The sequence below is a fragment of the Schistocerca gregaria genome, chromosome 7 (assembly GCF_023897955.1).
Source record: "Schistocerca gregaria isolate iqSchGreg1 chromosome 7, iqSchGreg1.2, whole genome shotgun sequence".
NCBI lineage: Eukaryota > Metazoa > Arthropoda > Insecta > Orthoptera > Acrididae > Schistocerca > Schistocerca gregaria.
In genome coordinates this window covers 346,071,019-346,215,197 of record NC_064926.1, presented here as the reverse complement: position 1 = coordinate 346,215,197, position 144,179 = coordinate 346,071,019, and the positions used below count along the sequence as shown (strand labels likewise).

The 144,179-nt window shown below is 42.0% G+C and overlaps 2 protein-coding genes across 2 annotated transcripts; one reads left to right on the top strand and one right to left on the bottom strand.

The window, feature by feature from the left end:
- Positions 1-54,568: 54,568 nt before the first annotated feature.
- LOC126282396 (uncharacterized) lies at positions 54,569-98,349 on the top strand. Its single transcript, XM_049982054.1, has 4 exons — positions 54,569-54,634; positions 54,689-54,709; positions 91,930-92,097; positions 98,219-98,349. Exons 1-4 carry the CDS (start codon positions 54,569-54,571, stop codon positions 98,339-98,341), a joined length of 378 nt encoding a protein of 125 aa, XP_049838011.1. The 3' UTR covers positions 98,342-98,349.
- Positions 98,350-110,487: 12,138 nt separating this feature from the next.
- LOC126281409 (glutathione S-transferase 1-like) lies at positions 110,488-132,046 on the bottom strand. Its single transcript, XM_049980346.1, has 6 exons — positions 131,950-132,046; positions 126,444-126,602; positions 120,477-120,535; positions 120,241-120,382; positions 116,926-117,093; positions 110,488-110,738 (listed from the first exon to the last, which is right to left on the bottom strand). The coding sequence occupies exons 2-6, from the start codon at positions 126,582-126,584 to the stop codon at positions 110,580-110,582; spliced, it is 669 nt and encodes a 222-aa protein (XP_049836303.1). The 5' UTR covers positions 126,585-126,602; positions 131,950-132,046; the 3' UTR covers positions 110,488-110,579.
- Positions 132,047-144,179: the final 12,133 nt, after the last annotated feature.

Here is a 144,179-nt window from a genome sequence, read left to right as displayed (position 1 = left end):
ATTGTTGTTTTTCTGACATGTTCCATATCCTGGAAGACCTCCTCACTACGGATCAATTGGAATTAAAGTAAATAATTCGGCATCAGTGTCCCTACACACTGAGGTGACAAAAGACATGGGATTCCTCCTAATATCGTGTCAGACCTCCTTCTGCCACCGTAGTGCAGCAGCTCGACGTGATATGGACTCAACAAGACTTTGGAAGTCCCCTGCAGAAATATTGAGCCATGTTACATCTATAGCCATCCATAATTGTTGCTGGTGCAGGATTTTGTGAGACGACTCACCTCTCGATTATGTCCTATAGGTATTTGAAGGGGTTCTTGTAAGACGATCTGGGTGGCCAAATCACTCGCTCGAACTGTGCAGAATGTTCTTCAAACCAATCTCTGACAATTGCGTCCTAGTGACATGATGTATTGTCATCTACAAAAATTCCATAGTTGTTTGGAAAATAAAGTCCTTGAACGGCTGTAAATGGTCGCCAGGTAGCCAAACATAACCATTTCCAGTCAATGATCGGTCCAGTTTGACCAGAGGACCCAGTAATTTCCATGTAAACACAGCCCACACCATTATGGAGCCACCACCAGGTTCTAAACTGTCTTGTTCACAATTTGGGTCCATGGTTTCGTGGGGTCTACACCACATTCGAACCCTACCATCAGCTCTTACCAAACGAAATCGGGACTCATATAACCAGACCACGGTTTTACAGACTTCTAGGGTCCAACTGACCCGTTCACGAGCCCAGGAGAAATACTGCCGCCAGTGTCTTGTTGTTAGCAAAGGCTGTTGCATTGGTCGTCTGCATCCCTAGTCCATTAATGCCAAATTTCGCCGCACTTTCCTAATGGGTATGTTTGTCATATATCCCACTTTGATTTCTGCGGTAATTTCACGATATGTTGCTCATCTGTTGGCACTGACAACTCTGTTGCTCATCTGTTGGCACTGACAACTCTGTGCACACGTCTCTCGATCGTTAAGTGAAGGTCGTCGGCCATTTCATTGTCCATGGTGGGAGGTAATGCCTGAAATGTGGCATTCTTGGCACACTCTCGACACTGCTTAGAAGACCAGATACGTTTCCACCTGTTCAATACGCTATCCCACGCATTCGACAGGGAGGTGAGTCAGTTAGTTTTCCTGGCAATATCAGGTCCCGATGTCGAACACCTCTATTGCTATCGAGGAGAAGTTTCAGTGCTGTGTAGTAATGGGACAGGAACTTCGAATCCCCTCACACACTGGATGTCTTTAGGAGGGATGACGATCAAATGCAGGACATACGTCGGTAGCAAACCCTCTACTACCTTATGGCACCTGCCAGGGAGAATCCAACATATTGATACGTATGCTCTGGAGCAACATACGAATTTTTTTTAAAGACATCATATTCCCCATTGACTCTAGAAAGTTTTTATTTTCACAGATTCCATTTCGGTCTTAATGCCATTATTAAGTGGTGTACTGCGAAAGACTAGGCTCCAGCACACATCAAACATAAAAATCCTCTGACATGTGTCACATGTCATCGTCGTATTTGAGTCCTATATCTGCAAGAATACAGAAACATTATGTGTGTGCAAGGCTGCTTATGCCATGCAAATGAAATAAATTACATAAAATATTACGATTGTTGATATTTTTAAGACGAATACCAATGAAGCGTGTTGTTGTACACTGTTTGCAGATGACGTTTTCATCTGTATTTGGTGAGGCTAGAGTTCAATACATATACAGTTAATGTGATTTTTATAAATTGTTCCGAACAGTTGGGCTCCTCAATGGGCTACGATTAATTAGATCTGCAATTCTTTCATAACTGAGCTATTGCTCCATCTTACTATTTAGAAGTCGAAAAGTTTTAGCCTGGCTCGCAAACACTTGAAATTTTGTAATATGATACTGGTTGCATCAAAGAGAATCATCCGATTTGGCACATCTCCATTTCTGAAACTAACAAACATAGACAACGAATTTTGTTTTTTGATGAATGGGAAACTAAAAAAGTTTTTTTCATACCTTTTCATACGTGTTCAGATGCCACCCTTGAATTACATGGCATATGTGAATGCAGTTTTCAAATTGTTACCACACTGCAGCGAGCATGTCTTGAATAATAGCTTCGACAGCTGCTTTTATCTAATGTCTCAGTTCATTCATTGTTTTTGGTAACAGAGGCACATAGGCACAGTCTCCTATAAACCCCCACAAGAAATAATCACATATAGTCAAGTCTGCTGACCTTGGTGGCCAATTTGGAGGCCAATAATGTAAGGCTGAATCATTTGGTTCAGTAATCTTTTGATTGAAAAATTCTCGGACTTCTAGATGCCAGTGTAGTGATGGCACATCCCACTGTGGAAAAAGAGCTCTCAAGAATATCGAAATATGTGCTTCTTGTAACAGTGTTTCCGGGAAAGAAAAATCAGCCATACACTTTTTCTGTGAAACTGCACAAAACACATTACATTTTGGAGAGTCCCTCTTATGTTGTACAACTTCATGCTGCTGTTCTGTACCTCATATTCTCACATTATGACGGTTCACCTTTCCATTTAAATGGAATGTTGCCTCGTCACTAAAGACTACATGTGGCAGAAAACTGCATCCTCCATCTTGACAAGGACGAAATTACAGAATTCCACACGTTGTTGTTTGTTACCTTCACGAAGAGCTTGCAGTAGCTTAATTTTGCATCATTTCAAGGGGAAACGTCGACGCAACACATGCCAGACGGACATCGAGGACATATTGAGCTGTCAAGTTGCACGGCGAACAAATTTCTGCGGACTCCTTGTGAAACTGTGTCGGATGGTTCGACGTTTATGTCAGATTCTTGGGGACGGTCTAGCGATTTGCCTTTACACAGTCTGTTTCTCGGAATCGTTCGTGCCATCGTCTAATGCTCAGTGCTGTAGGAGGATCCACACCATACCTAGTACGAAACTCACGCTGAACAGTTGTTACTGACCCGCACTGAGCAAAACATAGAACACGAAACACTTTCTCTTACGCCAACACCATTTTTGCTAGAACTGAAGTGGGGGCACACTGCTGCTACCTTGCGGGAACCATGTACAACACGAAATTTTGCTCTTTGCAACAGTACTTTGTTCAAGCGCATATCTCAAATAACAAAATAATCAAGTTTTTTTTAATAGGATGATTCTTTTTGATACACCCTGTATTTTCTGAATCAGTCAATAAAGTTTTCTGTAATCTGGATTCCTCATCGACTCAGAGCGTCATGAATTTTGTATGCCTTTCCAAGTTGCGTATAGGTGTATAATTAACTTTTTAATTCAAGACCACGGCAACAGTGTCAGGGAGTACTATATCAGACTGAGCTGAGAACGACACGAGCACCTTTCCAAAGCATACAGTTCGTGTTCGTGGCGGCAGTTGGTCAAACGACTCTAGGTGTGCAGCTGGGGCGTTAGTCCTTGTCGTATCGGCATTGCTCGGGAAGATCCGTCGCGCAGACTTCAGTCCCTGCCTGCTGACACCGGCTCTGCTACCAGGCGGCTGTATCGTCCGAATGAGCCGGCTGGGCTACGCGCTTTCGACTTGTCCCGGCATTGCCCACACCATCTTGTAAGCTCTACTGTTGATCTCAAACCTGACTAGCACATTTTCTGTAGGTAAGAGTAACTGAAGCTGTGAAAGCATTTGTAACACAGCCCTCTTACAGTGTAGAGACAAATGAAACGTTGTAGAATGTCAGTGGAAACAAATTATTTTCCTCACATACAGCATACAATAATGCTTAGATTTTCATAAAAACTATGTAATGTTCCTTAAAGTTTGTTTCTGTGCACTGCGCATTATTTTTAAGCATGAGTGAGTAAAGCAGCCGTCTAACAAGGTGTTTGTAACAACGAGTGTCATGAATTGTCATCAATACATAAAAATATAATGCGTGTTGTACTAAAAAACAATGACCTTACCCACCATAAATAACAAAATAATAACAATAACAATGAAAGTAATTCTGTTGCAAGTACAATCACAATGCAAAATAATCTACACAACTACACTCCTGGGAATGGAAAAAAGAACACATTGACACCGGTGTGTCAGACCCACCATACTTGCTCCGGACACTGCGAGAGGGCTGTACAAGCAATGATCACACGCACGGCACAGCGGACACACCAGGAACCGCGGTGTTGGCCGTCGAATGGCGCTAGCTGCGCAGCATTTGTGCATCGCCGCCGTCAGTGTCAGCCAGTTTGCCGTGGCATATGGAGCTCCATCGCAGTCTTTAACACTGGTAGCATGCCGCGACAGCGTGGACGTGAACCGTATGTACAGTTGACGGACTTTGAGCGAGGGCGTATAGTGGGCATGCGGGAGGCCGGGTGGACGTACCGCCGAATTGCTCAACACGTGGGGCGTGAGGTCTCCACAGTACATCGATGTTGTCGCCAGTGGTCGGCGGAAGGTGCTCGTGCCCGTCGACCTGGGACCGGACCGCAGCGACGCACGGATGCACGCCAACACCGTAGGATCCTACGCAGTGCCGTAGGGGACCGCACCGCCACTTCCCAGCAAATTGGGGACACTCTTGCTCCTGGGGTATCGGCGAGGACCATTCGCAACCGTCTCCATGAAGCTGGGCTACGGTCCCGCACACCCTTAGGCCGTCTTCCGCTCACGCCCCAACATCGTGCAGCCCGCCTCCAGTGGTGTCGCGACAGGCGTGAATGGAGGGACGAATGGAGACGTGTCGTCTTCAGCGATGAGAGTCGCTTCTGCCTTGGTGCCAATGATGGTCGTATGCATGTTTGGCGCCGTGCAGGTGAGCGCCACAATCAGGACTGCATACGACCGAGGCACACAGGGCCAACACCCAGAATCATGGTGTGAGGAGCGATCTCCTACACTGGCCGTACACCTCTGGTGATCGTCGAGGGGACACTGAATAGTGCACGGTACATCCAAACCGTCATCGAACTCATCGTTCTACCATTCCTAGACCGGCAAGGGAACTTGCTGTTCCAACAGGACAATGCACGTCCGCATGTATCCCGTGCCACCCAACGTGCTCTAGAAGGTGTAAGTCAACTACCCTGGCCAGCAAGATCTCCAGATCTGTCCCCCATTGAGCATGTTTGGGACTGGATGAAGCGTCGTCTCACGCAGTCTGCACGTCCAGCACGAACGCTGGTCCAACTGAGGCGCCAGGTGGAAATGGCATGGCAAGCCGTTCCACAGGACTACATTCAGCATCTCTACGATCGTCTCCATGGGAGAATAGCAGCCTGCATTGCTGCGAAAGGTGGATATACACTGTAGTAGTGCCGACATTGTGCATGCTCTGTTGCCTGTGTCTATGTGCCTGTGGTTCTGTCAGTGTGATCATGTGATGTATCTGACCCCAGGAATGTGTCAATAAAGTTTCCCCTTCCTGGGACAATGAATTCACGGTGTTCTTATTTCAATTTCCAGGAGTGTATATAAGCCTCAAGTCTCTGTACAGTGCATGATGGAGGATACAGGCTGCCAATGTTATCGTTTCTCTGTGCTACTACATTCATGTATCGACCGAGGGAAAAATGGGTATCTATATACTGCGTACTCACACTAGTCCCTCTTGCTTTTTTTTTCATGGTACCTTAATAGACGTTTATGATGATGACAGCAACATTGTTCCACAGTATTTCTTGAATGCAGTTTTACTAAATTTACAACAGGGTCTCGTCTCTTCTACATACAACTCCGCAAGCCCCCATATGCTGCATGGCGGAGGGCAACTTGTGCACTTGACAGCAAAAAAAGTGGGTCACTGCCGAATACAACCAACATAACATAGCTGTGTTGCAGGTCCTCTAAACAACAAAACCCCATGGGGTACAGTCGTTTGACTACACACAATGGGTACCGCAAGAGACTACGAAGAGACCAAACATCTTTATGGCTGTCACTCTAAGCGTCAACTAATATTGTCATACAAAACATATTAGAAAACACGTCCTTAGCAATGAGACACCCCATACCACTTATAAACTAACCTTAATTACAACAAGCGACATTCCAAAAGTTCTGAGAAAACGGATTTTTTTACATATATTGCACAGTAATACTTAGTCGATGTTAATTACTTGAGACATTATACGGAGTTACAAAGCTGTATGGCAATTGGAAAATAGTTTTTCGCTCTCTAAAGGTTTTCCATCCACGTGCTGAAGGTCCCTCAATGGCGAGTGGATCTGGAAATTGGATATGGGATGAACAAGTAGAACAACGCGATTAACGGCAACAAGCACTCTAAGGAAATCTCAACATTAACAGTGAACCACCAGTAGTATCATTGTTCGAAGTAACACATCAATAGCTACGTGTACACAAATTTGAACTTTAAATGACATGACCAACGTCGTCAGTTCTGGACCTGGATTCAAACCCAGCACCTATAGCCATTGCTAACTAAGCTAAGCTTTGTTTGTGCCTTATTGAGACCGGACCACTAGGCATAAAGAGACGTGAATTATAAACGTTTGCACCAGTATCAGTTATCAATTCAATTCCTGAAAGTAAGTGAAGAAAATGTTTGTACTGAACTGGGAATCCTGTCATAACAGTTACCGTCCTGGGAACTACCCCCAACGACGTCTAATATGGTGTCATTCACAAGGAACAAGGTATGCTCATGTTTAAAATTGAAACGTCATCATATAAAGCTTGTGACAGGGATGCGAACCCAGCACCTAATCGGATTGTTAACGAAGAACAGTCATGCTCAAAAGTATCCGAACGACCCGGACTGCTTTTCGTCTGATTCCCATGCAACCCACATAACGCAGCTGTCTATCAAGTCCTCTAATCGCTTCTTGATACAGTCGTTTGACTATTAAAAATGGTTCCAACAACTCACACTAGAAAACAAGGCTCTGCATCGCAATAACTTAGGATGTAAAGTAATACCACGATACAAAAAATATCAGGGAACACCTCATCACAGATAAACTGTCCTTAAGGCTTGTAAGCTCGCATTTATGCCTATAATTGACATACCTGAAATGTTTGCACTCTCATTATTACGTCAGATAGGTAATGCACGTAGTACGTTCATCGTATTCGTGATATCCTCTGCAAAGTAACATGCCATACTTGTTATTTAACACCAAATGTCATTGAAAATTTACGTTATTCAGGAGCAGCTAGTTGAGAATATGTATGAACTTCAAATGACACGACGAACCGACTCGTTCTGCATATGGATTCAAAACCAGGTCATGCAAACTAAGATTTCGTGACTGACGGAAATTAACAGTCATTCGTGACTAGGCATAAAGAGACTGATATACCTCGATTTTAGGCAGTATCAGTTAACAAATATCAACTTTAAATCACATAACGTAAACAATTTTAACGGTCGCGAATTCCTACCAAGCATCTATTATCCTTGTTAACGAACTACGACAGATGTTAAATACTGCTCCTTCACAAGTAACTTACTTGAAATGCAGTGAGGTAAGGCTTTGTGTTAGACAGGGATTCGAACCCACAACCTAATCGGATTGATATCGAAGAACAAACAACTTTGACATTTCGGAATTTTTCGGCAGTAGCTTGATGTATTAACTGAAATGACGAGACGAAACATTAATTTTTTTCCTTCCCAGGACTCCAACCCGGCACATATCGCTGATATATTCTAGAGAAAAGGAACGTTAAGTATGGGTTTGTTACACCAGCAGCGACATGTGAGCATGTTTGAAATAGAAATAATATGACAAATTGTTCAGTGCTGACTAGGAATCGAACCCCACACATATCGTTGTTGACTACACACAAAGAGACGTCAGCTACCGAATTTTTCTCCACTAGCAGCTCGGAATAACATCCTTGAACTTACAGTGATCTCGCAAATAGTTCTATGTCTCACTCGGAGTCAAAATCATCAGATATCTTTAGTGTTGACAACGAATGAAAATCATTAAAAATTAAAAATTATTAACCTCCAGCAGATAGGTGTTCTCATGCTAGAGCTTGATAATGCATAGTGAAAAATTCAGTGATGGGCCAGAATTAAAACCCATTCATGCGCAATATGTGGAGATGTTGAGGAATCTGCAGTTTTGAACAAATAACAAGTTGTAGTCAAGCTGTATTGTCACGAAGGGAGAAAATTCCGCGTTAAGAGCGGTCTGAGTTACATTCCCAGTTCAGAACCAATTTTATCGACATACGGAAGCTCAAATAAAAGACGGAATAAGTGTCCTGTGACCGTACACAGGGTTTGTTTCGTCACTAGAAATAAATAACTAGTATAAGGAACGTTACTGGCGATAGAGTTTCTACATGTCGCGATTCCTGACTTTATTGTGGTTCAACCTAACGTCTACTTGGTAGAGAAGGAGTATCATGTTTAATGTGATTTTCACACCATAATGCCTTTATACCTTCTTCACTTGGCGTAGCCAGAAGAGAATAGAATCTTTCTCTCCCTATCAAAGAACATCGGCAGAAGTTGGAATCGAACCGAGACCAACATCATATGAAACTATCACCACTCCAACAGACCACCAAAACCCTCTTCTCTACGACTCATTTCTCTATCACAACACCGTTGCGGCACACAGGTTCCCTGTAGTGGTTTGCAGGATGTTCAGTACATTCATTTACTTGGTTGACCGAATCGCCATGAACTAGCCGCCTTGGCTACCCAGTGCATACATTCGACTCCATTTTGTAATCACCGAAATAAAATAACGTAACTGCCACCTACACACAAGTGCCGGCAGTGTAGGATGCAGAAATTTAAATAGGAAGTGTTCCTTTCCATTTGAGCTACTCTATTGCACTATCTGTTTGTTGAAACCATAGTGCAGTGCAAAAGAAATGCTGCAACTGTCTGTCCCTCAGAAGTCTAGATCTGGCCACATGCATTATCTCACAGCACTGTGGAATGCTGAAGTTCTGGAGGAACTGTTGTTCACTTCCAGAGCTGCTGTAGCTACGTCACAGCTAGTAGCGTAACGGTAAGCGTCGCGCACTGTTGATAAGACATCGCGTGTTCTATTACATTCGCTACTACATTTTTTTTGAAACGCAGTTCTGCTGTCTGTTGAAGTTGTTCTTTTCAGGTTTAACAGACGGCCAGGCAGCAGATGCGTCTCGAATCTTTTGTACTATGTATGTGGAAAGGGCATCGTGCCAAAATCGTCAGAAAAGTATTTTCTACATTAGCTGTCGCCTGGTAATGGAATTTTATTCTTCTTCAAACGTTGTTTCACAGCTTTAACTCTGAACAAGTTTTCTACATGCATGTAATCAATAAACTGCATGTTTATTGTCAGACTTTTATAGATAACATCAGAGAATTCGCATATATCGTTGATTAATTTCTTTCTCATGTTTAGTGTTGTTTTAACAATACTAAAAGAATTCTTACGAAAACTGTGCACTGTATTGTAAGAAATGAAATAACACTACCCACGATAACCTTACGACGAAAGTAAGTCTGTTTTAACAAAACTGAGTATCTGTACACAGGCGTGCCTCTATCTGCACGAATTAGTGAAACACTACTCACTTATATTTCGATTGGGTCTATGTTTAAATGGTATGCTGTGTCATACTCAACAGGTATGCAAACGTGGCATTTCATAAATAAAGTTACGTATTCCTAGAAACCCAAAATTTGCTTGTCAGCAACGGAAAGAGGCGTTACCTGTTCTGCAGCATTGTAAGTTTTTCACCATTGCACTTTGAGCTGAAAGTATTTTCTTACGATTTGCTTATCGATGTTTGATCTAACTGCTTGCAGCTCTTACTCAGAAGGGATAAAAACGTTACATTCAGCGAGGCTAGAACCATAAGAGTCACGTTTTCATAGGTCAGCACGTTAACACAAAGCCAGCGGAGAGATATGGTTGGGCCAATAGTGGTTAGAACTTGTAAACCGCTATTTACAGGACAAGATTAGTTGCGATTGCCACGTTCAATGACTTTGCTGGGCTGAAAACCGTAAATTTACAATCTTCTGTTACACCTTAAGCGGTAACAACTCAGGTTATTCTATGGAAATAACACGAGAAATCAGGTGAACTTTGAGGCTTAATTCGGTGCACACCAGGAAGTAACTCGTCGATCACAGAGTTGCCAAACATACCTTGCGTTGTTGCCAAATCTCAGTTACATTATAAGCAGGAAGAAGACGAACCGATGTGATCCAATAGCGGGCTGGGAAGTGACCATAGCTGGCGCCTCAAAGACGCGGCTCTACTGCCTGGAATAAGTAATGCGTCTGATTCGCATTTCTGTAACTAGGTTTAAGGACTGGAACTTAGTTACCAATAATACTCAGAACTGACTGCTACTAAGCATCATAAATCAGTAACTCTCATAGTTGTTTTTATATTCCTTTCGTAACTGTGCTCAAAACTAAGAAACTCATTGACGGACGTTTTCGTGCCTTGGCGATAGTCGAGCAAAACAAACAAATAAAAATAAACAGAGAATGTGTGTGTGTGTGTGTGTGTGTGTGTGTGTGTGTGAGAGAGAGAGCGGGGGGGGGGGGTAGAAAATTGTTGTAAAGGAATTGAATACAGGAATGTAAAGAAATTTTTCATTAAAATGACTCATTCAACATCATTTTTCAACGTCTCTAGTTCAATCAAGTACAAGTAAAATAAGAGCCCTGTTCCTTAAGACGGTTATCAGTTCATCAAATAAAATAAAATTTACTAAAGTAAGTAAGTTTACTGGTGACAGTATTTCTGTTTACCCCGACCTCCACCTATGTCATTTTCCAACGTAAACTGGCTATGCCCAGGTTGGAATGAAGGAACGTGATGTTTAATGCGAATTCTGGATTGTAACAGCTTTCTCTTGAGGTTACCAGAGGTAGAGTAAATCTGTTTGTGCCTCTTAAAAGTAAATGCCTGAACCCACGCATTGCACTTGTGATAGTTCGTTCCACCAGACCATTGTGGCCACATTTCCCAGCCCCAGGAGTGTGCTGTAATGGATGATGTGCTTAGCTTACTAAACTAGTCACGGTGGGAAAAAACGCGAGTTTATTAAATAATTAAGTAGAAGCAAGATTCTGACGTGGAGATTATGCTATTCTCATGTCAGCAGGATGTAAAGACTCTTCAAGGCGTCATATCCTCGATTTGAAGCCATTCTGAAATATTCACTAATTCAGGAAATTTCTTAGTTCGAGAAAATCCACTGTGAAGTGTGAAGTTACCGGATAATTCGATTATAACCTATCATAACCTATAACCTATCATTTTCTTCATACCGCTGCTGGAACACATGTGCTTGAAGGTCATTTAAGGCCTTTTGGTCATTATAGAAGTAGTTGCCCAAGAACAAGTTCTTTTCCTGTCTACGGAATCCTTTTCATGTTAATATGAAACATCAGCAATTACTCGTAGATCACATTAAAATTAAAGTAATTGTTGAAGACGTTACTTGATAACGAAAACGCGCTGCCTCTCTTCATTTACTTGCGCCTAGAAATGGCTGTCAAATACTGCCAAACCAAAAGCCAAGGGATCGTACTACCTTCGGGTAGACGTCGCTGTCGGTTCTTCCATATGATTTGTTCGAAGTGACCTGTTTCAAGTTTTGTATGACAGAGAATGTTTTAGAAAATCAGTTGTTTTCCTTTGCAATAAACAGAAAGATTTTCATTCTAAGCTATCCAAGTCCAAAATTTTCGCAATATTAGTTCAAATTTAATATTCGCTTCCATAATGAAAGGAAAGTATTTCACAGTTGCAATACACGCTTCCGACTCACTGTCCTTACACTTAGTCACTGGCCATGAATTCTAGCTCAAAGTGACGCCAGTTTAAGTAACCTAATGTAATGAAGACTGTTTGCCAGTGCTCTTTCTCACCGGAAAAAATGCAATTCCCTCATTGGGCTCCATAAGTACACTGTGTGTATGCAATGCATACGGATTGTAGAATTTAGTGGTGCTCTTTCATCCACTTCTGTGTACAATAAGCCTGACCTAAATGTGCCCTTTATCATTACAGGCTCTGGCCGGTGCAACATCATATTGACAACAGTATTGTTCTTATACTGACAACCTCATTGTTCGTTTTACCCGATTTCGTAATCATTTAAGTAAAACAACATGACCTTCGAGTGGGAAATATTTCGTCCCCTTTCTCCTTGTGTGAAATTTGTCAGTAAGCTATTTTGCCTTCGAACCAGCGAAATGCGGCGGAGTACGTCTGGTAAACGATTTACAAACCACGATTTAGTGCCGTTAACACGATTTCTTTAAACATTGGCGTAGCTAAAGGAATTCAGTTTCTTCTTAAATCGTCTTATGCAGCAACGTTCACAGATATCTCAAATAGGAAAAGCTCTTTATCCAGGTACGAAGGTTGTAAAACAAACTTCCACAGTTGTGTCAGGTTGTAGTAAGTATTTTGTGTAAGATGTATTAGAGTTCCTGTAGCTGTGGGAATCATTGGTAAAAAACGAGTTTCACACCAATGGGTAAATACTGATAAATATTCAAAATGCTTATCAAACTAAGTCTGAGTTCATCCACAAACTGAGGCGTAATTGTAATATTGAAGCTAGACTAGGTATCCTTGTCATCCTTGAGTGGGCATTGGAAGGCGTTTACACGCACGTATACTTGGGTAATCCCAAAAGTAAGGTCTCCTAATGGACACGCAAGAGCCAACGTAGGCACAAACAAGAGATCCTTAATGTTCATGGCAAGCAGAAACCACAGTGTTGGCCGGCCAGAGTGGCCGTGCGGTTCTAGGCGCTACTGTCTGGAGCCGAGCGACCGCTACGGTCGCAGGTTCGAATCCTGCCTCGGGCATGGATGTGTGTGATGTCCTTAGGTTAGTTAGGTTTAATTAGTTCTAAGTTCTATGCGACTGATGACCTCAGAAGTTAAGTCGCATAGTGCTCAGAGCCATTTGAACCATTTTCAGCCACAGTGTTGGGTGAAGACCACCTACAGTAAATCAGACCTTAAGGCAGATATCGATAGTTGACAATATGTCGGCAATCGTGGGGGAAACAAACCAGTGCGCTTGTGTTTCCATAACACGTGTGTGTAACATTGTATACGTGACGTTCAAGAGAAGCGAAAGCATTTATTACTAACTTTTATTTATGCTATATGCTGTGAATGTCGTCAAAAGCGCTACGCTAGTATTTACTTTTTTGATTCTGTTGTAAATTCGGCGTAATTTAAAGTGTAAACTGCTATTGCGATGGGTCGTAGCTGTTGTGTACCAGGATGTAAATCCAATTACGGCAAAACATACGATACCTCAACATTTAAGTTTCCGAAGGAAACAGCATTGAGGAACAAATGGATTGAACTAATTCATAGAGATAATTTTGAAGTGAACGATAAAGCTGTGGTATGCATTAAGCGTTTTGAACCTACGTTTGTTGTTAGGGAAGACATTTTTCCTGTGGAAAGTAATGAACCAATATGTGTGCCACGAAAAATACCAAAACTAACAAATGATGCAATTCCAACCATCTTTCCTAATCAACCTTCTTATCACACAGTACCAGTTCCTAAGGAAAGGAAGAATTCTAAAGATCGTGTTCAACAGCTACTGGAACGTGATGAATGTAGTTTCAGTAAGCGGCTCGAAAATGACAATATACATGACTTTCAGCATTTTAAAAGCGAAGTGCAGAAAAGGAATGTTTCTCCATTTACAATTTTAGTAAAGAATGACTATGTATCTTTCATTAAATTAAAGGATGATTCAGTCAGTGATGTGCCATTAGTTTCAGTGTGCTTCAAGATATCAAGTTCCTTGGAAGTAAAAGTGTTTCACAAAAATGCGTGTTTGCCTACAGAAATCTTGAAATGGATACTACAGTCTGGGGCGGAAGAGAACTTGAAATGTGACAAGTGGACGAAATTTGATAATCTGGTGAGTCACCTAAATGGTTTCACAGATGATTCTACTGACACCATTGACAAGATTATAATTTTAGTCAATTTTCTCAAACAAGCGTTGCAAGCTGGTAGTGATTTTGACGCTGAAATAGCACCTAAAATAGAATTTGTTTTGGAGCAATTACAACGTGCAATAACAAAGCAAAGTAGATATTCTCCTGAACTTTTGATATGGGCAGCAACCATTTGCTTTTCATTTCCTGGTGCCTACCATCACTTATGAAAAACAAATGTGTTAACATTACCTCATCCTGTCTATTTAAGGCAGTTTTTATGGAAAATGGGTCCAAAAAACCTTGTATTGGTCCATAACAGGTAGCTATTTTGAGGAAAACAAATAAATTTCTTCAGGGAAGTGACAAGATAATTTCAGTTATGCTAGATGAAGTTTATGTTAATTCAAAATTCTCTTATAAGGCAGAGAAGATACTCGGTGTTGCTGAGAATACTTCAGATACTACAACAGCAGGTACAATGCAGGTTTTCATGGCATCATATTTACATTCTGATTATAAAGAAGTAATAGCTCTCTTTCCTGTAAAAAAAATGTTAATTCTGATACACTACTGAAAATGACAATTGATGTATTAAACTTAATGCATGAGCTTCAGTATAACGTTATATGTCTGGTAACAGATAACCATAGCACTAATAGAAAAATGTATCAGCTTTGTGTGGTGGCACTTTACAGTTGTGTATTACAAATCCAGTCGCTCCATCCAAACTTCTCTTTCTTCTGTTTGACAACGTGCACTTGCTTAAGTGTATCAGAAATAACTGGTTCAATGGAAAAAATGTATCCTTCATATTGAGGATACATTTGCTTTCATCAATACCTTTCTACACAGTGATGAAGGGAACGCTGCGTGTAAATATACTGTCAGTGAAGCATTGGAATCTGAGAGGAAACTGAAAGTAATAAGTCTAATAAAGCTCAGATCTACTAAACATGGTGAATTTACATTAAATGATTTTGCAGCAAAAGTAAATTACAGCATAAAACACCAAACGTATGAAAATTTATATAAATTAGAACCTGCTCTAGAGGAACTAGCAAACATAACCATGATGGATGAAGACTTGAAAGTCTTGGTTTGTATTGCTAGCTACACCAGCAAAACAGTGCTTGAGAAGCTGCAAAAAGGTGGAGAATGTTCAGGCTGTGAAGAAATGTTTGCAGAAGACACAGGATGAATTTTGTTGCAGTGTGAAACCTAAGAACTCCTTTATTATTTCAACCAACTGAATCGTGGGGGATTGACGTGTACTTCTTCTATAATGATTTCCTTGTGTTGTAATATATATATATAAACTTTTTCAAGTTCTGATTAGCAGCACATATGAACCAGAATTACTAAAATTTGAAAATCAGAGAGATGCAGTACTTGCCTTAGGAACTGAATTGTGTGAAAATGCCATTAGTAACCTCAGTGATGTGTGCAGATGTGGCATTCCTTTAAAGACAATAATCAAGAAAAGTATTAAAGTGCTTTAAAATATTTTTATTAATTATTAAAAAAACTGTTGAATGAAAAGTGTGTTTCAAAGGAAATTGCTCGAACACTAGTCAAACAAAAAAGAGGAACTCATGAAGACATTGCAGCAAAAATAACAAAACGCCAAGTGGCCAAACTGAGCAGCAAATAAATCCAATAGGTACTCAAAATTAAACCACTTCTAACATACACTCCTGGAAATTGAAATAAGAACACCGTGAATTCATTGTCCCAGGAAGGGGAAACTTTATTGACACATTCCTGGGGTCAGATACATCACATGATCACAGTGACAGAACCACAGGCACATAGACACAGGCAACAGAGCATGCACAATGTCGGCACTACTACAGTGTATATCCACCTTTCGCAGCAATGCAGGCTGCTATTCTCCCATGGAGACGATCGTAGAGATGCTGGATGTAGTCCTGTGGAACAGCTTGCCATGCCATTTCCACCTGGCGCCTCAGTTGGACCAGCGTTCGTGCTGGACGTGCAGACTGCGTGAGACGACGCTTCATCCAGTCCCAAACATGCTCAATGGGGGACAGATCCGGAGATCCTGCTGGCCAGGGTAGTTGACTTACACCTTCTAGAGCACGTTGGGTGGCACGGAATACACGCGGACGTGCATTGTCCTGTTGGAACAGCAAGTTCCCTTGCCGGTCTAGGAATGGTAGAACGATGGGTTCGATGTCGGTTTGGATGTACCGTGCACTATTCAGTGTCCCCTCGACGATCACCAGAGGTGTACGGCCAGTGTAGGAGATCGCTCCCCACACCATGATGCCGGGTGTTGGCTCTGTGTGCCTCGGTCGTATGCAGTCCTGTTTGTGGCGCTCACCTGCACGGCGCCAAACACACATACGACAATCATTGGCACCAAGGCAGAAGCGACTCTCATCGCTGAAGACGACACGTCTCCATTCGTCCCTCCATTCACGCCTGTCGCGACACCACTGGAGGCGGGCTGCACGATGTTGGGGCGTGAGCGGAAGACGGCCTAACGGTGTGCGGGACCGTAGCCCACCTTCATGGAGACGGTTGCGAATGATCCTCGCCGATACCCCAGGAGCAACAGTGTCCCTAATTTGCTGGGAAGTGGCGGTGCAGTCCCCTACGGTACTGCGTAGGATCCTACGGTGTTGGCGTGCATCCGTGCGTCGCTGCGGTCCGGTCCCAGGTCGACGGGCACGTGCACCTTCCGCCGACCACTGGCGACAACATCGATGTAGTGTGGAGACCTCACGCCCCACGTGTTGAGCAATTCGGCGGTACGTCCACCGGGTCTCCCGCATGCCCACTATACGCCCTCGCTCAAAGTCTGTCAACTGCACATACGGTTCACGTCCACGCTGTCGCGGCATGGTACCAGTGTTAAAGACTGCGATGGAGCTCCGTATGCCACGACAAACTGGCTGACACTGACGGCGGCGGTGCACAAATGCTGCGCAGCTAGCGCCATTCGACGGCCAACACCGCGGTTCCTGGTGTGTCCGCTGTGCCGTGCGTGTGAACATTGCTTGTACAGCCCTCTCGCAGTGTCCGGAGCAAGTATGGTGGGTCTGACACACCAGTGTCAATGTGTTCTTTTTTCCATTTCCAGGACTGTATTACGTAATGACAGCGACTAGAATTAATTGCATATTGTTTAATACAATTTTGAGCTTTAGTTACACGCTTCATTTATTATTGTTATGTAGATTCTATTGTGCAAATTATTATTAGTGTCCAAATATGACATTTATGTGTGTTGTGTTGTATTTTCTTGTATTTGATTTTGAGTTGCATCTCATAATTTTATTTCGTCATAGTACTTATTACGTAATTTGTGGCTTTAGTGACAACTTTTTATTTAAGTTTGAAGATAGAAAAATACATAACAATACATTTCTTACGCAATTTAGAATCTAGTTTCCATTTATGAAGTTTGTAAATTATTCATATTAGGGTACTTGGCCTAAGACGGCTGCCATCTTAGTTTCTGTGTTGTGGTCTGATGTATTGTATGTGGTCTTGGTTGTGTGCATGATGGTAAGGTGATAAAGACAAGACTATGGATACGAAGGTCTCCGGTTCGATCCCTCACCAGTCCCACGTGTTTTATGTGCCGTTTTACACATATTTCCCCTGGGGCAGTGTTTGTTGATGTGAAAATTGCCGAGTTGCACTGTGGTCCGAAAGCAACATAAAACTGTAGGTTCCCCTATTAACTGGCTAGGTAAGTCAACTCAAAGGTCGGATGAAAGCAACAGCATACCACCTGCAACAAGACCATGCCTATTAAAGCACTGTGGTGTTCAAACAACTCTTGCGACTGATGACTGCTTTACTTTCTATGGGTTCCAAAACTAATGATCTTCGGGTTATTAACAAGTTTGTTCTTTCATGCTGTAGCTTTGATACCAGTAAACGTAAGTAACCGGCCGAGCACTGTCACCGTTCGAGTTGTCAAGGTGGTAGACGACGATGCTGTCGACCCCAGTTACAATCTTGGTCATTGCTATGTTTCAGTCGAATACCTCTATGGGCCTTTCTGCATGTTTCAAGATATAATTTTATAGACTTGGTACGCTTCCAAATTGATATATGATAGAGCTGTGTTTACCAACATGAATCAGATATGTTTTCCGTGCAATATATCGGACAACAGCAAGATTTAGTTTATGTGTTGCGCATAGTGCAAGAAATGTTTTTGTTTTCCTTGTTCCTGTGATAGGTTACACACCACTGAATGCGAGCAACTCACGAATAGACTGTCAATAACTGGAATCACGCAATAACACACTTAAAAGTTGTATTTTTGCATTATGTATCCTGATGAAAATAACTGTAAACAGATTATATGCCTACTTGCTCATTATCGCGCTTCTCGATGCTTTCCTCAAAAAATTAACTACTTTGCATTGATAATCATCGTATATTGATGTTTAGGAATCGGTAAGATAAGAAGAGATATTTCGAGATATGTACTGAGTTATATAATTTATAAAATTTCTGAAAATATCGCGGAGAGACCGTTGCAAGAGACATTACATGCTTTTTATCGCGATTCTCGATGCTTTCCTCAAAAAATAAAAATAAAAGAAGAGAGAGAGAGAGAGAGAGAGAGAGAGAGAGAGACAGAGAGAAAACAGAAATATATTTCAAATATCAGCTCAGTGACGCTATGTTCGTCTCGTGATGTAAAGCAAGGATAGTTGATAGGTAATATCTCGTTGTACCAGCGATATGTATGGTTACGGGGTTCTTTTTTTTCTCTCTGCAACCAACTAGGACAGAATTCAGTAACAAAGTGGTACGAACACCTATTCAGTGCGCCAATTAAACACTCAGCCATTCTTGGTTATTTTGTTAATCGTCTGTAATGCAGTAAACATCCTTGATTATTGATTTGTAATTACTGCCATTGTTATAGTGATATTTCACCCCACAACAGCTTTCCTATCAATCATTGCCGCCGATGCACGTAACGAATGGAACAGAGTGAATGGAATGTGGGATGTTTTGTTACGGAGAATATACACATTTATCTCGTCTTGTGTCTGGGTAATATGAAAGACGACAAAAACACCCAATTATTTCTGTCCACTTAACACCATGACGACAGACAAATTGACGTCTCACTGTATTTTGATTATAATTCGTTAGCCCTTTTGCGATCTCATTTTAATACCTCGTGGGAGCAGGAATAATATTTTGCTTTTTGAACACCGAACAATATCACACAAAGATAGTAGATGGAAGGATACAAAGAAAAATTCAGACTCATGGGTGTGGATCCTGTTCATCATAAGAAGACTAAACAAGAGGGAAACATTACGAAAGCAATTAATACGCTGGGTAGTATACATTATTTACATAGATCTGAAGACGAAAAAGCGCACATCTTCACAGTGCCCGCATCTGCACTTTAATTTCTGTCTTAATGGGCATAATTTTTAGTTTCTTCTCTTCTGAATTATTAAATGAATTGATTATTACGTGGTACAGAATAATTAAGTAACTGTGTTTCTTACAGCTTCCATTTGCACCAACATTTTTCTACAATCTCGTGCAATTCGATCACAAGACTGCACATATATGCAATCGATTTCGAGGTGCAATGTATTTGTTACCTTACGTTTCGTGACAGGTTGGCAAAGTTGATTTCCAAAGACTTTTTATTGTACTGAAATAATCTTTTGTAACAAAGTAACAAGATAAGTGTTTTATTCGTATATATTTTGTGGGAAACTGTAATCTTGATGGAAGATTACATACCTGACTGTTTAACACAGCTGGTAGGAGAAAACGCTGCATATTAACCAAACCCCATGCCTCCTCTCCGTATCCTCTTATGACACGAGCACAGGATTCTCCTCCCATAACGCTACAAGGCTGTTCCTAGCATAGCTGAGAATTGGCAACATCGTCACAAACATTTGGCAACACTGTGACAGTGCAATCACTTCCGCATATGGTACTGAAAGCACTCGCTAAATTCACTTGATATTCCCTTTCCATTTCAATGACTCGTGGTATATAATCCTCACATAAACTAAGACACTGAGACAGAAATTTCAATTTTTTGGCTAAAGAAATGCTATTCTTCACATAAATGACAACTTTTCATATCTTTCAGGATGCGTTATGAGGCTGAGCGGCCAATACCATGATGAGAGTGGCGAGCTGGCAGCAGTGTGTCCGAAGCACCGTGGTACCTCTCGTGTTCCAACGGTTAAGAGAAGTCAGTTCTAACCGTGGTTGGGGCATCGCGTACGAGCTTTTTTGTGTATTATTTCATGGATCTGCGAATTCCCAGGAAAAATTCTGTAACAAAATCAGAAGAAAACCTTTACACTTCAAATACTCTTGGCAGCTCGACTCAGTACGTTGTGTTAATGGTCGTAGATCACGGCTATCTGACTGCCAAGCTGCTATACAATACAAGCGTCTCTGAAGAAATTCGGATCGACCGTCAACGATACGAAATTCAATAATGTTCTTCACTTAAGACTTCCATGCCAGGGTGATAAGCAAATCACAAGAAAATACTTTCAGCTCAAAGTGCAATGGTGAAAACCTTACAATGCTACACAACAGGTAACGCCTCTTCACGCTGCTGATAGGCAAATTTTGGGTTTCTAGGAATACGTAACTGTATTTAAGAAATGCCACGTTTCCATACCTGTTGAGTATGACACAGCATACCATTTAAACACAGACCCAATCGAAATATAAGTGAGTGGTGTTTCACTAATTCGTGCAGATAGAGGCACGCCTGTGTACAGATACTCAGTTTTGTTAAAACAGACTTACTTTCGTCGTAAGGTATCTTGGGTAGTTATATTTAATTTCCTACAATACACTGCACAGTGAGGTTTCTTTTAGTATTGTTGAAACAATACTAAACATGAGAGAGAAATTAATCAACGATTATGCGAATTCTCTGATGTTATCTATAAAAGTCTGACAATAAACATGCAGTTTATTGATTACATGCATGTAGAAAACTTGTTCAGAGTTAAAGCTGTGAAACAACGTTTGAAGAAGAATAAAATGCCACTACCAGAAGACAGCTAATGTAGAAAATACTTTTCTGACGATTTTGGCACGATGCCCTTTCCACATACATAGTACAAAAGATTCGAGACGCATCTGCTGCCTGGCCGTCTATTAAACCTGAAAAGAACAATTTCAACAGACAGCAGAACTGCGTTTCAAAAAAAATGTAGTAGCGAATGTAATACACTCCTGGAAATGGAAAAAAGAACACATTGACACCGATGTGTCAGACCCACCATACTTGCTCCGGACACTGCGAGAGGGCTGTACAAGCAATGATCACACGCACGGCACAGCGGACACACCAGGAACCGCGGTGTTGGCCGTCGAATGGCGCTAACTGCGCAGCATTTGTGCACCGCCGCCGTCAGTGTCAGCCAGTTTGCCGTGGCATACAGAGCTCCATCGCAGTCTTTAACACTGGTAGCATGCCGCGATAGCCTGGAAGTGAACCGTATGTGCAGTTGACAGACTTTGAGCGAGGGCGTATAGTGGGCATGCGGGAGGCCGGGTGGACGTACCGCCGAATTGCTCAACACGTGGGGCGTGAGGTCTTCACACTACATCGATGTTGTCGCCAGTGGTCGGCGGAAGGTGCACGTGCCCGTCGACCTGGGACCGGACCGCAGCGACGCACGGATGCACGCCAAGACCGTAGGATTCTACGCAGTGCCGTAGGGGACCGCACCGCCACTTCCCAGCAAATTGGGGACACTCTTGCTCCTGGGTTATCGGCGAGGACCATTCGCAACCGTCTCCATGAAGCTGGGCTACGGTCCCGCACACCGTTAGGCCGTCTTCCGCACACGCCCCAACATCGTGCAGCCCGCCTCCAGTGGTGTCGCGACAGGCGTGAATGGAGGGACGAATGGAGACGTGTCGTCTTCAGCGATGAGAGTCGCTTCTGCCTTGGTGCCAATGATGGTCGTATGCGTGTTTGTCGCCGTGCAGGTGAGCACCACAATCAGGACTGCATACGACTGAGGCACACAGGACCAACACCCGGCATCATGGTGTGGGGAGCGATCTCCTACACTGGCCGTACACCTCTGGTGATCGTCGATGGGACACTGAATAGTGCACGGTACATCCAAACCGTCATCGGACCCATCGTTCTACCATTCCTAGACCGGCAAGGGAACTTGCTGTTCCAACAGGACAATGCACGTCCGCATGTATCCCGTGCCACCCAACGTGCTCTAAAAGGTGTAAGTCAACTACCCTGGCCAGCAAGATCTCCGGATCTGCCCCCCATTGAGCATGTTTGGTACTGGATGAAGCGTCGTCTCACGCGGTCTGCACGTCCAGCACGAACGCTGGTCCAACTGAGGCGCCAGGTGGAAATGGCATGGCAAGCCGTTCCACAGGACTACATCTAGCATCTCTACGATCGTCTCCATGGGAGAATAGCAGCCTGCACTGCTGCGAAAGGTGGATATACACTGTAGTAGTGCCGACATTGTGCATGCTCTGCTGCCTGTGTCTATGTGCCTGTGGTTCTGTCAGTGTGATCATGTGATGTATCTGACCCCAGGAATGTGTCAATAAAGTTTCCCCTTCCTGGGACAATGAATTCACGGTGTTCTTATTTCAATTTCCAGGAGTGTAGAACACGCGATGTCTTATCAACAGTGCGCGACGCTTACCGTTACGCTACTAGCTGTGACGTAGCTACAGCAGCTCTGGAAGTGAACAACAGTTCCTCCAGAAGTTCAGCATTCCACAGTGCTGTGAGATAATGCACGTGGCCAGATCTAGACTTCTGAGGGACAGACAGTTACAGCATTTCTTTTGCACTGCACTATGTTTTCAACCAACAGATAGTGCAATAGAGTAGCTCAAATGGAAAGGAACACTTCCTATTTAAATTTCTGCATCCTACACTGCTGGAACTTGTGTGTAGGTGGCAGTTACGTTATTTTATTTCGGTGATTACAAAATGGAGTCGAATGTATGCACTGGGTAGCCAAGGCGGCTAGTTCATGGCGATTCGGTCAACCAAGTAAATGAATGTACTGAACATCCTGCAAACCCCTACATCGAGCCTGTGTATCAGATTTAAATGAATGTACTGATCATCTTGCAAACCACTAAAGGGAACCTGTGTATCAGAAGTTATCATATTGTGTGTCGCAACGGTGTTGTGATAGAGAAATGAGTCGTAGAGAAGAAGGTTTCGGTGGTCTGTTGGACTGATGATAGTTTTATATGATGTTGGTCTGGATTCGATGCCAACCTCTGCCGATGTTCTTTGATAGGGAGAGGCAGATTCTATTCTCTTCTGGCTACGCCAAGTGAAGAAGGTATAATGGCACTGTGTCCTGAAAATCACCATAAACATGATACTCCTTCTCTACCAAGTAGACGTTAGGTTGAACCACAATAAAGTCAGGAATCGCGACATGTAGAAACTCTATCGCCACTAACCTTCCTTATACAAGTTATTTATTTCTAGTGACGAAACAAACCCTGTATATGGTCACAGGACACTTATTCCGTCTTTTATTTGAGCTTCCGTATGTCGATAAAATTGGTTCTGAACTGGGAATGCAACTCAGACCGCCCTTTACGCGGAATTTTCTCCCTTCGTGACAATACAGCTCGACTACAACTTGTTGTTTGTTCCAAACTGCAGATTCCTCAACATCTCCACATATTGCGCATGAATGGGTTGGAATACTGGCCCAGCACTGAAGTTTTCACTATGTATTATCAAGCTCTAGCATGAGAACCCCTATCTGCTGGTGGTTAATAATTTTTAATTTTTAATGCATTTTCATTCGTTGTCAACATTAACAATATCTAACGTTGTTGACTCGCAGTGACACATAGAACTATTTGCGAGATCACTGTAAGTTCAAGGATGTTATTCCGAGCTGCTAGTGGAGAAAAATTCGGTAGCTGACGTCTCTTTGTGTGTAGTCAACAACGATATGTGTGGGGTTCGATTCCTAGTCAGCACTGAACAATTTGTCATGTTATTTCTAGTTCAAACATGCTCACATGTTGCTGCTGATGTAGCAAACCCATACTTAACGTTCCTTTTCTCTAGAATATATCAGCGATATATGCCGGGTTGGAGTCCTGGGAAGGAAAAAATTAATGTTTCGTCTCGTCATTTCAGTTAATACATCAAGCTACTGCCGAGAAAGTCCGAAATGTCAAAGTTGTTTGTTCTTCGATAACAATCCGATTAGGTTGTGGGTTCGAATCCCTGTCCAACACAAAGCTCTACCTCAGTGCATTTCAAATGGCTCTGAGCACCATGGGACTTAACATCTATGGCCATCAGTCCCCTAGAACTTACAACTACTTAAACCTTACTGACCTAAGGACATCACACAACACCCAGCCATCACGAGGCAGAGAAAATCCCTGACCCAGCCGGGAATCGAACCCGGGACACTGCATTTCAATAAGTTACTTGGGAAGAAGCAATATTTAACATCACTCGTAGTTCGTTAACAGGGACAAGAGATGCTTGGTAGGAATTCGCGACCGTTAAAATTGTTTACGTAATGTGATTTAAAGTAGATATTTGTTAACTGATGCTGTCTAAAATCGAGGTATATCACTCTCTTTATGCCTAGTCAGGAATGACTGTTAATTTCCGTCAGCCACGAAATCTTATCCTGCATGATTGGTTCAAATGGCTCTGAGCACTGTGGGACTCAATATCTGAGGTCATCAGTCCCCTAGAACCTAGAACTACTTAAACCTAACTAACCTAAGGACATCACACACATCCATACCCGAGGTAGGATTTGAACCTGCGACCGTAGCAGTCACGCGGATCCGGACTGAAGTGCCTAGAACCGCACGGCCACCACGGCCTAGCCTGCATGACCTGGGCTTGATCCATATGCAGAGCGAGGCGGTTCATCGTGTCATTTGAAGTTCATACATATTCTCAACTAGCTCCTCATGAATAACGTAAATTTTTAATGACATTTTGTGTGAAATAACAAGTGTGGTATGTTACTTTGAAGATGAAATCATGAATACGACGAACTTACTACGTGCAATACCATTTCAATAGTCAAACGACTGTACCAAGGTGCGATTAGAGGACCTGCCAGACAGCTGCGTTATGTAGATCGCATGGGAATCAGATGAAATGCAATTCAGGTCGTTCGGATACTTTTGAGCACGACTGTACATAAGATCAGAAGTTAAATATCAAATGTTATCACCAATAGCGAAATGCTGGGACCTTAATTGACGATAGAATTGCTTTTGCCTGACTGGAATTCGAACCCAGGATCTAGCACCGTCGTTTTGTAGCCAGGAACAGACGCTAAATAGCTATTGTTGGTTCACCAGTAGCGAGATTGGCGCATATTTAGCTAGACATCAGGCGACGAAAAGTCCTGTGCTGAATGGAATTCAAACCCCGCACACTTGGTCATGAAGAAACTTCTACTATCAAATTCTTTTCCAATAATAGTTAGGAATGGCATGTTTGTACTTTCAATGATGTGATGGAAAATACTCTGCTGGCTAGAAGTTGAATCCACAACATGTCGTCGTTGGTGATCATAACGAACACAACGTCAAACCCAAATCCGTTTTCACCCATAGGATGGAGAAGAATGTTTGTACTTGAAAAGACGTAAGGAAACGTTTGATCTTGTAATGTTGTGATAAAAAGCTCATCATGTTGCTGTGAGTTGAAACTAACACGTTGCAGCTGACAACGCACAAAGAGACGTTGAAAATGCAACTATTTTTCACCAGTAGTTCGGAGTGCACATGCTAGGGCTTGAAATGAAATAATGAATATTTTGTGCTGATCAGAATTCGAAACCAGATAAGTGCCTTTCGAGGACGCCTAGAAGAGTTTGCAGTCTTCGGGAACACAGTGAAATTGAATTCTAATCCCAGTCCAGCACCACAATTTTCAACGTCTCAGTTTCAAATAAAGTAAGAGCCTTGTGAACTTACATGACCATTGGTTCATTAAATGAAATACGTTTTCTTGTTTACGACGGCTTGCTGGTGGCAGAGTATCTGCTTTACGGGATTTCTCCATCTGTCACAGCTCAAACGAATGCCCAATCGGCAGCGAAGGGATGTTATCTTTACTGCGGATATTGAACTACGGACCTTACTGGCGTCCTGCACTTGAGGTTACTAGGGTTGAAGGAGAGCTGCTTGCTTGTGTTAAAAATCTACGCCTGACGTGAGATGTGAACCCACACGTTTTACGCATCAATACAAGATTAATCCAGCAGAACACAGAACATAATTATGAATTGCAGAGTATTCACTTAGATGTAGATGCAGATGTCAAGGGACGCGTAACTGGAAGGAGGGCGGCTTCTGGGAATGGATAGAAGTGCAGAAGGGCAAAATAAAAGCGTGAAATGCTTGCAAAGTATTGCTTACTTAGATGTATGCCACAGTTCGTATTATCTTAGGACCGAGAGACGAGGAAGCACTGTTCTCAGAACGAAGAATGGGTTAGAGGGAAGGGGGGATCAAAGAATACGGTTTCATAGATGGTGAGAGGAATCATAGAGAGTAAAGACAGCAGCAATTAAAAGAGAAAATATAGCGTCATTGGAAACCGCTAGATTTGTTTATAAAGTTTTGGGGGATTGTAATACACTCCTGGAAATTGAAATAAGAACACCGTGAATTCATTGTCCCAGGAAGGGGAAACTTTATTGACACATTCCTGGGGTCAGATACATCACATGATCACACTGACAGAACCACAGTCACATAGACACAGGCAACAGAGCAGGCACAATGTCGGCACTACTACAGCGTATATCCACCTTTCGCAGCAATGCAGGCTGCTATTCTCCCATGGAGACGGTCGTAGAGATGCTGGATGTAGTCCTGTGGAACGGCTTGCCATGCCATTTCCACCTGGCGCCTCAGTTGGACCAGCGTTCGTGCTGGACGTGCAGACCGCGTGAGACGACGCTTCATCCAGTACCAAACATGCTCAATGGGGGACAGATCCGGAGATCCTGCTGGCCAGGGTAGTTGACTTACACCTTCTAGAGCACGTTGGGTGGCACGGGATACATGCGGACGTGCATTGTCCTGTTGGAACAGCAAGTTCCCTTGCCGGTCTAGGAATGGTACAACGATGGGTTCGATGACTGTTTGGATGTACCGTGCACTATTCAGTGTCCCCTCGACGATCACCAGAGGTGTACGGCCAGTGTAGGAGACCGCTCCCCACACCATGATGCCGGGTGTTGGTCCTGTGTGCCTCGGTCGTATGCAGTCCTGATTGTGGTGCTCACCTGCACGGCGACAAACACGCATACGACCATCATTGGCACCAAGGCAGAAGCGACTCTCATCGCTGAAGACGACACGTCTCCATTCGTCCCTCCATTCACGCCTGCCGCGACACCACTGGAGGCGAGCTGCACGATGTTGGGGCGTGAGCGGAAGACGGCCTAACGGTGTGCGGGACCGTAGCCCAGCTTCATGGAGACGGTTGCGAATGGTCCTCGCCGATACCCCAGGAGCAAGAGTGTCCCTAATTTTCTGGGAAGTGGCGGTGCGGTCCCCTACGGAACTGCGTAGGATCCTACGATTTGGCGTGCATCCGTGCGTCGCTGCTTTCCGGTCCCAGGTCGACGGGCACGTGCACCTTCCGCCGACCACTGGCGACAACATCGATGTAGTGTGGAGACCTCACGCCCCACGTGTTGAGCAATTCGGCGGTACGTCCACCCGGCCTCCCGCATGCCCACTATACGCCCTCGCTCAAAGTCCGTCAACTGCACATACGGTTCACGTCCACGCTGTCGCGGCATGCTACCAGTGGAGCTCCGTATGCCATGGTAAACTGGCTGACACTGACGGCGGTGGTGCACAAATGCTGCGCAGCTAGCGCCATTCGACGGCCAACACCGCGGTTCCTGGTGTGTCCGCTGTGCCGTGCGTGTGATCATTGCTTGTACAGCCCTCTCGCAGTGTCCGGAGCAAGTATGGTGGGTCTGACACACCGGTGTCAATGTGTTCTTTTTTCCATTTCCAGGAGTGTAGAAGGGTACTTGCGGAGATAGCGTCAGAGAGAGAGAGTGTGTGAGAGAGAATAGAAGAGATATTAACAACGAGTAAGCATAAATGTTCAAATGTGTGTCAAATCTTTTGGGACTTAACTGCTAAGGTCTTCAGTCCCTAATCTTACACACTACTTAACATAAATTATCCTAAGGAAAAACATACACACCCATGCCCGTGGGAGGTCTCGAACCTCCGCCGCGACCAGCCTCACAGTCCATGACTGCAGCGCCTCAGACCGCTCCGCTAATCCCGCGCAACGAGTAAACATAATATGAAATCTTTGGCGTATTGTGTGGAGGACGGAGGGTGTATTCATAGATGGAGGGGAAGAGAGAGACGTATTTGAAATAACAAAACCTACTGTGACAGAGTCCATCTACGCTGATTAGTTTTTAAGTATGTAGACAGGGTATAAATGAAATAAAATACAATACTTAACAAACTGTATATTCAAAAGAAACCCACTTGAATTAAAAGGGCAGCTCAAAGGAAAGCTAACCCTTATTGTCTCTTTTCTGTTGCCACGCGATCTTCCACTAGCTCCCAATGAGGAAAAATGACGAAAAAGAAGACATAACAAAACATTTTAAGAACTCTAATATTTTATCCGTTGTTGTTGTTGTTGTTGTTGTTGTTGTGGTCTTCAGTCCTGAGACTGGTTTGATGCAGCTCTCCATGCTACTCTATACTGTGCAAGCTTCTTCATCTCCCAGTACCTAGTGCAACCTACATCCTTCTGAATCTGCTTACTGTATTCATCTCTTGGTCTCCCTCTACGATTTTTACTCTCCACGCTGCCCTCCAATACTAAATTGGTGATCCCTTGATGCCTCAGAACATGTCCTACCAACCGATCCCTTCTTCTGGTCAAGTTGTGCCACAAACTTCTCTTCTCCCCAATCCTATTCAATACTTCCTCATTAGTTATGTGATCTACCCATCTAATCTTCAGCATTCTTCTGTAGCACCACATTTCGAAAGCTTCTATTCTCTTCTTGTCCAAACTATTTATCGTCCATGTTTCACTTCCATACATGGCTACACTCCATACAAATACTTTCAGAAATGACTTCCTGACACTTAAATCTAAACTCGATGTTAACAAATTTCTGTTCTTCAAAAACGCTTTTCTTGTCATTGCCAGTCTACATTTTATATCCTCTCTACTTCGACCATCATCAGTTATTTTGCTCCCCAAACAGCAAAACTCCATTACTACTTTAAGGGCCTCATTTCCTAATCTTATTCTCTCAGCAGCACCCGACTTAATTCTACTACATTCCATTATCCTCGTTTTGCTTTTGTTGATGTTCATCTTATATCCTCCTTTCAAGACACTATCCATTCCATTCAACTGCTCTTCCAAGTCCTTTGCTGTCTGTGACAGAATTACGATGTCATCGGCGAACCTAAAAGTTTTTATTTCTTCTCCATGGATTTTAATGCCTACCCCGAATTTTTCTTTTGTTTCCTTTACTGCTTGCTCAATATACAGATTGAATAACATCGGGGAGAGGCTACAACCCTGTCTTACTCCCTTCCCAACAACTGCTTCCCTTTCATGTCCCTCGACTCTTATAACTGCCATCTGGTTTCTGTACAAATTGTAAATAGCCTTTCGCTCCCTGTATTTTACCCCTGCCACCTTTAGAATTTGGAAGAGAGTATTCCAGTCAACACTGTCACAAGCTTTCTCTAATGCTAGAAACGTAGGTTTGAATTTCCTTAATCTTTCTTCTAAGATAAGCCGTAGGGTCAGTATTGCCTCACGTGTTCCAACATTTCTACGGAATCCAAACTGATCTTCCCCGAGGTCGGCTTCTACTACTTTTTCCATTCGTCTGTAATGAATTCGTGTTAGTATTTTGCAGCTGTGGCTTATTAAACTGATTGTTCGGTAATTTTCACATCTATCAACACCTGCTTTCTTTGGGATTGGAATTATTATATTCTTCTTGAAGTCCGCGGGTATTTCGCCTGTTTCATACATCTTGTTCACTAGATGGTAGAGTTTTGTCAGGACTGGCTCTCCCAAGGCCGTCAGTTGTTCCAATGGAATGTTGTCTACTCCGGGGGCCTTGTTTCGGCTCAGGTCTTTCAGTGCTCAAACAAACTCTTCACGCAGTATCGTATCTCCCATTTCATCTTCATCCACATCCTCTTCCATTTCCATAATATTGTCGTCAAGTACATCGCCCTTGTATAGACCCTCTATATACTCCTTCCACCTTTCTGCTTTCCCTTCTTTGCTTAGAACTGGGCTTCCACCTGAGCTCTTGATATTCATGCAAATGGTTCTCTTTTCTCCAAAGGTCTCTCTAATTTTCCTGTAGGCAGTATCTATCTTACCCCTAATGAGATAAGCCTCTACATCCTTACATTTGTCCTCTAGCCATCCCTGCTTAGCCATTTTGGACTTCCTGTCGATCTCATTTTTGAGATGTCTGTATTCCTTTTTGCCTGCTTCATTTACTGCATTTTTATATTTTCTCCTTTCATCAATTAAATTCAATATTTCTTCTGTTACCCAAGGATTTATACTAGCCCTCGTCATTTTACCTACTTGAGTATCTGCTGCCTTCACTACTTCATCCCTCAAAGCTACCCATTCTTCTTCTAATGTATTTGTTTCCCCCATTCCTGTCAATTGTACCCTTACGCTCTCCCTGAAACTCTGTACAACCTCTGGTTCTTTCAGTTTATCCAGGTCATATCTCCTTAAGTTCCCTCCTTTTTGCAGTTTCTTCAGTTTTAATCTACAGGTCATAACCAATAGATTGTGGTCAGAGTCCACATCTGCCCCTGGAAATGTCTTACAATTTAAAACCTGGTTCCTAAATCTCTGTATTACCATTATATAATCTATCTGATACCTTTTAGTATCTCCAGGGTCCTTCCACAAATACAACCTTCTTTCATGATTCTTAAACCAAGTATTAGCTATGATTAAGTTGTGCTCTGTGCAAAATTCTACCAGGCGGGTTCCTCTTTCATTTCTTAGCGCCAATCCATATTCAGCTACTACGTTTCCTTCTCTCCCTTTTCCTACTGCCGAATTCCAGTCACCCATGACTATTAAATTTTCATCACCCTTTACTATCTGAATAATTTCTTTTATTTCATCATACATTTCTTCAATTTCTTCCTCATCTGCAGAGCTAGTTGGCATATAAACTTGTACTACTGTAGTAGGTGTGGGCTTCGTGTCTATCTTGGCCACAATAATGCGTTCACTATGCTGTTTGCAGTAGCTTACCCGCATTCCTATTTTCCTATTCATTATTAAACCTACTCCTGCATTACCCCTATTTGATTTTGTGTTTATAACCCGGTAGTCACCTGACCAGAAGTCTTGTTCCTCCTGCCATCGAACTTCACTAATTCCCACTATATCTAACTTCAACCTATCCATTTCCCTTTTTAAATTTTCTAACCTACCTGCCCGACTAAGGGATCTGATATTCCACGCTCCGATCCGTAAAACGCCAGTTTTCTTTCTGCTGATAACGGCATCCTCTTGAGTAGTCCCCGCCCGGAGATCCGAATGGGGGACTATTTTACCTCCGGAATATTTTACCCAAGAGGACGTCATCATCATTTAATCATACAGTAAAGCTGCATGCCCTCGGGAAAAATTACGGCCGTAGTTTCCTCTTGCTATCAGCCGTTCGCAGTACCAGCACAGCAAGGCCGTTTTGGTTATTGTTACAAGGCCAGATCAGTCAATCATCCAGACTGTTGCCCTTGCAACTACTGAAAAGGCTGCTGCCCCTCTTCAGGAACCACACGTTTGTCTGGCCTCTCAACAGATACCCCCCCATTGTGGCTGCACCTACGGTACGGCTATCTGTATCGCTGAGGCACGCAAGCCTCCCCACCAACGGCAAGGTCCATTGTTCATGGGGGGGATATTTTATCCAGAATCCTTAATTATTTTGCCCTTCTATCACGCGTCTTGGCATAGAACGTATAAGCCGTCGGACGTAACAGCCTGAAGAAGGAACTCCCTCCCAAACTTCCAGGACGCGCAGTCCTAAAGAGCGTCCGCAGTAATTGGTTGGTTTCGTGGCCAGTTCTCTGTTAATGTTCTGGCGACCTCAGCCCACATGTTTTCCATGGAGTTCATATCAGCCGCCCGTGGCGGCCAGTCCATGACGTTGACTCCAATCGTGGAGAGCCGCTGCTGAACAAATGCAAACTTGAGAATGGTCATCTTCCAATGTGACGTCCCCTTCTGCGTACAGCATTCGCACTGACGGAATCATCACATTTTCCAATATGTGGGCATACTGCGCACTGTCCAGAGTTCCTTCTATCCTGTGAAGAATTCCCGCCCCTCTCGTAGAATTCCAACCCCAGAAGGTAACAGATAGCCGGCCACTTCGCCTCGTCGTGGTTACATATTCGCGTCGATGGCGAGTCCCTTGCGGCCTGTAAACGATTCGTGGACCATCGTTATTGGTGGAAAAGACATTCTCATTAGTGAAAATGACGTTGTCCCACGACGCCCTCAGATGGAGCTGCGCAAATGCTAGCCGGTATAAAACGTTGTCTTCGCTGAGCTCTTGTTTCACGGCGGATCGTCGTGCATACAGTCCAGCGTCCCTCAGCCTTCGCCGAATAGTGTCACTGGAGCCGGGGAAGTTGGTCTCCCGCCTCAACTGCTTCGCGTTCAGAAAGGGATTTTCTCTGCTCCTAGACACTAGGTGCCTGTCTTCCTGCTGTGAGATCACTCTCTTCCTGCCGGAGCCAGGAGCCCTGCTGCTGGTGCCTCTTTCAAGGCAGATCCTCCACCAACTCGTTGCAGTGGTGTGTGGTAAGCCATACCGTCTTCCAGCGTCTCTGATGGAACATCCTCCTTCCTCATTGAGCGCGACGACTCTACCTCGGCCGGCCGGAGTGGCAGAGCGGTTCTAGGCGCTTCAGTCTGGAACCGCCCGACCGCTACGGTCGCAGGTTCGAATCCTACCTCGGGCATGGATGTGTGTGATGTCCTTAGGTTAGTTAGATTTAAGTAGTTCTACGTTCTAGGGGACTGGTGATCTCAAATGTTAAGACCCATTGTTCTCAGAGCCATTTGAACCATTTTTTGACTATAGCTCGAATAGACCTCTCCCAGTGAGCCATTATGGCAGACAGCCTGATGTGTATTTCTGCTTGCCGTTCTTATACTGATTCCAGGAGAGGAGGTAAACATATTTACGTCAAACGGAGCGGCAGAGGCAGAGGCTTGCGGCGCAGACGTGCTGGCTCGTCCCGGGCTGTTGGCCCACCAACGCCACTTGTGTCTCGCCTCGGCCAGCCTGGCTGGCCCGTAGCTCGCGAGCCGTGGCTAGTACAGACCCGGGCCGCAAGGCCACAATCACCCCACGAAGGATCGGAAGTTACACCTAACCTACCCATGTCTGTAGTATAAACTAACGCAGCTACAGGTATTATGCTATAACATGTGCAGTCACACCCACAGTTGACGATTTATTCAAATATTTGACGAACACTAATTTCAAAAATACATTCATTTTAAACATAGCTACCACAAAGTATTTCACCTAGCTAGCCACAGAATGACGAAGGAAACTATACTTTCTTGTAAGCGCTGTAAGTTAGATGTAGCCTTAAGAAAACCTATATTCAACCACGACAACTAAGCGGAGAGAGGTTCTAGGCTCTACAGTCCGGAAACGCGCGACCGCTACGGTCGAATCCTGCCTCGGGCATGGATGTATGTGATGTCCTTAGGTTAGTTAGGTTTAAGTAGTTCTAAGTTCTAGGGAACTGACGACCACAGCAGTTAAGTCCCATAGTGCTCAGAGCCATTTGAACAATTTTTTGAAATAATCGGAATGTAAAAGTAAACAGCTTTGGCGGCAGCCTCTCCAAATACACTCCTGGAAATTGAAATAAGAACACCGTGAATTCATTGTCCCAGGAAGGGGAAACTTTATTGACACATTCCTGGGGTCAGATACATCACATGATCACACTGACAGAACCACATGAACATAGACACAGGCAACAGAGCATGCACAATGTCGGCACTAGTACAGTGTATATCCACCTTTCGCAGCAATGCAGGCTGCTATTCTCCCATGGAGACGATCGTAGAGATGCTGGATGTAGTCCTGTGGAACGGCTTGCCATGCCATTTCCACCTGGCGCCTCAGTTGGACCAGCGTTCGTGCTGGACGTGCAGACCGCGTGAGACGACGCTTCATCCAGTCCCAAACATGCTCAATTGGGGACAGATCCGGAGATCTTGCTGGCCAGGGTAGTTGACTTACACCTTCTAGAGCACGTTGGGTGGCACGGGATACATGCGGACATGCATTGTCCTGTTGGAACAGCAAGTTCCCTTGCCGGTCTAGGAATGGTAGAACGATGGGTTCGATGACGGTTTGGATGTACCGTGCACTATTCAGTGTCCCCTCGACGATCACCAGAGGTGTACGGCCAGTGTAGGAGATCGCTCCCCACACCACGATGCCGGGTGTTGGCCCTGTGTGCCTCGGTCGTATGCAGTCCTGATTGTGGCGCTCACCTGCACGGCGACAAACACGCATACGACCATCATTGGCACCAAGGCAGAAGCGACTCTCATCGCTGAAGACGACACGTCTCCATTCGTCCCTCCATTCACGCCTGTCGCGTCACAACTGGAGGCGGGCTGCACGATGTTGGGGCGTGAGCGGAAGACGGCCTAACGGTGTGCGGGACCGTAGCCCAGCTTCATGGAGACGGTTGCGAATGGTCCTCGCAGATACCCCAGGAGCAAGATTGTCCCTAATTTGCTGGGAAGTGCCGGTGCGGTCCCCTACGGCACTGCGTAGAATCCTACGGTCTTGGCGTGCATCCGTGCGTCGCTGCGGTCCGGTCCTAGGTCGAAGGGCACGTGCACCTTCCGCCGACCACTGGCGACAACATCGATGTAGTGTGGAGACCTCACGCCCCACGTGTTGAGCAATTCGGCGGTACGTCCACCCGGCCTCCCGCATGCCCACTATACGCCCTCGCTCAAAGTCCATCAACTGCACATACGGTTCACGTCCACGCTGTCGCGGCATGCTACCAGTGTTAAAGACTGCGATGGAGCTCCTTATGCCACGGCAAACTGGCTGACACTGACGGCGGCGGTGCACAAATGCTGCGCAGCTAGCGCCATTCGACGGCCAACACCGCGGTTCCTGGTGTGTCCGCTGTGCCGTGCGTGTGATCATTGCTTGTACAGCCCTCTCGCAGTGTCCGGAGCAAGTATGGTGGGTCTGACACACCAGTGTCAATGTGTTCTTTTTTCCATTTCCAGGAGTGCAATAGGATATACTTAGTATATAATACACGTTTTGTGCACTTATAACATGTACTCAGTGTCTGAAACAATACGTGCTGCACGACGGAAATTACTTTCTGCTGAGGCACTTCGTTTACATCTAAATGATACACGACTGCTAGAGAACATTGCTCTTTACGGCAGTCAATACACTTGTAAATTAACATCATGATTTCGCAAATATTAGGCAAAACGTTACTGGGGATGAGTAAGGCATTAAGGTTTGCAACTAAACATGCTACTCCTAGCTACTACTGAATATGAAGTTGATTACTAACGTCTCTTCATAACCATATGTGCGGCGTTCGACTGTCAGTCAGCATAGACGATTTAGTCGCCTTATTTCTAGTTAAACGTGTGCACATCTCGCTGATGGTGGACCAACATTGGATATTTCTCGTCTGTTCCTGGTTAGACAACGACGGCGGTAGGCGCCGGGTTCGAATCCCGGTCAGGCAATACAACTTCAGTCGTCATTTAAGGTTCTAACCCCACTACTGGTGACAAACTGTGATATCTACATTCTGATTTTACGTACCTATTCAACAATCCGATTAGGTGCTGGGTTGGCATGCTTGTCCCCAGCATTACATGATGGCATTTCAATTTTAAACATGTGCATCCTTTATTCCTTGACCATGCAACACTATACAACGTCTTTCGAGGTTAATTAAAAATGGTTCAAATGGCTCTGAGCACTATTGGACTCAACTTCTGAGGTCACTAGTCCCCTAGAACTTAGAATTAGTGAAACCTAACTAACCTAAGGAGATCACACACATCCATGCCCGAGGCAGGATTCGAACCTGCGACCGTAGCGGCCTCGCGATTCCAGACTGCAGCGCCTAGAACCGTACGGCCACTTCGGCCGACGAGGTTAATCACCAAGAAGATAATTGTCGTGTTAGGGTTCCTGCTTTCGTACAAACATTATCGTCATTTACGTTCAAGTTGAGAATTGATAACTGATACTGGTGCAAACGTCAATATTTGACGTCTCTTTCTGCCTAGTGATCGAGTCTCGATAAGGCACAAAGCTTTGCTTGGTTAACAATGGCTTTACGTTCTGGGTTTGCATCCGGATCCAGAACGAAGACGTTGTTCATGTCATTTAAAGTACAACTTCGTGTACAAGTAACTGTCGATAAGTAATGTGAACAATGATATTACTTGTGATTCGCTGTTGATGTTGGGATTTCCGTAGAGCTGTGGCGGCCGTTAATCAAGTTTTCTTTTAACTGCTTAGTATTACATAAAGTTGTTGCGAAACCACTCCCCGTTGAACGTTGAACGACGTTGAGCATGTGTTGGGTAAACCTTTTAGACAGCAAAGAACTTGTTGCTAATTGACATACTACTTTATAAATCCATATACTGTCTCAAATATTTAATTGTGCCTAAGGATTACTGAACGATTTATGTGACAAAACTAGTTGTCCCAAACATTCGAAATGTCACTTATTGTAATTAAGTTTAGTTTACAAACGTTAAGGACTGTCTGATCTCTTCTGTACTATCGTGGTGTTACTTTACATCTGGACAGACTGTCATAAAGACTGGTCTTCTCTAGTAGTCTCTAGCGGTACCCATTGTGTATCTTACAACGACTGTACTGTGGAGGGTTGCGACTATGTTCAACACAGACATGCTATGTTGGTTGCATACATTCAGGTGCAGCCTACACTTTGGAATTCAGGGGTGACTCACATATTTTGCTGTCGAGTGTATCACCACAACGCTTTTCCCGTACCACTTGTCTATATATTTCCGTACAAGTCCTAATTTCTCCTATGTCATCTTCAAGGCCAATAAGCCAAACTTACGTTGGTACAGTAGCATTATTCTGCAGTCGGCTTCAAATACCGTTTCTCTACATTTTTTTCAAGTGTTTCGTGAAAAGGAGGTCTTACGTCCAGGGATTTCCATCTGAGTTCAAAACGAACGTCCGTAGTACCACGTGTTGATCGAACATACTGGTTGCAAATGCAGCAGAGCGCCTCTGAATTGCTGCAATGGCTTCCTTTTATCTGACTTGGTAGGAATGCCAAACTCTCGACCAGCACTCAAGAATGGGTTGCACTAGTTTCAATACCCCGTCTCCTTTATAGATTAGCTTCACTTCTCCAAAAATTCTCTCAATAAACGGTGGTGGCCATTCGCCTTCCCAACGACCAGCGTTTCGTGTTAGTTCCATTTCATACAGCTTCGCAACGTTACGCCTAGTTATTAGCGAGTGTGTCAAACAGGACACTGTTAATGCTGTATTCGAACACTACGGGATAGTTTTTCCTACTCTTCCGGAATTAACTTAGATTTTTCTACATTTAGGGCAAGCTGTCGTTCATCACGCCTACCAGAAATGTTATCTGAGTCATCTCGTATTTTCCTAGTCACTCAATGACGACGCCTTCCCGTACACCACAACGTCAACAGCAAACAGCCTCTAATTCCTGCTCACTCTGTTCGTCAGTTTAAGTTCTCCGATCATTTCTGTTACACTTTTATGTGGACAGTACCTAACTGTTACAATCCCAACAGTGTTTCTGTGAATTTGCTCGGTACTTGTTGTATTGCCTACTTGATAAGGACTCAAAACACTGGGATAGTAACCTAGAATTGGTCATATTAGTGTCTTGTACGCTAATTACTTTACAGATGCATTACATTTTCCTAGGAAACTCAATTTTAATGACTGAGTGTGACTGTACGACATGTGTCGTGTTACACTCTGTAACGATATTTCTTGATCTGAATTTGATTGATAGCACAACCGAAACCGGTCGCGATTTAGACAAGTAAAGCTTGTATTGAAAATTAAGGCAGCTTTTCCACACTGTTGACCACGCCAAGCCTTACAAAATGGCATTATCTTGCATTTATTCACATATAAGGAGATCTGCTATTCATTACGCAAAGTGAAAATTATGTCCAAGTCGTTCTACAGTTCCTTCCGACCGTCCAATGACGATATAGCATTATCAGTATTATAGTAATGCTGATACTATATAATAAATCATTTGTCTCTGTATACGTTGTCTGCCTGCGTAGCTGAGGCGTTAGTGCGCCTGACTTCCAGGCAGAAGACCCGCGTTCGATTCCCCTACTGCCAGGGTTTTTTCCTTATAAACAGGAGGGAAGGACTGATACGGGGCGCACTCAGTCTCGTGAGGCCAACTCAGGAGCTACACGATTAGTAACGGTTCCAAGGTCAAGATACACAACAACAATAGGGAGAGCTGTGTGCTGATCAGCCCCCCCCCCCCCCGCCCCGCCTTCCTCCCCCCCCACCCATGTTACAGTTTCCAATGATACCATTGGCAGAGGATGACACAGCAGTCGGGCCAGAACACAGAACTTTACTGTGTATGTAAGACGCATATGTTAACTACTTGAACTGCTCGTATTGTCACAACAGAACAATCTTCACGTTTGCCAAATAACCACTAATCAGCATTCAACATTACCTAACTTAAATAACCTACAGACTATGTGACAGATCAGTCTATCAACATAACCTTCGTTCTAAAAATAGTTTCTTATCTATGATTGCCACCCGTTCGGATCTTGCTGGACACTGCCACCACTTTAATGCACCTTTATACATCTAGCACACATTATTTTATTTTTCAAGAATATTCCGGAATTTTCTTCAAGTCATTTTTTGAAAGTGTCTTGCACAGATTCCACGTTTAGACGTCGATGCGATAACCAAGTGACGGTTGTTTTTAAAGTGATTGGGCTGTGCAGATAATCGATGCTTGTGAATCACCTCATGACTTTTTACTTATGGACCGTAGAAGACAAGCGTTCAGTGCATAGTGCTGTGGAATGTGGGAAAAAAACCGCAAACTGGCGTTCATAAGAAGAAGAACAACACCAAAAATGCAACAGGAGCGCAATATGTAAGAGACTGTCCACGCAACCTGCCACTGATGATGCCTTGCAGAAAATAAAGGCGAAACGCGTATGGCACTAAAATTGTGTTTTATTCAGTTGCTGTCAGACGGTCCATAAGTAAAAATTATCAATATACCGTAATATTACATGCAACTGAGGAAGACAGGACTACAAAAGTTGAAGATGTCACCTCATGACTGTTCAACAGATTTGGGTCTCTGCCTTAGAGTTCCCATGCTTCATGGAAGCACTTCGTTTTTGCATGTACAGTGCCAATACTTTGTTTATTTGTTTTTATCTGGTGATATCCAGGTAAAAATGTAACTTCTGTCTACTAGAATCAACGAAGAAAGAAAGAGGAGGTGTAAACATTCTGATAAATTACAATAGAAATATAATATTTTAAGCAAATCAGAAGCGAAGCAAAATGTACGATTTATGGTAATTAACATTGGTGTGGCCAACAAAGGTCTTCATGTTTTAGGAAGACATGTCAGCAATGAAAAATACAAGAAATCTTTAAGAAGCAGTTCAAGTAAGGGCAATATTCAATCCTTTTTACCAGTTAATTTTGAACTTCTACAATTTTGGGGCTGCAATAGCATTTCATACTGTTCTGGCGATGTTGTTGAGAGTAAGGACAGACTAACAGCTGCAGTTGTCACAGGGCCCACTCCTCTAAAATGACACCAAGGGGGCACCGAGATTAGAAAATTGGTGTTACACGGACAGCAATCTAGCATATTACGTAATCTGACCTTGTAACATCAAACTACCATGTCCCTGCTGTGTTGGCATTGTGACACGGTTGTAAGCAAGGGGAAACTACAGCTGTTATAGTGCCCTTACGCACGCGGCTCTACCACATAGTTTAATGATGATTGTATCCTCTTGTGTAAATACACTTCGCTCCAGAATTAAAGCAACAAACAGCTATTTCCGCATCCTGTGTCTGATACGCGATATAATCATACAAACTGTCATCAGGTGTCCGTACGATCGTGTTCTGCACGGAAGATGGCATTTCCGTCAACGGAAAACCACGCCAACGATGACGTCAGGGCACCTATCAAACGGAGCAGTATTTGCTGCGTAGTCCCACATCCACAATCGCTGCGTACACAGTCGCAGACGGTGCAGTATGACACAGCCGTCTACCAGACTCTCTGTGGTGGAGGGCCATAGGAAAAATGGAAGCAGAACAGTCGCAAACTCATATGGTTCGATGGCTTAAGGTGAATCGTTGTGTTGTTTCTCGGACGTGGCGACAGTTTATAGAGACAAAAACTGTCTCCTGAAGACCAGGGCAAGGCCGAACACGAGTGACATCATAAAGAGAGGACCGTTATTTGGCTGTAAAGGCACGACAATACCGACTTAGTACTGCGCAGCAACTGGCATCTGACCTCGCAGGATCTACTGGATGTGTTGTATCGAAGCAAACGGTGTAGAGAAGGCTTCTACAGAAGGGCCTTTACTGTCGGAGACTTGCTGTAAGTGTGCCTCTGACGCATCTTCACAGAAGGGAACGTCTAGAGTGGTGCCGTCATGCCACCTGTACAGTCGAACAGCGGGCCAATGTTCTTTTCACAGGTGAGTCTTGATTTGGTCGGGAGAGTGATTCTCGACGGATTCGCATCTGAAGGGAATGGGAAACATGATTTCGTGACCTGAACATTGTGTAAGAGAGCGAAATCGAGGAGGATCTCTAACAGTGTGGGCACGGATTATGTTGACCACTCGATGAGCTCTTCATGAAATTGTATGGGTGAATCGGAAAGGTTTAACTTGTCAGGTATCGTGATGATGTCTTGGGATTTCATGTACGGTTATTGCGAGTTGCTGTACGCCCAGACGTCGTACTGATGTACGATAATGCTCTACTTCATAGAGATGAGTAGCTGATGTTTTCGTGGAAACGGAATATACCGCACGCACATCGTGGCCTGCTCGCTCTCGCTATTTGAATGCCATGGAGCATGTCTGGGATACACTAGGGATACTGGATGCATCACGCCGGAATCCACCAACCACTCTCCAGGATTTACGAGCAGCTCCGCAGGAAGACTGGACGTTATTGTCTCAGCATGACATTGATGACGTCACTCACAGCATTCTCTGTAGTTGTGAGGCCTATATTGCTGCCAGAGGTGGTCACACCCCATTGTAAGCACAATAACCAGCTGTCGGAATTTGTGCGCAAATCTGTTAAGTTGGAAAAAGGAAGAATATTTTCGTCTACTGTTATGTATGTTGCAGTTGTTTACATTCCGTATTCTTTACACTGCTTCTACTTTGGTATCACCAGTTTGTACTGTTTTGAGGAAAAATAAACGCAACCTTGCGAAACTTCCGTTTGTTGCTTTAATTTTGGACAGCAGTGTATTTATGAAGTACCAAAGTCAATCGTATCTACAGGCGAAATATACACGGTAATGTTCTCAGAAAAAAAAGTCTGTGTTCTGCGGGTTGGAGAGTGAAATGTTTAATGCCTCAGTCATGTAGGTAGATGAGAGAACTTGAAAATAAAAGTGCAAAGGCTGAAGTTAGATACACTGGAAACTAGTGAAGTGCGATGGCAGGAAGAACAGGATTTCTGGTCGGGTCCGTAGAAAGTTATCAACACAAAATAACATAGGGATAATATGAGAGTAAGTTTAAGAATTAGCAATAAGACTGGAACGTGGGTTAACTACTATACATAGCATAGTGACCAGTTTATCATAGCCAAAATAGACACAACGCAGCGGCCACCACAGCAATAGAAATGCACAAGCATAGTACCTGCACAGGTGATGAAGAGATGGAAAACATGTATGATGGGATCAAATAAATTATTCAGTAAGTTGAATGAAAATAGAAAGTTAGTTAATTGTATCTGGACGGCAGAAGGTGGAGGGGGGGGGGGGAGGAGGTGGAAGTGGAATTCGTTAATAGAAAGACATAGAAAAATCGTAAGAGAACATGGACGGGGGGGGGGGGGGGGGGTAAGTAATGAGAGGGCAAGTCACCTGGTAGAACTTTATACAGAGCAAAATTTAAACATTTGCAAACATATGCTTTAAAAGAAGTGAAATAAAGATGAATAAGTGGAACAGATGTCGAGCCACCGAAAAGTTTCAGATAGACTATATGACAGTAAGACATAGATTTCGAAACCAGTTTCTAAACAGCAGAACATTACCAGCAGCAGATGCGGACTCTAGTCGTAATTTATTAGTTCAGAAATGTGGAAGAAGGCTGATGAAATTTCAGAAAGGTATGGCAGTTAGGGAGTGACACTTGGGTAAATTGTAAATTTCAAATTATTAGAACAACTGAAAAAAAGGGGAGAACGTACAATAGAAGAAGAATGACTATCTGAATGAACAGATAGTGAAGGGGGTAGATAACAGATTAGAAGAAAAGTCAAGACCCGGCACAAATAAGTGAATAGCAATGAGTTTTGGATAAAATAAATTTGGATATTGGGCCACGTCATTGTAACTACTAAAGCAGCCAAATTGCCGACGTTTCGACGACTTGCAGCATTGTTCTTCAGGGTGGTTTCCTGCTGTACACGGGTGGATACCTTCCTTTATACACTATCATTTTCGGTTATCTGGTGGCCACCGACGTGTGTATCTGAGATGTCACTGGAAAATTTGTAGAGGTTGTTATGGAGAGGTGACTGAACGGCAGTATAACCTGGTGGTTGACTGGGAGGCGGCTCTATTCGACGACTGGTAGAAGGTAGCGTGTCGCCTGTCTATTACCTGTGCCACTCTGATAAGTTGTTGGAGGGCAGCTCTCCAGTACTATTGTTCGAAGAAGTAATAAATTTAAATATTTAGCAAAGTGATCGTGGTGGAGTGCATCAATTTTGGCTGTGGTTGGAAACCAAGCTAGCAGAATCACGCAAGTGTCGCAATCGTAGCAGAGAGACCACTGCGAACAATACGAGCTTGTTACTGAATTATATAAGGCCTCTTTTATCAGTCAGACCGCAAGGGACTGGCACAACAAATTACATTCGATAATGATAACGTGCAAAGATGTAAGGGTGCTCCATAACACCATCCTAAGCCTGACTGGTGCTTGTGGAAAAACTCTTGGATACGCTTGGTTTTGTTGGGTTACGTTCAACAACAGCAGTCAGAACTTCTCTTCAACGTCGACGTAGAGAGATTCCTCTCAGGTTCTAGGTCATTGCTTCCCAACCTGCAGGGAAATTACCCCTTGAGAAGTCTTCTGAGATGTGAAAACCATAAAGGTTTGATTGTAACTAAATTATTTTTTAAAGATAATTGCTGTTATCAGTGTAATATTGATTATGTAAGTTGTCAATAATTACCCTTTTTTCAATCAACGACACTACGTGGCAGAGGTTACAGGTACACTGTACACATACTTCGTGCTTTGTGCGACACATCGTTGGTGGTAAAAGTGAAACAGACGCTAAATGCCCAAGGAAATATCTTCTCCAGATTGTAGATAGTTCCTATGTTGCTTGATTATTCACTTCAAAGCAGGTAAATGAACTAATTTACAGAACGACACAGGAGTAACTACATAAGGGCTACTATAACGCTGTTCACAGTATTATTATTATTATTGTAATTATTATTATAATAGTCAGACGCAGCCTTAAGTCTTCTAATTTCTGTCGGTACAGAAGTAAGGAGTTTAGCAATCAAATGATTTACGAACAGTAAGTGTAGTGCACACACTTTGACTAAGTTGATGTTAAATGTGGATGGAGGGTGCATGTGAAGCAAGTGTCACTAGAGATAACAATACTGCAGTGAAAGCATATTTTGTAACACATGTCTTCCTCACTGTTGATAGTTAGCTTTGTTATTCCAACACACACACACACACACACACACACACACACACACACACACACACACACTACCCGACAGGGGGAAAAGAAATGTGGTGTGCAGGATTTATAGATGTGACAGATATCTGATTATGATAACAGTGCAAATAGATACAAGAAAATGAATCGATTTTGAGCATGTCTTATGATGCACACTGACTGAGAAACACGACAATTTAAAAAAGTTTGGCAATCTTTCCTTCCTGTAATAATATTTAAATGAAAGTTCCGCCATTAAACTGTGCAGACTGTCTATACTACTGTACAATCATGATTTTGGCCTTTGGCCATTTTCAAGTACCACAATGTTAAACCTGACCAGACTTCTTTAAAGGAAGTCATCATGGAAGTATATTTAATTATGTACTGCAGGTGTCACAACATATAAATGGTAACATATTCGAAAAGTGTCTGGCAGAAACAGAACTAACATGCCTGACATACATTTAGGAACTGTGCCATAAAATTTATTTAATATATTAGACAGTATGCCTTTAGATAATGGTGCCTGCACATGTAATGAACGTTTTTGATGATCGTAGCACAGTTACTAAATGTGTGTTAGACACGTTTGTTCTATTTCTGCCCCACATTGTGAATATGTTCTCATTTATATGCTGTGACACCTACGTCATATAACCAAGTTTAATATGTTTTGACAACGACCTCGACTACAGAAGTCTGGTCATGGTTAACACTGTGGTACATAAAAATGTCCAAAGGCTGAAATCATGATTGTACAGTAGAATGAATAGTCTATACAGTTAAATGGCGGGACTTTCATTTAAATACAAAACGTTTGTTAGCCATAAGGAGTACCAGTTGTCTCATTGACTCACTAGTTCGTGGCATAAAGAAACACCCACCACAACTAAATATCACTTATCATTCATCATTTTAAAAATAAACGTTCAGAGAAATTCGTTTTTCATTTTAAGTTTAGTTAGGCGCTGGCGGTGGTGGTGGGACGGCAAGAAGTGTGGCGGGGGTGGGACTGGGGGTACTAGCTAATCCAGCTCATATATGCCTGCACACAGGGGTAACGGTCCATAAAATGATCTCTTAAAGCATTCAGCTGCCATTCTCTTTATTTCCTGGAATTTCGGTCTTAGGCCTTTCCAAGTATTTTATGGATGACTTTTTAGTAGCAGATTATGTCGTATTCGTGTTGCAACAACTGCTCGAAAGTAACGTGCCCCTAAAGTAGCATGAACACCTCGAATTATTTTATGAGCATAGCATGATGTTATAGGAGCAACGACGTGTACGACATAATCTGCTACTAAAAAATCATCCATAAAATACTTGAAAATGGCCTGAGGCTTAATTTGTACAATCGTACAGGAAATAAAGAGAATTACAGCTGAAGGCTTTAAGAAATCATTTAAAAAATTCAGCGCAACTGCGGACAATATCACATTGAAAATTATAGGTCCATTAATGGTTGAGAGCCACTGTTCCAAGTGAATCAAAAAAGTAAGCCAATGCCTTAAATTACTTTCATTTAGTACGAGTATTTGTACTGAATCACTGTACAAGACTGATCGTTGTTTGTTTCGCCTTATCGCCTCAGCGTGAGAGCGCTTACTCGTTGGCGATCTCATGAGGTCACGGCCAGTATGTAAGCAGAGATAGCAGCACCAGTCGGCGGGCTGGGGAATTAAATATAGGCGGCTACTGTGGGTGGCTGTGTGCCAAAGTAGCCGCACCAGCACCGCGGCGCTGGTCTCCACCCGATCGACAGCACTTCCTGGACGTGAGTGTCCGACATAGCTTCTGTAGCAGCCTTTCAATGTTTTTTATTGTAATGCCACTAGATTCAATTGCATTGCTTTTGACGAATCGGCTCAGCAGGAATACAGTGACTCATTTTTAGTGGTATAAACAGAAGCTATAGTCTTCACCTTTCGCACACTCGTATAAAGGGTATTTTTTGAGACAACTAAATACCTCGAAATCACACATCGTACAAAAAAGTTCTATCAGAGAAGTTAATATTAGTAAAGGAGACATCCATCTAAGCTGCAACTGGCCGCCTCCTAACCATCCCTCCTGCGTGGGCGCGGACAACTTAGTATCTTCAGTTTGACCCTCCCCCCCCCCCCCCTGGCTCGGGCAAGTATTTATTCCAGTTTTCCGACAACCCATCTCCTCCTTCCCCCTCTCTGTCCATCTCCTCCATCCCCACTCTCAGGCCATCTCCACTTGCCCCTCTCTACCTCTCCCCCTTCACCCTCTGTCCATAAATCCCCCCCCTCTTTCTGTGAACATGCTCCTCCCCCTCTACCCTCCTGCTCCTTCCCCCACTGTCTGTCTCCTACTTACCCCTCTAATTCCATCTCCGATCTTTTCTTACTCAGTCTTCTCCTCCACCCTCTCTCTGTCCATCTTCCTCTCTCCACTCTCTTTGCCCACCTCCCTTTCCTTTCTGGGTCCATCCCCACCTCTACCCTCCCTCTTCCATTTCCTCTTCCTTCTCTGTTTATTTATTTCCTCTTCATCTATCTTTCTTCTATTTCTCTCCCCCCCCCCCCCCCTTATCTCTCTTCCTCTTTCTTTTCTCTATCCATCACCTGCTCTCCCCTCTCTCCGCCCATTTTACTCTCCCTTATCTCTATCTTCTCATCCTGCTACCTGTGGCTATCTGCTCCTTCTTTCTCGCTATATGCCCGTCTCCACGTCCTCCGTTCTCTCTCCTCATTATCATACTCACCCCAATAGGAAGCTGGTGTTTCTTACCCCCACATTCTTTCTTTCTAGATCATGATTAATATGTGTACCAAATTTGATTTAAATCGTTTGAGGTGTTTAGGATGGTCTTTTTACCTGTGACCGCTTACTTACATGTCAAATATGTTTCACGTATATCCAACATATTTCACTTGTATCTGCACACGTATTTCACCTCTGTATCTAGCGAATTTTGCCGTGCGAATTCCCACACAGCTCAATGTCTATGACGTCATATCTCTTGAAATATGCGCTGCACAACGATGTAATTGCGCAGGTGCATCCAGTGATATTCACTGATCAGCTAGAACATTATGACCGCTTGCGTAATAGCCAGTATTTGCACCTTTGGCACGGACAACAGCGGCAACGCATCGTGGCGCGGAAGCAGTGAGGCCTTCGTAGGTAGCTGGATGGAGATGGATCTACATCTGCACACACAAGTCACCTAATTCCCACAATTCTGGGGACGGGACCGATGAGCTCTGTCGTCACATCCAATCACATCTCATATATGTTCGATTGGGTTCAGATCTGGCGAGCTGAGTAGCCAGTAGATCAGTTTAAACTCGCCCCTGTGTTCCTCAAACTACTCCATTACGCTCCTGGCCTTGTGACATGGAGTATTATGCTGATAAACAATACCATGGCTGTCGGAAAACATGATCGACATGAAGCAGTGTAATTGATCTGCAACCAGTGGACGATACTTTTTGGTGCCTTGCACGAGCTCCACTGAACCCATGGATGCCCACTTGAATGTTCCCCAGAGCATAATGGAGCCACTGCGTTTGTCTCCGACCCATAGTACAAGGGTATCAGGATTCATCAGACCTTGCAACACTCTGCCACTGTACCAAAGTCCACGGTCACGTTCCCATTTCACCCGCAGCTGCCGACGTCGTGATATTAACATTGGTACATGCACGGCTCGTCAATTGAGAAGGCCGACCGTTGGGAGTGTTTGGTGTACCGTGTGTTCAGACACACTTGTACACTGCCTAGCATTAAAGTCTGATGTTGGTTCCTTCACAGTTCGCTACGTATCCTGCTTTTCGAATTTGCCCAGCCTACGACATCCGACCTCTGTAATGAGAGGTAGCTGCCCGACCCACGATGTCTGGACGTGGTTTCACTCTGGTTTCGTCATGTTTTGAAGACTCTCATCACAGTACGCTCAAACATCCGACAAGCTGTGCGGTTTCCGAAGTGCTAATGCCAAGGCACTGGGCCATCACCACCTGCCCTCGGTCCAAGTCTGATAGATCGCGCGCCTTCCCCACGTACACACGGACAGCAGTCTCACTAATACTACATGCACCATGCGTGTGTCTGACTAGCAGTCATTCCTCGCCAGGTGACGTTGCTATCGCCTGGACGGTTTATATCGACAGTAGGTCGGTGCCCATAATGTTCTGGCTGATCGGTGTATGTGTCTACTGTCTACGAGATGTGTTGTGAATCGAGTTAGTAGTAAAGAAGTAGTAAATTAAAATGTAATTCATGATGCCGGAGTTTCTCACGCACCTCAGTGTTTATGGCGTCATATCTCCTAAACTATGTGTCATACGATGATATATCTTTTGTAGGTACATTCAGCGGCGTATGTGGATGCTGTCCGAAAAATGTGTCACGAATACAGTTAGTAGCGAAGAATTAACTAATTAAAACGTCATGCTTCATATGGCAGTTTTACTGCATGAACAGCAGAAAAGTAGTAAACGAAAACTTTTTTCCTTCAATCATGTTTTGGCGGTCGTCATCGAGAAAAAGTTTCGTAGTGGTTTGAAATGATGTGTAAAGTTTCTTGCAAGTCTCTAAGTGCACCTCATTGTCAAATACTGGGTGACCTAAGAATGGGTACTCTTGCGTCGTAGGCTACACGGCTTTTTCATCTCCACCTCCACCTTTTTGTTAGGTGGGTGGTTCTTATTACCGCAGTGATTCTATTCAGATAGTAAGTTATATATGTAGCAAGTTTTGTTGATATCGGCCATCTGGTTTAGGAGGATATGAGGAAGATAAATACATACATACGTATATACACTGATGAGGCAGAACATTATGACAACCTACCTGATAGCCACTATGTCCACCTTCTGCATTCGTAACAGAGGCGACAGTCGCGGCGTGCAAGCAATGATGCACTGGTAGGTCGCTGGAGGGAGTTGGCACCACATCTGCGCACACGAGTCACCTAATTCCTGTAAATTCCTGGGAAGGTGGCGATAATAGGCCGTTGGTTATAATATTCTGTCTGATCAGTTTACATACATACCTACAAACATGCATACGTATATCATTTTTATAATTTGTATGGATTCAGATTCTACGTTTGCTCAGACCGTTGATTTCATTTCGCGATAGATGTTGCTGCAATCGCCAAATATGGCTGGCCTGATTTTTGCAATTAAGAGGTGCTGCATTTTACTCTACATTTCATTTACGATGAAAATGTAGACCCCGAAAGCATTCCGAGGATTTGGGGACTGACCACCATCAACGACGTAGGTAAAAGAAAACTACGTTACCTTACAAGTAGCCTCTTGTTGTTGTGATCTTCAGTCCAGAGACTTTGATGCAGCTCTCCATGCTACTCTATCCTGTGCAAGGTTCTTCATCTCCCAATACCTACTGCAACCCACATCCTTCTGAATCTTTTTAGTGTATTCATCTCTTGGTCTCCCCCTACGATTTTTACCCTCCATGCTGCCCTCCAATATTAAATTGGTGATCCCTTGATGCCTCAGAATATTCCCTACCAACAGATCCCTTGTTCTACTCAAGTTGTGCCACAAATTTCTCTTCTCTCCAATTCTATTCTATACCTCCCCATTAGTTATGTGATCTACCCATCTAATCTTCAGCACTCTTCTGCAGCACCACATTTCGAAAGCTTCTATTCTCTTCTTGTCTAAACCATTTATCGTCCACGTTTCACATCCGTACATGGCTACACTCCATACACATACTTTCAGAAACGAGCCTGACACTTTAATCTATACTCGATGTCAACAAATTTCTCTTCTTCAGAAACGCTTTCCTTGCCAATGTCAGTCTGCATTTTATATCCTCTCTACTTCGACCATCATCATTTATTTTGCTCTCCAAATAACAAAACTCATCTACTACTTTAAGCGTCTCATTTCCTAATCTAATTCGATTTAATTAGACTACATTCCATTATCCTCGTTTTGCTTTTCTGGATGTTCATTGTATACCCTCCTTTCAAGACACTGTCCATTCCGTTCAGCTGCTCTTGCAGGTTCTATGCTGTCTCTGGCAGAATTACAATGTCATCGGCGAACGTCAAAGTTTTTATTTCTTCTCCATGGATTTTAATTCCTATTCCAATTTTTTTCTTTTGTTTACCTTATTGCTTGCTCAATATACAAATTGAATAACATCGGGGATAGGCTGCAACCCTGTCTCAAGCAGTTGCAGGTGTAGACAGGGCAAAACAAACTTTCAGCAGAAAAATTGAAAAGTAAGAATGTAGGGAAATAGGTAAAGAGAAAGAAAGTGTTGTTGTTAGGTAGTTCCCATGGAAGAGGTGTTGGCCAACTTTTGCAGGATGAACTAGGATCAGAATAGATGAATTAGAGTCTTCAAACCCAGCTGACATAATCTGCCTCTCTGAACATCATGAGACCACTAGTATAGAACTTTTAAGTGTTACAGGGTTTAGGTTAGCATCTCACTTTTGTAGATCATAAAAGGAGAAAGGAGGAGGTGCCACATTCATCAGGAACTGCCATAAATTTAAGAACATAGACATTCATAAATTTTGCCTAGAACAGCATATGGAAGCATGTGCAACAGAATTAGAATTTCACAAAAAAATCCTTAATAATATTAAGTGTATATAGAGCACCTACAGGAAACTTTAAATTGTTTGTAAACCATCTTGAAGCTGTACTGGCCCATTTAACAACCAAAAACAAAGCAATAGGGGTTGCTGGTTATTTAAATGTAGATTTCCTTAAAGACTCTCCCAATAAGAACTTAATTGAGTTAGTAACACTATCATTCAAGTTAATTCTCACTGTAAAGTTCCCCACCAGGGTAGCCACTTGCTCACAAACAGCCATTGATAATATCTTTATTGAAAAGTCCAATGAACAAAATTATATTACAAAACGAATAGACAATGGCCTCTCAGACCATGACATGCAGTTCCTTCTGTTAAATGTTAATACTGAACAGGATATAAAATCTGTTAACTCTGAGTTCAAGAGGGTAATCAATAAGCCAAAAATTGATTGTTTTAGGACACTCCTCAGAGACATTCACTGGACTGATGTTTACAGTGCTCATGGCACAAATGAAAAATATAACACTTTTGCTAAATGCTTACCTTATTTGAACACTGTTTTCCCCCTATATTTACCAAGGTTAGAGCAAAGTCTACAAAGAAGCCATGGATTACTCGAGGAATAGGGGTATCTTGTAAAACAAAAAGAAAACTGTATCTGTCAATCCGAAACTGTTCCAATGTTGATGCTATAGCACATTACAAGAAATACTGCAAAATATTAAAGACTGTAATACGGATGTCAAAGCAAATATATTACAAGGAAAAGATAGTCATAATAGATAACACAATAAAAACAATATGGGGTTTAGTGAAGGAGGAGACCGGTAGAACCAGACATGAAAAGGAACAAATAGCATTAAGAGTAAATGATACATTGGTGACAGATGTGTATAGTGTTGCAGAACTTTTTAACAAACATTTTATAACTGTTACTGAAAATATGGGGTTGTCAGGTTCGGTAGATGCTGCTGTGGAATACCTCAGACCAGACATTTCAAGTAACTTCCATAATATGAATTTGACCCTCACTACCCCAACAGAAATAATGTCCATCATAAAATCTTTAAAATCAAAAACATCTAGTTGGTATGATGAAATATCAACAAAGTTAATTTAAGAATGTGATTCTGAGCTAAGTAACATATTAAGCTATCTGTGTAACAAGTCATTTATCAGTGGAATATTTCCTGAATGGCTGAAACATGCTGAAGTTAAGCCACTGTTTAAGAAGGAAGATAAAGAAATAGCATCAAATTTCCGTCCAATTTCACTGTTGCCAGCATTCTCAAAAATTTTCTTAAAGTAATGTAGAGTGGCTTTATAATCATCTTATCTCAGATAACATACTGTATAAGTCACAGTTTGGATTTCTAAAAGTTTTTGATATTGAGAAGACTATCTAAACTTACAGTGAAAATGTGCTTAATTCGTTAGACCAAAAATTGTGGGCAACTGGTATATTTTGTGATCTGTCAAAAGCGTTTGACTGTGTATCCTTTTAAGTAATTAGAATATTATAGTGTAACAGGAAATGCTGCAAAATGGTACAAATCTAATATCGCTGTAAAATGACTCTTTTATGTAGTGTTCATTAAAAAATGACGACTATTCCACTTGGGACCAGTGGAATGGTACATTAGCTTATTTGTTTTAGTTGTAAATATTTGTCATGTATTGTTGTTTTTCTGACATGTTCCACATCCTGGAGAACTTCCTCACTACGGATCAATTGGAATGAAAGTAAATCTAATCCCTCTAATCTCACTCCCTTCCCAATCACTGCTTCCCTTTCATGCCCCTCGACTTATAACCGCCATCTTGTTTCTGTACAAATTGTAAATAGCTTTTCGCTCCCTATATTTTATCCCTGACACTTTCAGAATTTGAAAGAGAGTATTCCAGTCAAAAGCTTTCTCTAAGTCTACAAATGCTAGAAACGTAGGTTTGCCTTTCCTTAATCTATTTTCTAAGATAAGTTGTAGGGTCAGTATTGCCTCATGGGTTCCAACATTTCTAACGAATCCAAACAGATCTTCCCTGAGGTCGGCTTCTACCAGTTTTTCCATTCGCCTTTAAAGAATTCATGTTAGTATTTTGCAGCCATGGCTTATTAAACTGGTAGTTCGGTAATTTTCATATCTGTCAACACCTGCTTTCTTTGGGATTGGAATTATTATATTCTTCTTGAAGTCTGAGGGTATTTCGCCTGTCTCATACATCTTGCTCACTAGATGGTAGAGTTTTGTTAGGCCTGGCTCTCCCAAGTGTGTCAGTAGTTCTAATGGAATGTAGTCTACTCCTGGGGCCTTGTTTCGACTTAGGTCTTTCAGTGCTCTGTCAAACTCTTCAAACAGTAGCTTATTTGCCACAAATATCTATGCCTACTCGTATTAATTGTGCTGTAGAATTACACTTTCAACACTCAAGTAACATTTGAACACAGTGGTGTACATTTACGTCGTAAATGAAATGTACAATCAAATGCGCAGAAACAGCCACATTTGATATTTCACTATTACAGCGCCATCTACCACGAATGGGACACAATCGTTTGAGCAACCGGTACACATTTTTTGGCGTAGTATCTGAATATCCTTAAAATCCATTTGAAAATACAAAGTTGAACCCACCCACGCAGGGGCGACGGTTAGAATGTGGCCAGTTGTTGCACGGACGGAGACCCCCTTTACTAGCATCAACTTTTCGCCTTCAACATTTTCTTTCATATGATGTGTCGTTTTCGAGCTATTTAGTTCTTTCAAGTTAAAACAAACACTCTGTATGACGTTTCCCTAAACTTCCTAAACGGCAAATCTTATTTCAAATTTGTGTATTTTACTCCAATAGGTTTGGCTGTCGAATTTGATTTTACTTGCGAGAATTCCGTCTACAAATTCTACGTCCCAACGTCTTATACACCATCAGCATGTGCTGCTTGCTACTTCTTATCATCATTGTAGTAAAAGTTTGTGAGTGTTGTGTAATAATGTGATTTTTTTTCCATTTTCAGAAGTTTAGAAGTGTGGTTGGCTGGGATATCCCAAGTGGAGGGTTCTGCCGCCTGTCGGATGTGGTGATGTCACCCCCCCCCCCCCCTTTCCCCCCGCACAGGCCCTTTTTCTTCAGAATATATGTATGAGTGTTGTGTCATTGTGTATTTTTAAAGGATAAACGAGTGTTATGGACACCTGTACATGTAGTGTTATGTTTGTGTATGGTGATGGTTCAGATGGCTCTGAGCACTATGGGACTTAACTTCTAAGGTCATCAGTCCCCTAGAATTTAGAACTACCTAAACCTAACTAACCTAAGGACATCTCACACATCCATGCCCAAGGCAGGGTTCGAACCTGCGGCCGTAGCGGTCGCGCAGTTCCACACTCAAGCGCCTAGAACCGCTCGGCCACGCCGGCCGGCGTATTATGATGGCAGAGGCTGAAATCCGGCGCCAGTACTTAGCTTACTCCTATCGAATAGCACGAAAAGCACCAGGGGAGGCAGCCGAACTAAATGTCCCCATCCGACAGATCGATCACCATCGACAGTGTCACATGCCCTCATTCCATGAGGCCCTGCGGTGAGGTTTGGTTTATGAACCACTACATTGGCACAAACACTGGTGACCAGCCACTGCAATAGGAAAATCGCTGACTATACAGATCAACTGCGACAATGGAGGGGAGATAGCGAATTGAGCGTTGTTAAGCTGCGTAGAACGAATGTTTTTTTTTTTTTTTTTTTAATGCTCTTGCGAACATCCGCAGGTCTCACATATTTCACAGCGTTTCTTATTAATTTCGACAAGTATTAAATGTATGTACACGGTAGCTTAAAAGAAACTTAGCAATGCAACGCGGTTGCTACGTTATCTGAACTGTTGACTAAACTCGTAACTGCTTCTCTCTGTTTTCAGACGGCCCCAACCATGCCCGTGGTGCTGTACCACTGGCCTATTAGCCCACCATCGAGAATAGTTTTAGCTGTTTCTAAGGCAATTGGGATTGATGTCACTGTGAAACACATCGAGCTGTATAAGAAAGAATAGTTGTCGGAGGAATATCGTGAGGTAAGACCCAAGTACTGATTTCAATAATCTTAATTTCTTACAGTATTCAGAAACCTCTTTCATCAGACATATGCTAAATGGCTCATTTCTTGTTTTATAGATCATGATACGCAATACCGGTGTCAGTCTGTCTGTGGTAGGAAGGACAGGGCCAAAGGGAGATTGAACATCACGTATATTGTATAATTTATTTTAACACAACATATTAGGTCAGATTTATTAAACATAAATTGAAAGGGCACCTCCGGTTGTATTGACTACTAAGAAACAGAATAATTTACAATCACAATTCTGTACCATGCGGATTAATAACAAAGAGAATAAATAAAATAATAAACACTGTAGCAGTAGAATAAAAGCGGTAAAAAATCTCTTCCTGAAAGAAACTTTAAGAATTACAGTCAAAAATAAAAGTACGCTCCTCGAAAAAGCTCCATATGACACGTCCCCTTAGAAAAATTAATGAATGACTGTGCTGATAAACCTGTTACATTATTTGATTTTCAAACAGCTGAGCAGAACTGAATGTACTCAGACATTTAGCTCTTTGCGTATTCTGATCAACACTAAACTGAAACACAATATTTTTAGCTCAACGCAATCTGACTTTCAATAATCCCTACAAAAGAATGGCCCTGACTAACAATAACCTGTATCTTTCATGAATCACTTACCTCACAAAAATCTTTTTTACTCAAACTACTGCAATACAGCGTGCGCCAATACTGCCAGCTGGATAAAAGATTGTAACTACTGAAGGCTCTAACTACTGATAGGTATAGTTAGCAAATGAAAGATTTTGATAGAGAACACACAATGTATTTACCTTAATAGTGTTCAAAAGTCATTATATATATAGCAGTTAATGACATCCAGTCTTACAAATTTACTGTCTCTGATGGACACACGTCCTGATCATCCGCTCTCAAAACTCCGCCATCTCTCTCCCCACATCCACCACAGCTGGCGGCTCATCTCCAACTGCGCAACGGTACACGCTATTAACAGCCAACTGCCCAACACTGCAACAGCAAATTCCAACAATGACACCCAGCCACAGACTGCACACAGTACAGCCAGTGATTTTCATACAGAGCGCTATGTGGCGGTGGCGTTACCTATATAAGAACCTAAACAGCCAACTTACATAGCCCCCATGCTCCCCACAAAAAATTTTAAAAATTGTTTTGGGTACTGGCCAATACATATTTGTTAAAATTTTTTCACAATTACAATAACAAAGAAATCAAAAGCACACAGTTATTGATACAATGTTGGTCAAAAGCTAAAATTTTCTCACAGTCCATAATGAAAGTCCTGATAGTTCATCACAGTAAATTGCAGTGTTTTTCTCAAAGTCTGAGCAGTAAAAGAAAATGCACACAGAAGTAGTAGATTTCCATGCAGTCTTGAAGAAGTAGTGTTGTCCTTCCAACAGAAATACAGTGCTGACTCTTGATATGCAGACAGGTAATGGACCACAACAGAGCAAACCCACAGAAGAGTCAGTCGAAGTTTTGAAGAATACTGGTAAGAAGGTCATTACACAAACACCATCGAAGAGTCTTGTGCTATATAGCAAGTCCATAAACCACCACTTGTGCACTCACAAAGTTTTTGGAATTATCCTTAGAACCAGCAATGCTGTTAACCAGTCCCTTGCTGAATTATCAACACAGGTGCAAACACTAACAGTCCCAACTTCTCATCTATTGTGCATATACTATGACCAACAGAAACGTGTGCAGTGAAATGAATCTTAATTTGAAGAACTGGTGTCTATACAATTATAAATTTACGATATGAGAATACAATTACAAAGGTAAAAAATACATCATTAAAGAACATAACAATACAGATAACATTTGTAGTAATATGGGCTTTACAAAAGAATAGAAATAAACATGTACATCAGTGTTACAGGAATTATGACATAAGTAAATATATAAAACGTCAGAATAACTTTGGAAACATCAACTTCACAAAATGAGCATTAAAACAAAACAGAATAAATAATATCTGAACATTTTTACAAAGTAAATAACATATTATAAATGCAAATTATATTTGAGGATAGCAGTATCCTTCATATAGTGAATGTAGCTGAGTATTAGAAAAATTCTACAATATAAGTCTTATCAGATAAGCACATAAAGACAGGAAGAACACAAATACACAAGGTACACAGACACATAGTAGAATAACACAAAAGGACAGGGCAGGGTTTGTTTTCAGTGTGACATTTGGTACTGCAGTCCAACCCAAAACTTCATTTCATAGATGTTTCCTCTTATTTCACCCTTTTTTTATATCTTGCCAATATGCATTTCTTCCAATTCATCACAACTCATTCTCCTATATAGCCTACCCCCTCTTAAGCTAACTTAAAACTACTGATCTCAGACGCTATACTGAGGGATGAGGCAATGCAGCAACACAAAACAATTAACGGAAACAGCAATGAAAAAAATGCAAATTGGCAAAGCAAGCAGCAATAACTATAAATTAGTAAAGCAACTGCAATATTACAACTAATATAAGGCAATGTGCAGCAAACAAGAAAAATAAATCAGTAGCAAAACTGACTTAACAGAGTAATAGAAAGTGAAATTGAGTAGCACTATGCCTGGCAAACAGCAGCAGCAAGTGCTATAACTTATATCTAAACATGACAAAGCTCAAGCAGAAAAAATATTACAGTGAAGATGGCCATGTCTAATACCTACGTCAGAACTTAACACTAGAGTGATGCATCACGATAAATTACTCTATGAAACAAGTTACCCAGTTATTGACAAAATTATGTATGCAATTCCTGTGAAGGGAAATGTCTTTTTGTGCTCCTTCATTTTTCTTAAGCAGATCATAAAGTTATTATTTAATAGGTCTGTTGACAGAAAGTGTTCACATTAGCAAATGCATTTAATTTTATTTTATAAAACCAATGCTGCAACACAGCTGGAAAACAGATATCAAATGAAATAAGCAATTATGCAAAGCAAAGCATAAAAACATCATTCAATAGCTATGTGGCATTTCATAAGTCAGTAGAAGTTCTCTCAACTCTCGTAGAAAGACTGTTTTCATAATCAGGTTTGCAGATGTAAGAATATTTCCCATCAATTCATTAGGCATTTTAGTAAATATCATAAATTAAGAACTCCACAGTGTAATCATATGTTTTCAAGTTTGAGCGTGTTGTATTTGCGATGCTTTCTACAAAGAAATGTCAATAGTGAGGATAATGGCCTCCTTTTTTTCTCCTCCTATGCCTCTGAAAGGCACACAGTAGTGGTTTTGTTTCCAGGCGACTGTCGCGCAGCTGAATGCTTACAGTGCATTACGTCAAGGTGACCTACCTTCCTTACCGAAATCTTTACGACATCAGTTTCTGTTACAGTGACAGTTTGATACAAATAAAATTTCACAGGTCAAAATATTTGCGTTACAAATCTGTAGAAACAAAATCCTATAAATATAACAGTGTCCAAAAAATTTTCGTCAGCATTGTGATATATTCACGCATTTACACACATTTCATAACACTTAAAGTACGATTCTTGGTTTCCAAGATCCTTTTTCACAAATCAGAATCCCTAACCACTACTCATTATTCCTTACCTTATTACAAATATACATATTCATCGACATTTCTTCAGTATTTCATTATAATAAATATGTAACATAATCAAATTCCTCATAGAGCATCAGCTCATTTATCATAAACATACCGCAACAGCATAATACACATCGTCGTCGTAATAATGACATCATAACACCTCAGTCAAATCTCAAAAACGTCGTAGCTTTCTGCAATAATTTCAAAACCTAAAAAAAATTCTCTGCTCATTTCACTAGTGTCAACGACCTCAAACGTACTTTAAAAATCATGATCTCATACCAAATACATCATTCAAAGCTCTCATAGTATCACAATGGTTCCGAAAACATATGAACAATTCACAAAGTACAGACAATTTCATAAGTGTGAAGTTATCCAACTGTGTAATTGCGTAAACATCTGTCACTGATGTAGTAAAAAATGTTTGTCTCTCTCAGTTAAATGATCAGATAGCTGTGTATTTTATGTGTTACAGAAATATGGTACCGATGTGTAAAGTTGTATAAGCTAGGGCTCCTTGTGCTTGCCAAACACATGGTACACAATGTAAGCATGTTCCCCCCTGAGGATTAATGTAATTATACCCTCAAGTGTTACAGATTACAGCTATGGAATGAAATGTATCACGGAAAACTCTCTTTGTAATTCAAAAAGTCTTTAAAAACAAATGTTTTAAGTACAGAATTAATCACTCAAATACGTGTACTTTCGCGCTAAATTGTGCCTCTTGTTGTAACATAATCTCTGTCATTACTGAGGGTAAAAAATGTGCCAAGTGTCGTAATTATCGTCGTCCGTAAGCAAAGCTCTGTGAAGTCAATGTACTTACCTCGTAATAAAGAAAAGCGAAATGCTATGCGTATAGATATCGTAGTTATTACGTACAGTACCGTGATCAAGAAAGTACTGTAATGTAATGTATTGTTGTGCTACGGAAGAGGCGGTCTCATTGTAGCTATACCACAAAAGTTACTACTAAAACATGTTTTACTTTCCAGAATAACACAGAAAAACTGTGCAGATATAAAGAAGATACAGAACAAAAGCAACAATGTAAATTGTGTCACATATTAGTAGCGTCGTGATAAACTCGTGTAGCTGTCAAAGAAACCAAATACTAAGTCATTTTTAATCTCACAGAAAGTACTTCAAATAAAAAATGTCTTTTCAAGTAAACCAAAATGTTGAATTAAAATCTCATCAGTAGTATATGTTCTAAGTATGTAAGCCGTATATTCGTTACGTAATCTTGCAACTGACAAGCAAAAATGTACAAATAACAACACTGTGTCGTCTGTTCACTATAACAATGCATTCGTAATTTCTGTTTAAATAAGTTCTCTTGGTTCTTGACTGGATATTTAACATCAAACATTGTTGCATATTAGCAGTTTCTAAGTCTGACAAAGCAGACTAGCAAAGACAAAGTTAAAAAGCAGATTATCTTTCAATAAACGGTTTTACATGTGAAATGTGGTGCAATCCTTTACTCTTCCTAGTACGCAGAATTTCAACTTCAACGCAATTATCATTTGGTATACGTCGATATAGAATGCTAAAATTTTTCGCAAGGTTAGCGTCTATGTTATTTTTCTCTGAGCCAGCCGGCGCACGTGGCTGCGAGTCATTGTCTGTCTCTTTGTTGGCGCGCGTCGTTATTGGGATTAGGAGACCTAACTTCTACAAATTCACCTTGCGGAGAGGGTCCTGCCCTGTTTGAATCTCGCCAGTCCTGATGAAATTCAGGTCTGTCATTACGATTATATCGTCTGTCGTCATGTCGATAGATTCCATACTTTCTTTCTTGCCGGTCTCGTGGTGGAGAATTTCTCCCTGAATCCTAACTGTGCGCTGAACTGTCTCCCTTGATAATAATTTTTTTGGTTCCCATATTGTTTATTTCTATGGTTATCTCTGTCATATTCATTACTACGGAAATGGGATCTTTCTCTGTAACTATTATTCTGCCAACGGTTGTCATACGGGTGGTGTCTGTTTTGGTCATGATTTGCGCTGCAAGAATAGCCTTGTCGTGTCCAGTTATTATTTCTGTCATCGCGGAATTGTGACGGATGTGATCTGTAATTGTTGTGTTCCTTTTTTCGCGTCCTGCGATTGGCAGTGTCAATTTCCAATTCTTGTAACTGTCGTTGAAAAGCTTCAATGTCGTCTTTGCAACGTCCTGCCAAAATAATATGTCGTAAATATTCAGGCAATTTGATTAAGCAAATGCGGGTGAGATCTGAGGGGCTGTAAGGGTTTGACATGTACTGATTCTTGTGCAACATGTCTTCAAAATTTTCACAAGACTGGAAAATTCAGATTGTTCGCAATGTTTCATCATTATGATGCTATGTTTTACTCGGTCTTGTGTAGCTTGGGACCAATATGCTGAGAAGAACGCATGATAAAATTCTCCTTCACTGTGACAATCGTGAATGACCGCTCGAATTCTTACAGTTGGTTCATTTTCTAAGTAGCCACACATAAATTCTAACCTGTGCTCCAATGACCAGTTGGGAGGAAAACAATGAGAGAATTGATGAAGTCATGCTTGTGGATGAATGTATTTTGAATTTACGTGTAGTAATGAACAGTCTATCGTCAAAATCATCATGTCGGCGAGTCGCATATCGGTCATTATTACTTCGTTTCAGCGGTTCCATCTCAAAATTCGGTGTACCTTGCCAATTTATTCCATAATTTCCGAAGTGCCCTGTGTTATTATTTTGTCGCTGTTCCGTATGTCTATGTCCCTCTTCCCGTGTTGGAGCGTGAGTCTCCTCTGAAATAAGTAATTATTGTATTATTTGTGCCAACTGATCTTGTACTTCCCGGATTTCTCTTTTCTGTTTCGTATTAATTTGATTCTGATTTTGTTCGAATTTCCTAATTTGTTCGCATTCTTCTGTGTCATTGAAGGCTACGGGTCTTGTGTCATTCAGATCATCATCTACCTTTGTAGATAAGTTAGTGAACTGATCCGAACGTTCGGCTACTTTCTCCGATAGTGAACTGATTTCCTCAGTGCAAGTTCCTGAGTGCCCATTTTTGTTGAAATCGTATCTACTGTGTCCTTTAAGATTTCCTGAGTTTTTGCAAGTTGCGTAACCGAATCTGTAGATGCAACTGAGTCAATTTTAGCTTCCAAGGTGTCGTGATTTTCATGAACAATAGTTTGCAGTTCTTTTATGGCTGCTTCGTGATTCTGTAAGGCATTTTCATGTCGCGAAAAAATAGGTTGAAAATGCTCTCAAATTTGTGTTTTTATGTCATTACAGACTTTTTGACATTTAGATTCGATTTTAAGTAACTCAGCAGTTAAACCTTCACGTATTTGTTCAAGTGTGGTGTCTAACGTTTGAAGCTATTGCTGTGTTTGTCTCTGATTTTGTTCCATTGTGTCTAACTTTTGAAGCTTTTGTCCCATTTGTTGTATTAATTGTAATAACAATGCACTGATGTCTGGAACATGTTCCGCAGTGCTATTCCACAGTGCATTTGAACCGGCAATATTCGCATTTTGAAAAGCAGAAAATGTGTCTTGACTTATTTGGGAAAACGGTGAGGACCCAAAACCCGAATCTAAGGTATTTGCGAGACTGTGTCCTGTCATTTCGGATTCCTGAGGCGAGCTGTTGCCGACCGATCGATCGATAATCCTTCCCTGTTCACTAATTGTTTCACTGTCCACACCATTATTTGCAGCCCGCTCCATTTCCCTAGGCGCAATTACCAAATTACTTCTTTGTATGTTTGTTAATTCATTACACAGTGGTGCTGATAAGCTAGGCTAGTCGTCACTATTATTTCTCAGTTTACTTCGGAGCCTAGTGTTACGTTTTTCACACGCCATCATTGTCGCAGTATTTCACACGATAACACAGAAAAGCACAATTTGAAGAGCAAAATAAGAAAACACATTATCATAGCACTGAAAATAATATCTAGTTAATTGCAAGGGCAGCTGCGAAATACTTGGTGCAAATCTACATGCATGCCACGACTGTTTTACTGTACTACTGCTACTACTACTACTACTAGTGATCAGGCCCAGTGGACCGCACGCATCTACAAGTTTCCTCCTCCACTGTATTCTGTCCATTGCTGCTATCCGCCATACGTCCACATCTATTGACAATTGGTTTTAAATCTTCATGGAGTCCATCCCTCCAACGCTTCTTGGGTCTCCCTGGCGGTCTTTTTCCTGTAGGTGTGAAATCCAGGAGCTTCCGAGGCCATCTGCGATCCTCCATCCGAGCCACATGGCTGGCCCACTGCATTCTTTTGGCTTTGACAGTTCCTGCTATGTTGGGCTGCTGGTATGGTTCCTCAAGCTCTTGGTTGTATCTGATCCTCCATTCCCCTGTATCTGCATCCAGAACCGGACCGAAGATCTTCCGAAGCACTTTTCTCTCAAAAACAAGGATACTCCATGTCTGACAGCCACATAGAACAACAGGCTGGAACAGGGTTTTGTACAGTCGAATCTTGAACTGTCTGGAGAGAGATTTGGACCGAAGCAGTTGTGCTAGGCTGTGGTAAGATCGGTTTCCTGCTTGTATTCTGGCATTGATCTCTGCTTCACATGACGAGTTCTCAGTGAAATGTGCCCCTAGGTATTTGAATTCTTGCACTGTCTTGTAGGAATGGTCCCCAACCTGCAGTGATTGTAGATGATCAGCAGTCTGACAATGACCACGCGTCATAACTAGGTACTCTGTCTTAGCTTCGTTTATGTTTAGCCCAAATTTGCTGGCAGCCTCCTTTAGTGCTTTGGTCATTTGCTCCAACTCCTCTTCCGACCTAGAGAGTAAACAGATGTCGTCTGCATAGGCTAAGTATGCCAGTCTCTTTCCTCCGATTTCAATCCCTTCGTTCTCTTGGAAGGTCTCGCGTACGATCTTCTCGAGGGCAAAGTTGAACAGGATAGGGGATAACCCATCTCCTTGCCTGACTCCTGTCACAATTTCAAATTCCTCAGTTACGCGATTTCCCATCTCCACCTTTGTATGTGTTTCGTTGAGACAGATCTTTATCAGATTGAAGAGTTTCTCTGCTATGCCAAACACACTTAAACAATTGAGCAGGCTCTTACGATGTATGCAATGATAGACCTTCTTAAAATCAACAAACAAAATATGCAAATCTTTACCATATTCACCCAGTTTCTCAGTGAGCTGCCGGAGACTGAAGATGTGACCTACTGCTGACCGTCCTGCCCGGAAACCTCCCTGGTACTCCCCAATCACCGATTCTGCCACTGGCTGAATTCTGTGTATGAGGCAATTGGACAGGATCTTATAGCAGACGTTAAGCAGGGCGATTCCTCGATAGTTGTCACATTTCAGTTTGTCGCCCTTCTTATGTATTGGACAAATCAGAGCTGTTTTCCATTCTCCTGTTAGTTCTTCTTTGGTCCATATTGCCTGTATCAGTCGGTGCATTTTTTCTGCAAGTTTCTCTCCTCCTGCTAGGATCATTCCAGCCTGTATTCCATCTTCACCTGGACTCTTATTCTGTTTAAGGTGTCTGATTCTGGTTTTTATCTCATCCAGGGTAGGTGGGGGATAGTCTGCATCGGCTGTAATTGGGTACTGGAAATCAAACTGCAGTTCGGGCTCATCACAATTTAGCAGCTGTCGAAAGTACTCTTTCCATCTCTCAGCTATGTCCCTATCGTTCGTCAGGATCTTATCAAGGGAACCTTTGACAAATTTCTGCTTGGCCTGGTGACCTTTGCAGAGGTACTTCACCCTCAGAAACATTTCCCTCGTCTTTTTTCCTCTGAAGTCTGTTTCTGCTTCAGTGATGATATTCCTTATGTATTTCCTTTTTGCTCTTCTCAGAATTACTTGTGTAGTCTTTCGGACCACCTCAAATTGTGCTTTGGCCTGTGCCAGATTTGTCCCCTTCAGCCATTTGTTCCTGGCTTCCTTTCTCCTTTCCAAACCAGATCTTTTTGCCCACTGGGTTTCCCATGAGTGTTTCCTTGGCTGTATCCCTAACTGAGCTCTGGATGTTTCCCCACATTAGTTCAAGGTCCTGATTCACGTCCACTTCACTGAGTGCTTCAAAGCGGTTACTAAGTTGCAACTGCTATCTGGTCTTCGTTGCCTCAGCTTTCAGTTTCTCCACATGGTACCTTTCCACTCTTTTTAACTTTTACTGTACAACAATGAAAAACTACAACTACAAAGGAAATTCTCTCTATAATTACGCGCTAGCAATAACCAACAGCTACACTAATTACACAAACTACAAGAAAAAATCAGAAGATTCCAGTGAGATATCCTCGGCCAAGGTTCGACCTATGAAACGTCCCCTTAGAAAAATTAACGAATGACTGTGCTGATAAACCTGTTACATTATTTGATTTTCAAAAAACTGAGCAGAACTGAACGTACTCAGACATTTCGCTCTTTGCCTATTCTGATCAACACTAAACTGAAACACAATATTTTTTGCGCAACGCAGTCTGGCTTTCAATAATCCCTACAAAAGAATGACCCTGACTAACAATAACCTATACCTTTCATGAATCACTTACCTCACAAAAATCTTTGTTACTCAAACTACTGCAATACAGCGTGCGCCAATACTGCCAGCTGGATAACTACTGAAGACACTAACTACTGATAGGTATAGTTAGCAAATGAAAGATTTTGATAGAGAACAAACAATGTATTTACCTTAATAGTGTTCAAAAGTCATTGTATATCAGTTCATGATATCCAGTCTTACAAATTTACTGTCTCTGATGGACACACGTTCTGATCATCCGCTCTCAAAACTCCGCCATCTCTCTCCCCACATCCACCACAGCTGGCGGCTCACCTGCAACTGGGCAACGCTACGCGATGTTAACAGCCAACTGCCCATCACTACAATAGCAAATTCCAACAATGCCACCCAGCCACAGACTGCACACAGCACAGCCAGTGATTTTCATACAGAGCGCCAAGTGGCGGTGGTGTTACCAATATAAGAACCTAAACAGCCAACTTACACATATAAGAAAAAAAGGCAAGCTAAAGAAATAAACACACAATTGGTGTTAAACATTGCGTCCTGATTTGTGTAAATAGTCAGTGAGAACCTTCATGAAATTAATAGAGCTTAAATCTCTTAGTATTTGGCCACCTCGAAAGCCAACAGCGCGTAATACCTACTCAGTTGGCCGAACCACTCTTGTATTAACCCTTGTAAGTAAATGAATCTAGTAATTACTCAGTTGGCAAATTAGCCGGTTGACACTTCAACAGCATAGATGAGGCAGAAATAAAATAAAAATTAAAAGGAGAGCTGCAGTAGGCACGCAATGATTAAGAGACAAATAGATACATCGATTTGCTATACAACGCCGTCCTGGCAAGGTGTAGTGGGATCGCGAAGACCCCCTGCATCCGGTTGGTCGTTCGGTCGGGCGCGGACGAGGCTCCGCTTTCGGACGCTGCGCCTGCTCTATCTACTTGGTAGACTTAACCTAGGTCCCACCGAAAGAAACACAAATGGTAGCCTGATTAACAGAGAAATACCAATTGGGCCAGGCCTCTACTATAAACCGAACCCGCCGCACGACAGTCAAGGTTACAGCAAAAAAAAAAAAAAAAAATAAATAAATAAATAAATAAATAAATAAATAAATAAAATAAAATAAAATAAAATAATAAAAAAATAAAAAAAATAAGGAAATAATTTTTTGGTGAGTTAACGGAGTCAAATCAACGAAACCTGTGAGGCGGCCATAATCTAAATACCGTTACCAAGTAGCAAGTTCGACTGCCAGCCGCAAATTGTACCAAACTGACCCTACGTGGGCGAGGGGTAAACAAGTAACCGCCACGTGGAGCGGACCACTAAGCCATATGTCACCGCATTCGTTCCGTTAACGAACCTCTGACTAACAGCAGACAGAACACAACCTTTTGAATGACATTACAGCCTCGTATAATATAGTAGTAACAGACGCAAAATAAAGTTCTCACTGAGAGAGACTTGATTAATAACATTAAGGGGCCGCACACTTACAAACAATAAAAAAAACATAGTCAATCTTGGTAATAGAAACACCCAATAAGACAACAGATCAAGTTGTGCGTTCCAGCAACAGTACATGCAACACGTGGGACATGGCATGAACCAACTCAAAATACACTGCTCGCCATTAAAATTGCTACACCACGAAGATGGCGTGCTACGGACGCGAAATTTAACCGACAGTAAGAAGATACTGTGACATGCAAATGATTAGCTTTTCGGAGCATTCACACAAGGTTGGCGCCGGTGGCGACACCTACAACGTGCTGACATGAGGAAAGTTTCCCGCCTATTTCGCATACACAAACAACAGTTGGCTGGCGTTGCCTGGTGAAACGTTGTTGTCGTGCCTCGTGTAAGGAGGAGAAATGCCTACCATCACGATTCCGACTTTAATAAAGGTCGGATTGTAAACCTATCGCGATTGCGGTTTATCTTATAGCGGCATTGCTGCTCGCGTTGGTCGAGATCCAATGACTATTAGCAGAATACGGAATCGGTGGGTTTAGGAGGGTAACACGGAACGCCGTGCTGGATCCCAATTGCCTCGTATCACTAGCAGTCGAGATGACAGGCATCTTATCCGCATGTCTGTAACGGATCGTGCAGCCACGTCTCGATCCCTGAGTCAACAGATGGGGACGTTTGCAAGACAACAACCATATGCACGAACAGTTCGACGACGTTTGCAGCAGCATGGACTATCAGCTCTGAGACCACGGCTGCGGTTACCCTTGACGCTGCATCACTGACAGGAGCGCCTGCGATGGTGTACTCAACGTAGAACCTGGGTGCACGAATGGCAAAACGTCATTTTTTTCGGATGAATCCAGGTTCTGTTTACAGCATCATGATGGTCGCACCCGTGCTTGGCGACATCGCCGTGAACGCACATTGGAAGCGTGTATTCTTCATCGCCATACTGGCGTATCACCCGGCGTGATGGTATTGGGTGCCTCTTCTTAGCAATGACGCCACTTTATAAACAGTGGACGTTACATTTCAGATATGTTACGACCCGTGGCTCTACCCTTAATTCCATCCCTGTGAAACCCTACATTTCAGCAGAATAATGCACGACCGCATGTTGAAGGTCCTGTGCGAGCCTTTCTGGACACGGAAAATGTTCGGCCTGGCCAGCACATTCTCCAGATCTCTCACCAACTGAAAACGTCTGGTCAATGGTGGCCGAGCAACTGGCTCGTCACAATACGCCAGTCACTACTATTGATGAACTGTGGTATCGTGTTGAAGCTGCATGGGCTGCTGTACCTGTACACGCCATCCAACCTCTTTTTGACTCAACGCCCAGGCTTATCAAGGCCGTTATTACAGCCTGACGTGATTGTTCTGGGCACTGATTTCTCAGGATATATGCACCCAAATTGCTGTAAAATGTAATCACATGTCAGTTCTAGTATAATATTTGTCCAATGAATACTCGTTTATCATCTGCGTTTCTTTTTGGTGTAGCAATTTTAATGGCCACTAGTGTATAAATGCGGGCCGCCTAAATCCGACGCCTTACAGCAAATAACACTATTGGAGCACTAATAAACAAACATATATTAGGTTTATAGGAGTGTATACACAAGTTTCCTGTCTACAGAGAGAAGCAGGATCGCTAACCAGAAGTTGATATGGAATCGGACGTGAGCCTCGAAAAACAACGAGAAAACTACCCAACTAGATGCTAGACTCACTCGCAACCGATAGACCAAATCGGCAACTCACCAGATGTATCCGTACAACGATATAGGAAGGACAAAGTGCAGCAGATACACAACTTCAACACAGCGGCAGTCTGCCGTCCGTCTCCAGGACCGGTCGGTCGCTGGAACACACAGCACGTTGCTGCTCTCGGTACGCACCCCACGCAGCCGGCCGTGGTAATGGTTCGCAGTGCAGGGGCCCGCCTGAGCGTCTCTTCCTGGTATCGCTGCTACGCTCAGAGTCTGTGACTGTACTTGTACTGTTGATCAACTGCCGGCACGCTACTGGCCTCGCCACCAGGTTCCAACCCTGCCGCCTCACCCCGAGCGAACGGTTTCACCTTCCTGGTCTCACTGTCACTGCCCTAGCGCCTCCGATGTCCGCATGAACCACGCCCCCCTAAGGCGAAGATGTTATCCTAGCGACCGTGGCGCGACTTATCGATCAGATCATATGCGCGAAAACGTAATATGATGTACAAGGTGTTCAGAAAAGCTTGTAAGAGCGTTACAGGGTACGTTGTGATGAGAACTAATTGTTAACAAAAAAAATTCGACACGTTGAGCCGACACAGAGTTAAAAAGCGTTGAAGTTAGCCACTCAGGCCTTTGCGCGCACAAATTCAAGCGGCCCGCCAGATGTCTTTCTCGGTGGGCCAAATCGTGATTGTGACTGGATGCCAAAGGCATGTATTCCCGGACCAATCTTAACGTATTGTTGTTGCATTCGAAAAACTAAAGTACTCATGGAACATACTACATTTTTTCACTTGAGTTCGTTAGTCTACATGGTGAAACTGACTAGTCTATTTTGACACACATTTTTTGTTCCAGATAAGTCCAGAACACACGGTACCAGCAGTCGACGACAATGGTTTTATTCTTCATGAGAGGTAAATGCAGTGGAGAATGTCTACGCCGTCTCATATAATTCATTCTTAACCTGTGTGCACTGTAAAAGTAGTGTTTGAATATCGGCAGCCACGTGATCGCTACGTATCTAGTGTCTCGTTATGGAAAGGATGATTCCCTCTATCCTAAGGATTTGAAGATGAGGGCACTGGTCAACAAGACATCATGTTTACTCGAGTAACTAGGTGCAACTAAGAACAAAACACTGACTATCTGGCGACTGTCATCTGACAAAACAAAACAACGCAATACAACGCTTGTGTGGCGATTGCCGGAACTACAAACTATTACACTACCAAAGATGAGGCAACTCCGTCAATTAGTTTGCCAGTTATGGACTTTTGAACAGTGGATACATTTTTTGGACCGTTCTGTAGATTAAATAATCTACTGTTATAAGCACACTTAAAAAAAATACATTATAATTGTGGCAAGAGAAGCATTTTCTAGGGCACATTAAACCAGTGTTCATCAAGATCGCAAATATTCATTGTTACTTTAATTCGATTTTCAGTTACGTGATGTAATGAGAAATGGTCCAGCAGATGAGACATCATGTCTTCCTACCATGATCGCAAAGAATCATAAAACAAGGAAAGCGTAATCTCTTGGTATTGGTATTGGATATCTCAAATATAGAACTAAGCCTTTTTAAGGATTGCTTTTTCACAAGTAACTTCCTTGAAATGCAGTGAGGTAAGGTTTTGTGTTGGACAGGGATTCGAACCCACAACGTAATCGGATTGTTATCGAGGCATAATCAACATTGGCATATTGGATTTTCTCAGCAGTAGCTAGATGTATTAACTGAAATTACATTAATTTTTCCTTCCCAGGACTCCAATCCGGCACGTATCGCTGTTGTATTCTAGAGAAAAGGAACGTTAAGTATGGGTTTGCTACACCAGCAGCGACATGTGAGCATGTTTGAACTAGAAATAATATGACGAAGAGTTCAGTGCTGATTGAGAATCGAACCCCAAACATATCGTTGTTGACTAACACAAAGAGACGACAGTTACCGAATTTTTCTCTACCAGCAGCACGGAATAACATCCTTGAACTTACAGTGATCTCGCAAATAGTTCTGTGTCTCATCGTTAGTGTTGACAACGAATGAAAATGAATAAAAAATAAAAAATTATTATCCACCAGCAGATAGGTGTTCTCATGCTAGAGCTTGATAAGACATAGTGAAAACTTCAGTGCTGGGCCAGGATTCCAACCCATTCATGCGCAATATGTGGAGATGTTGAGGAATCTGCAGTTTTGAACAAACAACAAGTTGTAGTCGAGCTGTATTGTCACGAAGGGATCAAATTCCGGTTTAAGGGAGGTCTGAGTTGCATTCCCAGTTCAGAACCAATTTTATCGACATACAGAAGCTCAAATAAAAGATGGAATAAGTGTCCTGTGACCATACACAGGGTTTTTTTCGTCACTAGAAATAAATAACAAGTATAAGAAAGGTTACGGTGATAGAGTTTCTACATGTCGCCACTCCTTAGTTTACTGTGGTTCACCTAACGGCTACTTGGTAGAGAAGGAATATCATGTTTAATGTGATTTTCAGACGACAATGCCATTATACCTTCTTCACTTGGCGTACCCAGAAGAGAATAGAAGCTGCTTCTCCCTATCAAAAAACATGGGCAGAAGTTGGAATCGAAGCCAGACCAGCATCATATGAAACTACCATCAGCCCAAAAGACCACCAAACCCTGTTCTCATAACACCGTTGCGGCACGCAAGATGAGAATTCTAACACACAGGCTTACTGTAGGGGTTTGCAGGATCTTCAGTACATTCATTTACTAGGTTGACCGAATCGCCATGAACTAGCTGCCTTGGCTACGCAGTGCATACATTCGACTCTATTTTGTAATCACCGAAAAAAAAATAACGTAACTACCACCAACACAGAACTGCCAACAGTGTAGGATGCATAAATTTAAACAAGAAGTGTTCCTTTCCATTTGAGCTACACTATTGCGGTATCTGTTTGTTGAAATCGTCGTGCAGTGCAAAAGAAATGCTGTAACTGTCTGTCTCTCAGAAATCTAGATCCGGCCATACGCATTATCTCACAGCACTGTGGAATGCAGAAGTTCTGGAGGAACTATTGTTCACTTCCAGAGCTGCTGTAGCTACGTCACAGCTAGTGGCGTAATGGTTAAGTGTCGCGCACTGTTGATAAGACATCGCGTGTTCTACTGCATTAGATGCTACATTTTTTAAGACACAATTTTGCTGTGTGCTGGAGTTACCAGTTTAATGGAACTTTGAACACTTCTGCGTCATTTTGTTCTGTTCAGGTTTAATAGACGGCCTGGCAGCAGATGCGTCTCGAAGCTTTTGTAATACGTATGGGGAGAGCGCATCGTGCCAAAATAGTCAGAAAAGTATTTTCTACATTAGCTGTCGTCTGGTAGTGGCATTTTATTCTTCTTCAAACCTTGTTTGACAGCTTTAACTCAGTACAAGTTTTCTACATGCATGTAATCAACAAACTGCATGTGCATTGTCAGACTGTTATAGATAACATCAGAGAATTCGCATATATCATTGATGATTAATTTCTCTCTCATGTTTAGTATTGTTTTAACAACACTAAAAGAAACCTTACGAAAAGTGTGCACTGTATTATAAGAAATGAAATAAAATTACCCACGTTAGCCTTACGACGAAAGTCTGTTTTAACAAAACTGAGTATCTGTACACAAGCGTGCCTCTATCTGCACGAATTAGTAAAATACTACTCACTTAGATTTCGATTGGGGTCTGTGTTTAAATAGTATGCTGTGTCATACTCAACAGATATATAAATGTGGCATTTCATAAATAAAGTTACGTATTCCTAGAAACCCAAAATTTGCCTGTCAGCAGCGGAAAGAGGCGTTACCTGTTCTGCAGCATCGTAAGTTTTTCACCATTACAGTTTGAGCTGAAAATATTTTCTTGCGATTTGTTAATCAATTTATTTCCTTCATGCTTATCACCCTGGCATGTGAGTCGTAAGTGAAGAACAATACTGAATTTTGTATCGTTGACGGCCCATTGGAATTTCTTCAGAGACGCTTGTATTGTATAGCAGCTTGGCAGTCAGATAGCCGAGATCTACGACTATTAACACAACTTACTGAGTCGAGGTGCCAAGAGGATTTGATGTGTAAAGGTTTTCTTCTGATTTTGTTACAGAATTTTTGCTGGGAATTCGCAGCTCCATGAAATAATACACAAAAAGAGTTAGCACGCGCTGCCCCGACCACGGGTAGAATTGACTTCTCTTAACCGTGGGATCACGAGACACGGGCGGTACCACGGGGCTACGGACACACTGCTGCCACCACGCCACTCTCATCATGGTATTGGACGCTCAGCCTCATAACGCATCGTGAAAGATATGAAAAGTTGTCATTTATGTGAAGAATAGCATTTCTTTAGCCAAAAAAATGAAATTTCTGTCTCAGTGTCTTAGTTTACATGAGGATTATATAACACGAGTTATTCAAATGGAAAGGGATATCAAGTGAATTTAGCGAGTCAATTCAGTACCATACACGGAAGCGATTGCACTGTCACAGTGTTGCCTATTGTTTGTGACGATGTTGCCAATTCTCAGCTGGGCTAGGAACAGCTCTGTAGCGTTATGGGGGGAGAATCCTGTGCTCGTCTCATAGGAGTATACGGAGAGGAGGCGCGGGGTTTGGTTAATATGCAGCGTTTTCTCCTACTTGCTGTGTCAAACATTCAGGTGTGTAATATTCCATCACGATTACAGTTTCCCACAAAATATATACGAATAAAACGCTTACCTTGTTACTTTGTGACAAAAGATTATTTCAGTACAATAAAAAGTCTTTGGAAATCAACTTTGTCCACCTGTCACGAAAAGTAAGATAACAAACATTTTGCACCTCGAAATCGATTGCATCTATGTGCAGTCTTGTGATCATACAAGTAGAATTTCATAAATAGCACAAGGATGTAGAAAAATGTTGGTGCGAATGGAAGCTGTAAGACACAAAGTTACCTAATTATTCTGTACCACGTAATAATCAATTCATTTAATAATTTAGAAGAGAAGAAACTAAAAATAATGCCCCTTAAGACAGAAACTAAAGTGCAGATGCGGACACTGTACAGATCTGCCCTTTTTCGTCTTCAGATCTATACAAATAATGTATACTAACCAGCGTATTCATTGGTTTCGTAATGTTTCCCTCTTGTTTAGTCTTCTCATGATGAACTGGATCCACACCCATGAGTCTGAATTTTTCTTTGTATCCTTCCATCTACTATCTTTGTGTGATATTGTTCGGTGTTCAAAAAGCAAAATACTATGCCTGCTCCCACAAGGTATTAAAATGAGGCCGCAAAAAGTGAGACGCCAATTTGTCTGTCGTCATGGTGTTAAGTGGACAGAAATAGTTGGGTGTTATTGCCTGCATCACCGGCATCCTGTTGTCGTCTTCTCGTATTGAGATTTTCATATTACCCTGAACACAAGACGCCGAGATAAATGTGTATATTCTCCGTGACGAAACATCTCACAGTCCATTCATCCTGATCCATTAGTTACGTGCATCGGCGGCAATTATTGATAGGAAATCTGTTGTGGGGTGACAAATAACTATAACAATGGTAGTAATTACAAATCAATAATCAAGGATGTTTACTGCATTACAGACGATTAACAAAATAACCAAGAATGGCTGAGTGTTTAATTGGCGCATTGAATAGGGGTTCTTATCACTTTGTTACTGAATTCTGTTCTAGTTTTTTTCAGAGAGAAAACAAAGAACCCCGTAGCCATACATATCGCTAGTACAACGAGATATTACCTATCAACTATCTTTGCTTTACATCACGAGACGAACATGGCGTCACTGAGCTGATATTTGAAATACATTTCTGTTTTCTCTCTCTGTCTCTCTCTCTCTCTCTCTCTTTACTTTTATTTTTATTTTTTGAGGAAAGCATCGAGAATCGCGATAAAAAGCATGTAATGTCTCTTGCAACGGTCTCTCCGCGATATTTTCAGAAATTTTATAAATTATATAACTCAGTACATATCTCGAAATATCTCTTCTTATCTTACCGATTCCTAAACTTCAATATACGATGATTATCAGTGCAAAGTAGTTTCAAGCCCTATGACTCCTTGGAGCGTGCATTTACTCCGTGGAACAGCTCCTCTGCTATCTATGTTTTCTCTTGTGGAAACAACGTTTCAGATCTTGCCGATTAGCCATTAAAGAACGAAGATGTATATGTATGTATTGTAGAGCTAGTCGTCTTCTTCATGAGATTCTGTTTGAGAAGGAATTTAATACATGAACTAAACTAAAGTAAGTGTGTTCGCGTGTTATTTAACTGATTATTATTGACAGTGTCTGCTTACTACGCTGTGTTGCACGGGATCAGTGGGGAATATCTGATTTGCACTGGACGAACCTGCCATTTTGTACGCCCAATATATCCAATTTATTACTTTCAATAAATGGGTAAACACGGTCTTACCAGCAGATCTCCGGTCTTCCCCATGTGATCACCGAAAGTTAATAATTATTACAAATGTTTTCAGGAGAGCGACTGACAATTTTCGTCGCACCGAGACTTCGAAATTGCTTCACTGCCTCATGGAATTTAAGTTATGCTCAATTTAATCAGGATAGAACAGTATTGAACTGTGTGAATGTGATAAGCCTTCTTTGTGAATGAAAATTCTCTTAATATACGCATGTTTTTTTATTATCCTGATCAGTGAAGCTGAATCAGGCCGGTGTGAGAGAGGTTTTTAAATTTCAGATCCCACAAAAATATTAAAAGCAAGTAGGCATATAATCTGTTTACAGTTATTTTCATGGGGATACATAAAGCAAAAATACAACTTTTAAGTGTGTTATTGCGTAATTCCAGTTATTGACAGTCTATTCGTGAGCTTGCTCGCATTCAGTGGGGTGAAACCTATCACAGAAGCAAGCAAAACACAAATATTTCTTGCACCGTGCGCAACACATAAACGAAATCTCGCTGCACTGACGTGTTGTCCAATATATTGCACGGGAAACGTATCTGATTCATGTTGCTAAATACAGCTCTATCATATATCAATTTGGAAGCGTATATAAAAATATATCTTGAAATAGGCGGAAAGGCCCATAGAGGTATTCGACTGTAACATAGCCATGACCAAGATTGTAACTGGGGTCGACAGCATCGTCGTCTACCACCTTGACAACTCGAACGGTGACAGTGCTCGGCCGGTTACTTACGGTTACTGGTATCAAAGGTACAGCATGAAAGCACAAAAATGTAACAACCCGAAGATCATTAGTTTTGGGACCCATAAAAAGTAAGGCAGTCATCAGTCGGAAGAGTGGTTTGAACACCACTGTGCTTTAATAGACACTGTCTTTTTGGAGGTGGTATGCTATTGCTTTCATCCGACCTTTGAGTTGACTTACCTAGCCAGCTAATAGGGGCACCTACAGTTTTACGTGGCATTCGGACCACAATGCAACTGGGCATTTTTCACATCAACAAACACTGCCCGATGGGAAATATGTGTAAAACGACACACAAAAATCGTGGGACTGATGAGTGATCGAACCTGAGACCTTCGTATCCATAGTCTTAGCTCATTATCACCTTGCCATCACGCAGCCAACACTGTGGTTTCTGCTTCCCATTAAAATTAAGGATCTCTCGTTTGCGCCTGCGTTGGCACTTGCGTGTCCCTTAGGAGACCTTACCTTTGGGATTACCCTCGTATACGGTGTGTAAACGCCTTCCAATGCCCACTCAAGGAAGACAAGGATACATAGCCTAGCTTCAATACTACAAATGCGCCTCAGTTTGTGGATGAACGCAGACTTATGTTGATAATCATTTTGAATATTTATCAGTACTGTACCCATTGGTGTGAAACTCGTTTTCAACCAATGATTCCCACAGCTACAGGAACACTACTTTAATACCTCTTAGACAAAATACTAACGCAGTGCTATCAGACGAAAAGATCAACCTGACACAAACTGTGGGAAGTTTGTTTTACAACCTTCGTACCTGGATAAAGAGCTTTTCCTACTTGAGATATCTGTGAACGTTGCTGCATAAGACGATTTAAGAAGAAACTGAATTCCTTCAGCTACGCCAATGTTTAAAGAAATCGTATTAACGGCACTAAATCGTGGTTTGTAAATCGTTTACCAGCCATACTCCGCCGCATTTCGCTGGTTGGAAGGCAAAAAGCTTACTGACAAATTTCACACAAGGAGAAAGGGGACGAAATATCTCCCATTCGAAGGTCATGTCGTTTTTCTTAAATGATTAAAAAATCGGGTAAAACGAACAATGTGGTTGTCAGTATAAGAACAATACTGTTGTCAATATGATGTTGCACCACCCAGGGCCTGTACTGATAAAGGGCCCGTTTAGGTCAGGCATATTACACACAGAAGTGGAAGAGAGAGCACCACTAAATTCTACAATCCGTATGCATTGCGTACACACAGTGTACTTATGGAGCCCAGTGAGGGAACTGCATATTTTCCGGTGAGAAAGAGCACTGGCAGACAGTCTTCGTTACATTTGGTTACTTAAACTGGCGTCACTTTGAGCTAGAATTCATGGCCAGCGACTAAGTGTAAGGACAGTGAGTCGGAAGCGTGTTTTGCAACTGTGAAATACTTTCCTTTCATTATGGAAGCGAATATTAAATTTGAACTAATATTGCGAAAATTTTGGACTTGGATAGCTTAGAATGAAAATCTTTCTGTTTATTGCAAAAGAAAACAACTGATTTTCTAAAACATTCTCTGTCATACAAAACTTGAAACAGGTCACTTCGAACAAATCATATGGAAGAACCGACAGCGACGTCTACCCGAAGGTAGTACGATCCCTTGGCTTTTGGTTTGGCAGTATTTGACAGCCATTTCTAGGCGCAAGTAAATGAAGAAAGGCAGCGCGTTTTCGTTATCAAGTAACGTCTTCATCAATTACTTTAATTTTAATGTGATCTACGAGCAATTGCTGATGTTTGATATTAACATGAAAAGGATTCCGTAGACAGGAAAAGAACTTGTTCTTGGGCAACTACTTCTATAATGACCAAAAGGCCTTAAATGACCTCCAAGCACATGTGTTCCAGCAGCGGTATGAAGAAAATGATAGGTTATAGGTTATGATAGGTTATAATCGAATTATCCGGTAACTTCACACTTCACAGTGAATTTTCTCGAACTAAGAAATTTCCTGAATTAGTGAATATTTCAGAATGGCTTCAAATCGAGGCTATGACGCCGTGAAGAGTCTTTACATCCTGCTGACATGAGAATAGCATAATCTCCAAGTCAGAAGCTTGCTTCTACTGAACCATTTAATAGACTCGCTTTTTTTTCACTGTGGCTACTTTTGTAAGCTAAGCACATCATCCACTACAGCACACTCCTGGGGCTGGGAAATGTGGCCACAATGGTCTGGTGGAACGTACTATCACAAGTGCAATGCGTGGGTTCAGGCATTTACTTTTAAGAGGCACAAACGGATTTACTTTATCTCTGGTAACCTCTAGAGAAAGCTGTTATAATCCAGAATCCGCATTAAACATCACGTTCCTTCATTCCAATCGGCCCGGTTTACGTTGGAAAATGACATAGGTGGTTTTGTGGTTGGCAGGAGAGCCAACACCGTGTTACTAGAGGAGGCCGAAAGGCACGCGATTTAGCTCACGCAGGCTGGCGTGAGGTCTGGAACAGGACAAGGAAATTAGAATTTAGAAACAACGGACGTAGCTGGTGGAATACTTAACTTTAATCCATTAATGATGAACGTCGCTCTTGAAGGTACATAGTTCACAATATCAATAGTAACTGATAATGCGCCTTGCTAGGTCGTAGCAAATGACGTAGCTTAAGGATATGCTAAACTATCGTCTCGGGAAATGAGAGCGTATTTAGCCAGTGAACCATCGCTAGCAAAGTCGGCTGTCCAACTGGGGCGAGTGCTAGGAAGTCTCTCTAGACCTGCCGTGTGGCGGTGCTCGGTCTGCAATCACTGATAATGGTGACACGCGGGTCCGAAGTATACCACCGGACCGCGGCCGATTTAAAGACTACCACCTAGCAAGTGTGGTGACTGGCGGTGACACCTCAGGTGGAGGTCAGGGTAAACAGAAATACTGTCGCCAGTAAACTTACTTAAATTAGAAACTTTTACTTTATTTGATGAACTGATAGCCGTTCAAAGCAACAGGGCTCTTATTTTACTTGTACTTGATTGAACTAGAGACGTTGAAAAATTTGGTGCCGGGCTATGATTCGAATTCGTTTCTCCTCTTTCGAGGATCTGAATCTCTCGGAACAGTATAGTTCAATCATTTCGTTCCTTTTCCCAAGACTGCAGTCTTCTCTAGATCTCTTCCAAAGGTAAATATGTGGGTCCGAATCCTGATCTAGTAAAAAAAATATTCATAATTTCATTTGAAGCCCTATCACGTACACACCGGCCTACTAGTGAAAATTAACGTGCATTTTTAAGGTCTGTTCATGTTGCCAACAATTTCTGGACAAACACGCACACATCTTACTGTTGGTGAATAAGAATTGATACTTAAGCAATATTCGTGGACAATAAAGAAGAACGATAGGAGCGCGGTTCGATTGTCGCTCAGGCACAAAAATTTGCGTCCTTATTTTAGATTCAAACACCTAGCAGCTGGCAAGTAAAACAGATACGTAACATTTGATTTTACTTAGTTAACAATCCGATTACGTCTTGGGTTCGTATCTCCGTCGCAGAACTTCACATCATGCGCTTCATCTTTAAATGCATACACACTTCGTTACTTCTGAATTGAGGTATATCAGACATCTTTCATGGTTAGTTAACTGGGATAAAAGGGTCTTGATAGGAGTCCCAGTTTATTACAAAAACTGTCGTCTTTTATTTTCAAGTTTAGGTTTGGTTACTGATATAGGTGAAAATTTCGGTACTTCATGACTCTCCATGGATAGTCAGCAATATGATATGATTAGATTAGATTAGGTTAATAGTTGTTCCATAGATCACGAATACGACATTTCGTAATGTGGAACGACTCATTTTAATGAAAGATTTCTTTACATACCAGTATTCAATTTCATTACAACAATTTTTTACCCTCTCTCTCTCTCTCTCTCTCTCTCTCTCTCTCTCTCTCTCTCTCTCTTATCTTCTCTTTCTCTCTCTCTCTCTCTCTCTCTCTCTCTCTCTCTCTCTCTCTCTCTTTATCTTCTCTCTCTCTCACACACACACACACACACATTCTCTTTTTATTTTTGTTTGTTGTGCTCGACTATCGGCGAGGCACGAAAACGTCCGTCAATGAGTTTCTTAATTTTGAGTACAGTTACGAAAAAAATATAAAAACAACCATGAGAGTTACTGATTTATGATGCTTAGTAGCAGTCAGTTCTGAGTATTATTAGTAACTAAGCTCCAGTCCCTCAACTTAGTTACAGAAATGCGAATCAGACGCATTACGTCTTTGAGGCGCCAGCTATGGTCATTTTCCAGCCCGCTGTAGGATCACATAGGTTCGTCTTCTTCCTGCTGGTAATGTAACTGAGATTTGGCAACAACGCAAGGTATGTTTGGCAACTCTGTGATCGACGAGTCACTTCCTGGTGTGCATGGAATTAAGCCTCAAAGTTCACTTAGTTTCTCCTGTCATTTCCATTGAATAATCTGAGTTGTTATCGCTTGAGGTGTAACAGAAGATTGTAAATTTACGTTTTTCAGACCAGCAAAGTCATTGAACGTGGCAATCGCAACTAATCTCGTCCTGTAAATAGCGGTTTACGAGTTCTAGCCCTATTGGCCTCGTTAGAGGAAGGCATAAACTATATCCATCCGCTAGCTCTGTGTCGACGTGCTGACCTGTGGAAAATCGACTGTTATGGTTCACGGTTGCAGACTCGCTGAATATAACGTTTTTATCCCTTCTGTGTAAGAGCCGCAAGCAGTCAATTCAAACATCGATAAGCAAATCGTAAGAAAATACTTTCAGCTCATAGAGCAATGGTGAAAAACTTACAATGCTGCAGAACAGGTAACGCCTCTTTCCGCTGCTGACAGGCAAATTTTGGGTTTCTAGGAATACGTAACTTTATTTATGAAATACCACATTTATATACCTGTTGAATAGGACACAGCATACTATTTAAACACAGACCTCAATCGAAATCTAAGTGAGTAGTATTTTACTAATTCGTGCAGATAGAGGCACGCTTGTGTACAGATACTCAGTTTTGTTAAAACAGACTTTCGTCGTAAGGCTAACGTGGGTAATTTTATTTCATTTCTTATAATACAGTACACAGTTTTCGTAAGGTTTCTTTTAGTGTTGTTAAAACAATACTAAACATGAGAGAGAAATTAATCATCAATGATATATGCGAATTCTCTGATGTTATCTATAATAGTCTGACAATGCACATGCAGTTTATTGATTACATGCATGTAGAAAACTTGTTCTGAGTTAAAGCTGTCAAACAAGGTTTGAAGAAGAATAAAATGCTACTACCAGACGACAGCTAATATAGAAAATACTTTTCTGACTATTTTGGCACGATGCGCTCTCCCCATACGTATTGCAAAAGCTTTGAGACGCATCTGCTGCCTGGCCGTCTATTAAACCTGAAAAGAACAAAATGACGCAGAAGTTAGCCTTTTTTCCACATGTGACTATTTTGGGTTGAGAAGTGAAGAGAATTATGTTCAAAGTGCCATTAAATTGATAACTTCAGCAGAATTGCATTTTAAAAAATGTAGCAGCGAACGCAATAGAACACGCGACGTCTATCAACAGTGCGCTCCGCTTACCGTTACGCTACTAGCTGTGACGTAGCTACAGCAGCTCTGGAAGTGAACAACAAAAAAATGTTTCAAATGGCTCTGAACAATATGGGACTTAACATCTACGGTCATCAGTCCCCTAGAACTTAGAACTACTTAAACCTAATTAACCTCAGGACAACACACAACACACAGCCGTCACGAGGCAGAGAAAATTTATGATCCTGCCTGGAATCGAACCCGGGTGAGGGAAGCGAGGACGCAACCTCACGACCACGAGATGCTGGCGGTAAACAACAGTTCCTTCACAACTTCCACATTCCACACTGCTGTGAGATAATGCATATGGCCAGATCTAGACTTCTGAGAGACAGACAGTTACAGCATTCCTTTTGCACTACACGATGGTTTATACAAACAGATAGCGCAATAGAGTAGCTCAAATGGAAAGGAACACTTCCTATTTAAATTTCTGCATCCTACACTGTTGGCAGTTCTGAGTAGGTGTTAGTTACGTTATTTTATTTCGGTGATTACAAAATAGAGTCGAATGTATGCACTGCGTAGCCAAGGCAGCTAGTTCATGGCGATTCGGTCAACCAAGTAAATGAATGTACTGAACATCCTGCAAACCCCTACAGTAAGCCTGTGTGTTAGAATTCTCATCTTGCGTGCCGCAACTGCGTTATGAGAACAGGGTTTGGTGGTCTTTTGGACTGATGGTAGTTTCATATGATGCTGGTCTGGCTTCGATTCCAACTTCTGCCCATGTTTTTTGATAGGGAGAAGCAGCTTCTATTCTCTTCTGGGTACGCCAAGTGAAGAAGGTATAATGGCATTGTCGTCTGAAAATCACATTAAACATGATATTCCTTCTCTACCAAGTAGCCGTTAGGTGAACCACAGTAAACTAAGGAGTGGCGACATGTAGAAACTCTATCACTGTAACCTTTCTTATACTTGTTATTTATTTCTAGTGACGAAAAATACCCTGTGTATGGTCACAGGACACTTATTCCATCTTTTATTTGAGCTTCTGTATGTCGATAAAATTGGTTCTGAACTGGGTATGCAACTCAAACCTCCCTTAAACCGGAATTTGATCCCTTCGTGACAATACAGCTCGACTACAACTTGTTGTTTGTTCAAAACTGCAGATTCCTCAACATCTCCACATATTGCGCATGAATGAGTTGGAATCCTGGCCCAGCACTGAAGTTTTCACTATGTCTTATCAAGCTCTAGCATGAGAACACCTATCTGCTGGTGGTTAATAATTTTTTATTTTTTATTCGTTTTCATTCGTTGTCAACACTAACGATATATGAAGTTTTTGACTCCCAGTGAGACACAGAACTATTTGCGAGATCACTGTAAGTTCAAGGATGTTATTCCGAGCTGCTGGTAGAGAAAAATTCGGTAACTGTCGTCTCTTTGTGTGTAGTCAACAACTATGTATTTGGAGTTCGATTCTCAATCAGCACTGAACTCCTCGTCATATTATTTATATTATTTCTAGTTCAAACATGCTCTCATGTCGCTGCTGACTAACCCATACTTAACGTTCCTTTTCTCTAGAATACAACAGCGATACGTGCCGGGTTGGGAGTGCTGGGAAGGACAAATTAATGTTTCGTCTCGTCATTTCAGTTAATACATATAGCTACTGCCGAGAAAATCCAATATGTCAAAGTTGATTGTGCCTCGATAAAATCAGATTAGGTTGTGGGTTCGAATCCCTGTCCAACACAAAACTTTACCTCACTGCATTTCAAGTACGTTACTTGTGAAGAAGCAATATTTAACATCTCTCGTAGTTCGTTAACAGGGACAATAGATGCTGGGTAGGAATTCGCGTCCGTTAAAAATATTTACATTATGTAATTTAAAGTTGATATTTGTTAGCTGATACTGTCGAAAATCGAGGTATGTCACTCTCTTTATGCCTAGTCAGGAATGACTGTTAATTTCCATCAGTCACGAAATCTTAGTTTGCATGACCTGGGTTGGAATCCATATGCAGAACGAGGCGGTTCGTTGCGTCATTTGAAGTTCATACATATTCTCAACTAGCTGCTCGTGAATAACGTAAACTTGTAATGACATTTTGTGTTAAATATGAAGTATGGTATGTTACTTTGAAGAGGAAATCATGAATACTACTAACTTACTATGTGAATTACCTATCTGACGTAGTAATGAGAGTGGTAACATTTCAGGTATGTCATTTACTGCAATAAATGTGAGCTTACAAGCCTTAAGGACAGTCTGATCTGTGATGAGGTTTTCCCTGATATTTGTAGTACCTTGGTATTACTTTACATCTTGAGTTATTGCGATACAGAGCAGTGTTTTCTAGTGGTGACTTGTTAGAACCATTTTCAATAGTCAAACGACGATTTAGGGGACCTGCTAGACAGCGGCGTTATGTAGGTTGCCAGGGAATCAGGCGAAATGCAATTCAGGTCGTTAGGATACTTTAGAGCATGACTGTACATTAGGAATTAAATCATTGAGTGTGTCGCCATAGATATTTCGGTATGCATTTGATCGATTTTCTTTATAGTAGTCTTACTTAACGACGTCTTTTACTTACATCTGTTCCATCTTCTTGTACTGTAATTTTAAAATGTGTTCAGACACCTCGATTTCGGTCTCTGGAACGTATTTTGGGGACGAATCACTGTGCGCGCCCTCCACAGATTGTACTTGTGGTATTTATTTTACATCTGAAGAACGCAAAATAGTTCCCTCAAATAAAATACGAAGGTCGTCCACAAAGTAAGTTCCGTTTCTATTTCCATCCGCGGCAGCGCTACGCTCACAGTTCCGAGTAAGCGCGGCAGTTACTCTGACCCAAGGAGAAGACATGTTCTCCATTTTCACATCGCTGCTGCTGACGTGTGCTTTGTGGTGTTTCTTTATAACGTCAGCCGTAATTGAAAACGCCGCCGCGTGTGAAATCAGATCTGTGATTCGTTTTCGAAATGCAAAGAACGTTAAACCAAAGGCATCGGCAAATCTGCGAGGTTTACGGACAAAATACTATGAGTGATTCAATGGTTAGAAGATGGGTCAGTCCGTTCAATAAAGGACGTGATCAAGTGCACGATGAAGAACGAAGTGTACTCCCATCTGTGGTTACTTATGAACTGGTTCACACAATTGAATAGAAAATTAAGCACAACCGTAAGTTTACACTTAGTGCCCTTTTTATGAAAGCAAATCTCACGATCACTAATTTATGAAATTGTTGCTGAAAAACTGAAATTTCCAAAATTTTGCTCACGTTGGGTACCCAAACTTTTACTGAACAACACAAAAACAACGGATAGGCAGTGCACTTCAGTTTTTGACACACTACAATGAAGAAGGAAATGGTTTCATTTCTCGGATAGTCACGGGGGATGAAACTTGGGTATCGTACGACACCCCTGAAACACAACGGCAATCAATGGACTGGAGGCACAATTCATCAACAACGAAGGTTAAGCCTAAGCAAATCTTGACCCCTCTCAAAGTCATGGGACAGAAAAGGTATTTTGCTGATTGATAGCGGATTACTGTCAGAAGGTGGTTTTTTTTTTTTTTTTTTTTTTTTTTTTTTTTTTTTTTTTTTTTTTTTTTTCCACGACAATGATCTATCTCACATGGCGAATGTGACCAAACAACTCTTACGGGCCGGCCGTAGTGGCCAAGCGGTTCTGGGCGCTATAGTCTGGAACCGCGCGACCGCTACGGTCGCAGGTTCGAATCCTGCCTCAGGTATGGATGTGTGTGATGTCCTTAGGTTCGTTAGGTTTAAGTAGTTCTAAGTTCTAGGGGACTGATAACCTCAGCAGCTAAGTCCCATAGACCATAGTGCTTAGAGCCATGTGAACCAACTTTACGGAAATTTCACTGGGACGCTTTTGATCATCCTCCGTACAGCCCGGACATCGCTCCTAGCGACTTTCATCTCTTCTTACACCTAAAAAACTTGTGCCACGTTATGACAAGTGCCTACAAAATTTCGGAAGCTACGTAGAAAAGTAGTTTAACAGTTGTAGATTTTTGTACAATAAATATTTTTCTGTGTCTGTACACGTTTGTTTTATATAACCAAACGGAACTTACTTTGTGGACGCACCTCGTAATACTTATGGCAGCAGTTCTTTCAGATGAGCGACTGGTATCTGAATATTTACTGTTAAACAAATCTTTTGTTTCTTTTGTGTCTATCCTCTTTGGAAAGGAAATTAATTAATTCTGTCAGCTTAGATGACTCAGTTGACCATATTTTGTCCCGAGACTTCTGGTAGTGGCATCATCTAACTGCTTTTATTTGCAGAATGGTTGGTTTTATTGAATGAATCAATATTATTCACAAATTTGCAACGTATAAGATCAGAAGACTGTACATTGCCGTCAACGGTTTCAGAATTTTGTGCACGGACCACATTGTTATCTGCTTAGTAGGACTGTCGTGTTTACTTCCGTATATTATAACCCACAACACGATGTGCGGCGGAGGGTATTTCATGTACCATCGTTTCCAACTCAAACCTAGTTTTTCCGCTATCATAAACGTCTGCCTTCGACACACCAATACGTAATGTTGCCCATTATTCCTTCAATGAAATGCAGATTCCGACTTCAGTCCCGATATTTATACATCCTCAAGCACGAACTGACTCACCACCGCACTTTGCAAGTAGGCTGTTTAGGTTGTTATATTGGTAACGCCACGGCCACGTAGCGCTCTGTATGAAAGTCACTGGCTGTGCTGTGTGCAGTCTGTGGCTGGTTGGCATTGCTGTAATACTCCCCATTGTAGCGTTGGGCAGTTGGCTGTTAACAGCGCGTAGCGTTGCGCAGTTGGAGGTGAGCCGCCAGCAGTGGTGGATGTGGGGAAGTGAATGGCGGATTTTTGACAGCGGATGGTCTGGACGTGTGTCCATCAGAAACAGTACATTTGTAAGAATGGATGTCATGAACTGCTATATATATTATGACTTTTGAACACTATTAAGGTAAATGCATTGTTTGTTCTCTATCAAAATCTTTCATTTGCTAACTATGCCTATCAGCAGTTAGTGCCTTCAGTAGTTTGAATCTTTTATTTAGTTGACATTAGTGGCGCTCGCTGTATTGCAGTAGTTCGAGTAACGAAGATTTTTGTGAGGTAAGCGATTTGTGAAAGGTTTAGGTTAATGTTAGTCAGGCCCATTCTTTTGTAGGGATTATTGAAAGTCAGACTGCGTTGCGCTAAAAAAATATTGCGTGTCTGTTTAGTGTTGATCAGAATAGGTAAAGAGCGAAATGTCTGAGTACGTTCAGTTTTGTTCAGCTGTTTGAAAATCAAATAATGTAAGAGATTTATCAGCACAGTAATTCAATAATTTTTCTAAGGGGACGTTACAACTTTAGGGGTGGAATTACACTTCAGACATGAGCTGCTGCTCTGTATGAATGAACAAAATAATAACTTTGATATAGATAACTGTTTATTGTTTTCGTTAAGAGCTGATGAAATTATATTCTTACATATTTTGTTTGGTGTTACTGACCAGATAGAAAAACTCGGCAGTCGTCGTCTTTATTTCTGAGTAAGTTTGTGCGATTTTGAATGTAAAGCTCAGAACAAAGACTAAGTCAATGCAAGACAAAATAGAACTTCATTCAGTGCAAAACCATAAAATAGGTTTGTTTCTGAACATCAACCAAACTGATTTTTGTTGATAGTCTTATCTCTTTTAAAATATTATTTTCATATTGTCTTAGATTATATATTTCATCAGATCAGCAGGAAATGCGTACATGTAAATTCTCTTAGCGACTGTGGACAGCTGCCAAGCGGTGTTGGTTTTGTGTTAGCCGCTGTAACGTCTGCGACCTCAACCGCTGATAAGCGGAGTCAGCCTTCCTAGGAAATATACTTTTATGGATGTGGTGTCTGTTCTTTCGGAGATGAACTGCAGCTGTCTACAACGAAATTAGAATTATATTAATACTTTCAGCTGCTGACGAGGGTTGATATACACTCCTGGAAATGGAAAAAAGAACACATTGACACCGGTGTGTTAGACCCACCATACTTGCTCCGGACACTGCGAGAGGGCTGTACAAGCAATGATCACACGCACGGCACAGCGGACACACCAGGAACCGCGGTGCACGTGCCCGTCGACCTGGGACCGGACCGCAGCGACACACGGATGCACGCCAAGACCGTAGGATCCTACGCAGTGCCGTAGGGGACCGCACCGCCACTTCCCAGAAAATTAGGGACACTGTTGCTCCTGGGGTATCGGCGAGGACCATTCGCAACCGTCTCCATGAAGCTGGGCTACGGTCCCGCACACCGTTAGGCCTCCTTCCGCTCACGCCCCAACATCGTGCAGCCCGCCTCCAGTGGTGTCGCGACAGGCGTGAATGGAGAGACGAATGGAGACGTGTCGTCTTCAGCGATGAGAGTCGCTTCTGCCTTGGTGCCAATGATGGTCGTATGCGTGTTTGGCGCCGTGTAGGTGAGCGCCACAATCAGGACTGCATACGACCGAGGCACACAGGGCCAACACTCGGCATCATGGTGTGGGGAGCGATCTCCTACACTGGCCGTACACCTCTGGTGATCGTCGAGGGGACACTGAATAGTGCACGGTACATCCAAACCGTCATCGAACCCATCGTTCTACCATTCCTAGACCGGCAAGGGAACTTGCTGTTCCAACAGGATAATGCACGTCCGCATGTATCCCGTGCCACCCAACGTTCTCTAGAAGGTGTAAGTCAACTACCCTGGCCAGCAAGATCTCCGGATCTGTCCCCCATTGAGCATGTTTGGGACTGGATGAAGCGGCGTCTCACGTGGTCTGCACGTCCACCACGAACGCTGGTCCAACTGAGGCGCCAGGTGGAAATGGCATGGCAAGCCGTTCCACAGGACTACATCCAGCATCTCTACGATCGTCTCCGTGGGAGAATAGCAGCCTGCATTGCTGCGAAAGGTGGATATACACTGTACTAGTGCCGACATTGTGCATGCTCTGTTGCCTGTGTCTATGTGCCGGTGGTTCTGTCAGGGTGATCATGTGATGTATCTGACCCCAGGAATGTGTCAATAAAGTTTCCCCTTCCTGGGACAATGAATTCACGGTGTTCTTATTTCAATTTCCAGGAGTGTATATCAAAGGGCAGGTGAAAATGTGTGCACCGAGCGGGACGCGAACCCGGGATCTCCACTTTACAAGGCAGACGCTCTAGCCATCTGAGCCACCGGGGGCACAGAGAATAGTGCGACTGCAGGGACTATCTCGCGCACGCCTCTAGCGAGACCCACATTCTCACCTTGCATCTCCAAACACTACATTCGTAGTGTCCCACCCCAACACACTCCCGTAAGAGTTGGGGGACTATGTGTACATCCGCACAGAAGAAGGAGGTCATGGCCGGTATTGCCAGAACTATATACTCATATAGATATGGTGTCTGTTCTTTCGGACATGTCTTCCATGAGTAATGAGTGTGTTGGGATGGGACACTACGAATGTAGTGTGTGTACATACAAGGTGAGAATGTGGGTCTCGCGGGAGGCGTGCGCGAGATAGTCCCTGCAGTCGCACTGTTCTCCGTGCCCTCGGTGACTCAGTTGCATCGAGAGTCTGCCATGTAAGCAGGACATCTCGGATTCGAGTCCCGGTCGGGGCACACATTTTCACCTCTTCCCATTGACATATATCAACGCCCGTCGGCAGCTGACGGTATTAATAGAATTCTAATTTCTTCCTAAGAAATAGTGGTTCTTACACAGGCAGTGTGTTGATTTGGATAGAGACGAGTCTGTAATTTTACAGATCACTTTGTTCTTTCCCCATGTTACGGATTACTATAACTTTGCTTTTCTTCCATATGTTATGCATCTTGCAAAAGTAAATTGTGATGTCAACTTGGCAAGCCTCCTCTACGTGTTGTTTAGGTCCTCATAGAACCATTGAATTAACAGTCAGTGTGACTCTGATACGAACCATCGCAGTAAGCAGGTTCAATAGTATGTAGCTTGAAATAGTTATGCAAAGATGAGACGATCTGCACAGGGCATAGAAGCGTCAAGAACCGCATCAAAAGAATCTTAGAACTTAAGACTACAACAACAACAACAGCCTTCACATGCAAGTCTGGCTCAGTGTAATGTAATCGTTTGTGCTAAAATGGTTCAAATGGCTCTTAGCACTATGGGACTTAACATCTGAGGTCATCAGTCCCCTAGAACTTGGAACTCCTTAAACCTAACCAACCTAAGGACATCACACACATCCATGCCCGAGGCAGGATTCGAACCTGCGACCGTAGCGGTCGCGCGGCTCCAGACTGAAGCGCCTAAAAAGCGCTCGGCCACAGCGGTCAGACGTTTGTGACAGTTCTTAAACAGAAATGTACCACCGTTGCCCAAACGGTTCTCTTCATTGCTGTTGTTGTGGTCTTCAGTCCAGAGACTGGTTTTATGCAGCTCTCCATGTTAGCCTACCCTGTGCAAGCTTCTTCATCTCGATGTACCTACTGCAACCTACATCCTTCTGAGTCTGCTTAGTCTATTCATCTCTTGGTCTCCCTCTACGATTTTTTCCCTCTTCGCTGCCCTCCAATACTAAACTGATGATCCCTTGATGCTTCAGAACGTGTCCTACCAACCGATCTCTTCCTCTAATCAAGTTGTGCGACAAATTCCTCTTCTCAAAAATTCTGTTTATTACCTCCTATCCATCTCATCTTCAGCATTCCGCTCCACACTTCCGAAGCCTATATTCTCTTCTTGTCTAAACTATTTATCGTCCATGTTTCACTTACATATATGACTACATCTATATACAAATACTTTCAGAAACTACTTCCTGATACTTAAACCTATCCTCGATTTTAACAAATTTCTCTTCTTCAGAAACGCCTTCTTTGCCATTGCCACTCTACATTTTATATCCTCTCTACTTCGACCATCATCAATTATTTTGCTCCCCAAATAGCAGAAATTCTTTACTAATTTAAGTGTCTCATGTTCTAAATTAATTCCCTCAGCATCACCCAACTTACTTCGACTACATTCCATAATCCTCGTTTTGCTTTTGTTGATGTTCATCTTATGTCCTCCTTTCAAGACACTGTCCATTCCGTTCAACTGCTATTCCAAGTCCTTTGCTGTGTCTGACAGAATTACAATGTTATCAGCAAACCTAATAGTTTGTATTTCGTCTCCATGGATTTTAAATCCTACCCCAGATTTTCTATTGTTTTCTTTACTACTTGCTCAGTGTACAGATTGAATAACGTTGCGGATAGGCTACAAACCTGTCTCACTGCCTTTCCAACCACTGCTTCCCTTTCATGCCACTTGACTCTTATAACTCCCATTTGCTTTCTGCACAAATTTTAAATAGCCTTTCGTTCCGTCTATTTGATCCCTGCCACCTTCAGAATTTGACAGAGAATATTCCAGTCAACATTGTGTTCCCTTCATACTATTTTGATCCACATACTGGTTAGATCCGTATAGTTTTAAAAATCTTCTTTTGAGCATCAATATCTACATTCTCATTAATAGCCCATAGTCGATTACCCTGATTTTAGATTTCAAATTTTATATTTATTGCTGTTGACATTCTTTGTGATCTGCTCTCTTTTATACAATAGTTCATTGTAAGTAACTAAAATATTAATACAATACGTGTTTCAGAAAACATCTCCTCCTTGCAAAAGTTCTCTGTATAACATCAATTTTAAACTAACAACAAATGAAAGGAAATAGGCTGAGGGTACCAGCAACATACGAGGAACGTTCAATAAGTAATACAAAACTTTTTTTCTCGGCCGATTTCTATTGAAATAAAAGCGGAATTTGTTGTGGGACATCGTGGAATACTCCCGCTTCAGCCCCGACAGTTTCATGAAGTTCCGATAGATGCGGCGCTATACGTAGCCTTCAGAACGACGTCTGTAACGGAGTTGCATTCCAAACAAAGAGGTCTCAATGAGTTTCTTTTAGCGGAAAACTGGAGCATCGCAGGTGTACAGCACGCAGCTGTGACTTCTTCAATGTTGGAACGTGCGGACACTCTTATTCTAGGTGATCCATGGATTACGATCAAACACGTCGCTGCACAGCCGGACGTCTGTATTGGTAGTGCTGACACACTCGTCCATCAGTTGGGGTACTCAGAGGTGTGTGCCCGCTGGGTTCCTTACCGCCTAACAGAAGACCATAAAGAGCAACGAAGGACCATCTGTGCGAAGTCGCCCGAGCGTTACGAGGCCGATGTGACAATTTTTGTCTAACATCGTCGCAGGCTATGAAACAGGGGCTCATCACTTCGAACTGGAAACAAAACGGCACTCCATGAAATGGCACTGCACCACCTCTCCTTCGAATAAAAAATTCAAAGCCGCACCCTCAGCCGGTAGAGTCACGGAGACGGTAATCTGAGATTATGAAGGCGTTATTGTATTTGATGTCCCTCTCATGGTGAAACGATCACTTCTGAAGTGTACTGTGCTACAAACATGCAAACGAACGTCTCCTTGATAATGCAAGGCCTCACACAAATTTGCGCACCCTAGAGGGACTCATAAACTTCACTGGACTGTTCTTCCTCATCCACCATACAGCTCGGATCTCGCATCTTCCCACTTCCACCAGTTTGACCCAATGAAGGATGCACTTTGCGGGAAGCACTACATGGACGACGGGGAGGTTATTGATGCAGCAAGACGTTGGAAGCGACGTCGACCTGTAATATGGTACCATGAGTGCTGGCATACAGGTGCTCCCAGAAAAGTGGTGTAAGGCCATCGCATTGGAAGGAGGTTATGTTCAAAAATAGATTTTTGTTGCCAAAAGAGTGGCGAATAATATGGTGTAATGAAATCCTGCATAAAACCAACTCGCTTTCAGAAAAAAAGTGTTGCATTACTTATTGAACGTCCCGTGTATAAGATCAAAACCTGTTAAAATTATTGATACAATATATTATTATTAGAAACTCATTCAAAGATATATGATAGATTAATCTTATATTGACGAATCAGTTTGTCACTTGGCTGATACTCCTGGCTTTTTACAGACCCCGATCATTTTCTTTGGGAAAAGAAGCTTGGACGCTGACGCTAAAGCAGCCATACGCGAGGCTTTGGGAATCCTGGAGAAGTACCTGGAGCCCACTGGATGGGTGGCTGGAGACCAGCCAACCGTGGCCGACATCTCTTGTTCTGTTACAACTGGTAGTATGAAGGTAACGGATACTTAAAGGACATGTCGGTAGAAATGGATAACATATTGGGCATAAATTGTGGATGAAGAAACTGCAAAAATGTGGGAAATTAAGGAGATGGGACCTGGATAAACTGAAAGAACCAGAGGTTGTACAGAGTTTCAGGGAGAGCATAAGGGAACAATTGACAGGAATAGGGGAAAGAAATACAGTAGAAGAAGAATGGGTAGCTCTGAGGGATGTAGTAGTGAAGGCAGCAGAGGATAAAGTAGGTACAAAGACGAGGGCTGCTAGAAATCCTTGGGTAACAGAAGAAATATTGAATTTAATTGATGAAAGGAGAAAATATAAAAATGCAGTAAATGAAGCAGGCAAAAAGGAATACAAACGTCTCAAAAATGAGATCGACAGGAAGTGCAAAATGGCTAAACAGGGATGGCTAGAGGACAAATGTAAGGATGTAGAAGCTTATCTCACTAGGGGTAAGATAGATATTGCCTACAGGAAAATTAAAGAGACCTTTGGAGAGAAGAGAACCACGTGTATGAATATCAAGAGCTCAGATGGCAGCCCAGTTCTAAGCAAAGAAGGGAAGGCAGAAAGGTGGAAGGAGTATATAGAAGGTTTATACAAGGGCGATGTACTTGAGGACAATATTATGGAAATAGAAGAGGATGTAGATGAAGACGAAATGGGAGATACGATACTGCGTGAAGAGTTTGACAGAGCACTGAAAGACCTGAGTCGAAACAAGGCCCCCGGAGTAGACAACATTCCATTAGAACTACTGACGGCCTTGGGAGAGCCAGTCATGACAAAACTCTACCAGCTGGTGAGCAAGATGTATGAGACAGGCGAAATACCCTCAGACTTCAAGAAGAATATAATAATTCCAATCCCAAAGAAAGCAGGTGCTGACAGATGTGAAAATTACCGAACTTTCAGTTTAATAAGCCACGGCTGCAAAATACTAACGCGAGTTCTTTACAGACGAATGGAAAAACTGGTAGATGCAGACCTCGGGGAGGATCAGTTTGGATTCCGTCGAAATGTTGGAACACGTGAGGCAATACTGACCTTACGACTTATCTTAGAAGAAAGATTAAGAAAAGGCAAACCTACGTTTCTAGCATTTGTAGACTTAGAGAAAGCTTTTGACAATGTTGACTGGAATACTCTTTTTCAAATTCTAAAGGTGGCAGGGGTAAAATACAGGGAGCGAAAGGCTATTTATAACTTGTACAGAAACCAGATGGCAGTAATAAGAGTCGAAGGGCATGAAAGGGAAGCAGTGGTTGGGAAAGGAGTGAGACAGGGTTGTAGCCTCTCCCCGATGTTATTCAATCTGTATATTGAGCAAGCAGTAAAGGAAACAAAAGAAAAATTTGGAGTAGGTATTAAAATTCATGGAGACGAAGTAAAAACTTTGAGGTTCGCCGATGACATTGTAATTCTGTCAGAGACGGCAAAGGACTTGGAAGAGCAGTTGAACGGAATGGACAGTGTCTTGAAAGGAGGATATAAGATGAACATTAACAAAAGCAAAACGAGGATAATGGAATGTAGTCAAATGAAATCGGGTGATGCTGCAGGAGTTAGATTAGGAAATGAGATGCTTAAAGTAGTAAAGGAGTTTTGCTATTTAGGAAGTAAAATAACTGATGATGGTCGAAGTAGAGAGGATATAAAATGTAGACTGGCAATGGCAAGGAAAGCGTTTCTGAAGAAGAGAAATTTGTTAACATCGAATATAGATTTATGTATCAGGAAGTCGTTTCTGAAAGTATTTGTTTGGAGTGTAGCCATGTATGGAAGTGAAACATGGACGATAACTAGTTTGGACAAGAAGAGAATAGAAACTTTCGAAATGTGGTGCTACAGAAGAATACTGAAGATAAGGTGGATGGATCACGTAACTAATGAGGAGGTATTGAATAGGATTGGGGAGAAGAGAAGTTTGTGGCACAACTTGACTAGAAGAAGGGATCGGTTGGTAGGACATGTTTTGAGGCACCAAGGGATCACAAATTTAGCATTGGAGGGCAGCGTGGAGGGTAAAAATCGTAGAGGGAGACCGAGAGATGAGTACACTAAGCAGATTCAGAAGGATGTAGGTTGCAGTAGGTACTGGGAGATGAAGCAGCTTGCACAGGATAGAGTAGCATGGAGAGCTGCATCAAACCAGTCTCAGGACTGAAGACAACAACAACAACAACGATCATTTTCTTTGGGAAAAGAAGCTTGGACGCTGACGCTAAAGCAGCCATACGCGAGGCTTTGGGAATCCTGGAGAAGTACCTGGAGCCCACTGGATGGGTGGCTGGAGACCAGCCAACCGTGGCCGACATCTCTTGTTCTGTTACAACTGGTAGTATGAAGGTAACGGATACTTAAAGGACATGTCGGTAGAAATGGATAACATATTGGGCATAAATTGTGGATGAAGGGGAGCCAACACAAAGATGATGAGGAGCAGTAGAAAGAAAGATAGGTATAGATAGATATTCAGCGATCACAGGCCCTGCAGACCACGCGCTGCTCCACAAACTGCCTCCATTCCTTCCTGTTTTGTGCCCGGTTCCTCCACGTGTCTTCAGTTCCCAGGGCTGCTAGGTCCTTCGCCAGGTGGTCCATCCAGCGCTACCTTGGTCGTCCAATGGGGCGTTTGGTGTTTGGTTTCCCCGCTAGTGCCATCTTCACTTGTCTTACATCTGGCATACGGTCTACATGGCCAACCTATTGTATTCTTTTGCTCTCTATCTTCTGTATGATAGTTGGTTGTCGCATCAGAAGGTAGATTTCCTCTTTTTTCCTCCGCCTCCACTCTCTGTTATCTAAAACTGGTCCCCAAATCTTCCTCATTACTCTTCTTTCAAATGATAATAGTCTTTCCTTTCTCACTTAGTCATGCTCCATATTTCTGAACCGTACATTACTGCTCAGCATATCACTGTGTTGTAGATTTTCATCTAAGTGTTCACTGATATCAATTTAGAGCCGAGCGTCTCTCTGAGGGAATGCATGCATTTCATTCCCACTGCTATTCTTTCCTTGATGTCCATTTTCATGTTGTTGTCGATGGTAAACCAAGATCCTAAGTATTTGAACTGGTGTACTCTCTTGAACCTCTTACCATCTGTATCAAGAAATTCTTCCTGCTCTTGTCTTCTTCCTAATTGCATGAACTCTGTTTTATATCGATTCACTTTCAGCCCTCCCTTTTGTGCATAACTGTTCATTTTCTGGTATATTTCTTTCAACTCGTGCTTTGATTCACTTAGTAGTATTATGTCATCTGCATATGCGAGACAACTGAAGTTACCGTCCATCTCTACTCCAACCCACTCCTGTTGGCTACACTCTTTTATTACTTTCTCTAAGATGACATTGAACAGAACACACGAGAGAGCATCCCCTTATCTGAGGAGTGTCTCAATCTCGAATATTTCTGATGTAGCTCCTCGGAAACGTAGTGTCGCCTTTGACCCTTCCATATAAGCTTGCAACATTCTCACTAGCTTCTCAGGGATTCTGAAGTCACGCATTGCATTGTATAGGCTATTCATGAGGATGCTGTCATTTGCACATTGAAAATCGACGAACAGGCTGTAGAGGTCCGAGCGGCCAATGCCATGAGCTACGCCAAGGAGAGCCTGCGCAGAGTAATGATACCGGAGTACTTCACCACGGTCAGCGTTGACTACAAGAAGAGTAACTAATTGTTTGATAACGGTTTTGGGAACTATATAGTACTGGCAGAACCGGAAGAAGCTTCCTATCTAGGAAGCAAGATTACAGAGAACAGCCAGACAAAGGACGGTGTCAGAAGTAGGTTAGCACACTGACTTATTACATTGTAGATAAGGTGAGGTCCAGACAGTCCAAGTAGACCCGACTGACGACCGTGCCATCCTCTGCCTATGGCGTTACTGCAAGGGTTGTGGAGGGACGCTGTGATCAGCTCACCGTTCTCCTGGTCGTTGTGGGGCTTCTTGACACTGGAGCCATTACTAATCGACCGAGAAGCTCCTGAGTTGGCCTCACGAGTCTAGCGAACCCGTACCCGTTCTCCCACGAACGAAAAAGCCCTGGGAATACCCTGGATCGAACCCAGGTTCCCACGTTCACACCACTCAACTGCGGAGGCGGACTATCACATTGCAGCCTTTTACCTGCAATTTAAACACCTACAATTTAAATTATTCCACACAAATTATTACTATCAAGAGCAACCTTTTGTTTACATCAACAACTAATGATACAAACGGGAGACCCGTGCGAAACTTTCGCACTTTTATAGTTTTAAATAAGTGTAGTCGTTGGGATAAGAGAAGACGGCTTACGACGAAAAATCTTTAGAAATGCACCGAATAATAAGAAATAATAGTCATGTATTTATTATACATCTTTGTATATAGAATTCCATACACTTTTGCTTATATTATCTAACTTTCGACTTTAATATCTATATTTACATGTTGTTGAATAGAAGTTTAACGAGAAAAACGAACAAAAATCAATGTGAAGTGTACGTGTTGGAATGTAGTGTTTGCTTCTTCCCTCTTATATAACTAAGGCCACAATAAGCTCTAACCGTTGAAAGGTGGCTACACTGAGTCACAGCGCCAGAGATTGCGCCAAAGAGTATTATTCAGCCGCCTCCACTGGCAGTGCTTGCTGAGAAGTTGCTGTGGGCAGTTGTAGTTTCGAGGTAGGCGTGATCAGTGCTTGTTGAGACGCTGTCGATAGAGTACTAGTTGTGAGCATGTCGTGTGCAGTTGTTCTGTTGGGCAAGACACCATATGTTATTCGATTGGGGATGTTGTAATGATCAAAGTGTATTTTTCGTCAATGTATATGAGCTAAGTAAAGCATTTTTGTATTTTGAATTTCGTAAATAACAATGCCTCTTGCTCACAGGTTTAGTCAACAAAGCATCTGGCTTGTGTTCATTTATTAGAGTGTAATTCTGGTTTCTATGTGCAATCATAGTATTTCTGGGTTGTTTTTAATTACTTCATAGTAAATGGTGTTTAAAGCATCTTGTCGTATTGAGGAAGAACCGTGCCAGATGTGTACGTTGAATCATACTTCTACACACAGATCAGTTACACTTGTGCCTTGTTCTTTCGTAGCTTTTATAGTTGCTGGGGACTTAATTAATTAATTGTGTTAACGCAAATTTCCTTTCATTCGTTATTGTTATTCTATACAGTCAGATTGCGTACTAACATAATTCAGGGCAAACTGGTTACGAGACTGCGTAACCGGACAAACAGCTACTAAAATTAAAAATATTTGCATTTTATTTAATTAAGCCCCCATGCACCGTATGTTGAGACGTGTGTTGAGATTTTACTAACTCAACGTACTTTGTGCAAGCACATTGGGTCATAGTACCAATAGGTAAATCGCAATTCACGGCGACGCTGACAAATATATTTGTCGTTTCGGAAAGTATATTCATATAGAAAAGTCAACTTGTACGACGGCAGAGGTAAGGGCCTACCGCAGTGGTCACTGTTGTCATCTATGACGATTCTGCACACAAGTTATACAGTTCATAACTACTTTAAAGCAAATAAAATTGTATTAATAATAAGTGACTATGGAAAGCGACTCTCGTACTGGTGATTAATTAGTTAGTTTCGTAAAATATGGGTACGAAGCTAGGCATCCAAGATGCTGTTTCGCCTGTGATAGTTTAAAGTCTCTTTTATGTTAAAATTTTCCACAAATAACATGTTTTGGTGCAAAATCGGTTTTCAGTGTCAGAAGACGCTTAAGATACCTTACCAGCGATACCTCATTCATCCCAGGACGATTAGTATGAGATGAAAAAAAGGGATGTTGTGAAGTAATATATATATATATATATATATATATATATATATATATATATATATATATATATATGATATGCATTATTACATCCAACTCAACACTACTCCCCATTATCTGTTTCTACAACTAATAAATACTGTACCTACTATCACATCTTTGTAAGCGATTATTATTGTGACATAACTTGTTTCCCACCTATCTGTTACTAGCATACACCAACTAATTGAAACAGATTCTAAACAGAAATAACCTCTGTTTATGAATGCCACATTTCGCAATGCACTCTGTCTTTCCCCAGTTCTTAGGCGCACCCTGCCGCTTCCTTAGGTGCTCCGGTGGCCGTTGTCGTTGCATCCGCCTGCTTGTTCCGTTGTCTGCTGTTGTCGACTCACTGGTAGCAGGCGACAACTTCCTTGAGTAGCACAGGAGAAGGAAGCGTTCCTCCATGCTCTGCTGATGTCAGGTGTTGATATGGAACTCAGGAGTAATGGTAATTTGGAAGGTGCCATGGGTATTGAAGTTGTGTGTGCGCGACGGTAGTTATACATCGAACGCATCAATATCGAACCTCGCTGTCGAGGCGGCGAGTGAGATGCTGTTTTTTGTGTTGACAAGGGAATATCATACTACCAAGTAAATAGTAATGACAGAATATGTCTTAATATCTAGCAAAAGTTGCACAGGGCGAGAAGGAATACGCAGAAGTTATAGAGAAACTGATGGGGCCCAATGTTTACAAGCGATAGATGAAACACGATAGATGAAACACATTACAATGCACTTCAACAGTGATACTTCGAACTTGCTCTTAAGTGATATGTCTCAATCTTCGGCTAGAATAAAACTTCTTTTTTTTAAAAAAAAATTGTTACTTAATTTTTGTTCTTGAAGAGTAGTCTAACACTATTGTACAATACGATAAGATATTGCAGTGCCTGTATTATTCTATGCAATGTTCCTTCAGACATGTATGATTGTGGACACATGGCTGACTACATTTGGAAGTTTGAGTCCATGCCCGGCGCAAATTTTCGTTGTCGTCATTCCATTACACAGCTGATGGCTGTCCATATTCGTAACTGAGAATATATTTTTAGCATCTCGGGGGGTACAACAATTGGAGACATAGCTAGCGAGATAGAGAAGTGGTGCCGATGTAAATCGAATCCGAAATAAAGACCAGTTGTCTGTTTCTCCAGCTAGACTGAATGTGGTATAAAACTTAACGCCTCAAAAACATTGCACACAAATCATTAAGATTAAATATACTCATCCACATACGATGGTTTCTGGAGTATAGATGTACAAGATTTGCAGACAGGTAATGTACCCAGTTTCTTCTTCCATCTTAAGACAACACTGCCCCAACAAAGAATGAAACCATAAGAAATCTACGACAAATTTAGGTCCATTTCACACCTGCTTTCAAGGAGAAAGATAATAAATGAAGTTGTTTGTTACAAATAGAGATGAAATACTCGACAAAATACACAATGATTCTGGCCGTAGCAACAACTAAATTTAATTATGTGGCTCATGGTTACATTCCTGTAGAAACTACTGTAGTTTTTGACATCAGACTGCAGCATAAATGACCATAGTCACAATAATTTTCTTCGTGTGCTAAGCCTCTAGCTTTCTTATTTAATTTTTAGCCTAGTATTCAACTTTGGAGTTTTCGGACAATACAACCAGTAAATTGGTACAAATATTAAAGAAAATCTGTATGGATATATCATGATAGAATTAAACCACATAATAAATTAATGTAATTCTACAGCTACAAATCTTGAAATGACACCAACTGTAGCTGGAACGGAATACAGAAACAGAAATTTTGACAGAGTATGTAGAACACACAGGGGGAATAAAAAAGTAGCTATTGCTAACACAGAAGTTTTTCTAGAAAAATGTTATTGTCCCACTCAAAACTTGAAAGGGCTTTATAAATTTGGATATCTGTATGAAGCAGTAGGATCGGATGTGGATGAGCACTTTCATTTTATTAAGATTTTGGGATAAAGTTTTTGCTGAGCTACGAAAAACCTGCAGAAAAGCAACAAATGTTGACATCTCATTGTTATTTCTTCTTGTGATATTTCCAAAAAATGGTTCAAATGGCTCTGAGCACTATGGGACTTAAAAACTTAGGTCATCAGTCCCCTAAAACTTAGAACTACTTAAACCTAACTAACCTAAGGACATCACACACATCCATGCCCGGGGCAGGATTCGAACCTGCGACCGTAGCAGTCACGCGATTCCGGACAGAAGCGCCTAGAACCGCTTGGGTACCACGGCTGGCTGATTTTCCCAGAGAGGATTATCCTTGATACGTATCTAGTGAAAGTACGAATAAGTTTAACCATAATTGGTTGGCATTTATACCAAGGTAATAATGATAGATATCCTACCGAAATTTCCTAACCCAAGAACAGCTTCTGATTTCGAGGTGATCTTTAAGACTTAAAGAGGCTCCACTCCACTCTCCGTTCCACTTCGAACATTATCCGTAATCATGTCCATGAGGTTGGATGTTCATTACAAAGCAGAGACACTAGAGTCCTTTACCAGCTGGTCCAAGCTGTTGATGTTAACCAGACCTAAATTAGGCGGCACTCATGGAAAGTATTTTGCCATATCTGTTCTTTTATTGTCCAATGTTGCTCGCAAAATGTCCAAATTTTCTGACAGTTTGTTACACCATCTCACTTCAGCTTTTCCATGGATTATACTACTTCTTTTTTTTAGCCCGACTGTAAAAGTACATAAGAAATCTCTAGTGAGTAGCAAATTTGAGATGCTGCCGTATCGCTATCGTATCACAGTAAAAATAAGACAATGTGGGGGCGGGGGGGGGGGGGGTAGTCGACTACTTGTAATTCGTCATATTATGCATCCGCTACAGCTGAGGTGTTTTGATACTGACAGCTGCCGTCTTTAAAGTGCAGAGTGCAAGCCAAATAATACCATGTCGTGACAAAATTCTCTAGTAGACCGGCAAGAAGTATCTAAATGGAATAAGTAAGCAGGCATTGACGGCAGTCATTGCAGTAATTGACTATCTAAAATAGGCAGTTATTTTAATATCTATCGGTAACGCACGCTATCTGTTTATCGAAGTGCCTACATGTAAACGTGTAGTATTCTCACCATCATGGAAATAGCTGATTACGATACTAAAACGCTTAATTCAGATTTACTGTAACTAATCGTCGGTCTTGCAGAGGCGAAAATATTGAATGATGTTGTTGTGATGTTCAGTCCAAAGACTTATTTGATACAATTCTCCACGGTAGTCTATTCTATGAAGGCCTCGTTATCTCTGCATGGTTACTGCAGCCTACATCAGCTTGAACCTGTGTACTGTAGCCATCTTTGCCTCCCTCTACAATAATTTCTCTTCACCGTGCTCATTGATACCAATACTGACGATTCCTTGATGCCTCAGAGTGTGTGCTACCAACCGATTCTATCTTCTAATAAAGTTGTGCCATAAATTCCTTGTCTCCGCAATGATATTCGGTGTCTCTTCATTAGTTACACAACTTACCAACCTAATCTGCAGTATTCTCCTGTAGCACCATATTTAAAAAAAATCTATTGTCTTGTTATTTACACTGGATAGCTTTTAATAATATTGACGTAAGTTCCAGAGGATCATTCATGCCATAGCATTGTGCTTGTAATCAGTCTGAGCGATATTCCTCCAACAGTTCAGGGTAGGGGAAATTGTTTCTTCACCTTCTTTGCAGATTATGTACTTGGGATAATCTGATGATTTATCAATTCTGGCTTCTGTAATGTTATCTCCAACGGATTCTTTCAGGGCAACCAAAGTTATTCCTTCACTTTCGTTCTTCAGGGCTCCGCTGATGAGCCAAGACCAGGCCTTTTCTTTATCTATTTTGCATTCGATCTTCAGCCAAAACCGCTCATGCAACGATTTACTGCGCAGATTGTCTGCCATTAGAGTGCAACTTTCCGGTATTGAGAAACTTCTGTTGATGACTTCACTCAAGGCTGATTCTTGGTTCTCTTTCGCATAGCCTGCCAATGCAAGGTTCTCTTCGTCCACTGTCGCGTCACCCTATCCAAGAACCGTCTACCATATGATTTTCTGGGGACATATAGTGTATCGACGTCATTGTGAAAGTGAATTTTCGTGAGTTTTCTTGTCATCCTGTCCAGAGTACCCAGCTGTACTTTAGCTCACGATGCCTGCATTGTATCTGTCGACATATGTCTATGCTATACTGACCATACAAACCGCCTCACTCAGTGCAGCCTTCCACACGTACCTGCCAGCTGCATCTTCATCTCCCAGACCCAATATCTCTATGTCTCTCACGGTATTATCCTTCCATCTCGTTCTCGGCTGCTCCAGTGGTCTTATTCCTTCGGCTTCTCCATCCGTTCATTGCCTTTATTACCGTGTTCTCTCCTCTCCTTGTGACATGTCCGTAACACCTGAGTCGATTAGTTTTCACACTCGCTACCATGTCTGGTAGTATGTATAATTGTCTATGTTCTCTGTTTTTCCTTATTGTCCACTGGTCATTTTCTTGGAGTGGTCCATATATTTTTCTCAGTTTTTTCCCAAAAGTGATGAGTTTTTCTCTGTTTATCTTTTTTTACTTTTCAGAGTCCATGTCTCGCTTGCGTAGCAGAATATTGGTTTGAGGGTGGTCCGATATATTCTTATTTTTGCCTGTGTGGCAAGTAGCTTACATCTTACGATTCGATTTTATGCATAGCTCCTAGATCTCCCCCCCCCCCCCCCCCGGCTTGAGTTCTTGCTCTATAAGGTTTTGTTCCTCCCCCCATGAACCATGGACCTTGCCGTTGGTGGGGAGGCTTCCGTGCCTCAGCGATACAGATGGCCGTACCGTAGGTACAACCACAACGGAGGGGTATCTGTTGAGAGGCCAGACAAACGTGTGGTTCCTGAAGAGGGGCAGCAGCCTTTTCATTAGTGGCAGGGGCAACAGTCTGGATGATTGACTGATCTGGCCTTGCAACATTAACCAAAACGGCCTTGCTGTGCTGGTACTGCGAACGGCTGAAAGCAAGGGGAAACTACAGCCGTAATTTTTCCCGAGGACATGCAGCTTTACTGTATGATTAAATGATGATGGCATCCTCTTGGGTAAAATATTCCGGAGGTAAAATAGTCCCCCATTCGGATCTCCGGGCGGGGACTACTCAGGAGGATGTCGTTATCAGGAGAAAGAAAACTGGCGTTCTACGGATCGGAGTGTGGAATGTCAGATCCCTTAATCGGGCAGGTAGGTTAGAAAATTTAAAAAGGGAAATGGATAGGTTAAAGTTAGATATAGTGGGAATTAGTGAAGTTCGGTGGCAGGAGGAACAAGACTTCTGGTCAGGTGACTACAGGGTTATAAACACAAAATCAAATAGGGGTAATGCAGGAGTAGGTTTAATAATGAATAGGAATATAGGAATGCGGGTAAGCTACTACAAACAGCAGAGTGAACGCATTATTGTGGCCAAGATAGATACGAAGCCCACACCTACTACAGTAGTACAAGTTTATATGCCAACTAGCTCTGCAGATGATGAAGAAATTGAAGAAATGTACGATGAAATAAAAGAAATTATTCAGATAGTGAAGGGAGACGAAAATTTAATAGTAATGGGTGACTGGAATTCGAGTGTAGGAAAAGGGAGAGAAGGAAACATAGTAGGTGAATATGGATTGGGGCTAAGAAATGAAAGAGGAAGCCGGCTAATAGAATTTTGCACAGAGCACAACTTAATCATAGCTAACACTTGGTTTAAGAATCATGAAAGAAGGTTGTATACGTGGAAGAACCCTGGAGATACTAAAAGGTATCAAATAGATTATATAATGGTAAGACAGAGATTTAGGAACCAGGTTTTAAGTTGTAAGACATTTCCAGGGGCAGATGTGGACTCGGACCACAATCTATTGGTTATGACCTGTAGATTAAAACTGAAGAAATTGCATAAATGTGAGAAATTAAGGAGATGGGACCTGGATAAACTGAAAGAACCAGAGGTTGTACAGAGTTTCAGGGAGAGCATAAGGGAACAATTGACAGGAATAGGGGAAAGAAATACAGTAGAAGAAGAATGGGTAGCTCTGAGGGATGTAGTAGTGAAGGCAGCAGTGGATCAAGTAGGTACAAAGACGAGGGCTGCTAGAAATCCTTGGGTAACAGAAGAAATATTGAATTTAATTGATGAAAGGAGAAAATATAAAAATGCAGTAAATGAAGCAGGCAAAAAGGAATACAAACGTCTCAAAAATGAGATCGACAGGAAGTGCAAAATGGCTAAACAGGGATGGCTAGAGGACAAATGTAAGGATGTAGAAGCTTATCTCACTAGGGGTAAGATAGATACTGCCTACAGGAAAATTAAAGAGACCTTTGGAGAGAAGAGAACCACGAGTATGAATATAAAGAGCTCAGATGGCAGCCCAGTTCTAAGCAAAGAAGGGAAGGCAGAAAGGTGGAAGGAGTATATAGAAGGTTTATACAAGGGCGATGTACTTGAGGACAATATTATGGAAATAGAAGAGGATGTAGATGAAGACGAAATGGGAGATACGATACTGCGTGAAGAGTTTGACAGAGCACTGAAAGACCTGAGTCGAAACAAGGCCCCCGGAGTAGACAACATTCCATTAGAACTACTGACGGCCTTGGGAGAGCCAGTCATGACAAAACTCTACCAGCTGTTGAGCAATCCCAAAGAAAGCAGGTGCTGACAGATGTGAAAATTACCGAACTATCAGTTTAATAAGCCACGGCTGCAAAATACTAACGCGAGTTCTTTACAGACGAATGGAAAAACTGGTAGATGCAGACCTCGGGGAGGATCAGTTTGGATTCCGTCGAAATGTTGGAACACGTGAGGCAATACTGACCTTACGACTTATCTTAGAAGAAAGATTAAGAAAAGGCAAACCTACGTTTCTAGCATTTGTAGACTTAGAGAAAGCTTTTGACAATGTTGACTGGAATACTCTTTTTCAAATTCTAAAGGTGGCAGGGGTAAAATACAGGGAGCGAAAGGCTATTTATAATTTGTACAGAAACCAGATGGCAGTAATAAGAGTCGAGGGGCATGAAAGGGAAGCAGTGGTTGGGAAAGGAGTGAGACAGGGTTGTAGCCTCTCCCCGATGTTATTCAATCTGTATATTGAGCAAGCAGTAAAGGAAACAAAAGAAAAATTTGGAGTAGGTATTAAAATTCATGGAGACGAAGTAAAAACCTTGAGGTTCGCCGATGATATTGTAATTCTGTCAGAGACGGCAAAGGACTTGGAAGAGCAGTTGAACGGAATGGATAGCTCCTTGAAAGGAGGATATAAGATGAACATCAACAAAAGCAAAACGAGGATAATGGAATGTAGTCAAATTAAATCGGTTGATCCTGCAGGAATTAGATTAGGAAATGAGATGCTTAAAGTAGTAAAGGAGTTTTGCTATTTAGGAAGTAAAATAACTGATGATGGTCGAAGTAGAGAGGATATAAAATGTAGACTGGCAATGGCAAGGAAAGCGTTTCTGAAGAAGAGAAATTTGTTAACATCGAATATAGATTTATGTATCAGGAAGTCGTTTCTGAAAGTATTTGTTTGGAGTGTAGCCATGTATGGAAGTGAAACATGGACGATAACTAGTTTGGACAAGAAGAGAATAGAAGCTTTCGAAATGTGGTGCTATAGAAGAATACTGAAGATAAGGTGGATAGATCACGTAACTAATGAGGAGGTATTGAATAGGATTGGGGAGAAGAGAAGTTTGTGGCACAACTTGACTAGAAGAAGGGATCGGTTGGTAGGACATGTTTTGAGGCACCAAGGGATCACAAATTTAGCATTGGAGGGCAGCGTGGAGGGTAAAAATCGTAGAGGGAGACCGAGAGATGAGTACACTAAGCAGATTCAGAAGGATGTAGGTTGCAGTAGGTACTGGGAGATGAAGCAGCTTGCACAGGATAGAGTAGCATGGAGAGCTGCATCAAACCAGTCTCAGGACTGAAGACAACAACAACAACAAGGTTTTGTTAGTGCATGTTGAGAACGAGGTAAGTGAATGTGTCTGTCTTCTGATTGTTAGATGGTTTGGTCCTAAGTTCTTCCTATTACCACGAATTTTGTTTTATTTTCATTTTTACTTAGACCTACTTTCTTAGCTTCTTCCCTGAATACAGTTACCATTTTCTCCAAGTCTTCTTACTCCTTCCTATCACCACAATATCATCTGCGAAAGCTAGAACGTTTATCTTTTTACCTATAATGACTCCTGCAGATTCTTATGTTACTCTGCGCAGGGTGTTGATGAGTGCCAAATTGAACAGGGTTGGCGATGTAATATCTCCCTGTCTCACTGCTGTTTTTATCTCAAATGTTTCTGAGAACTCCCCTTATACTTTCACTTTAGAGTTTAATTGGTTCAAAATAGTTCAAATGGGTCTGAACATTATGGGACTTAACTTCTAAGGTCATCAGTCCCCTAGAACTTAGAACTAATTAAACCCTTACTAACCTAAGGACATCACACACATCCATGCCCGAGGCAGGATTCGAACCTGCGACCGTAGCGGTCGCGTGGTTCCAGACGGTAGCGCCAAGAACCGCTCGGCCACCCCGACCGTCACAGTTTAATTCCATCTCTAACTTTTTAGTTAGATTTATCACCTTGTCCGATATCCCACAGTCTGCCATTATCCTCCACGTCCCCTCTCTCACTATGATGTCATATGCTTTGTTCCAGTCTATAAACTTACAGAAAGTATCCTGATTGTGCTCCCAGTTCTTATCTTAGAGTGAATATTTGGTGAGTTGTTGACTTACCCTTTCAGAACCCTACTTGTGTTGTATCTAATGTTTGTTCAGTGTATGTTTTGAGCCTGTTCAGTATAATACTTGTCGTTATTTTATACCACATGCATAGTAGAGATATCCCTCTATAGTTTTGTGTCAACATTTTGTCTCCCTTCTTGCATATGGGACATATAGCAGCAGTTTTCCATTCCTACGACATTACTTCTTTCTTTCAAACCTCTTTTATCATTTCGGTTTAAACATTCATACGTCTTGTCTCCCCCTTCTTTGATGAGCGTTGCTAATATCATGTCTATGCCTGGGTCATTTTTCAGTCTTCTTATTGCCTCCTTCACCGCTCTCCGAGTTGGTTCTTCGAGTAATGGTTGTACGTTATGGTTGTTTTCTGTGCTTTTTTCGTTTTCGTAGGTGTCTACCGGGTTGTTCAGCAGTTTTTTGAAGTATCTCCGCCAGTTATCAAGGTTCCCTTCATTTGTAGTGATCCGTTTTCCACTCTAATGCTTCATTATCACAGGCTTACCACTGTACTCCTTTCTATAGCTTCTCCTAGTCCTGTAAAATTGTTTACTATTGCTCTGGTTATAGTCCTCCCCTGCCTTCTCTGTCTGTTTATTTTTAAATGATCTTTTCTCTCACCTGATTCTTCTCTTCATTTCTCTCGCGGCTGTCCTGTATTTTATCTGGCTTTCATGTTTGTTATTGCTAGTCACTGCCTGTCTGGCTGTCTCGCTGGCCTGAATTGTTTTTCAGGATGTTTCGTTGAACCATGGTTTGCACTTGATATCGCTCTTATTATCTCTCCATAGTTCCAGTTCTGTCTCCTTTATAACTGTTGCTATCTTGTTCCATTTTGTATTGATATCTTCATCTTATTTCCTATTGTTTTCATTCTCTAAGTCAGTGAATTTATTTCTAAGCTTAATCTCGAACTGTTTGTTCACCTCCTCTTCTTTTAGCCTACTCACATCTACATTTGAGTCCTTTTGCCACAGTTTCTTATACTTGGTTACTTTGGTAATGATTGTTTCATTTGTATTAGCACAAGAGAATGGTTCGATCCTGTCTCAGACCTTCTCATTTTCCTAAGATCTGTTACTGCCTCTTCACTTTTTTGTCTGTCAACACATGGTCTATTTGATTCCTAGTTAGCCCATCCGGTGATGTCCATGTTGCTTTACGTATGTCTTTGTTGAGTAATGATGTACTGACTTTTTTCATGTATTTATCTGTGGCGAAGTTGATGAGCCTTTTACCATTATCGTTTGATTTAGAGTGCAAGCTGAACGTTCCTATATATGATTTCCATTGGTGTTCTTGTCCTATTTTGGCACTTAAGTCTCCCAGCACAATTTTGATGTCATACTGGTAACCTGGTCTAATGTGTCATAGTACTAATCTTTTATGTTTTCCTTCTTGTCCTTAGTTGGGGCATGGACACTTACTAATAAGATGTTTCTGTATTTACCTTTGATTCTTATGCAGCATATCCTTGCATTGACACATTCGAGTGTCATCACATTGACCATAATTTTATCATGTTCCGCAACTCCTGTCCCAAATACAAGATGCCCATGTTATGGTATATTATTGTATAGTTTCTCTATCTGCGCATGCCTTGGCCAGGCCATCTTATCACCTGCAGAGCTGTGATATCCATCTTCTATTCCGTTAGTTCTTCATCAAATATCTTTGTCTGTCCTGCAGCGCATAGTGTTCTTACATTCGATGTTCCTATTCGTAGTTCTTTATTCGTAAGGTTGGGCCTTTCCGTAACATCCATTCCAATCCGAGGCTGCCTGTGATTGTACCGGAACATTTTTACAAAGTTGAATGGTTAGTCGAACGCTGTCTTGGATATTAAGTACCTTATTGGTATCACCGCCATTCATATTTCTTTTCAAAATTTTTCTCACCGTAATTTTTACTTGTCCATGCTAGATGTTGCCCAGCTGCATAATACATAGATTCCTGGATCGCAATACTTGATAGCTTGTCCATGTGGCCTTTGGATGCCTTCACTTAAGAATGTTCAAATGTGTGTGAAATCTTATGGGACTTAACTGCTAAGATCATCAGTCCCTGAGCTTATCCTAAGGACAAACGGACACACCCATTCCCGAGGGAGGACTCGAACCTCCGCCGGGATCAGCCGCGCAGTCCATGACTGCTGCGCCCCTGACTGCTCGGCTAATCCCGCGCGGATTCACTTAAGAAATTTTCCTTTTTCCTTAATGTCAGTGTGACGCACTTCTGTATTATTATTATTATTATTATTATTATTATTATTATTATTATTATTATTATTACGTACTGTAGAACGTACTACACATATTGTCACGTTAACTTACTAAAAACGTCTGATTTGGCTTAAGAGAGGACCAGGATAACCTAACTTGCGAGGTGAAATAAATAAACCACTGATGCGCTATCATGATTATCTGCGGTCGAACTGACAGAAACTGTTCCATTCCCATATCTAACGAACATCGTTATATCGTCTGGGGAATAAATTTAGCCTATACCGTTAGCCAAATAGCGCAACCAGCAGAGAACGTAACACCCGTTCTGTTGTTTAATAACAGTATGAAAGTAGCCGGAGTGATTCAGCTGCCCCTAGCGATGTCGTTTTATGCTCTGGCCTTCAAGATCTACGCTCGAGATATACACGTTCTCTCGCTCGCTACGCTGAAACTATTGATCCTATAGAAAGAAAAATGAACAGGAAACTTAATATAGTTATATTCTGCACTGGGATACGTTTTTTCTGGAGGCCACAGTTTTCGAGTTATTCAATACAAACGTATAAAGGTGACCTTCAAATGGACTTACAGCTCCACACCCATCCCTCACCAGTCAGTATTTCTGGTATGTTGTTCCTCTCACACCCTCCTACCACTGTACAAAAATTTGCACTTATACGAACTGTTTTCTACGTTCGACTTTTCTTTTATTTCTAATGACTGGGCTATTACACCAACAGCATAATCTGCTATTCCGTTAACATTATTAATCTGAACGTGACCAAATCTAACTACATTGTCTATTTGATCCAAAGTTAACCTTTAAAGGCACAGACTTTCGTTGTTAGAAGGCCAGAGCACTACAAAGATATAAATTTTTATTTCATGCTGTCAAAATTCACAAAATTGTTAGGTAACATTTATTCAGAAATCAGTTTTACTGTCTGTAACAGCTGGACTACGCCGGTGGCATAATAAGGCTAGTCGAAGTAGACTAAAAAAGGTTGAACGTGGGAAATAATGTGTGCAATCGCAAATTTTTTTTAGTGGTAGGACGGAGTGCCATAAACAACAGACTAGAAAACCTGACAGGTGGCGGCTAAGTGCGAGAATGGGGGTGCGTTTGTGTTGAGTAGCTCTAGAAACGGGGCCTGTTGCGAAAACGTTTCCCGATACAAAATTTAAGTACATTAAATTTCATACATAAAGGCTTAGTTCATTTTGTCTGTAGACTAATAATCTGCTCTTAGGGAGTGAGAGAATATGAAAATCTTGCGTTTGGTTTTTGAAGGGCAAACATAACTTTGCGGGCTGCATAAAATTTCGTCGATAGGGACAGCTGAATCCCTCTATACGTCCGCTCCACTTTCTCAGACCCAGGGAGGGCAGGACAACTGTTTGCCTTGTCTGGTAACACCAAAGAGAGGAAATCATTTTACAGGCAGGGAAACTACTACCAACAGTATACAGAAGGAAACAGTATCATAGGAAATGAAGGAATATTTATTTTGAATGATGGCAGTTACAACAGTGACTGAGCAGATGGAAGATGATGGCGCAGTGCTCTGGCGGCCCAGCTAGCGGTCCAGCTGGTGCGGCTGCATGCGGCCGCGGATCGTCTCCCCCAGGAAGCGGGCGCCCTCGTCGTCCGCCTCGCGGAACCCGCGGATGCTCTTCCTGCAGCGTCCCAGCCAGTCCCGGGTCTTCGGGAAGCCGCTCAGGTCTGCTCCTATAGCCTGAAGGCAGGATACGTATCCTCACTTAACCTATTTCTTGATGATTTTCGTAAACGTTTTGCTATCTAGGAAGTCCAATAGAAACGTTACGAATTTTGCTGCCTGACAAAAATAAATAACTACATAAAAAGAAAATGAAGCAGCCAGGAGACACGATCGGATGTCAGTGTACACGAACAATTCAAGGGGTGGGGGAGGGGCGGGGGTTATACGTAACTGACAAAGAGTTGCAATTCCCTATAGCTGGTAAAACAGCCATCTGAGTGTGTTAGTGAAGTTCGTCATTAGTGTTCTCACTGGGCCTGGGCCTGGTAGGCTATATGAACGGGGTTAGCAGAGACAGAGGTTGACTGATCACTGTGAAGAACGCAAAGATGTCGCGCACTAATGAGAGACAGCTTTATCAGCTCCTGATAGAATCTGAAAGCAGCCTCATTGTGGGTCTCCATCTGGCTTGCTGCGCACTGGAATGCAATATTCAAACTCGTGAGGCATTCAGATTCGACTGCCGCCTTATTTTGGACGGCATGGGAACGTGAGGGCAGGTACACTACTGGCCATTAAAATTGCTACACCAAGAAGAAACGCAGATGATAAACGGGTATTCATTGGACAAATATATTATGCTAGAACTGACAAGTGATTACATTTTCACATAATTTGGGTGCATAGATCCTGAGAAATCATTACACAGAACTACCACCTCTGGCCCTGATAACGGCCTTGATACGCCTGAGCATTGAATCAAACAGAGCTTGGATGGCGTGTACAGGTACAGCTGCCCATGCAGCTTCAACACGATACCACAGTTCATCAAGAGTAGTGACTGGCGTTCTGTGACGAGCCAGTTGCTCGGCCACCATTGAACAGACGTTTTCAATTGGTGAGAGATCTGGAGAATGTGCTGGCCAGGGCACCAGTCGAACATTTTCTGTATCCAGAGAGGCCTGTACGGAACCTGCAACATGCGGTCGTGCATTATCCTGCTGAAATGTAGGGTTTCGCAGAGATCGAATGAAGGATAGAGCCACAGGTCGTAACACATCTGAAATGTAACGTTAATTGTTCAAAGTGCGGTCATTGCGAACAAGAGGTGACCGAGACGTGTAACCAATGACACCCCATACCGTCACGCCGAGTGACACGCCAGTATGGCGACGACGAATACATGCTTGCAATGTGCGTTCACCGCGATGTCGCCAAACACGGATGCGAACACCATGATGCTGTAAACAGAACCTGGATTCATCCGAAAAAAATGACGTTTTGTCATTCGTGCACCCAGGTTCGTCGTTGAGTACACCATCGCAATCACTCCTGTCTGTGATGCAGCGTCGAGGGCAACAGCACCCATGGTCTCAGAGTCCATGCTGCTGCAAACGTCGTCGAACTGTTCGTGCATATGGTTGTTGTCTTGCAAACGTCCCCATCTGTTGATTCAGGAATCGAGACGTGGCTGCAAGATCCGTTACAGCCATGCGGATAAGTTGCCTCTCGTCTCGATTGCTAGTGATACGAGGCTATTTGGATCCAGCACGGCGTTCCGTATTACCCTGCTGAACTCACCTATTCCATATTATGCAGTCACTGGATGTCGACCAACGCGAGCAGCAATGTCGCCATACGATAAACCGCAATCGCGATAGGCTACAATCCGACCTTTATCAAAGTCGGTAATGTGATGGTACGAATTTTTCCTCCTGACACGAGGCATCACAACAACGTTTCACCAGGTAACGCCGGTCAACTGCTGTTTGTGTATGGGAAATCGGTTGGAAACTTTCCTCATGTCTGCACGTTGTGGGTGTCGCCAGGACACCAACCTTGTGTGAATGCTCTGAAAAGCTAATCATTTGCATATCACAGCATCTTCTTCCTGTCGGTTAAATTTCGCGTCCGTGGCACGTCGTCTTCTTGGTGTAGCAACTTTAATGGCTAGCAGTGCATAATAGTCACCAAGTCGACCATGCCTGACCACCTAAAAAGAGGAGCGCCATTCTGCGCAGCAACCACATCATAACACCTTGACACCTGCACCTGCCACCCGAGAAGAAGTAATGGACTCCCTGCAACATTCCGTGTTATTCCACAGCATCTTGGTCGGAGATTGGCAGCAGCCAGGATTGGCTACCGTTAACGCCACAACACAAACTGCTACGTTTGGAGTGGTGTCGTGATGGTGAAGCACGGACTGCTGACAAATGGCGTCGCTCTGTGGTCAGTGATGACTGCCACAGATAAGCATCATTGGCGTGTATGCCGTAGAGCTGTAGAGAGTTCCAATTCTTCCAACGTTTTGGAGAGTCACTGTGGTGTTAATCCTGCGGTTATGGTTTAGGAAACTACCAGGTATGACTTCAGGTCACGACTGGTAGTGTCAAATTCTAATAGCATAACAGTAAGCCGAGGCATGTCTGTTACATCTTACGCGAAAGTATCGTGGCGCCATATTTCAGCAGGACAATGTTCGTCTACACATGTGACTTGTCTTTATGAACTGTCTGAACGATTCGGAGGCACTCCCGCGGCCAGCAAGATTCCCAGATGCGTCCCCGGCAGAACATGTATGGGACCAGTTCAGAAGTCAACTCTGTCCCAGCGGCAGTATCCAGGATATGAAGAAGTAGTTACAACAGCTGTGGCCATCTTGGTGATGACACCCTTCCCAAAAGCCGTGGCTAGCTTGCCTCAGGAGAGCACAGAACGTCTTTATGACACTCCTCCCAATTGAATCAGTGCATGAATCCAGTCCAGTGGGTGTGCAACGTCATACTGATAATTGGGCTAATGCCAAGCACATTGTAAATTTGACTCGAGACTGTAATCACTGAAATAACGTCACATGTTCTCTCAACCTACGAAATTTCGTTTCGTTTCCTCCTTTGTTTCTGGGTGCATCACTTTTCTCTGTCAGGCAGTGTACATACAACAAGAACGCCACGTGCCAAATCAGGACACGGATATCAACATCGCAAAGTAAACTGCTAAGAAGAAGCTTACTGTGTAATAGTTGTAAACTTGTTTCTCAATAGGCCCTACTCTTTTGGCCACACGAAATCTCTTCATACAGCTATCTTCGCAATGGAAGTGAATGTATACATAAATCTGCACAGTCTGTCAACATGACTCGAGGGATCATTTCAACCTTGGACTATACATATATTGTTACTTTCCTTCAAAAAGAGTTGCCAGCACTGGAATTTGCTTGACGAATTGGCGTCGCTCATAGCGATGTCACTCGAAAATTCAGCCGTTATCGTGATAAACAAAAAATTTAATTTCTGCATCATAGTTGTCGCCCCCTTCGTTATCATCTGATGACCACGACCTACATGTTATGGATCTTACGTCCGAAGACGAATAATATAGAAGAACTTACGCTGCCTTCTTGGAGGTAACTGGGATCCATGCGGTCCTCCGCCGTTTCCATGCAATCAAATTGACCCCAAGGCATCCACTACGAGGAACAGTACAATCTCCACAGCACCGTGGTGCGCGAAAAAGCTGGGCAAGGGAACGCCAGGAACAGCTTCAATGAGTTTGCAACTTGTGTGACACCTGATGATAGTCATAGAGGAGTGTAGAGGCAGTCAGGTAGCAACACACATATATGAGTGTTCCGTCCAACAGGTTTAGAAGGTAGGTTGAGAAGTCATGTTTTGGAACCAATATATGGTATACAGATGCCGGACGCCTCCCATCTCTATTCAAGCCAAGTTCAGTGCCGTACGATAGCGAAGCAGGATCCTCCAGCGGGTTGTCCTGTCGTCTTTCAGGAAGGTAATTCACACAGCACCCGCTTTGTAAATACCCTCCTCCAGGAGGCACAAATCAACTAGCTGGAACGGTTCGCGGTTTCAGCTTACATGAACACTATCGAACATCCTTGGAGTCACTCGAAACTCGCAGTGTGTCATTTCAGGTACCCTGATCACACACTACATGACCTCAGACCTTCGAACAATGGGTTAGTGTTGAGCAGAAATATATGTACCACAATGTGGACAGCATGACAGTGCATCATAGTACTGAAAGTCACCCAGCAGCAGGTTACGGTTTCACCAATGTGATGTGTGATCTGTCAGACAGTCAGCCTTTACTTTTTATTGTTTTAAAGTGAAGTTATTTTTTTAGAAACATAAGTCTTACGCATCTGCATACGAAAGCATTAATCGGCCAAACCTCTGGAAGACAGTGCAAGATTTCAACAGACCAATGAAGTAAATTAAGCTGATTGCAGCTCATTACAACCGATTATGTTGCCAAGTACGCTTTGCAAATCAGTTGTCAGCACCCTTCACGATTATGGAAGGGTTGAGACGGGGCGGTCGTCTGTCGCCAGTTCTGTTCAACATTGCGCTGGAAAAGATGAGACGTGCAGTTGGCCGTATTAGGGTTATGGAGATGGTTGAAAATGAGACTAGAATTGTATTTGCAGAAGATGTGGTTGGGGTTGGGTTGTTTCGGGGAGAAGACCAGACAGTGAGGTCATTGGTCTCGTCGGATTAGGCAAGGACGGGGAAGGAAGTCGGCCCTGCCCTTTCGAAGGAACCATCCCGGCATTTGCCTAAAGCGATTTAGGGAAATCGCGGAAAACCTAAATCAGGATGGCCGGACGCGGGACTGAACCGTCGTCCTCCCGAATGCGAGTCCAGTGTGCTAGCCACTGCGCCATCTCGCTCGGTGAAGATGTGGTGCTTGTGGGCAAAACTCAGAATGAATCGAGATACATCTCTCTTTTTGCTAAAATCAAACAAATTCGGGTTACAGGTCAACGATGAAAAAACATAATATTAGTCTCCCGCCGGCAAAAAATAGACACCATCACTTTAGCCGGTCGCAATTTTGAAACAGTCGAAACATTCAAGTGCCGGGGGCAATATTGTCGAATAAAAGTGAGATAGAGGCGGAAATTCAACGATGAATAACAACTGCAAACCGGTGTGCTACAGTTTAAACCACCTATACATGTCACGCATCGTATCCCAGGAAAGCAAGATACAACTACTAAGGCGCCCGGTTATATTGTTTGGTTATTAGACGTGGGCCAGTGCACGATAGAAAAGCGGATCAATGCATTTGAGATTTTAAGGAAAATTTATGGTGTGGTACAAAATGCAGAAACTGGACGACTGGAAAGAAGACACAATGAATATCTGTATCGCCGAGCATAGGGTGCTCTCCCTAACAAAGTATTAATACAGGATTAATACAGCAGCAAACTGGTAGGCGTCCAAGCGGTCGTCCGCGAACGGGGTGGAAAGACAGAACTTTGGTAAGCCCGGAAGAAGCAGATCGAACAACCAGCAATGGGTAAAAATAATTGATTGTATTTAGTCATGATTTGTGGACTGGAAGTGTTGATCATTTCCTTACGTGTTATGTTACTGCCACTGGCCTAAATGCCTGTTTATGCCAATATATGGCGATGATGATAAGTGTTATTGCTTCATTCCTTGATCCCTTTGAATCTAAGCCCTCAAACGTTCGCATATATTAAGGTGGTACAGAAAATTTTTTGAGGAATTTATGGAAGCTATAGCTTAATTACTTTTCCTGTCTTAAGTCTCCCACACTGCAAATAAAGCTCTATATTTTTAACACCGAAACGGTACCGAGCTACAATTTTATAAGCATTGCGTAAGACGGCGCTTTACAGTTTAGCGATTCGTCGATATAGAAATGATGGTAGACAAAGAAGGAGCTTGGTTGAAATGTGATGAGAGCTACAGTTTTGTTGAACGAAAGTCCCGCTATTCTCCAGAAAGTATTTAGGTAAACGACGAATGACCTAAATCAGGTTTCAACCTCTGTGTTTCCAAACAAGTCAGCTATCATAGCCATTCCATCACGCTGTTGGTTTTAATTTTACTATCGATTTAGAAATATTGTTTTAAGCAATTTATTTCGGTCATAAATTCTTATTAATACAGTTATGTAATATTTGTTCTCATCTGTCTTGTAATATTGTCATAATGGGAGATTCTACATGCGTCTAAGAGTAATTAATCCAGCTGATTTCACTAATTGGCCAAATTTATGCTTCGTAATAAGTGTAACTATTACAACTGGAATAATAAAATATGTATCAGAACGTCTGTACGTAAGTAGTCAGTTTCTTACAGGAAATGTCTCATAAATTCATAATAAATAAAAAAATAGGAATCTTCGTTCCATAGGCCCTTACCTCTATGCTGGAGGCGGTTACAGCGCATGCGATGTCTGCGATAGTGGCGTGGTCTCCAGCCACCCAGCCAGTGCGCTCCAGGAACTTCTCCAGAAAGTCGAGTGCCTCATACAGGGCGTCCTTTTTGTCCTTGTCCACTGTAGTTTTCAGCCCAAAGTATAAAGGAGTCTGCAAAGTAACAGAATGTTTCACGTAGCATCGATATTTGATGAGTCACAGGTAATATGCAAGTACAAAATACTCTAAAATTGGTGCAAATCCAACACCTAGAAACAATGGTCTGAATTACTCCTAACTCGGAGGACGCGTAGTTCAGTGTAGTCCTACCTGCAGGAATGGCTGTTTTTGTCGTGGTCTTCAGTCTGATGGCTGGTTTGTTGCAGCTCTCCACACAAGTCCATCCTGAGCAAGCCTCCGAGTAACTACTGCCGCCTACACCCGTTTAACCTGATTTCTGTAGTCCAGCCTTGGTCTTCCTCTACAGTGTTTAACCCCCACACTACCTCCATTATGAAACTGACAGTTTCTTTGATACTTCATGAACTGTCCTATCAAACGACCAGTTCTTTTATTTACGTTGTGTGATAAATTTGATTTCTTCCCAATCGTGTTCAGTAGTTTGTTAGCAATTATTATCCGATCTGCCCATATAACCTTCAACATCCTGCTGTAGCACCACGTTTCAGAAGCTTCAGTTCTCTTTTTTTATCTGAACTGTTTCCCGCCAACGTTTCACTTCCATACATGACTATACTCTAAACAAATACCTGCAGAAAAGATTTCCTAGTATTTCATTTATATTCGATGCTAACAAATTTCGCTATTCAGAAGTATTTACCTTCCTATTTCCGGTCTACATTTCATATCGTCACTGTTTCTGCCATAGTCACTTATTATGCTGCCCAGATAGCATAACTTAGCTATTACTTTCAGTGTCTCATTTCTTAATTTAATTTCCTTGGTATCACCCGATTTAAATAGGTTGTAATCCATTACCCTTGTTTTACTTTTGTTAGTGTTCATTTTACAATCTCTTTTCAAAACGCTGTTCATTCCCTTCAGCCCTTTTTTTAGTTTTAATTTCTTCTCCCTGAAGTAAAACCTTTCTTCAAATTCCTCATTTGTTTCCTTCACAGCTCGCTCAGTGCATAGATTGAGAATAATACCTAGAAATCCTAATTTATCTCCATCGAGAAAAATAAGCAGATTCTCTAGAGGCTCATAAAGCTTCTAGATAGGAGGACACTCATTTAACATTCTTTTGAGAACATGTGAAAATCACAACGTGCTGTAACTGAACAAAGTCTCTCTATGAGTGCGCTAATTGATTCGAATGAACGCATATTCTACTGTGGCACACTCGAAATTTCCATTTGTATTTCATACGTACAATTTGAACAGGAATGACATACTACCCATCCTAAATAAAACGATGTTCAAAAACGAATGAAATGTATCATTTTCATTGAATAAACGTTTGTGTTGCTCTCTCATTACATTATCACTTCTGTACTGTACCCGTTATCACTTCTGTATTGTAGACCTTATGTATAGAACTAAATCAGTTACTAAAACAGGCGAAAAGTACATAAGTTTACACTAAACTTCTTAATGAAAACGATAAGTCTACATTACTATCGCATAGGGAATGAATATGAGTTCTTAACTACAGTGCAGTTGTTTTTCTGGAGCATACTCAAGGGCCTCCTGGAAGCTATTGACATGTACAAAAAATATGCTATTCAGTCAGAACAAATGCTGTAAATATGTGGCTTCTAACCTTCTGATTTGACACCTCTTCAGCAAACTGTGTGTCAATTTCACATATTACTTTGTTAAGAATAACTTTGTAGGACAATTGAATTAAGTAATGTGTTACGAACGACAACCACATGAACTATTACGATGGCTATTTGTCAACCGATGATGGCGCAACATTAGTGAGTGCAAAGGCACGAAAAGCAGAACAGCCGCCAGACTGTTCCGACTCATGCTGTGGTTTGACGCCAAGCTTGTCGGTTCACACAGGTGGTCGTGTAATGATGACAGAATTGAAAGCTACGGTTGAATTTTTCTAAGAGTTTGTTTAGTAGCAAATTTAAAGTAGTGCTGGGTACAGGATTAGGTAATATAGAGAACAGAATGTATTGCGGTACCAGGCGATGGGCTTCCAATAGCAAAGGTATTAAATGTGAAAGAAACTAAAATGTATGGGATTTTATATATTACAATACGTCTCATCTATCCATAAAATTTAATTACTTTATATTTATTCCTCTTGATGTTTTAGTTTCCACGAACCTTGTGTATGGACAGAAGTTCATAATATTGTGTACCTAAGCTCGACAAGTGTCTTCGGATTTTACAATGTTTTCCAGATGTTATGCAGGGACGTTCATCGTTTTCAATTCAGAAACACCTGCCTCCGTGCTAGAGATATCTGTTGTACGACAGCGAATCTTCACTCGGACCGAAGCTGACGTCAGTTACACTCTACCGGTGGGGGAATAATTTCTTGGAAAATACAGTGTTTACCAGCAACTAGGGCGGGAGCGGAAGGGGTGGATGAATTTAGTTCCTGAGTACTGACTGCTGGATTTGACAACCTTATACTGTGTTTTTTTCAAACTTGTCCACAGGGTCTCGTGGAGAGCGGACACGTGACAATTTCTGTTGTCGCCTATCTAATTATGAAGTGTAGGTCGGCGGCCTCCTTTGAAGCTATGCGAGTGGAATAAACTATGTGTCGGCAGTGAGTTTTCCTCTCTGCCTGCTCTCTCGCTGTCGTCTTCCTCACCAAGTAGACACGAAGCGCGCCCTCATCATAGTCTCTTGAACTAAACAGCCATTTCGAATACTATACTCAAAGAAGAGAAAACTTTGGCAATCAGGCCTGTGGTTCTTCCCCCTAAGTAAAGCTGTGAGAATTTACTTATGTGGCATGAGGGATTCCCGTATCTGAACCGAATATTTCTTATTTAATCAATTTTCTGTCACAAAGTCTAGGTGAAGGCTTTCTCTACAACTGGTGCTATAAAAATTAATACGTTTCACCAATCACTTATGCTGAAAGACTTATCACTCTCTTTGAGACATGAACTCAGATCAGACATTTCAAGTGTGGAGAGAATAACATTTAACTCTTGTAACTTTGTAAAGATATTTAATACTCAGTTTCACAGTGTCTCAGGTTCACGCCTAGCAGCAGTGTACGCGAATCGCTGAGGACGTAAAATTATAAGAGAAGACATTACACTGTTATTTTCTAGGGTGTCTCAAAGACATCCCCTGTCAAATGTCAATAAAAATACTTACGCCAACAGCTCTTAGGCGAGAATACAGGACTCCTTCATTGAAAAACAGTCTCTGGATGACGACCGCTCGTTTCTTTGGGTCTTTTGGGTAGAGGGAATCGTCTTTCCCATACTGTGAAACGAGGTACGTTGCTATTGCGTGGCTGTCAGGAAATAAGCAATGCCATTAGTAAAGCTATGGTTCGTTTCGGTGGACAGAAGAATATTTTCTTAACCATGATGCTTATATGTATTCACCTGTCCCAGAGGACGAAATCATTGTCGATAAGCGTTGGTACTGTATGTTGTGGATTTAACTGCAACAAAAGAAAATGATTTGTGCCGTAAGCTGATACAGTAGCGACAAAAATTTGGTGTAAATGTTAATTCACATGGTACAATAACAGTATAATGCAATAAACTAAGGAAAATGGAAAACGGTAGGTGCACATGAGAATCTCGTAAAGCAGAAGTCTTCCCGAAGAGTTGGTTTTACACATAGTGTTAATTTGTTTATCAAGCGTCTGCAGAAGAATTAAACGATTTCTTCTCAACAGCTGTAATCTGCCACGCAGCGACAAATTACCAGCCCCAAGATATCAATCTCTTGAGAGACAAGTTTTTCCTAAAACATGTCACTACCGGCACAGTACACAAAGCAATTATGAGAATCTCTTCCGAGGCAGTAGGAAATGATGGAGTGAGCATTGGCATGATTAAAAACGTCGTAGCCACTATTATTCCAATTATCACAGACATCTTCAACCTGTCTCTTGTCAGTAGTATATATCCTACTGAGTGGAAGCAAAGTTTAATCCAGCCTATACCCAAGACTGACAACCCTAAGTCTCCAGGTGACTACAGGCCGATCAGCATACTACCTGCAATATCTAAAGCCCTAGAATACATCGTCCATGAACAGCTGACGGATTACCTCAAAACTCATAACATCCATGACGAATATCAGTCAGGCTTTCGAAAGCACCACAGTACAGCAACTGCATTAATCAAAGTAACTGATGACATTAAACATGCTATGGACAGACGTGAAGCTACTATCCTAACACTGCTTGACTTTAGCAAGGCTTTTGACACAGTTGACTTCGATATATTACTAATTAAAATGAAACAGCTGAATTTCTCAAACAGCGCAATACACTGGTTCGACAGCTACCTCAAAAACAGAAGTCAACAAGTCATTTGTGGGTCGGAAAAGTCATCATGGAAAAGCGTGCGCTCTGGAGTTCCCCAAGGCTCCGTCCTTGGTCCACTACTCTTCTCACTGTATATTAATGATATTTCTTCAGTGATTCACTCCTGCAGCTACCATCTATATGCTGACGACATCCAACTGTACATAAGTGCAAACCCCAAAAACATTGCTGGCGCAGTAGCGAGTATGAACGCAGATCTTTGCTCTGTTTCTCGATGGGCACAGAACCTAGGTCTGAAACTAAACCCGAAGAAATCCCAGGTCACACTTATATCTCATCCAAAGTTAATCAGCCGGTACTTTCGCGATATGGTCCCTAAAATACTCCTCAATGGTACCCAACTACCATACCAAAAAACAGTAAAAGACCTTGGAATAATCTTGGATGAACACCTAAACTGGGAAGAACAAACAGTCACAGCTTGCCGGAAATCGCTCTCCTCCCTACATGCAATTCAAAAATTTAGAAAAATATTTCCAACCCATGTTAAACAAAAATTAGTCCAAACACTAGTCTTGCCTAATCTTTACTACTGCGATGTAGTTCAACACGGCACGAATAGTGAAAATTCTAGATGCCTCGAGCTAGTGATGAATGCTTGCGTCAGATACGTGTGCAATATTCGGTTGTATGGTCATATCAGTCCTTCATACTCCCAGCTAGGTTGGATACGCCCACATAAGGCACGCGATCTCCACACGATGTGCTTACTTCATCGATTTCTTAGCCACTGGTGCCCTCAATACTTATCTTCTCACATTAAACATCTATCATCATTCCACAATCGCAATACCAGATCGGATACGTCTATCATCTTGGCTGTACCTTTACATAACACAAAATCTTTCTCCGTGTCATTCTCCATCTCAGCCATACGACTATGGAACGCACTCCCCTGTGATCTGCGTCTTATCCAGAACTACTCAACATTCAAGAGGGAACTCAAAACTTACATATTAGGGACGGTATAGCCACCATTGTTGTGCCCCTAACATCTCTTTCTTTCTTCTCTCCATCACAGCTTCGAATTTTACCATTCTTTTTCTCTTCCTCAAACCTATCTACCTCTTATATATCTCTTTCACCCCATTCTATCGTCTTATGTCTCTGCTCGATGAGAATAACTCACAAGCTGCAAGAATATAACGAGAAAATTCCCAACTAACTGACATTCACAAAAGAAATGTATGTTTACTTTCATATACTTAGTCACTATTGTTATTATTATTATTATTACTATTATCATTATTATTATCATTATTATCGTTGATTGTTATAATTATTTTTATTGTTATAACTATCATTGTACTACTGTTATAATCTCAAATTTTTTTCGTTTGACATCAATACTGCATAATACGTTAAATGTTCTTAATGTTATTTAGTAACTGTAACTCGTTCAATCTGAGTATGCCTGGTTAGGTGTAAGAGAGGGCCTGAAGGCCCTAATCTTGCCAGGTAAAATAAATGCATAAATAAATAAATAAATAAATAAATAAATAATTTGTGTGCTTTACATAGCTAACGCATGCGAAAAAATAAAATATAATTCAACCACAATGATATAGTCACTTTATTTTTTCGTGTCCAGAGATCAAAGTTTTTCATTTCAAAATTAGGCTACATCCAGTGCTTAATTGCTTCCCTGTCATAATTAATAGAGGGAAAATTGACTGGGCAAATGTCCTTGTCGCAGTGGTAAAACTAGTTCCCGTCAGATCACCGAAGTTAAGCGCTGTCGGGCGTGGCTAGCACTAGCATGGGTGGCGTACGAGTCTGCCGAGCACTGTTGGCAAGCGGGGTCCGTTCAGCCCTTGTGCGGCCAACTGAGGAGCCACTTGACTGAGAAGTAGCGGCTCGGGTAACGAAGACTGGCATCGGCCGCAAGAGCGGTGTACTGACCACATGCCTCTCCATATCCACTTCCAATAAAGCCTATCGGCTGAAGATGACACGGCGGACGGTCGGTAGCTGGGCCTTCCGAGGCCTTTTGGTATGGGGTGCAATTTAGCTTATGTTCCCTGGAACAGTTAGGACAGGTCAGGAGATGTTCCGTACTTCACATTCGCCACAGTTCCATCTGTCATCATATTTGTCTATGAGACCCCACTCCATCACATTTCCGTTCACTGGTGCTACATCGGTTCATATGCTGTTCAGGCTCCTCCAAATTTTTCAACCCAAGTTCTCGCCACTGGGTATCTCCTGTAGCAGAGGGTAATCGTCTGGGAACTCGCTAAGTTCATTGTTTAAGACTGTCTTGCTGGATTTAAGTCTTCTAGGCCCACAGAAAGCGTCAAATGAGGTGTGGCGTTCATCGAAGGAATGCTTCACCTTCTCAGTGCTCTTCAGGAGCTTGAGTCTGCACATCTGGGGACCATATATGGTTTATTGAGAGGCATAGGTTTATGCCAGTTATCGATCAGTATATTTCATTTAAGTTTAAGCTGACCTTTTTGGCTTGTATGGATCTGAACCACACCAAGCAAACCTATTCTGGCTTGGAGAATCGCTGTACATAGGCTGTTGTTCTCAGTACGTTTGGTGTAGCTCCGCCTCTGCTATAGACCAATTTCCTAGGTATGTTATTTCTGGCAGCGTCTTTCTGACATGCCCTCTTGCAGTGATGTGTATACGTTAGTGATAGGTCTAATACGACAACCAGGCATCTGTGAATTCAAGGGTGATGCTATTCCAGTTTACTTCCAGCTGTCGGTTTGCTCGTTTTGGGTTAAGATGGAAGGCGCTGACTTTTGACATTGAGGGGTTTCATTCAGAGAAATTTTCCTGATCGTGTTCTGATACTGCAGTTAGAACGCGTTCCAGGTTTTTTTTTTTTTGTATCACCTCAATATTCTTTCTTTGAACTGTGATGGCCAGATCGTCGGCGTTCAAAAAGTGAGAAATATTATTTGGTGTTGGGTGGTCATTGGTATAGAGGTTGAATATAACATGGGCCAACAACTAACCTTGGCAAGCCTATTGTTCTGCCATTGTCAACTGCTCCTTCTGCCCCATTGTGACATAGAAGATTCGGTTTTTCAGCAGTGATTCAGTGAGTTTTAGAAGCTGTTAATACATAAGGGTGTCACACAGTTTTGTCATTTTGTGCCATGCAGAGCATAGGTCAACCAAGGCTAGTCCTGCTATTTGATTACTTTGCACCCTTTCGCTGTCTGTTCAATAAGACACAAGATTTCGCTGGTGCAAGATTTCCCTGCTCTGGAACTGTCCTGTTAAAGGGTGAGCTTTGGGTCCACGATGCCTGCAATGAGGGTCAGTATCAGTTGTTCATACAGTTTGCATGGTTGACATATGAGCGATATAGATCGACAGTTCTTTGGGGAATTTGGGTCTTTCCCGATGTTACTACCTTTTCTTTTCTCCGCATCTTTAGGTTCCATTGTTGGTCTCCAGGGCCGAAGTGTTTCATCCAATCCATACAAAAATCGCCCATAACAGCTGCTCTTTCTCTTTTTATTGAGGGCAAATGGCACAATGAAGTTATTTGATTTTGGTTCTGGCTACATATTGATTTTCCATTTAGAGTTGAGTTGGTGGCCAACTTGGTTGGGTTTTACTTGGTTCGTTTGTTTAACTTCCTAACGCTCACAGCTGAGGGTTCTGACTAAGTTCCAGGACAGTTTGCTACAATCGGTCGTGTCATTTCCTTCAGTATTCAGTCCCTTTACTCTCACTCAGCATTTCTATTAATTCAGTTCCGAATGAAGACTTGCTAGTACAGTGATTTTGTTTGTTCAGGATGCCCTCTGACTGGGCTGTAAAGCCTGGTCTCTCGGAAGATTGTTGGAGAATCTCTAAGAAGTTTTTGTAGTTTTACGGAATTGGGCTGAGTTTCTGCATTGAAATCTTCTGCATACTCCATCCATTAGCCTTTTAAAAATTGAACGTTTTGTGGAATACTATTTTTATTGTTCTAACTGCAGCACATGTCTGGATTCCAATTGGCCCACAATACACAAACAAGGCATTGAAGAGAAAATCGTAAAAATCAACAATGAAGCCATGAAACCAGTGGATGAGTTGTTATTTTTACGGTGGTTTAAGGTAGTGAATGTATGGGTGGCAAAATGGTGAGGAATGAGTTTGGTAAACTCAACAGGATTTTCAGAAGTAAGCTTCCGATGCGTCTGAAAAGGGAAGTTTACAACCAGAGTGTATTATCAGTCGAGTTTTACGGCGATGAGACAGGGACATTTAATGCGAAAACCAATTAAAACATAAGGATTGTGAGCAGTAAACACATTCATGTTCGTAACCACTGGGAAAATAGGAAAACAAGCAAATGGATCAGGAAGACACTGGATTGGAAGGCATTTTCATGACGGTAAGGAAAATGAGAAGGAAGCGGGAGGAACCTGTTGCCAACACATCCGTGTCCATCGATTTGTTGCGGACGAAGAGGCGTACGCCTGGGTAGAATAATGGTTCCGTACGCAACCGCAAATCTTTTTTCATGTCGGCAATGTCCGTCTTGTCTCGCAGTCGGATAAATGCATATAAAATTACAGCGACTACTTTTGAAAAAAATAAACAGTTTACATATTGTTTCCATCTGCCTCGTTTTCATTTGACTGCCACTTACAGCCGATTTTATTTTGGAATGTCCTAAGCGCGACAATTCTGGTTGTATTTTACGGTGCTGCACTTTCTACTACTCTTTTAGTTGATACTATGGGAAAGGAACTGAAGGCAAACCATTCGTTCAAAAGGCAACTGTGTTCAAACACTTCTCCGTGACACTATAAGAAATTCTTAGAAGCAATATTATACACAGTAAAGTCGAGTATCTGAGTAGTTAACCTGAGCTCTAGGGAACTAAATTTCACGGTCGCTGGTGACTTCAGTGTTGAGTGCACACACACACACACACACACACACGAGAGAGAGAGAGAGAGAGAGAGAGAGAGAGATATTCTTTACTTCACATAACTTCCTAGTTTGCGCCACCCGTGCACGTAGACTAAACTCCTGCAGTGTTGCAGCATACCTTGAGATAATCTTCCTTGAGGTGTTCCTTCGAAGCCAAGTCTATTTTTTTGACTATGACGTCTACTCCAACAGCCTTCGCTACTGCCAGAGCTATCCTCGAAGAGGGGGCAGCTCCGTCGAAGTACAGTGTGATGGGCATGACGTCAGTATCTCCTCGCTGAATAGAGAAATAAAAATAAAGACGTCAGTTCACAGAGGGATGCTGTGGTGCTGCAGTAAACCTGCAAGGTGTCATTAGCGAATCAATGTACATGAGTGAACTACAGATAGATATGCTTACCTTATATATTAAGTAATTTTTATATTTTCCATCAACAGAAAAAGTAGAAATTACAGGTGATATGGTAAAAGCTCTGTTGTATTATATACTTGTTTTGCGATACATTTGGATTTTATTTTGCAATGTAAAGAATTATAGCTACATGAGTTATTCTGGTAGTTTAATACCGCGCTATCCACGTAGCTTAGTTCAGTCGTTTATACGGTATACATATAATACGGCGCAGTGTTAGAATGCAATAGCTATATTCCTCTTAGCAGCTAAACTCAAATCCCCAAGCAATCGTTTATTATTACACAACCACAAGTCTAAACATAAAGGCAGCTATTTGAAAAGAAACTTTTTATTGGACGAACAACATAGTAAATAATATCGTCTCCCTCTATAAAGTCCCACAACCAGAATGCAATTCCTAACTGCATCCTGAAGAAGTTTCCTGGCATCGTGCACATTCACTCTTGCAACGCTTGTACAGTCTTGTCCTCCAATAAAAACTATTAATCTTGTAAACAATGTACATAAATATGCTTGTGTCTAGATATGGGCAAACTGATACACGTAACTGTTTCGAAAAAAATGGAACAGTACAGTCTAATGTTACGATACGCTGTTTCGAAACAGTGAAACAGTTTGTGTTTTGAAATTTAATAAAACTACACATTTTGACTACTGTATAAGTATGTCCAAATAAACACAAATGAGGTGCGAAAGCGCTAATCATATCGCAGAAAGTATGAAACTATCACTTAGGCATCTTGGCACTCTCGTATTTCCTGCAGCAAAAGCGCTGCTTTCGTGTCGTGTGAGTTTTATACTTTCCAATTGGCTGAGGACAGCCATAGCTGAAGACAGAAGAACCACCACGAACGGAACTGGAGGTGGGAACAAACTGCAGGAACTACGGATATGCTACTGGGATTCCCACATTCCGTTAGTATGGGTAATATACCCATTCTGCTAATTTCCATGCGCACAAAGGGAATCATTGTGGATAATAGGAACAGTGACTATAGACTCACAAATAATGCCAAATAATTCGAATAAATAACAAAACATAACAGAAAAAAAAATTGTCTTTCAAGATGTTTCGAACCGTTACTATAAATTCGCCATGCTTCCCAGCCCTTCCCTTTCACTATTACACTATCAGTGATATGTCAAACAGATTGCTTGCAATTATATATACATCAAATTTATGTATATGTCTAATAACTGTCACTCTACTCCTTTTTTATTCAAAATGTTGTAGGCTTACTTGCATTTCTTAATATGATTACTGTACATAAACAGAGAAGCATATGTTATAAAAAAGTGTAATTTAACTGAATGATTTTCACGTATTTATGATTTTGAATGTGAATATTATGCGTTGTTTTATTGTTTGGTTAGTGTTTATAAAGCAGATGTTGCGCCATTTCGGAATAGGACAGTCAGCTAGAAACGAAGCTTTATTTTCGGATATCTTATTCTTCTTGCTATTGCTTGTCAAAAAGATTTCGACACTCTTGAAAGTGTTTCACGAAGTGGTATGTTGTGTATCAGTACCTGTGCCGAGCCCGAATCTCGTCCGACACAGAGCGGAATGAAACATCACTGTTTCGATACAATTAGTCCGTTCCAAGCACAGGTGGACTGAAACAGCCTTATTTTGAAACAGCGATACAGTTTCTGTGTCTGGCTCGAGATCGAATCTGGTCCGATTATCCGAGACAGGAGCGGAATGAAACACCACTGTTTCGAAACAGTGAAGCACAGCCGTTCCGAAACACTGATACAGATCCACGTATCGATACACTGTATCGAAACACAGAAACAGTTGGCAAGTCTACTTGTGTCTGCGTAATCTTTTTCACATACAGGTACAACATCTCATGTACAACAACGTCAGTTCTAGACACGACGATCATCACGAATCATTCGCTCAGGTGTCTCGATATGCCTGTCCATTTTCGAAATAGACGGCTTATCCAAACGCGTTGCTCACACATATCCATCCTCTTCAACGTCATTTGACCGCTGCACTGTAGTCACATCCTGCGAAAAATGTTCGAAGTTACACTCCCTTCAAAGTAGTGAAAACTAAACACTCCACTAGTTTCTTAGTTGGTGCATCCGGGCAACAGGGGGCTCCTAAAGAAATGCTATGAAATGACTATGACTATAAAGAGCTATTCATTGAAGAAACACAGCTATAGAGCGATCCACAAAAGATGGCAGTTAACCCAGGTCGGGATTCGGACGTGTTCCAAGCGACAGTTGTAGTACATGCATACATGTGCTTTGCGCTTGATGTAAGCGTGTATCACGCAAATTATGTTTCTCACTTGCTTGTGTAGAATTAGTCGCTTACCACCGCTATCAGCCACAGGACAACTTGCAACAGTTGGAATACAAATTTACCAAATAACTCGCTACGATCACGTTTAATGCTCGCATTGGATACGACATTCACAGCAGAACGCTCGGAACACCACTGAAAGCTAATTGGCTGCCGGAGAATGCGTGACGTAGTTGCACAGAACGAGCCTAAACTCACCACCATCGTTTGTGTCCAACTATAGCGCACAAGAATAACAGTGAAGTTAAGGCAGTTCATTGTTGAGTAGTGTTGTCAATCTATGGAGCAGAACAAATTGCTTTTATTTATTGACTTGTCCTCGTACATTAGCAAGTGAAAATCAAGTGATGTTTGTGCATAGTGTAAAGCAAGAGCCCCAAAAATGCTCGAATGCATCAATGCGACATGGGTGGCGAGGTCCAGTAATGTTGTGTGCCAAATGAAAGCCTACCACTCACCTTGGCTGTTGCCAATTCCATAATTAGGAGATTTTATAATTTTGGTTTTGTCAAATTCGATTTAACGTAATTTCGTCTTTCAGCTTAGTTTTGCACCTTAGAAGATATATCTGTAGAAACTGGGCTTTCTTACCGAAGTAATTGGTGGAAATTTCATTAGGAAGAAGATATTTACTCTATTTCATCTTTTACAACCGCTTAGCAATTGATTAAAAAATTTTCTGCTTGTGTAATAGGACACACAGTAGAACAGGCGCTTCGGAAGTGTTTTATTATTATTATTATTACAGACCAGACGAGTAAATGTGATACATAAAAGAGCTTTTATGAATGTATAATATATACAGCAGATGATAACATGTCATTGTAATACATTATAGTAACTGACAGCAAGTACAATACTTGTAAGTCACTGTAGAGGAAAATTGTGATGGAATTCCGTTCAAGAAAGAACACGTACAATTAAAAAAGCCTTATCTATTAAAGCAAAATTGAGGCCTAACAGTTTGATGGTTAAAATCAGGTGTCTATAAGCATCAGATGGCATCGCTATAAACACTGCAAAACGGTTAAGTAATTTGGGTAGGAAAGAAGAACTATTCGAAAAATTTTTGTTCCGAAGTATGAGCATGGCAATTTAAATTAAGACGCAACAAGGAGGTTTATGAAAAAACTGAAAATTTAACAGACACAGTGAGAAAGGGGCGGATCACAATTTATGGTCACCTAAAAAGAATGGGCAAGAAGAGGACAAAAAGATTTCGTTTCCTTTGACAAAAATATGAAAACTTCAATTTCAAGGTGTATAGAAGTTAGGCAAGATTTACAGGAGTTGTGAATTAGAGACAAAGACTTAGACAACATAGATTCATGGAAAATGATACAGTAAGTCAAGGGGTTACAAAAAAAAAAAAAACACAGACTTGTAGAAGTCAGTCGTTCTAGTAGACATGGGACAGCGATTGATGATACAAATAAAGATAACGAACCACTGCAGCCATGTCATCAAAGAAATTTATTTCAAAGGGCTAGTTTCGGGGCAACATTTACGCTATCTTCAGGTCCATTGTAAACCAAAAGAGTATTTTCATTCCTTGGCCTAGGTGTTGTTGAACACATGAAATACTAGTTTGATTATATACATCACGACTACATACTCTACAAGATGTTGCCACTACTGTTGGACATCGACACAACAAAGGAGAGAAAAGTGCAGACCAAAATGAAGAAGTATTGGAAAGCCAAATGAGACGTCATAAATCAGGTGTTTCACGTGGTCCTAAGTTGGCCAACTTCGAATAATAATAATAATAATAATAATAATAAAAGAGAAATAATAATAATTTTAAAATAATAATAACATAACATCTTACATGAGCCGGAATGAAACAAGTTTCTAATTATAAAACTTGAAATGAGAAAAGAAATACAAAAACGGAGAAAGTTTCAATCCTACGTGTTGTGTTGGCTTAAATATATGTTTAAAAACGAATCAATAAAAGACAAAGGATATTTTCTAAAAGAACCATTGACTTCGTTGGATGTACATAAAAATAATTACTTGAAACGGAAAGAGGTTCTCTTCTAGACTTTTCGGTGATTAAAAATATCCAAGAAGTGAAAAGTGACCCATTTGCTACGGCGGGAGAGATACCGCCAATGACCTTTCAAATTTCTGTGTGTGTGTGTGTGTGTGTGTGTGTGTGTGTGTGTGTGTGTGTGTGTGTGTGTGTGTGTCTTGTCCATTATAATATCAACAAAAAGGCTTACGGACTTATTAGAGAGGGAAGAATACAAACATGTGAAACAAAAGATTAGACACTTTGACTAGCAGAGGAGAGTCACCTTCGGAAAAAAAGAAGATAAGAATTTAATGTCGCGTCGACAACGAGGTGATAAGAGACGGACTGCAAAATCGCATTGGACAAGGCTGAAATGGGCCGAGTCCTTTCAAGGAAACCATCCTAGTACTTCCCTGAAGTGATTTAGGAAAATCACGGAGAACCAAAATCTGGATGGCCGAACGAGGATTTGAGTAATCGTCCACCCGAATGCGAGTGCAGTGTGCTAAATACTGAGCTACCTCATTCGGTAGTGATCTGCGAGATACCCCAAGCGCAAAAGAAGTTTAGATATCCGGAAAAGTACCTAATCTAGAAACTGCAGACTACACGATGCAGATACGACAAAAACTGAAATTACGATAGAAACACTAGGTGGAAACGCGTTATGAAAATAAAATACGACGCAAATACAGTAGAGAGACTGGCGAATAAAAAAATGAAGTATTTCAAGTAAAATATATTAATAATAAAACAGTTTACTCATTAGTCGCAACGAGCACTAGACATTATCTTCAGAAATGATTTTCTTTCAGCTTATATCAAATAACCATTAGCCGAAGAACACTGAAGTTCCTGTAACTTACCGGGGAGTGTGAGTGAAGAAGCAATTTGCTGTGTAGCAATGCACTCCAGGAAGAGGAATTTGTCTGTAACCTCGCAGGCAGCTCACTATATACCGCCAGTCAACTTGTCCATTCATGCCAGCCTAGTCAATGCACGGATTCCATCTCTCTCTCTCTCTTTCTCTCTCTCTGCTTTTTCTCTGTGTCTTGTCACGCGGCAGTGCTGCATCATGCCTCTAAGATAAGAAATACTTCCGCTGGTGATGCAGCGGTAAACACCTCGACCTAAGGACAGAGTAAGCATTAAAGAATGCTGAGTCAAGATTATCTACTACTATGCGAGGCAGTACGACAGTCCTAACTCTACAGCGGAAATTGTGTTTCGTAATGCTAGTCCCAATCACAGGAAAGCCACGAAGTTAATTTTATTGGCATACTTAATTTTTAGTTTAGTATTTTAACAACACTTCATCGTCAGTTTAAAAACATTTGTTGTTGTTGTGGTCTTCAGTCCAGAGACTGGGTTTGATGCAGCTCTGCTTGCTACTCTATCCTGTGCAAGCTGCTTCATCTCTCTGTACCTACTGCAACCTACATCCTTCTAAATTTGTTTAGTGCATTCATCTCTTGGTCTCCCTCTACGATTTTTACCCTCCGCGCTGCCCTCCAATACTAAACTGTTGATTCCCTGATGCCTGAGAATATGTCGTACCAAACGATCCATTCTTCTAGTGAATTTGTGCCACAAATTTCTCTTCTCCCCAATTCTATTCAATACCTCCTCATTAGTTATATGATCTACCCATCTAATTATCAGCATTATTCTGTAGCACCACATTTCGAAAGCCTCTATTCTCTTCTTGTCTAAACTGTTTATCGTCCACGTTTCACTTCCACACATGGCTACACTCCATACAAATACTTCCAGAAACGACTTCCTGACACTTAAATCTATACTCGATGTCAACAAATTTCTCTTCTTCAGAAACGCTTTCCTTGCCATTGCCAGTCTACATTTTATATCCTCTCTACTTCGACCATCATCAATTATTTTGCTCCCCAAATAGCAAAACTTATTTACTACTTTAAGCGTCTCGTTTCCTAATCTAATACCCTCTGCATGACCTGATTTAATTCGACTACATTCCATTATCCCCGTTTTGCTTTTGTTGATGCTCATCTTATATCCTCCTTTCAAGACACTGTCCATTCCGTTCAGCTGCTCTTCCAGGTCCTTTCTGTCTCTGACAATTACAATATCATCGGCGAACCTCAAAGTTTTTATTTCTTTTCCATGGATTTTAATAACTAATCAGAATTTTTCTTTTGTTTCAAAAAAATGGTTCAAATGGCTCTGAGCACTATGGAACTTAACATCTATGGTCAGCAGTCCCCTAGAACTTAGAACTACTTAAACCTAACTAACCTAAGGACATGACACAACACCCAGTCATTACGAGGCAGAGAAAATCCCTGACCCCGCCGGGAATCGAATCCGGGCGCGGGAAGCGAGAACGCTACCGCACGACCACGAGCTGCGGCCTCTTTTGTTTCCTTTACTGCTTGCTCAATATACAGATTGAATAACATCGCCGGCCGCGGTGGTCTAGCGGTTCTAGGCGCTCAGTCCGGAACCGCGCGACTGCTACGGTCGCAGGTTCTAATCCTGCCTCGGGCATGGATGTGTGTGATGTCCTTAGGTTAGTTAGGTTTAAGTAGTTCTAAGTTCTAGGGGACTGATGACCACAGATGTTAAGTCCCATAGTGCTCAGAGCCATTTTTGAATAACATCGGGGAGAGGCTACAACCCTGTCTCACTCCCTTCCCAACCACTGCTTCCCTTTCGTGTGCGTCAACTCTTATAACTGCCATCTGGTTTCTGTACAAATTGTAAATAGCCTTTCGCTCCCTGTATTTTACTCCTGTCACCTTCAGAATTTGAAAGAGAGTATTCCAGTCAACACTGTAAAAAGCTTTTTCTAAGCTTTATACGTCGCTACACTATTTCGGGAATATGGTGCAGTCATATAAGTGTGAACATTAATAAAACCGAAAAATTCCTAACTGTTAATGGAGGAGAAAAGGTACTATGAACATGTGCTCGATATGCATCTTTGCTAAGATAGATGGCACTGACGAGTGAAAGTTCCTCTGACCACCTGCCGTGTATTCTTTGGGTGTTGCAGGCTGTGTGATTGGTGCAGTGTACTGTAAGCAGCAGAGTGGTTCGGTCGGTATTCATGTCGGGAACAAGCCGACCGAGATGATGTTTGTGTACGGAGAAGCGGGTGGAAACTGCCGAGAGGCAGCACGGCTATACCAAAACCAATTCCCTCACGGACACCAACCACATTATACAACGTTTCAAAGTCTTTTTGGGCGTTTGCGTGATCATGGGTCCTTTCGGACAGACTGAAGTGCAGGGATGCGGCGGACCGTGTGTACAGCAGATTTGGAGAACCGGGTTCTACTGGATATTGAAACGAATCCTAGTACAAGTCCAGACAGGTAGCCTACCTAAACGGTGAGAGCGAAAGTATGCGGCAGTCCATGATGTGACGTGTGAAAGCGTGCGCTGCATCCCATGGTGGTCACTTGGAACATTGGTTGTGACGCGGATTCAATGCAACTCTATACTGTGTTCCGGGACATTTTTTGTGATTGCACGCACTCCGTTCGTTTCCAGACACACGTTCGTCGGACCTTTTTTTCTCCACTTCCAGTCAGGAAACCAATCCATCTCTGCAGTTTGTCGGTTTTATTAATATTCACCCTGCATAGTGATACAGTCTGAATTATCGTCTGATGATACATTCAGAGCTACACATGTAGCGAAAACGAAGCTAGTAACGAATGAAAGAATGCTCGTAGCATAAACGTATGTAGGATTCTTCACTGGTTATCAAACACAAATGTATTCGTATGACTGGATAAACAACTGACTAGCATTTACTTACTGACTGTGAAAGGTCTCCTTACAAAAATTAATGAATTACTGTACTGATGAACCTCTTACATTATTTGATTTTCAAACAGCTGAGCAGAACTGAACATACTCAGACATTTCGCTCTTTGCCAATTCTCATCTACACTAAACTGACACACAATATTTTTAGTGCAACGCAATAATCGCTACAAAGGAATGGCCCTGACTAACAATAACCTTTACATTTCATGAATCACTTACCTCATAAAAATCTTCGTTACTCGAACTACTGCAATACAGCGAGCGCCAATACTGCCAGCTAAATAAAAGATTCAAACTACTGAAGGCACTAACAACAAATAGGAATAGTTAGCAAATGAATGATTTTGATAGAGAACAAACAATGTATTTACATTAATAGTATTCAAAAGTCATAATATATATAGCAGTTCATGACATCCAGTCTTACAAATTCACTGTCTCTGATGGACACACGTCCTGATCATCCGCTCTCAAAACTCCGCCATTTCTCTCCCCACATCCACCACTGCTGGCGGCTCACCTCTTAACTGCGCAACGCTACGAGCTGTTAACAGCCAACTGCCCAACACTACAGCTCCGGGCCAGATGCCTTCGTTCCTCTGACCTCTGACTCCAACAATGCCAGCCAGTCACTGACTGCACACAGCACAGCCAGTGATTTTCATACAGAGCGCTATGTGGCGTTACCAACATAAAAACCTATACAGCCTACTTACAACTGCAAGCTACCATGTCATTCGGTCAGCTCAACACGCACGCTGATGGGAAAAAAAATCGCAGCAACAAGGAGTTTTGCGACATAAACGAAAGTTGGTAGGCGTATTTCTACATCTGAAAGATGATGTCTACCCAAACTTCGCTTCACTCTCGTGAGACTGGCGCTAGTAGCGCCGCTCTGAGTATGCAAATCATGGTTGCCTTAAATATGGATGTAGTGAGTTGGTGTCAGTCAAGAATGCCTTTAAAGCGACGAGGACGCAATTTCCAACACGACACTGAGTTTGAACGAGGTCGTGTAATAAAGCTACGAAAAGATAGATGTTTGTGCTGCAATGCTGCAGAAAGACTTGGCAGGAATGTAGCCACTATGCATGATTGCTGGTAGCGATGGTCACGGATATTCTAGGTCCAAGAAGAACGGACTCCGTACGACCACGTGTATGGCTCTGGCGCATCATACTACATCTGCAGCAGCAATCTGAGCAACAGTTGGCACCACTGTGGCACAACGAACTGTTGCAAATCTGTTACTTTAACGACAGCTCCGAGCCAGATGCCTTCGTTCCTCTGACCTCAAACCATCGCCATTTGCGACTTCAGAGGTGTCAAGCGAAAGCTTGCTGGAGGGCAAGATGGAAGTCTGTTGTGTTTCTTGATGAAAGCTTGTTCTGGCTCGATGCCAGTGATGGCTTCGTGTTGGCCAGAAGAAGGCCAGTTGAGGGCATGCAACCAACCTGTCTGCATTCTAGACACAGCAGACCTACACACGGGGTTATGATCTGGGATGCGTTTCGTATGACAGCGAGAAGACATTCATGGTTATAACACCTACCTTGAAAGCAATTCTGTACGACAATCTGGTGATTGCTGCTATTCATGACGAGCATCCCAGTGAGTTTAATAATTTTTTCATAATGTGGGGCCTCAATCATAACATATTTCTTTGAAGTCAGTACCGCCATTATACTGTTTTTATTTGCGGTGTTACATTTACACCATCATGATTTCGGTTTTAAATTGCCATTATCAAGTGTTTTATTGCTATACAGTGCCTAAGATGGCATACTGTCGTATTTAAAATACACTATCAGAAGCATTCTCTAAGGGTCAATATTTCTGGTAAAAGTCTACTGCTTTGTTTTATCACTGAGTATGGTATATGCAGTGATAAAACAAGGCAGTAGGCTTTTACCACAAATATTGACCCTTAGACAATGCGTCTAATAGTGTATTTTTAATACGACAGTATGCCATCTTAGGCACTGTATAACATTAAAACACTTGATAATGACACTTTAAAGCCGAAATCACGATCGTAGAAATGTAACACTGCAGATAAAAGACAAACTTTAAAGAGATCCCAGTGAGTGTTTTGTAACAGGATAACGCTCTTTCGCATACCGCTGTTGTAGCCCAACATGTTCTACAGAATGTCGACATGTTGCGCTGTACTGCTCGATCACTAGATATGTCTCCAGTTGAGCACATATGGGACATTATCGGTTGCCAACTCCAGCATTAACCATACCAACATTGATCGACCAAGTACAACAGGCATGGAAATCCATCCCACAAACTGACATCCGGCATCTGTAAAACACAATGCATGCAAGTTTTCATGCTAGTATGCAACATTCTGGTGGTTACACTGGTTATTAATGTCCAGTATTCCACATTTCCAGTTGCTTATCTGCGCTTACTTTAAGCTGTGATCCTGCAATGTTAATCACTGAAATGTGTTACCTAGGTAAATGTATTCCAAAAATTTTATTGCTTCGCGTTAATTATTTTTTGTGTTCCGACTTTTTTCAGTCATTGCAGTTTGAGGACGACTGATTTCAATAATCCCGCTGTTTGATCAGCAGAACGCAATTGCACATGCATTTAACCTCCTTTCGACCATTGTATTTTCTGTCTCGGTATGGTCGTCTAACAAACCCGTTCTCACTTGAGACACGGACGTGAAAGACAACTTACTTTTCATCGTGTTGGTCAGCCATCACCTGTGAACACATGGACTGCGAGCTTGACAACACGATTTTTAGGCGATCGCGATGCACTCCAATGGCAGTTGTCGACATTTAGTTTCGGAAAACGTTCACGCTTGAAATAGTTTCGTTAATTTTACTATATATTGTAGAAAGTGGTTTCAAAAAATCCTGAAGAAAATTTTGAAGAAATAATAGAGTTAACGCCACTTAACATAAACAGGGAACTTTAAGACGTTTTTTCCATTCTAGTAAAAATGTCATAGACTACATATCGTAACAAACGAAGATACGTAGAACACTTGTGAGGATTTACGATTATATTACGCATGTATGGTGTCCAACTTTCATCGAAGTTTGTATTTTAAATGTGTATTGCTTCTTCCAGGCTCTTCTCAACTAATTTTCAAATAGGGCAAAAAATGGACGCACCACGGAGTTAATCCGAATGGGACGGAAGTCTGTAGATGTGATATACATCTAAAAACAAACAAATGATTACAGTTTCACGAATAATGGATGATGTATTCAAGAGAAAGAGCGTCACAATTTGAGCGAGTCAATGATGCATTGTGTGTTGGTCCGCCTCTGACCCTTATGCAAGCATTGACTGACAGAGTTGTTGGATCATCTCCTGAGGGGTATTGTGCTAAATTCTGTCCAATTGTCGCGTTAGATCGTCAAAATCCCGAATTCTCAGTTATAAAGGCGTAGGGTTTGGCAAGCACGAAGACAAGCGGAGAAACTCTCGCCGTTCTTGGGCGGGCATTGTCTTGCTGAAATGCAAGTCCAGGATGGCTTGCCAGAAGAGCAACAAAATGGGGCATAGAATATCGTCCCTGTGCTGTAAGGGTGCCTTGGATGACAACAAAAGGGACCATGCTATAAAAAAATGGCACCCGGACCAATACTCTTGGTTATCGCACGGTATGGCGGCCGAAACTCAGGCTAGAGGCTGTGAGGACGAGTCGTGAGTCGTGCTTGGATAGTCCAGATGGTAGAGCACTCGCTAGCGAAGGGCAAAGATCCCGAGTTCGAGTCTCGGTCCGGCACACAGTTTTAATCTGCCAGGAAGTTTCACATCAGCGCACAATCCGCTGCAGAGTGAAAATTTTACTATGGAAACATCCCCCAGGCTGTGACTAAGTCATGTTTCCGCAATGTACTTTCTTCCAGGGGTGCTAGTTCTGCAAGGTCCGCAGAAGAGCTTCTGTTAAGGTTGGAAGGTAGGAGCGGAGGTACTGGCGGAATTGAGGCTGTGAGGACGGGTCGTGAGTCGTGATGAAAGGTGGCTACACTGAGTCACAGCGCCAGAGACTGCGCCAAAGATTATTATTCCGCCGCCTCCACTGGTGCAGTAGTAGCTCAGAGGATGTCGAGGGCAGTTGTTGTTCTGTTGGGCGAGAAAGTAGATGCTGCTCGATTTGTGTAATGTATAGATGGAAGAAGTTGCAATTGTCAGAGTGTATTTAAGAAAGGAGGTGGGCTTTGATTTATGATGCTGGTGTAATGGAAAATTTTCGTCAATATATGAGGTAAAAAGGTATTACAGTTTTCTTTAATTACAATCCCTCTTGCTCACAGGTACAGTCAACAAAGCATCTGGCTCGTGTTCATTTATTAGACTTGTAATTCTGGTTTCTATGTGCAATTATAGTATTTCTGGTTTTACAATTAGTTCATTGTAAATGGTGTTTAAAATATTTTGTCGTATTGAGAAAGAACCGAGCCAGATACATGTACGTTGAGTCACACTACCACACACAGAACAATTACACTTGTGCTTTGTTGTTTCGTAGCTTTTATAGTTGCAGGGGACTCAATTAATCAACTGTGTTAATGGAAATTCCTTGTCTTTCTTTATTTTTATTTTATGCAGTCAGATTGCGTGCTAATACTAGTCAGGGCGTAACCGGTCACACAGATACTAAAATTATTGCATTTACTCCTTAATATTTTTAATTAAGCCTCCATGCGTTGCTTGGAGAGCATGGCAATGGTAGAATACTTGTCCGTGAAAGGCAAAGATACCCAGATCGAGTCCCCGTCCGACACACAGTTTTAATCTGACAGGAAGTTTCACTCAGGCTGGGTGTTCCACTGCGTCTCCACACATGTCTTCGCCGGTCATCGGGACTCAATTGGAAGCGGGACTCATCAATGAAGACACTTCAACTCGATTCAAGAGATTCCAGGCTTAAGTGAGGGAATATTTGTTATTAATGTTAATATATAAATTAAATTTGGCTTTTATTAACTGTCAGAAGATTGTTACCTTGTTTAAGGGGAACTGTGGATACCAGAAATCTTTCTTCTAAAGCTGTTGTATGGGGAGTGGATTGCAATGTTTGGTTCAGATATTACACTACTGGGCATTAAAATTGCTACACCACGAAGATTACATGCTACAGACGCGAAATTTAACCGACAGGAAGAAGATGCAGTGACCTGCATATGATTAGCTTCTCAGAGTATTCACACAAGGTTGGCGCCGGTGGAGACACCTACAATGTGCTGACATGAGGAAAGTTTCCAGCCGATTTCTCATACACAAACAGCAGTTGTCCGGTGTTGCCTGGTGCAACGTCGTTGTGATGCCTCGTGTAAGGAGGAGAGATGAGTACCATCACGTTCCGGACTTTGAAAAAGGTCAGATTATAGCCTATCGCGATTGCGGTTTATCGTATCGCGACATTGCTGTTCGCGTTGGTCGAGATCCAATGACTGTTAGCAGAATATGGAATCGGTGGGTTTAGGAGGGTAACACGGAACGCCGTGCTGGATCCCAACGGCATCGTATCACTAGCAGTCGAGATGACAGGCATCTTATCCGCATGGCTGTAACGGATCGTGCAGCCACGTCTCGATCCCTGAGTCAACAGTTTGGGACGTTTGCAAGACAACAACCATCTGCACAAACAGTTCGACGACGTTTGCAGCAGCATAGACTATCAGCTCGGAGACCATGGCTACTGTTACCCTTGACGCTGCATCACAGACAGGAGCGCCTGCGATGGTATACTCAACGGCGAACCTGAGTACACGAATGGCAAAACGTCACTTTTTGGGATGAGTCCAGGTTCCGTTTACAGCATAATAGTGGTCGCATCCGTGTTTGCGGACATCGCGGTGAACGCACATTGGAAGCGTGTATTCTTCATCGCCATACTGGCGTATCATCCGGCGCGATGGTAAAGGATGCCATTGGATACACATCTCGGTCACCTCTTGTTCGCACTGATGGCTCTTTGAACAGTGGACATTCAGATGTGTGACGACCCGTGGCTCTACCCTTCATTCGATCCCTGCGAAACGCTGCATTTCAGCAGGATAATGCACGGCCGCATTTTGCAGGTCCTGTACGGGCCTTTCTGGATACAGAAAATGTTCGACTGCTGCCCTGGCCAGCACATTCTTCAGATCTCTCAGGAATTGAAAACGTCTGGTCAATTGTGGCCGAACAACTGGCTCGTCACAATACGCCAGTCACTACTCTTGATGAACTGTGGTATCGTGTATAAACTGCATGGGCAGCTGTACCTGTATACGCAATCCAAGCTCTGTTTGACTCAATGCCTAGGCATATCAACGCCGTTATTACAGCCAGAGGTGGTTGTTCTAGGTACTGATTTCTCAGGGTCTACGCACCCAAATTGTGTGAAAATGTAATCACATATCAGTTCTAGTATATTATATTTGTCCAATGAATACCTCTTTATCATCTGCATTTCTTCTTGGTGTGGCAATTTTAATGGCCAGTAGTGTATTAAAGCTTGATTTACTTTACAGCATTTTCTTATGTTCAATAAATATTTTGCAGTCGATTCTTTTATTTATGACATGATTCTGCACGTTAATCCTGGTCTGGTATTTGAGCTTTCATGAATGAGTTGGCTAAGATAAGCAACGAATTAACTAAGCACGCAAAGATATGCTTCGGATTATATATATTACTTGGGACTGAAGTTCTTCTTGCGTCCATTTTTTTTCGTTACTCACTATATTTTTTTTTTTTTGTTAAATACCCCTAGTGGCTACTCAGTTACCTAGCTACTCCGGAAATTTCGAGTTGTGTGTAGTGATGTCTGGAAACTGAACCTGAATTGAATTCCGAAATTGTCATCATATTAATAGCGATAATGGTACAGACACCTTACTAGAGTTACACACACACACGCGCACACACACACACACACACACACTCACACACACACACGCGAGCGCGCGAGCGCATGCACACACACACAGTTGTTCATAGCTGTTCTATCTGTAAGCTTTCCATCGTTTGTGTTTTTTTATCGACTGGCAACGTTTATTTACAAACGATATTCAAGTATAATATTCAAAATATTGAAGTGTTTCAGCTATTAGAAAATGTAAGATTATGGATGCAACGAGAAACGACTTGCAGCACTAACGGACATGTTGAAAAAAGTTTGAAACATGAGATCCGATGATGACAACTTAGCCATGCCTAAACCGGTCATCCAACAAATCTTTTTTTTTTTTTGCGTGCTTAGCTTGTGAAGTTTTCTTCAGTTATTATAAACTGCAGATCGCCTCCAGCCTAACAATGCCAGGTATACAAATGGTACAAAATACTCAGCTGGTCTTACCCTTAACTATCTGCCTACAGAGGAACGGCTCATTGCATCACGCTGTCACCTATAGGCTCCCTTGGCCGTTCTGTCTACTTGACCATTTCCCCATATCTCATGGTAGCAAGCAGAATGATATATGCGTTTGCTCCGCTGTTGAAAATTGAGCAATCGGTGATGTACGGTTTGTACAATTTCCACGTCTGGGTACATTTGTCCCAATGCTTGTAGGACAGGGAAACAGGGCGCATAAAAACCGTTCGCTTTTATGACGCCTCATTTGATATAGTGCCTTTCAGATGGCAAACAGTTCTAACTGCAGTTCATTCTAGATCTACATCTATGTAGTTATTCTTTATTTCAGTATTAAGTGCCTGGTAGAGGGTTCATCGAACCACCTTCAAACTATTTCTCTGCCGTTTCAGTCTCTCATGGCGAGCGGGAAAAACGAGCAATCAGATCTCTCTGAGCAAGATCTGATTTCTCGTATTTTATCATAATGATCATTTATCCCTGTGTATGTGGGCGCCAACAGAATATTTTCGCGATCGGAAGTGAAAGTTGGTGATTGAAAATTCACAAGAACATCCTGCCGCAACGAAAAACGCCTTTGTTTTAAAGGTTGCTTCCCCAATTCATGAGTCATGACCGTGGCACTCTCCACCCTATTTCGTTATAATACAGAACGAACTGCCATTCTTTGAACTTTTCGATGTCCTCCTTCAGCCGCACTGAAACGAATCCCACACCGCACTCCAGGAGAGTGCGGACGAGCGTAGTGTAAGCAATCTCATTAGTAGATCTGTTGCACTTTCTATGTGTTCTGCCAATATATCGCAGACTTTGGTTTGCCTTACCCACAGATTTATCTGTGTGATCTTTCGAATTTAAGTTTTTCTAAGTGTAACCCCTTACAGCTATCTTGTCTAAATGATTTTGCAATTAGTTTTGATCAGCCGATGACATTACAATACGGTAAATGACAACTTCATCTGCAAACAGTCTGAGAGGACTGCTCATATTTCCTCCTTTGCCGTTTATGTAGACCAGGAACAGCAGATGGTCTATAACACCTCCTTGGGGAAAGCCAGATATTACTTTTACTCGATGACTTTCCGTCAGTTACTAGTGTAAGTAGGCTGTATAGGTTTTTTTTATTGGTAACACCTCGTAGTGCTCTGTATGAAAATCACCGGCTGTGCTGTGTGCAGTCTGTGGCTAGTATGCATTGTTGTCTGCCATTGTTGTGTTGGGCTGTTGGCTGTTAAAAGCGCATAGCGTTGCACAGTTGGAGGTGAGCCGCCAGCAGTGGTGGATGTGGGGAGAGAAAAGGCGGAGTTTTGAAATTTGTAAGACTGGATGTCATGAACTGCTATATATATTATGACTATTAAGGTAAATACATTGTTTGTTCTCTATCAAAATCTTTCTCTTGCTAACTGTGCCTATCAGTAGTTAGTGCCTTCCGTAGTTTGAATTTTTTTATTTAGCTGGCAATAGTGGCGCTCGCTGTATTGCAGTAGTTCGAGTACCCAAGATTTTTGTGAGGCAAGTGATTTGTGAAACGTATAGGTTAATGTTAGTCAGGGCCATTCTTTTGTAGGGGTTTTTGAAAGTCAGATTGCGTTGTGCTAAAAATATTGTGTGTCAGTTTAAGCACAGTCATGTGTAATTTTTCTAAGGGGACGTTTCATATGTCGACCCTTAGCCGAGGATACCTCACTGGGATCTTCTGATTTTTTCTTGTAGTTTGCGTAATTAGTGTAGCTATTGTTTATTGCTAGTGTGTAATTATAGAGAGAATTTCCTTTGTAGTTGTAGTTTTCCACTGTTTTACAGTAAAACAGTTGTGGCATGCAGGTAGATTTGCACCAAGTAATTCGCGGCTGCACTAGCAATTAACGAGATATTATTTTCAGTGCTATGTTAATGTGTTTTTTTATTTTGCTCTTCAAATTGTGCTTTTCTGCATTGTCA

Bases quoted from the DNA above. Each gene is read 5' to 3' on its own strand.
- LOC126282396 (XM_049982054.1), top strand. From the start codon at position 54,569: ATGCCCGTGGTGCTGTACCACTGGCCTATTAGCCCACCATCGAGAATA. The intron at 54,635-54,688 runs GCAATTGGGATT...AAGAAAGAATAG, and splicing joins TAGTTTTAGCTGTTTCTAAG to TTGTCGGAGGAATATCGTGA. The intron at 92,098-98,218 runs GTAACGGATACT...GTCTTTCCCCAG, and splicing joins TTACAACTGGTAGTATGAAG to TTCTTAGGCGCACCCTGCCG.
- LOC126281409 (XM_049980346.1), bottom strand. From the start codon at position 126,584: ATGCCCATCACACTGTACTTCGACGGAGCTGCCCCCTCTTCGAGGATA. The intron at 120,383-120,476 runs GTGAATACATAT...ATTTCCTGACAG, and splicing joins GATTTCGTCCTCTGGGACAG to CCACGCAATAGCAACGTACC. The intron at 117,094-120,240 runs GTAAGTATTTTT...GTTACTTTGCAG, and splicing joins CTCGCCTAAGAGCTGTTGGC to ACTCCTTTATACTTTGGGCT.